Source organism: Adiantum capillus-veneris, chromosome 18, assembly GCF_014529385.1.
Source record: "Adiantum capillus-veneris isolate H3 chromosome 18, ASM1452938v2, whole genome shotgun sequence".
NCBI lineage: Eukaryota > Viridiplantae > Streptophyta > Polypodiopsida > Polypodiales > Pteridaceae > Adiantum > Adiantum capillus-veneris.
In genome coordinates, this window is record NC_140948.1 from 125,641,819 (window position 1) to 125,785,997 (window position 144,179).

Genomic DNA, 144,179 nt, shown 5'->3' on the forward strand with positions numbered 1-144,179 from the left:
GGAGTTCAAGTTATTGGTGTTTGGACCCGTAGGTCAGAGTTCAATGCACATGCATCTGGCATGGAACCAATCAGACGCCTAAAACACTATGGATGAGCTAGCCAATTCATTGTTGTTTGTTAGATTATGGAAATGATGTCTTCCAACAGTTCATTATCTTGGAGTTTTATATTTTGGACGTGATGTGTTCACAGTTCGCGAATGGGGATTATTGGACGTAGTATGGTCTACAGTTCAAAGTTTCCACAAAGGCAGCTGATGCTCAAGATGCAATAACTTTCAGGCACAAAGTTGAGGAGAGCAACATCGAGGTGTATCCAGTATCCTAGCCGGTACTGGGGTGTTCATGGTAGCTTCTTCATCGACTTGGTCTCACTATTGATGTCCACTATGAGCTGCAGAGAGGGTGTTAAAGTTTAGACATTTCAAGTGAACTGCCCGATGTGATCCCATTATTTTAGGTATTTAATTTACTTATTTGTCAAAGTCTTGGATAGGGCAATTTACTGGGATTGCTATATAAGCAACTCCTTGCCTCCATTGTATACACATTCAATTATTGATTGTCAAGGTTGATTGGTTCATGAGACTCTCTCTCTCTCTCTCTCTCTCTCTCTCTCTCTCTCGTGCTCACTCCCCTTAGTCTTTACGCTTCTGCATCGTCCACTTTGACAACTTGTGCATGCGCTTTGTTAAGCAAGAAAATTGGTAGCATTATATTGCATAGTTTTGGTGTACCCTAATCTTAGTTCACACTGAGTTCACATTGAGTTGGCAACGAGTTCACAACACCATAATATAGTACACATAGCCTGTAGAGTTCACATCCAAGTTCACAATGAGTTCACATTCGTTTGAATTTACATCCAAGTTCACAAATGAGTTCACATTCTTTTGAATTTACACCTAGTTTACATGAAATTCACATTCGAGATCAATGGTTGTTATCTTTGCCAACAAGCAATGCCAATTTTCAACCATAGATCCCCTCTAAAATTGAGGTGGCTCCCAAGATGCTCTTCGCCTCATCACTATATCGCAGGGGCATGCTCAAATGGGATCAATGGTGGAGGAGAAAAACGCGGGGCGCGTCAATTGTGGACCGTCAGATTCAACATTTACACGAATTTACAAATTTGCCCCGAATTTACTAATCGGCCCACATTTACAATATGACATACTCGAATCCCCTATATTTCAACGAACACATGCGGACATAGTGGCTAGTGCACATGGCTCACGGTGGGGAGGTCGTAGGTTCACGACATGGGGTGCGGACTGCCTCGAATTTACAAACCTACCCGAATTTACTTTTCTCCCCGAATTTACCAAATGTCTTGAATTTACAAATGTGCGTCTGACGGCCCGAATCACCTCAACCGCAGATCCCATTTGAAGCTGCCCGTGTGAGATAGTGTGGAGGTTCGCCAGAAAGCGATGCTGATTTTCAACCATAGATCCTGATGGCTCCAAGAGGTGTAGTCCTACAGGGACTCTTATGCAGGCCGAAAAAGCTGCAAATTCCATAGAGAAAATATCGCATGAATTGTGGGAAGACTGCCCAGTCCAACTCTCGAGTTGTGGGCGCGCGCGCACACGCGGGTGCGTGCCGTGTAGGCTGGTAGAGTAGCGGGGGAGTCTCAATTGCTGCATGGTGAGCATGTGGGCTTCATGCAGTCGCGCGGCAGGCAAGCGGGAGCACTTTTGGGTACCGATGCGAAGACTCGAAGTTCCTTACAGAATCCAAACTGTGAAGTCAAGACTTCTATTGAACTTTGCTCTCCCTAGTCAAAAACGACACACGTACACAAGTTTGAATGGATGGAGAGAGAGAGAGAGAATGAGAAGAGAGGTTTTAACGTCTTATGAACAATGCCAAGAGACCTCAAACATCTACTGGACGAGTCTCGAACACAAGACATGTTAGAGAGAGAGAGAGAGAGAGAGAGAGAGAGAGAGAGAGAGAGAGAGAGAGAGAGAGAATTGTCTTGCCTGCTTGGCCTTACCATATAACTTAATGGATAAATTGGTGAAAATGTGTGAATAGTAGTCATATTAGTTATTGTGTAAATAGGGTACCATAGGTAATTTTCTTGAGAATTTTTTTGTTAACAAAACGAAGGTGCTCCCGATGGGAGGGATCCTTGGTGATCTTTGCCCTCCTCGCAAGGCAGTCTCATCACCCTCTATTTTTGCACTGTGTGGTGTGGTCCCCCACCCCCCCCTTCTTCTTTGGCAAAGAGACAAATATACTGTCAAGAGTTTATGTTTCAGTTGCAGCTCGTCATATGTGGAAGCATGATTGCCTTATGGTGGCCGTAGGTAGCTCCTCCGTGGGTATGTTTTGGATTGGTACTCTTAAAATCTTTTGATGGTTCCGTTTTCTACTAGTTTGGTATTACTGGGAGAGGCAGTATTAGGAGGATGGGAGCATGTGCCCTTGTGGTAGCTACACAAGGCTCATGGTTGCATTGTCATCTTGTGGTTGAGGTTTTATTCGTGATGTTCTGTCGGCCCTTGAAGGGTTTTTTTTGGTGGTTCGCGCGTCTTGTGGGTGTTGCCTCCACCGAGGACATGCTAGGTTGGGGTGACAGACCACCAGTCATGGTGGCATCCCCCTTTCAAGTCTGTCTATTTCTATTTTTTAAATTATGTAGCTTTGGTGTATATGGTTATGTCGAGATGTGTGTAAGGTTGTGGATCCTTGTAAAAGCCTAGGCATGGTCTATGTCTATGAATGGTTGGCAACTCATGGCAGTGTTTCTTCATGAGCTCTTGAAATGTTCTTTTTGGTCTTAATTGATATAAATTATCTCATTTTGCGAGCATTGCTATTTAAAAAAAAGGATAAATCAAAATAATGATAGAAGATTTACAAAACCCACAGATGAAATGGAAACCTGATTCTTTTATAAAGCACGCAGCAATTTGTCCATCGAGACAGATCTCTAACCTTAATACGTGTAATATCTTCACTCGAACAAGTTTGTATTACAATAAATCTTGCCTTTGAGAAGCTACACAAAAAAAGACATCAACTAAACTTATCGTACTACTTTTTTAAATTAGAAACTACATAGTGCATGGCTTGTGTGAGTGCCATACTGAAGCATTTGCTACTACATAGTCATGGTATTCAAGAACAAGGTAATGAACTTGGATTTCTCTTTCGTAATTATTAGAATTAGGGTTGCAGGGAAACACACACAGCTTGGAGAAGATGAAGAAGATCAAGGCATACAACAAAGAGTATATTGCTTACTGCACAATGGAAAGATAAGTTATCCCTAGAGTGATGGGCGTATGTATAATGCACGGGGGTAAAAACTTCCTAGTGAGGGAAAAAATGCCCCGACGGTCCTAAGTGTGTTCACACACATCGTTACCACATGTATATGGTAACAAATCCCCCCTGGGAGTGATACGGTGAACAAGAGCTGGCACATAGTGTATATGGAAGTGCCATGCTGTAAGTGCATGATCAATCCACAAAGGGAAACAAGCCCAAAGCTTTGCGAAAAGCTTCAAACTTCTGACGAGGCAATGCCTTTGTGAACATACATGCAAGGTTGTCCTATGTTGGCACATAAGCCAAGATGATATCTCTTGCTGAGAGTTTCTCTCTAACATATTGATAATGCACCTCAATGTCCTTTGTGCCAGTATGAAAAGCAGGGTTTTTCACAACTGCCAATGCTTTTGACTGCCATTGTAGATGATGCTGGTAGTGTCCTATCCAACACCCAAACCAACCATAACATATAAAGTCCATGTGTCATTTTTCCTACGTGCATCATATTTTGATTGCATGGTAGACATCCAATTTTGCTTCATCAAAAGACATAGGGTTCTCCACATCACATACACTAGAAACAGCCAAAGCACAACAATTTTGAATTCTGAAGAACCATGGAAAGTGGCTACATTGCTATTACCACCTTTTATTTGAGCAGCAACAAAAGCCTATTCAACTGCACCATGTTTGGTGATGTTCTTTCTTGAAAGTGACTCTTGCAGCTGTTGGGGTGGTAAAGCCCAATGTGCCACGCCTGAGTGTTGGGTGGCCGGAGACTACCGGGAACTAACACTGACCATTCATTCTACATAAAAGAATAAGGACTCATAACCTTAACACTATTGTGTTTGGAGTCCACCCAAACCTGTGTCTCCTGTCTTCTTCTTTCTTCTACATTGCTGCACACACAAACACGCTCTTGCACGCGCACTTCAACTGGTATCAGAGCTAAGGGATTGGGAGCACCATTGGAGCTCACTGGGGAGGCAAGCGGAGAAGCAACAAAAACTGCAACACTTTTTTGCAGATCTGTTTTGGCCTACCAAAATGTCTTCATTCAAGACAATTCCCATTCGTCCTGACCAGTTTTTTGTCCTCTTCAACTTTTTGCACAAGAAAGTTTTCTCAAAATCTTCACCAATTTTGAGATATATCACTCAGACTACCTGTAGGTGGTGAGAAGAAGCTACATATTTTTTACAGATCTATTTTGACCTATAAAAACAACTTATTTCATGTCCAATCCGGCCCTACCCAACCGTTTTTGCGTGGTCTACAACTTTACAGAAGGAAGTTTCTGCAAATTTTGCACAATTTGAGAGATATTCAGTTCAGGCAGTAGGGTGGTCTACCTTCGTCGGTTCTTCTACGTACAGGTTTTCGTTGCAGACTCTTTCTGCAATCTCTGTCACATGCATACTTGATGTAAGGTCTTGAGGGTCTATTAAATTAGACAAATTGTCACAGCAGTTACAGAAAAGGGTTTCTGTGGTTGATGTAAGATCTTATGCGATTTATGTATTGTGATGGAAATATGCAAAGCCTATTGTTGAGAGTCGTGGTAAGGTTTTATTGAGCTGGGGTATTCTCAAATGTGGAGATCCTTTCGGTGATACAGGTTTTGGAGCGAGCCCCTGACATCCCCATAGTTTTGGCATCGACATATGATGTATGTTTATGCGGTTAGTGCAGTATTGTTGTGCATATGCTGACCCGCAATTGTTGGCATTGCTGTCATCTTTATGCGTATGTGTTTGACAATGTTCAGTTGGTCAGAGACACTCTTCTAGAGTTGGAGACATTGACAATGACTGTTCTTTGAGATTCTATCTTGTCGGTTTAGCCACTTTGATCAGCATTTCAGTCATTGTACACATTTGTTTTGGGTTCAGAAGTCAGTTTTGCAGGGGAGACTCTGCCGAAAATTTTCAAATTTTCTGTCATCTTTTTTAGTGCAGTGGATCTATTACTTTTGTTCCTTGATGAGTGATGTCTTCATCATCGGAGAACTCTTTGTTCAACATTGAGAAGTTAGATGGCACTAACTTCTCATTTTGGAAGGAACAAATTTACAATGTCTTAGTACAGAAGAAGCAGATCCGGCCAATAAAGATGAAAGGGATAAAGCCTGAGGATATGGATGAGTATAATTGACAGGAGTTGGATGAGCTTGCCAGGTCCACTATCATGCTAACTTTGTCAAAGAATGTGTACTTGAATGTGAACATGGAAAAGACTAGTTATGAGCTGTGGAAGAAGTTATGTCACCTGTATGAGAAGCAAAGTGCAGCATCGCAGGTTTATTGGCTGAAAAAGTTAGTTGATTTGAAGATGGATGAGGGCACACCCATGTGAAACCATCTCAATGAGTTCAACACAATTTTCAGTTAGCTTTCTGCGCAGGGAGTCAATTTTGACAATTTGGTCAAATCAATGTTCTTCCTAGTTACGTTGCCAGAAAGTTGGGATACTTTTTGCACAGCCATAAGTAACTCAGCACCTCCGGATGGTTTAACATGTGCTGATGTTGAGGGCATTTTTCTTACTGAAGAGGTTAGGAGGAAGAATCTTGATACTTCTCGTGGTACTAGCAATGCTCTCGTTGTTCGTGGTCGATCACAAGAAAAGGGCAAGCAGAATCAGAGAGGAAAATCTCATAGCAAATCACATGTCCGAAAAGACATTGACTGCTATCATTGTCACAAAAAGGGTCACATGAAGAAAGACTGTCGAAAGTGGAAACAAGAGAAAGGTAAAGGTAAGAAGTCGGAAGAAGGCAATACTAAGGAAAGCAATATAAAGATTGAAGAGATCAACAATGTTTTTGTTGAAGATTTAGATGGAGAAATTTATCTCACATTTGCCATGGATTCAACATTTTGGTTTCCACTGATGACTATGCTTTACATGATTGGGTTATTGACTCAGGTGCATCGTTTCAAGTGACTCCTCGCAGAGAGTGGTTCAGTACATATGATGCAGCGTGTAAAGGTCGTGTTCGTCTTGGCAATGATTTTGCTTGCGACATAGTTGGTGTCGGCGAAGTGCAGCTGAAATTTCAGAATGATTCTTCATTCATGCTCCAAAATGTGAGACATGTGCAGAAGCTTACCAAAAACTTGATTAGTACAGGACAATTGGATGATGCAGGATATTACTGCACATTTGGTGATAGTTCGTGGAAGATCACCAAAGGTTATTTAGTGGTAGCACATGGTTCAAAGTTTGGGACTTTGTACATGCTACATGTATCTAATGTTAAAAACCATGTAACTTGTGTAATCGAGCAGCCAAGTGTTTCTTTGTGGCATCGCCAGTTAGGACATATGTATCAAAAGGGAATGAAAATCTTGTCTCGTTTTGGTTATGTGACTGGATTCATTTTCTCAAACTTTTCAGTTTGTGAGCATTGTCTTTATGGTAAACAAACACAGTCACCACACAAAAGGGGAAGCACTCGGAAAAGTGAGCCATTAGAGTTAGTGCATAGTGATGTGTGTGGACCTATTCCTAACAACATATCCATGGGAGGTTCATTGTACTTTGTTACATTCATTGATGACTTCTCAAGGAAAGTGTGGGTATATCCTCTCAAGAAGAAGGATGAAGTTCTTTCAAAATTTCAGAATTTTTTGGCATTAGTGGAGAATCAATCTGGCAAGAAAGTCAAGTGTTTAAGGTCAGACAATGGTGGTGAGTATTTCACTAAAGCCTTTAAGGCATCAAAAGAGAGTTCACTGCTCCATATAACCCTCCACAAAATGGTGTTGTTGAGAGGATGAACCGTACCAAACAAGAGAAGTTACGTAGCATGTTGTCTAATGCAAAGTTGCCTAATGGATTTTGGGTAGAAGTGATAACAACTGCTGTCCATCTTATTAATAGATCTATAGACTTGAAACATGGGACTCCAGGTACGTATATCTCATATCACCATATTCTCCTCCCTAGAGGACCCCTTTATCGTACAACAATCTGATACTCTTGTCTCAAACATTTTGGAACACATTATGGATGATTGAGGCATAAGATTCTGATTTTTTAAGAAACAATTATTGCAATTGGTGGGGGATAGGTCCACTTGGTGGACTATCCTCCACCATGAGGACCTCTCCTCACGGATGGGGGAGGGCCACACACACACACACACACAAAATACATGCTTACATGATTTTCTTCTATGGATTCATTTTCTTCTATGATTTTCTTCTATGGTGCAGAGTAAGAATTTCTAACTAAGAAGTTACCATAATATTCTACAGTCAGATGCCTCCTAGATTAATATATGGTCGATAGTCCATTCAATTTTTCTTGGCTCACAAATGCCTATGCATTAAAAGATGGGATCGTTTGTTTGATTTGGAGTACATTGGATTAAAACATCCTATTATAGGATACTTAATAATCTTGCGTATTGACCGGTTGGGTCTAGGTCCTACAAGTCAATTCTAAATGCTCACATGCCATATAATCAGGGACTGGATCAATTAATACATTCCATCTGTCTCCTATTGAATAAACATGATGTATTATACGAATGCTCACATGTCGTATACTTAGGGACTGGATCAATTAATACACACCAAGTGTCCTCTATTGAATAAAACATGATGTATTATATAACCTCTATTTTGTCAGCCCTTTTGATACTCTTCTCTTTTCATTCTCTCAAGAATCATCATTTGTATTGCTCCCCTTGGGACTCTTGCCTAATCAGGCAATACATGAAGGGTATTACCTATCCTGGATATATAATCAACCGAGCTGGCATGTACCTAATCTTTGACTCATTCATGTGCTACCTAGCTGCAGTCGGTCAATAAATACTTTATACCCTCATTTAGTTCATACACTTAATACATATAGTCTCTCTCTCTCTCTCTCTCTCTCTCTCTCTCTCTCTCTCTCTTCTCTCTTTTGCGCACAGATCTAATGTGTGGTATTCAACACAAGAGCGGAGGAGATGTCTCCATCTCTAGCTAATGCTTGGAGCCACTTGTGCTTGAGATGACTCCTACTGTTCTCCCTTGATATATTGAGGAACCTAAATCATCACACTATCCTACACCATTAGCATCACTTCACTAATGAATGAGTATGCAACAATTCAAAAAGAATCACGTTCATGCACGATGGTGTCCTTGGCATGGTGTACATCTTGTCCTTGATGAGGATCCATACTCGAGTGCTGTCTCTTGATATGTTACTGGTACACAAGCATTTGAGTTCTCCTATTGATGGTTTTTTTTATGGATTCTTTTCTCAATCAAGTATTGTTATTCATCCTTTTCTTTCTATCTCTCTCTCCTCTACACACACACACACACACACACACACACACACACACACACACACACACACACACACACACACACACACACACAATTACCCATATACAATGAATCCTGTGGGATTAGTGACATGGGGATTGGTGGAGCTTGTTCATTAATACAAAATTGAGGTGATTATCTTGACACACATCATTTACTGGCTTTATGGTTAAATAGAAAAACACTGCTTTCTTGCTCATAGTGGCTACGTCCGAATGGTACTTTGATACTCAACTATATGACAAAATACATTGGGCAGCTTGCAAGAATGCGTATGCACAAAAAGACATATCAGGTAGGAGTTTTTCACCTACTTAGAAATCCTATGTTAAATTCTCTCTATGATTATTTTTTAACAAATCAGTGATTAAGGTGGCATAATAATCGAAAGGGAACTTAGATATACTGTACTTTTTATAATTAGTTATCTGAAAAGTCCTTCTGGACTATTGTGGTTGTTAAGACCTGGTAAACTGTCTCTCAAATTTTTGATATATTACACCATGTTCTGCAAGTAACCTATGACATGTGGGTAGATCACAACTGAGATGTAGTTTTTTTAGTATATTTGATAGGTTTTTAAACATTGTGAAATAATAAGACCATCGGTTAGTATAATTGCCAAGTTCGGACCTTTTTTGATTGATTGTAAGCTAGTTTATACCTTTGGACAACTTTGCTTAAGGTAGGTATTTTGCAGGATACCGTACACAGAATGTTAATCTTTGTACACTCTCGGATCTTGAAATTGGGTTGACATACCAACATGGTATTGAATGGGAGATGTGATCACTACTTGAAATTGCAATAAACTTTGTAAGTTTTATTGAATTAGTTGTTTTCACCCTCTGAATGCGGCGTACCAGATGTGTATGGAAGTCAAGGATAATTGATCTCTTGGGTGAACATAATCTAGTGGGATTTGATTATGGTTGTTTCAAAAATCATAGCAAAAAATCAAACAAGATATTGCTAAGATATTCCTGGCCTAAATCTGACTTTTTTCAAAAACATTCAAGCATTGGGAAGCATTATCACCAATTGTTAGTATAATTATCATAATTTGAACATTTTTTTATATTGAGAACCGGTTCATACCTCTAAGCAATTTTTCTACATTAGTACTTTACACTTATAGTTTAGCTTTGTGTACTCTTAGAAGTGTTTGACGTACCAATAAGGTATGGGTCTTACTCTATATCAAATAATCTTGCTTATGAACAACAAGGTTCATACCTCTTGATATGTATGGTTACACTATCTACATAAGGTGTTTTGAAACATACACTACTTCCCACCTAATGCCCTCTAACCTTTTGTAGATTTGATATATGCTTGAAAATAAATGATAGTCCGTAGGAGGGTAAGCTATAAACTAATTCTGCAGGTGTGACATGGATAACAACTGGACCCAGTTTTGACACCTGTAATACGCACAAGCATATCCAGTTCTAACTAAATGCTTTTATATGGATGTAGGTAATAGCTGGATCCCTCTCCTCGTAGGATTTGTGGAGGTTATCTCTAGGGACTGGATATCTTTGAAGTGGATTACACCAATAAATACCTGGAGACAAGATGGTTTACAACAAACAATTTTTCATTTATAAGTATTTCAGAATAATGTGAACTATTGAAACAAATAGGTTACATGATGTTATATCCATATATATATCTTTCTACATAATACCATTGTCCTTGTCCATATGTCATTGACCTTGTCCATTTGTCAAATCTGGTCTACTCCATTGTATGGTTCAATAGTTTGTATAATCAAACTATTGTTAGATTTTTCATTTCACACACACACACACACACACACACACACACACACACACACACACACACACACACACACACTCACTCACTCACTCACTTTTCACTCTCACTCTCATCTCTTCCCCAAGCTCTCCATGGCTAAAAATTCTCTCTCTCTTTCTCCCTCTCTAAGAATCAGTGGTTCTCTCTATTCTTCCTCTCTCATGCACACACACTTACACGCACTTGCACGCACGCATACATACCTCTCTCTCTCTCTCTCTCTCTCTCTCTCTCTCTCTCTCTCTCTCTCTCTCTCTCTCTCTCTCTCTCTCAATTCCTCTCCCTCTTTGGTGAGCTCTCTCTCCATCCCTCTAAGGCATAATTACCCTCTTCCGTTTTTTCCTCTTTCTTGAATTGGCCATAAGCTACGAATAAGCTGATTTTTGACCATACACACTTGAGCACACACCGCTTACACTCATACACACATTTTGCCTTGCATAATCACCTTCAAAAATCTTTCAAATTAGCCCATGAGTAAGAAAAAGTAGATTTCCAGCCATCTCTCATTCATATACTTGCATGCACTTGCATGCATACGCACTCCTCTACGAAGATCTCGACAAGAATGGTGACGACCATGACGACAACAACTGAAGTACGTGACTACAGATACAAATAGCACGATGAAGCTAGAGGCATACTTGGACGGGCATCACATCACAAAATTGAGCATCAAAGGGCATATTGCAACCCACTCACACAGGCATTTGGCGTGGTCTTCAATGACACGACCACTTGTAAATTTATTGTTTTACTCCACCAATCATAACACTTTCATTTTTCCTGTAAGTCATTGTATATTCTCCTTCTCTCTCTAGCAGTGGCCACCCACTAACTAGAGAGCATCTAGCATGCATCATCATCCCTAAATAACACCAGAGCAATTGTCTTGCTAGCAAGGTTAGGCCATGTGCCAAGGCTCTCTTGTCTGGCATTATAAATTGTAGAAGATTCCTCCTCTCCACATATATAATGAGGGTTAGAGGTCACTCTTAGGACATGATTACTCGCACAAGATCATCACACAAACCATCATCATCACACTACCACTTTGAGAGAGAGACATCACCAAAGAACACACACCATTTCTATAACACGATGCATGACATGCGACACGAAAGCATAACAACGTAGTGGGAGGCATGAGCACACACACCACATGCATTTCATGCAACAATCATGCACTAAGGAAGTAGGAAAGCACTTGAAGGCACCATGAGAACTCTAGGGCAAGGATCAACAACTCCATTCTACTTTGGGAATTCCTAGCACTTGTCATCGCTCATGATGTTGTCGGCGTTCCCATCATCATGATGTTTTCTATACTAATCTTGCAGCTAATCCAATAACTTGCTAACTCTAGATATTGCCATGTACCATATAGTGGTCTATACTCCATCATGCTGGCTCTAAATCAAAATCTCTCTCTCTCTCTCTCTCTCTCTCTCTCTCTCTCTCTCTCTCTCTCTCCCCCTCTTGGATTTTCGTGTCATCTCAAAGCCACCATTGTAAGTATCATTAAGAAAATAAGCTTGATCTCCTCATTCTTTTGTGTGATTTTCTCTCTCTCTCTCTCTCTCTCTCTCTAGCTCTCCATTTGGGATTATACTCGAGAGTGTCTTTGCAAGTCACATTTTGTTGATTTTGTCAAGTGTCTCACGCTACAATGCCTTCACTAGCTAGCTATCCCTGTCAAACAATCTATGACATAGACCACTCTCATGTGCCATGAATATCACCATGTTGAGGGTCCTCCTCCTACTCCATGTATCATAAGTGTTTCCTCATTGGCCTAGCTTGAGAGTGTGTCATTCCTATTTGTCTTGGCTGTGTATATCTACGTTCTGGCCATATCCCAAGCTAGGTGGTGCTAATTGTGTACCTCCCATGATAAGGCCATCATGCATAGTCTTGGAGTAGGGGCCACCGGGTCTGTTTTGCACCTCCACCTCTCCACATGGTGAAAAATTCCCAAAAAGAGGTAAAACAAAGAAGTAGGAAATGTGCTCATGACCCTAGAAATTATGCCCAAGAGGACACAACTTGCTTTGATACTAATTGTTGGAAATAGATTTGTAGGGAAACACACACAACTTGGAGATGATGAAGAAGCTCAAGGCACACAACAAAGAGTATATATCTTAGTGCACAATGGAAAGATAAGTTAGGCCTAGAGTGATGGGAATATGTACAATGTATGGGGGAGAAACCTCCTAGTGAGGGAAATAATGCCCCAAGTGTGTTCACACATATCACTAACACATGTATATGGTAACAATAATTTGGTGTTGGCATTGCACCTTAGTCACTTTGTCGATGTGCATTCCACTATAATTCAATATGAAAAAAGAGGTGTAAGTTCCAAAGATTGAATCACAAAAAGTATATAGAATTTCTATATTCAATCCAGCATGATTGATATCATTGGACATTTGATCAATAATTGTCTTTGTTGAAAATAGGATTTCTTTAATAAGCAATGCGAGTTAGCTAGATCCTGCTGTGTGCATGAAAAGAATGCACCATGCAGTTTTCATGAGCTATAGTCAACACAGGAAATTAAAAACGCATGGAGGGTTTGCATTGTCGGATGATAGGCATTACTACAAGGATCATCCTCTAGAATCAAATAATAAAAAGTTTTTTGACCCAACCAAGTAAAGCTGGAGTAAAACTTCACCCATCATTCTTCAATATACTTTGAATTTGGAGCTACAATGTGCCCTAGACCTTGATCATGCAACATTGGCCTAAATAAGACTCGTCTACATTGAGAGTTGCGGTTCCATAATAGCTCAAGCAGAAGATATTGTAAGGCATAATAACATTGATAAGAGACACACTTCTAGTTTAGTTGAATATTGGGAGACATAACTTTGTTGTGTTGCATAAAACCGTCAGGGATTCACTACTACTTATGAGGGAACATCACCTGCGAGCAATGCTTGAGCCAAAACTCCCCTATATATATGAAACCTTGCATATTGATCCAACCTCTATCTACGAAGATCATATAGCTTACATAAACCCCTACATATGGATTTTTGAGTATTTCCAAAGCCCCCCTACCTTACATCTACTAACTCTATTTCCATCTTGAACGAAAAATAGGCAATCCCAGGTTTGTGTTTGAGCCACAATAGTTGCTTGGCAGCCCATTCTATAAAATTGGCTCTACGACTATCTATTTTTCAAATAACCATGATCATAAGATATCATTGAGATCATATGATATAGACGAAAATTCTAGTATAGCATTTATCCCAAAAAAGTGTACAATTAAAAAAATCCAATTTTCAAAAATAGTAAGAAGCCACAAAACTGGCTTTTAAATTTAACAGCATATATGTTTTTGAGGCTTAAAACAAGTCGATGATATTTTTATATAAATAGTATATACCTAGATTCTCATTGTATACATATCCATGTATTTTTCAAAAAAGTTTCGATGTGCTTTGAAGGTTTTTAAGGGTTCTATATGGGATATCAAATATTCTGAGTGATTTTTGTTCAATTGTACCAAAAAGATGGCTCTTAAAAAATAATAATTTACATGAAATTATTTATTTCTATTTTTTTTGACTCCCTACATGCCTTGAAAACAAATTCCCGAAAAAGGTCTTGAGGAGTTTTTTGTAGTCTATAAGAATTTAGAGAAAAGCTGCTTATAACCACAAAAGTGGCTCCTGCTCAAACAACCCTAATGTTAACTAAATTTTGCCAAAAAAATATATGTCTATACCATTAGTCAACAAGTGCATGTCACCTATTATCTAGGATCCTTTCATGGGATTTTAAGCATTAAAAACATAAATAAGCCTCAATATATTGAAGTTGAAGATCTATAAATTGTTGGATGCTCGTTCAATGTCGATAAACATCTACTTGTTTCAAAATTGTGTTCACTACTAACATGAAAAATACTCGTTGCAACAAATTCGACAAATCCTCCCCTCATGCCTCCCTCTCCACCCCCTCCCCCCTTACATATGCTATATACATCCCCAAAATAGGGAGCACCTCCTATTGTATATGCTTATGAGAGTTCCAAAAGCAAAAACAACCCTAATGTGCACCCACGTGCCATCATGCCAAAGGTATTGGAGAATCCTTGGGCATAAAAATTCCAAATAATGAAAATCATACATATAATACAAAATACAAAATAATTCGTGAATAATTTATGAATTTTTGACTAATATTAGTGTATATTGATCGATAAGCTTATCGAGATTGATAAACTTATTGATCAATAGCTTATCAATTGATATAAATTTTCGATATCAAAAAGTGTTTTTTTAAAAATGAAAACGCTTAGTAGGTTAGTCTAATATGTTTAAACATTACACAAAAATAGTTATGATGAAACTTTAATCATAATCTATCACTATTTTATATATATTACAAATAAGAGTAAATCAAGATTTTTTCTATTTTTAATACATGTATGCTTGGTGCCAAACATTTAATTACTACTCTTGATACTTTCAAGGCACTATAGGTAGTTTTTGTTTTCCCAAAATCAAAACGATTTTTTGAAAATTTTTCCCTACCTTGTAGTTTGTGTGAAGATGAGTTGTACTTCATAGGAAAAACTTCTACTTTTATAGTATTCTTATATCAATTGATATCTATATCGATCGATATGTAAGTAAATATACAAAGATATTAATGTGTCATTGGATACTATGGTTGAATAATATGATAAACGTGTTATATGCCCATTATTCATGTACAAAATGTTTTTGCGGATAAAATATCATGCAGCCTAGTGGAATTGTGGCCTCATAAAAGTTTAATGGGTGCAACTTTAGGAGCTACATGGGAGTAGAGAATAATGTTGACCCACTATGGAGTAGTCGCTTATAAGATGTTAGAGGGTTATTGTCAGTTAAGCGGACAATTAGGCAGTTCTACATAAAGATCATGCTGGTTGTTATCTCTTAAAAGTAAAGCAATGAAAAATTCTTTTTTTCTTCCCAAACTCACAATGTATTACAAAACCAAAAAAGCTACATTGTAAGCCATGCTTCAATTGAGCCATGGCACCCCCTAAAACACAAGGAAACTCTTACATCAGCTTATGAAACCAAACGATACCCATGGGACTTAGGTTGTCTTGGGGTTGCCACTAAGGAGAGAGCCCTGTCATAGCGCACCCCTTGAATGCGTAGCCAAAATCTGCTCCTTTAACTATCGCTCTTTTCTTACATAATGGCAACCACTTAAGGCTAAGAAATCTTTCTCTTTTCTTATCGTAGTTAAGACTCATTTGCATTAGCAATTGAGGTTAGAAGCTTGGAGGAAGAGATTTTGAAATGTTTGAGATGATTATTGAGAGTTGTACTTTTACCATAGTATAATATTAAGCATCATAGCCCTATGAAGCACAAGGTTGGTGGTGGTTAAAAGATCAACAAGGTTGGCATGACATAATGATAGTTACCATTAAGGCTGAGTAAATTGATATATTCTTTTGGTGGTAAGTTTAACATAGGTAGGGGATGAAATTTCTAGCTACCTTGAAAAGGTGGGGTGGGGTGTTGGGGGTGGGTGGGTGTGTATGAAAAGAGAGAGAGAGAGAGAGAGAGAGAGAGAGAGAGAGGTCACTATGTATAAACTGTGTATATCGCGTGCATTCAAGGACTATTTTAAAAATTTCTTGTTTTTATTTTTTTAAAAATAAAATACATCATTTTTAAATTCAATTTGTATTTTTTTCTCAATTTCATTTTATGGTATCTTTTTGTTTGTAAAAATGTGAAATAAAATAAAATTTAATAACCTCTTTTTTTGCACTCACATGATAGTCACATAATTATTAGGTGATCCCCTTGAGGGGGGAGAGAGAGAGAGAGAGAGAGAGAGAGAGAGAGGGAGAGAGGACATGAATGGCCCTTAAGATCTACAACAAAAGAAAAGCCATAAGTGTTGCATTTTCATCTTCTAAAACATTGTACCTTGGCAGCCCCCTAGCAGTAGGTCAGTGTTGTTCAAATATATGAGCCATGTGATTGTGCAAGGCAAGTGGGCCCAAGAGTATGTCCCATCAACTAAAACCAAAGAGCTAGTGGACTTGTATGATACCATAAGGGAAAACAAAAGTGAAAACATGGGTACTCTATAGAGTCTCCATGATCGAGTTCTCAATTGTGTTGATTCCATATCAACCAAATCTCTTGAACTATGATGTATCGACAATAGCCTCTGGGAGCAATGTTGGGGTTAAGCCCAACTTGACAAGTATGAGCATATGGAGAAATCCCCTGGCCTACTAAGGATTGGATATATAGTGACTTGGTCTAATGGGAAGGAAGTGCAACTTTACTGGCCAATAGATGAAAATTTTACAGCCTATATATCTGGAAGTCATAAAAGATTATAGCTAGATTTCGTTCTAAGATTTGTATACTTCCACTTTCTCACCCCCCCTAAAATTCTTATAGGCGATATTAGAGACACATGGGCACTATCTGTTTTTACTTTATTATCCTCAATGGTAGGTTAGATCTCTTTTTGCAAGCATGACTTGCTTTTATGGCATAAATCCAAACTCAAAGTCAATCTGCAAGTTGAGGATGTTTCCCAACCTACTCGCGTGGTGGTTGGAGAAGGAAGCATCAAGCTTTCAAAGCCATGATCTTTCACCCCTATCCCTCAGATCCTACTACGCTTGGCATATTCTTTCATGCATTTCTCTCGGATCACATTGCCCCATGTTGCTTAACCGTGACCACTACTATCAGCTCATTGCCTTGCTCTACAGTCCTCATCAAACGTGCCTCATCAACTATCTGCAACTCACATGGCTTGTTTCCTAAAACTACATGGATTATTCATAAAGATTGTGAGTGGATTTCATTCTAAGATTTGTATATTTCCACTTTCTCACCCCGTAAAATTCTTACAACTAATATTAGAGCCACATGGGCACTATCTCTAAACTCAAATTCAATATGCAAGTTGAGAATGTAGACAAACATCTCGCAACCTACTCACGTGGTCGTTGGAGAAGGAAGCATCAATCTTTCAAAGGTGTAAACTTTCACCCGTATCCCTTGACTCTTACTACGCTTGGCATATCCTTTTGTGCATTGCTCTCGACTCACATTGCCTCGTGCTGCTTAACCATGAGTACCTATGTCAGCTCGCTTCCTTGCTCTACAGTCCTCATCAATGATTTGCAACTCATGCGGCTTGTTGCCTACCACTACTTGGCTCAGTTGTGCAACATACCCAAGCTGCTCCTCCTTGCCTTGGCCACACGTTTGTAATCACCTACAAGATTCTATTGTTGCTCGTTAATGGGCTAACCTGCAATTGCTTTACCGGACCCACCTTGTGGCCCTATGCTCAGTACTGCCCTTCAACCAGCCTACTGATGCAACATATCATCATCAACCCCACCTTATTCTACAACCCTCATTATGATTTTCTAAATATAAAGCTTTCTCTTGATTAATTGCAATATCCTTTTTTTTTTCAAGCACCCTTTCCCTCTGTAAAAAGTTCTTCAAAATCATGTTATCAACACCTTTTGGTATGTGAAAATGTGAGAAAATATATATTAAAATGATCGATAATGTTGAATCCATGTGATAGGCATGTTGGGGGGGGGGGGGGGGGGGGCGGGGGGTTGCACACTACGAGAAAAATCAAAAACTGATTTTTTGTGTTCGATTCTCTCAAAGCTAGAAAAGAACATCAAATTCTACCTACTACAAACTTACATATGATCATGTGTTGATCATGTTGTGCTAGCAAGATGTTGTGTTGATCACCTACTACAAACTTACAACATGATCATGTGTTGATCATGTTATGCTAGCAAATGGCGCCAACTTTTGGCTATTTTGAAAAAAATGATTAAAGCCCCAAGGAGTATGGGACACCTTTCAAAAATACCTATATCATATGCATTCAAGAGGTATTTGGGTGTAAGCATGTTAATGTGTCACGTTTTTTGTGCTAGTTATCATGTGCCAACAAGCACATATCCTTAGCATAAGGAAAATATTTGGGATGAGTATACATAATTGTGTATTTAAAATGAGTGGGGTGCAATCATGTAAGGTTGAGTGGTGGGACATTTTTTGAACATAAATTTTTACTTGGTGAGCCAAAAATCCCTTTTTCCATTCTCAGCCAGTCAGTTTTGACAGGGACGTTTCTGAGTGAAGTGTATTGATGAAGCACGTAGGGAAGTGGGGCGTGGGGGCCACATGCAAGGGACATGGGGGCTCTATCAGGCATCCATTAGTTGCTTCTCAAGATGTTACAAGGGAGAGAGAGAGAGAGAGAGAGAGAGCTTGGACTGCCAATGAGAGACCTCCAAGGACTCGTTTGACCATCCACCAACTAAGAAACACAGCAGGGCCAAGTCTACTACTACTTCTCCTCCACCTTGCAAAAGAGTGAAGCTGCATGATTCCCAGGAATCCCCAATGTCACAATTCATGCATGTAGGCAAAGGAAGGAACACCTCAAGTTTTCTGTCTCTCTTCTCTATGTGTGTGTGTGTGTGTGTGTGTGTGTGTGTGTGTTCCTATGTTTAGTGTCCCCTGCATGCAGTCCTGGATTGGCTCCCTAATGAGCAGTGAATTTTCCATTCACAGTCAGAAAGAGAGAGAGAGGCATTACATATGTAGATAGAATGTATTTTTTGAGTTTTTACTCTCTTGATCATGTAACCTTTTGGTTTTTACTAACGTCCCTATTGCATGTGTGCAGTTCGATGGAGAGTTCCCAAGGTGAAGATCCCAGTGCATGATAAATTTTGTGTAACTGTGAAAGGTTTCAATACTGCTTATGGCCTCTCCATGGCTAGTGCGGATCCCAAATTGGTGAGGTGGAAGGAGCTCAGTGATGTGGAATGGTTTTGTGTGTTCAAACAGACAAAGTATCTCAAACAGTATCGCATCAAATATTGGTGCATCCACAATGACATGTATGAGCAGGTGATGCAGTTATACTATAAGGTCTACCAAAAGGGTCCAACAAACATGGAGATCATCTCCAAATTTGCAAAGGTATTTTTTAAAGAATTGAGTTCTGTGTTGATTGCAAGCGGTACAAGCATTAAGTTCAATTGGGCTGAGTTCGCTGTGCAATATTTATAGGATCTTCATGAGAAGGGCTACTACAAGGGCCATGTCAACAAGCGGAGGATGCATAATTCCCAGCATCAAGTTCTAAGACATGAGGATGAATCAACTAAAATGTGGGAGGACAACTCAAGCTGAGTAGGTATGAGCAATAGGTCTGAGAGATACCCCTCCTCAGGGGTCTATGCACAGAATATACAATTTACACCTTTATACAATTTTCAATATACATGAGAGTTGTGGAAGCATTTGTATAGGGGAGGAGTTCTCAGTGCCCGACCAAGCATGGAGTTTAGGCCATGAGTCGGATTGCATCCAGAGGTATCTAACAACTAGTGCTACCCCTGAATGGGTGTTATGAATGAAAACATACTCAAGAAAAAATATAACATTGTGGAGGGTGAATATATGTGTACACCGTGTTGCAGGGAGAGAGAGAGAGAGAGAGAGAGAGAGAGAGAGAGAGAGAGAGAGAGAGAGAGAGAGAGAGAGAGAGAGAGAGAGAGAGAGAGAGAGAGACTATAGTGGAGGGTGAAATAGACTGCACAGTGTAAGGTCCCTCCCTAAACTCTAGAGCCATTCAAAACTTTTTTTCAACCTAGAAAATAATTTAGAAAAAGCAAGATCGACAAAGAAGTCATGCGGACAACGAGACTTTACTCTAGAATGAAAAGACAAGGATATTTTGGATAAGAAATTACGTCATCCCTATATTTTTCCAAAAAGATTAAGATTATTTGTTATAATTCTTCATCAAAATCCGCGTGGGAACTGATCTAGATCGGGAACTGGGAGAAAAAGGGACTAACTTGATCGAAAGATAAATTTAAGAGATAGGAACTAAGAAGAAAATTGGGGTCCAATAGGAATTAAGAAGAGAATTGGGGTCCAATAGCATTTGAGAAGAGAAATAGGGTCCAATAGCATTTGAGAAGAGAATTTGGGATCCAATAGGAATTGAGAAGAGAATTGGGGTCCAATAGGAATTAAGGAGAGAATTCCACCCACCATTTCCTATATAAACACCCCCTCTCCTTTGTATTTTTACACACATATATTGCTAAGCTACTTGCATACTTGCCATGCTCAAGACTATGCTTAAGTAAATCAAGGTTTCCATTAAACCTTGCTCTTGCTCTCTCCTTCTCTTGAAGGCCAAACCCTCAACTCTCTTCCTCTCTTGAAGGCCAAACCCTTGAGGGTTTTGTGAAGAAGCTCCTCTCTTCTTCCTCTTCACCATAAATCCCTTCCTTCCTCCTTGAGCCTCACATCTCTTCAAGAAGGATTTCAACCCGACTTCCCTCTTGTTTGGAGGAGGTAATCTTCATTTCTAGTAGGATTAACTAATCCATGTATTTTAATACTAGGAAGGTTTATGTGCATCATTTTAGGTTTAAGCTTTAATGATAACATTGGAATTATGGTTAAGTATTAATGGTAGCTATGCATCATAAAGTTAAGCTTCAAAGGTAGATTTACTCTCGTAAGCTAATCTTTAATGGTAACTTTGCACTTAGGTATAAGCTTTAGTAACTACTTTGTATTTTTAGGTTTTAAGCTTTAATGGAAACCTTGCAATTAGGGTCAAGTGATAAGAGTATCTATGCATCATAAAGTTAAGCTTCAAAGGTAGATTTACTCTCGTAAGCTAAGCTTTCATGGTAACTTTGCACTTAGGTGTAAGCTTTAGTGACTACCTTGTATTTTAGGTTTAAGCTTTAATGGAAACCTTGCAATTAGGGTCAAGTGGTAAGAGCATCTATGCATCATAAAGTTAAGCTTCAAAGGTAAATTTGCTCTCGTAAACTAAGCTTTAATGGTAACTTTGCACTTAGGTGTAAGCTTTAGTGACTACCTTGCACTTAATGGTAACTTTGCACTTAGGTGTAAGCTTTAGTGACTAGTCACCTTACATTTTTAAGTTTAAGCTTTAATGGAAATCTCGCAATTAAGTTAAGTGCTAAGAGTATCTATATATCATTAAGTTAAGTTTCAAAGGTAGATTTGCACTCATAAGCTAAGCTTTAATGGTAATTTTGCACTTAGGTGTAAGCTGTAGTGACTACCTTGCATTTTTAGGTTTAAGCTGTAATGAAAACCTTGCAATTAGAGTCAAGTGGTAAGAGTATCTATGCATCATAAAGTTAAGTTTCAAAGGTAGATTTGCTCTCGTAAGCTAAGATTTAATGGTAACTTTACACTTAGATGTAAGCTTTAGTGACTACCTTGTATTTTTAGATTTAAGATTTAATGAAAACCTTGCAATTATGGTCAAGTGATAAGAGTATCTATGCATCATAAAGTTAAGTTTCAAAGGTAGATTTGCTCTCGTAAGCTAAGCTTTAATGGTAACTTTGCACTTAGGTGTAAGCTTTAGTGACTACCTTGTATTTTAGGTTTAAGCTTTAATGGAAACCTTGCAATTAGGGTCAAGTGGTAAGAGCATCTATGCATCATAAAGTTAAGCTTCAAAGGTAGATTTTCTTTCGTAAGCTAAGCATTAATGGTAACTTTGCACTTAGGTGTAAGCTTTAGTGACTACCTTGTATTTTAGGTTTAAGCTTTAATGGAAAGCTCGAAAACCCATAAATTATAGGATGACCTTCTAGCTTCCTAAAATGGAAAGTTAGGCACCATAAGAAAAGAGTATTTGTTTAAGCTTGATAAAAGTAGTTCAATTTTTGGTATTGAAGAGTATTTCTAAAGTTTGCAATTTCAAGTTTGTTTGCAAATACGGGATGGGGGAGATAGGGTTAACTTCGTGGAATTGATCTCCGTGTTGTTCGAACCGTAAACTCTACAAGCTTCCATGGAGATGCCCCATGGATGGCAAAGGATTTCAAAACCCTAGGAATCGATAAAACGGTGAATGAATTTAAAAGCTGGCATTTCCGAAGAGAAATAAACTATCAAATGCCTATGGCAAAAACTCGCTTGTATTTTCTAAATAAATTTGGCTGGTAGATAATTAATGAAAGTAGGAATTAAGGTTGATAAATGAATGAACCTGGAAATTATCAACTAGGAGTTAAAAAGGAATCTCGAGAGGTGATAGGGATAGCCCATTGCAAAACATAGATTTAACTAGGAGTTTTGAAGATTGTCTAGAAATGACCAGGAACCAAAATGGATCTTCTTGGGATCAATTTGATTGAAAGGCCGGCCCATTAAGAGGATTCTCTTGGGGAACTTTTCAGAGATTGGCCCTTTTCGGCTAGGGCAGCGTAGCCGGCAAGTTGTTATAACTAGGTCATTCATGCCGGAGGGATAAGGGATGAATGGGTTTGTTTTCTTTTTGCCCGGCCGGGTGAAGTACCCGCGGTATCTTATTGGAAATCGGCCATATCCGGGTATGTCCTGATGCCAATAGTTGGATGAGAAGGTTATACTCAGGGAGGATGATGTGAATTTAATTAAGAAAATTTGCTCGACTTGGTTGCTTAAAAAGGAACAGGAAAGGCTAGGAATATAGGAGCTATCCTGTGCATCTGTCACGAAATGGTGCTATACCTCTCGAAATAAAGTGCTTAGGAAGGAATGATTAAATTACTTGATGAGCCTTTCCCAAACACTTAATTCTGGAAAATATTGTGAAGGTGTTGCCATTTTGATGGCTTGTAACCGATTATCTTGGCCTGAATGGGGAGGCAAGATGAATTGGTTCAAACTAAATGTGTTGCATGATTAGTTAGGAAACCAATTACAAGCTAATTATAGCAGATGAATTAAAAGTTTCTAAATAAAGATCTGGTGGGAACAACCAGATGAATTTCCCTGAACGAGGGTATGCAACAAATTACATGCTGCTTGTTGTTTGATGATGTCTGATAGACTACTGTCTTCCTGATTTTGTAGTAGTTAAGTACTACCTCGGGAAGGGATTTTCATGAAATGGTTCGGTGGGTGGGCGGATTCGGAGGGTCAGATGGCCGGATGTTGATTTATTTTTTTATGTTAAACGCCAGGACTACGTGGGATGAAACTGGGTAATCAGGGACGAGCAAGACCAGGTAGGATGGGAAAACAAGAAAGCAAGAACAAATCCTCAAGTTAAAGATCAAGAGAATCAAAACTAAGGACCACGATTTTGGGTGTAGAAAGCTGTCAAGGATAGATTGATTATGAGAAGCAGATAGAATCATTGAATGAAGGGATGTATCCCCTTGGGTTGGCATTCGAGATAGGCCAGAGTTCTGTCTGAGTGTCAGTCCCAAGTGGGAGGGATTCATGAAGATAGATCTACGTCATTCCCTGGAATGGTCTGGAGGACTGAGGGAGCTGAGTAGGGTCGAGTCTGGGCATGGCCCTCACACATAGAGACATGAGAAATTGACAACAGAGAATCTTTAAATGCCCATCTAAATGGAACAGGCAACCATGTATTAATGCAATGACAAAATCTGGGTATACCATAACATCAAAAAATTTATGACAAAATAACTAGCAGAGCACCGGACCCTGTGTAGGGATCGACCGGTTCACCCATCCACTTCCGCTCTACTACCGACATAGAGAATTTCACTTCGCCGAGAGCGAGCCAGAACACCTCCATCCTACCTGAGCCAGGCATAGGTGAAGCCGCTTCGCCTCCCTCCATGAACCCGAGATATGAAAGGATCCCAAATACCAGCAAGTGGTAGGGTATCCACACCAACCATACCAGTTTATGTGCCACGCCTCTTTGATGCACAACATTAGGTGTTTAGGCCAAGCCAATGCAAGATCTCCTACGTGTTAGCCATGTAGGTCATTCAACCCCCGACGCACTAACCGTGTAGATGAACCTAACAAAAAGAAGAAGACTTAGGCAACACCCCCGATTCAGCAAAGCCCCAGGTCAGCGACCCTTTAGTCTAAGGCTAAGCGATATAGGTGATCCTAGTCTTCTAGCAACGCTGCCATGAGAAACATAACACATGAGTCCAATCACAATAGCACTTCCCAGATGCACAAACAATTCCTTTTCCAAATAGTTAGACCGTACAGGGTCTCTACCCTTATACGTCTACCATAAACTATCTTGATCACTTCATGATCCAATCCAAAACGCATTAACCATAATCCAATCACATCACACGGGTGAGCTCTCCACCCTACTTGGGTGAGACATGACCAATCCTACATAACCACTTTAGAACATAACGTGGCTGTAAACATTTTGGCAGCATTTCTCAATCCAGAAAAAAAAACCATAAGCCACACCGGCTTCCACCATAAAATATCAACCATAATCAATGAGGGAATCTCAGCCCTTAATCATAAATCATAATCACACTGAACCAACTCCCACACTTGGAGTTTGACATATCCCCTGTAATCAATCGGAGTCTACACACATGTGACCCTTAAGATGTGATTATTTCATGCATAAAAAGAGTCCGAACCGACCAATCATGATATAAAAATCCAATTTTGACAACATCCAACCATGCAAAGTTGATGCATCAAATCCACACTTCACCACTCTAGCACATAGAGCTAGTTTTAACCTAAAGAGGTGGAAAGAAATCATAACCATGCATATGAAGCATCCACATCAATCCATGAGTTCCTATACATCATATGATAACATTCCAACACCATAATCATGATGCAACACAACTCTGACCTTTAGGTCAACCATAAACCCTAACTTCACACATATGCAAAACAACTTTTTTTTTGACATTTTCGGGAGCATGCAAAACATGCAATTGAAAGTGTTTGAACTCAAACTAATGCATCAAGTTCAGATCTATAATGTAGACTATCACTCCATCACGTCACTTTGACCATATGATACTCACACAACAAACGGTAACCCCCAAAGAAAGTCACTTTATTCATATCTGCCTATGCGATTCGGAATGTTTAACCATATACTCTCATGTAAGTTTAGGGCCATCTAATAATTGAAATCAACTCACCAAAACAAACCATAAAACATATCAAGACAGCTCGGTTAACTCACGACGTCATATGGTATCCCCCTTTGATAGCACTCTTACGCGTGTAGGTAAATTTGATAATAGAGTGATTAATAACTCGCATTTTCGAAATGATAACAGAGACTTAAATTCATTTATCATCAAGTTTTATCAATCTTTTCAATTGGTTAAGTGGGTTTGCCCAACCGGTGAATCTATATAGTAGCTCTCCAAGGAGCCTGGAGTCAAAAAATTTGGTTTGTGTAGTGGCCAGCAATCTGTTTTTTGACCATATCTCTTAACTCCTGCGTGTTTTTCACATGACGCATAAGAGAGAAAATGTTCTAAATGATGTGTTTTATCTATGGTATAAAGGGTTTGGGCTGATTCATAAAATTTTGTGATTTATGACCAAAACATTATTCCTACCGCTTCTTTGACGTGAAACGAAAAGCGCTTCTTTATGCACGTGTGTGACTATAACGCATCATGTGCATAAATCAACGTGTAAAAACATGATGAAACAATCATGAGGAAACTTTGTATGTACTTGGTTAATCCATACATGCACTCGTATACGAAAAAACAATCACCGAGAGGGTGACTACGCAGAAAAAACGACATAGAGAGAGAGAGAGAGAGAGAGAGAGAGAGAGAGAGAGAGAGAGAGAGAGAGATGATGATGACTATGGAGTTTATGGTTTCTCACCGTACTTTTAAATTGATTTGAGGTTTTTGAAAGGCTTCTTGCTTTGCTACAAGAGAGCGGTGATGAGAGTTACGTAGAGGTATCCGTCACGAAAACTTCCGGAGAGCGCGTACACCGTGAAAAGAGAGAGAAGATAATAAGCAATTTGAGAGAGAGTATCCTTCTTCTTCTTCTCCACGAGAGAGAAGAGTTTATGGAGATGGTGATGAAGAGCTTCCACCACTCCGTATAATAGATAAGTAATTCTGGCATCAAAGCAAGAGAGCTTCCGCGTCTCAGAGTGTATCTATCCTCCTCAAAGTGAAAGAGGAGAGGTTTTTATATAGGCTCTCAAGGCCAAAAGCACTAGCTAAGAATAGAGTGAGGCAAGGAGAGACAAGTTCCCGCACGTTCGTAGCTTTTTTTTCTTGAGGACACGAATTTCGACGCGCGATTTAGAGACTTTAAAAAGAAGCTTGGCTCCCAAGAAAAGAGTCTTAAACTAAGCTCCTCCTCTCTTTTCTAAAAAGACTCTTTCTTTCCTAAAAACAAGCCTTTTCTTTTTGGTGGTCAACTCTTCCACTTACCATTCAATTTTTACATTAAATTTGACCATCCAAACAATACCTAACCAACTAATGAAAACTTTAGCTAAACTATGTCACACCGTAACATCTCGACATAATTATGACTTTCCGATAATGTCAACCAAAATTCGACGAAATAGATATTGAAAGTTATTTTTATTATTTTTAAAAGAGATCCAAAAATCGGGTATCTTACAAGGTTAGCTTCCAAGGGCACATCATTGTCTTGTTGTAGCACTTAGTACGAGGTGGAAAGTCTTTTGTTTTTTGACTTGGAGAATTTTTTATAAACAACTACATTTAGATTGTCTTCACACCAACTAGCAATAGCAGAGAGATCACAAACTATGCCATAATTATCAGCTAACATGCCACTACAAATACATCTTTGTCATCACCTATTGCTAGCGCGAGTAGTACTAGTTTTACAAATTGGTATATTTCCATTTTATTTCAATCTGGCACCTCAAAATTAGGTAGCCCATACACACTAGTATTGGATGATTTGCATCAGCAAACAATGTTGTCCACCAGATGCCTACCATCAGTGTAGCCTTGGTTGTGGTTTCATGAGAGAAATGGCCTCCTACAAGACCCATGTATGCTTGCTCCAAGATAGGAAGATACTCCTCCTCATTGGAACACAATCTAAGATGTTGGTCCTCCTTTCCTTATCGATTAAGATAATTTTCAATCATTGCATAGTTGGGTGCTCTAGTCTCTATTTTCCTTCGTCATTTTTTACTCATATCTTCTGGGAAGGATCTTTTAGTCATATACTCCACTAGATACCTACTCCATTGTGGTGTCACTAAAATCTGAAATAACATGGCATGGGGTATAAGAACTCTGTCTTTACATTAGGAAGAGAATGGAGTCTAGGAGGGCCTCTTTATTTGGCAGTTTAAGGGAGTCAAACCTCTAGTATTAAGAAAGCAATCAAAGGAAAACTTCTGAATTCAATCAAGAAAACGTCTAGTTTATTTGAATTCAATTTTTTTCCCCAAAATAAATTTAAAAACTAGCTATCAAAATCATATCATGTAACATATCTACGGAAAGAGCTCGGCATGTAGATGACATATCTATAATCTCCACTCAAATTGGAGATCATATATAGAAGTTATGGAAGGACAAAAATCATAAAGTTGTCCACCCCCTTTTTTGGGGGAAAAAGTGCATTCTTTGACTACTCTTACACACCCACCATTCTTGCACACATGGCATGTATCTATTTGTCAAATTGTTAATCACCTCCATTATTTCATGGCAAATAAAGAGGCCCTCCTAGACCCCATCCTCTTCCTAATGACATATGTAAGGTCTCTACTTTCAAATTGCACACAAGTTCTATTACGCATTTGTATTTTTTTAACCATCACTCATTATTTAAGATATTCGAGTTCATATTATGAATCGTAGGTTGAGAAAACCTAGAATTTAAAATTTACGCTACAAAATTCTATCATGTTTAACTATATGAATCAATAACTAACTTATTGCAAGACTTAGTTACTGATTGTAGAATTTTCTTTTACTACTGTAATGTTAATATAAGACTGTAAAGTTTAACTTAAAAATGTAAAGTAATTTATCATTAAGGAAATAAGTAAAATAATTATAAAAACAAAAGAATACACAGGGATGACAAATGAAGGCACATGGAGTCACCTGGACTCACATAGAAGGGGACAAAGTGGGACACATTGTCACATGAAAAAGGAGAGGCTACTCTTGACTAATCTTAATGAGGGGGGGTTTGTGTGGCCTTATCTTTTGATGATAATGACAAAGTGGTCAAGCTCATGGGTACCACAAGGGTACCAAAAACGCGGATATGATTTTTGGAAAAAAATAAAAAAATATTTTTTATTAAAAAGAAAGTTAATTTTTTTTTTTGAAAAAAAAGTTGGACGTTTTTCTTTCTGCTATAAATAGAGCATCCATGCTCACACTTCCGACATAGAGATTGCCTCTATAGCGCTCACGAAGTGCTGCCACTTCTCTTAGAGAGAAGGCGTCCACAAACCACTAAGAGAGCAAAAACTCTAGTGGACTAATAAGGTGTGTATTAATTGAGCATTCAATTAGTTTTAAGAAGGATATGTGTGTATGTGTGCTATCTCCTACTCTAATCTCTCTAATAGATTAGTAAGATTCAATTAGATATGTGTGTGTGTGTGCTATCTATTACTCTAATCTCTAATAGATTAGTAAGATTCAATTAACTTTAAGAAGGTTATGTGTGTGTGTGTGTGCTATCTCTTACTCTAATCTCTCTAATAGATTAGTAAGATTCAATTAGTTTTAAGAAGGATATGTGTGTATGTGTGCTATCTCTTACTCTAATCTCTCTAATAGATTAGTAAGATTCAATTAGTTATGTGTGTGTGTGTGTGCTATCTATTACTCTAATCTTCTAATAGATTAGTAAGATTCAATTAGCTTTAAGAAGGATATGTGTGTGTGTGTGTTATCTTTTACTCTAATCTCTCTAATAGATTGGTGAGATTTAATTAGCTTTAGAAAAGTATGTGTATGCGTTCTCTTTTACTCTAATCTTTCTAATGGATAGCAAGATTCAATTAACTTTAGAAAAGATGTGTGTGTATGTTTTCTCTTACTCTAATCTCTCTAAGTATACCTACTCTCTCTAGTTAGTGCATCTTCACTATTAACTTATATGTTGTTAATTGAAAGTTAATACATAAGAGAACTCATCATATTCTTATTATACATGATGAAATTCTCATTCACCAATGTTATTGTCAATTAGGTTAAATAGAATTTTGAATAATACTAAAAATTGATTTAGTTGAAGTATAGAATTGAAGTTAGAATTGGATTAGAAATGTCATGCATAAAAGTAATGCATTCCTAAACTTTCACTCGTAATTTACACACTTAATTTTTGATTAATTAAGATTAGCAAATATTTGATGTATAGAAATTAGATGTAGAACAACAACACTAAGTGTGAATCCGAGTTGGCGAGGGTTCAAATTACAGACTCTCTTTGGAAACAAGGAGATTACTAGGGAAATTGACCAATTTAAAGTTCTAAGTGTATAATATAAGGGTAGTACAAAAAAATGGCTCCAAAGCGTGCTCGAACACAAGGTGCTAATGATCATGAAGCCGGTACAAGTAACGGTGGAACTCCTGCAGAACATGCTATGTCTCCACCAATCGGACCAATCAGAGCTATGGTACAGGTTAGTATTGCAGTTTCAAGTTATGCATCATTGCATATGCGAGACCATATGAATATTATTTACCTTATGAAAAGAAAACACGGACCGAAACATAAAAACATAAGCACAAATCCCCCTCCTTTCAATAAAGCCTTTGATGTATATAGCCTATGTTGAATTCTTAAATGCTTGAGTTCGTGAATTCCATAGCCTTCGGAGCTGAGAAATTGCTTTGTTGGAAATGTGTTGCAACAATTGCCCAAGAAAAAGAAAGGATTCCTTTAAATAGGCCTAAGTCATGTGATTTATTGCTTCATATGAATGGAGCCCATAATGCTGGCTACAATATTGTAACTTACTCTGGTCTACAACCAATCAGTGATTGAATGATCAGTGAGTCATAAGTCTTGTGCCATTGTTTCAACAATGTAATGATTTTCAAGTTGGGTCTTTAAATAACTTCAAGCACAAGAATGTACATTTTATGTAGTTAACATGTGTTTTTTGTCTATGTATAGATGGAAAATGTATGTTTGCATGATCACATATTATAACACAAAGACATACCACCTCAACACAATCAAAATGAAAATCAAGATCCCTATGTCAACCATGAACTACAAAAAAAAATACAAAGAGGAAGAGATTCTTGTTGTTAAATACGATTTAAGAGGTTTGGAAGGATGAGTCAGACCACGATGGAGAGTCGTTGAGCAATGGAAAAAGTTAGGTCCAAACAACTTTTGTGTGACACACACTTCTCAGAGCTACTGATAGAACAAGGGGACCCCATCTTTGAAAGATAGCTAACCTAAGCACACAATATTGATGAAGCCTATGCATGCAAGATTCTTACAACTGTATAAGAAAAACCCAAACAACAACTAGATAGCCACTTACTTTGTGTAGTAATGCTATTATTCTTACAATTTGGGGTGCAAAGTAGATTGGAATGATTCTCCTAGCATAGGAGGGGTTGAAAAGGGGCACCTAGTAGATCAAGTCCACACTCATGAGGAAAATCAAAGAGAGCCTCCATGAAAGAAGGGCTTCACCTATCTTTTAAGGAGATAAAAAGACTTGTGCAATAACTGAGAACAATGAATTGAAGTAAAAACTAGCAAGATACGAGGCAAAGTTTGGTCTCTTGGAAGAGGATATGTTGTAAGCAGGGGCAAGGAGGTCCATGGAAACATATGAGTTTTGCCTATCAAAGATCATGGGAGATTGTACCCAAGACCTAAGCTATATCTTTTTTATGTAATTGTTCTTTTTTGTAAAATTACACTCTTTGTAATAACCAAACCAATGAAATTACTTGATGTGTGTGTGTGTGTGTGTGTGTGTGTGTGTGTGTGTGAGAGAGAGAGAGAGAGAGAGAGAGAGAGAGAGAGAGAGAGATGACTGACACCCAAAAAAATACTTGATTAAAGATATGTTCTATTTATCACCCACAAAAGTGTTAGTCATCACAACAAATGAAGTGCTTATACATCATCTAGTGCCTCAATCATGGGCATCATATCATTTCCTCCACATTTGAGCAGTCTAGATCCATATCTTCCAAATCCCACCTGATTTCATCTTATCAGAGTGAGTTTCACCTGGAATTACTTCATGGGTCTGAAAACATCCACCAATCTATATCTTGTGTAGTGATTCTTGCCAGCTTGTGCATTAGTCTCATATTGCAAAAGACGTACACTAAATCTGCAGCTCATTTTGGAGTCAATTGATTTCTTTTTGTAGTGTTCACAAAAACAAAAGATGATAAATTTTTCTCACAACATCCATTATAGGTGGCCATTGACAAGACCTTAATAGCCACGTGTTATAACTCCACTTTCTCCCCTCCATATTTTTTCCACCAAACAGGTGTACTAAATAATTACATCTATGTTCCATGGATCCTAGAACATTCCTTCTTTGTTGGGTGTGGGCTGTCTTTTGTATATGTAAGATCCCCTACCATCCGCATCACCTAATAATTGTGCACACACTATCTTAAAACTATTGATGACCACATTATTAGTATATCTATTGTGCATTTGAAAATTTGGATCCAGCACAAAGCCTGCCCCATGTAAAGGGGTGTGTAATTGATCCAATGGTTCTAAACAAAGGACACCATTATGTTTTTCTCTTGTTCTACAAAGGATGTACTCTCCTTTATCTTGTAAATAACCTCATGCATGTACCAATAGAACCATAGAAATATGAATGCAACTTTATCAACCAAATGCACTAGATGCACAAATGGCTCTATGAAACAGTGACAATTTTTTTTCGTAATTCTCAAGAACATTTTCACAAGCTGATAGCACTTAGTGGCTGTAGAATCATAGCAGGAATACTATCAGTCCAAATATCCCATCTGTCTGTGGTGACTGTTTCACAAAGGGTTGCCTTAACCTACTTCAATGATTCAAAAATGTAGTACAGCAAACCGTGTATCACAAAAGATCTACAGATTCTTGTTGGGTGATTTAGTTCTAAACAAAGGTATCAAAAGAGTGGCAAGACCTGTTGAGTCGTATCACTACTCAACTTGAAAGTCTATCTATGCATTTGGTGCAGCAAGAGCATGTACCTGTAAAAAATCCAGAGCAAGGGAGAGGACAACGAAGGCAAAACCAGGAGTACTACTACTATAATTGTGGGGAGGACGGCCATGGCATGTATTATTGCCCACATCCAAGCAGGCAGAACTTCAATAGAGGAGGAAGTCAGAATCAAATCTCTCGATGAAGGGAAAGGCCACCACCACCCAGGCAATGGCAATCCCACTTGTTCAAATCCCACCACCAGCCGTGCAACCACAGCCAATCCCACCAGGTCAGGTCCTACAGACACCAATGCAACCATCAACACAATCACCACTGACAGTCATCCTACGCCCACCACCAATTGGCAGCCACACACTAAGTTTCATTGGTCTTGCAAAAGAGGTCAAGATGAAGATAACAAAAGAAGGATCAAGCGAGATGTTTGCTCAAAGGACTGAAGTAGTGGAACAAGAGGTTAAAGAATCAAAAGATGCTACCCCAGCGAAGGAGGTAAGTCAAGAAAATTGTGTTACAAATGTTAGCACATCTCTAACCTTGGATGAAATAGACACCAAAGCAATCAACCTATCGATAGCATTGGGCAGTAAGGGTAAGAAGGTGTAAAGTGTTGATCAAGCCTTGTTAGAGTAAGAGAAATGCAAAGAGAATGGAAGATACAAGAGAAGAGGAAGACCAACTTGCTAGCAAGGATTTGCAGAAGATGGACAACGTATCAAGCAAAGGGGAGGGCTTTGAAAACAGAAGCCTTTGCACCAACATGGACCAAAAACAGTGTAGCAAACTGAAGGCATCCTGTATCAAGGAAGTTTCACCACAGGACCATAACGAAGAGGTAAGTATGAATGAAGGTTTGAAGTTGGATATTGTTCTAGAGGTTTGGTAGCTGATCAAGACCTTATTGTGTAATGTCATAGACCTAGAGATGGGTAATCCCTCTAGTCTACTGAAAGGTATTATAAACTTGGAGATGGGTAATGCCTCCAATTTATGTGAGGGTGTTCAGAGTAAGTTTGATGATCAGCATGTTGCCAACCTTTTAAGGATGTTCTAGACTCCTCCACAACGCAGCATTGTGTTTGCATGGGATGCATCAGACCTATGGCTATGGTTAACCACTAGAACATATAGAGGTAAGATTAGCATGGAGATAAAAGTTAAGGAGCCATGGATAGATAAAAGGCTGATAGAATGCAAGAATGAAGACCTCATCCCCAATTTGGTGCAAATTTGTACAAATAATGCATCCTCTCTTTGGAGAGAGATGAGTGGATTATGCTTGTATTTAAGCCGCAAGGTATGTGGCTGACTATCAACATCAGAAAAGACAGCTGGCATGTTTGAGCACACCCAAGAGGAGCATGATATGCTTGCTGGCTTTTCCAATCGTGGTAGTAAATAAGATTTTGAAGACAATTGGAGCTCACCACACCAACAAGGCGTCCATATATGGTGGATTCTTGGCACACTCTTGGGAATCATAACCTTCAGTTCTACCTTTGCAGGAGCCAAGATGCTCATTTTTCCTCTCGCTACTTATGGTTACAAATTTGGTCCTATTTGGCATGCAAATTTTATTGTTCAGACATTACAGCTAATGATCCTATTCTTCATTTGGGATCTAGGAGGACACTGGCATAAAGTTCTGGAAGCCATGGGCTTCCCATTAAATCAGCCCGCACTATTCTGAGGAACAAGCTATCATGCTGTCCTGTTGCAGATTCATGGATATTGCAGAAATCTCACCAATAGCCAAATGGAATGGCTAGTTCAGAAGGCAACTCGATATTGGCTCCTACAGATCAGTTGAAGAAGAATCAAAGGCATGGCTAGAGACATGAATGCCTCTAGCCAAAAGGGGAGGGCTAATGATAGTCGATTTTTGAAAAATCAAGAAAAAGAGAGACACGTTTCATTTTTTTTCCTCTGCCCGAAGCACATCGACACCGCCTGAGGGCTTGGCAATGTGCTTGTCGACTGGTGGGCCAAAATGGCGCTTTTTTAGCCCTTCATCCACGAGTATAGAAGACCTCGAGTAGCACGGCCAACACTTTCAAAAGGAGGAAAATAAGTTATCTTCTAGTTACTGAAAGGGTCTCTGTACGAGAAGACCTGCCTGCTCCAATCCAATACGCCACCCTCACTTATGGAATCACTTGCCCTTGCCACTTGTAGGCCAGGACCGCAGATCCCTTGCCCTCTTGGCCTCGCTGGCATCACCTAGCTTGTCACACCCTCGTCAGCCCCTCAACCGCCGCCTGCAGGCCTTGACCCTCCCCTCGCTCTTGCCAAGCTTGGTCTTATACCCCGACCATCATCCCGCAAGGCTTGTGGCCCCGTCAACACCACGAGCTCAGCTCGCCTCCTACCATGGCCCACGTGGCCCAGCTTTGGTGGCACCCCTGGTCATGGCCTGCCTCACTGCCCATCATTAGCCCTCCGATGGCCGGCTTTGACGATCCGCGGCCACAAGATCGAACCCCAATCGGGGAGGCTTAATAATGCAAAAATAAATATAAAAAACTGTTTTTCCTCCCCTGCACTACCACGACCCTCTCTCTCTCCCGCTTGCTCATGCATGCACCCACAAGGGCCACCCCTCCCTCCCTTGGCATCACTCTCTCCATCTCCTCCATTATCTCTCTCTCTCTCATTTTCTGTGTAGCGGCCGGACCAACCCGAGAATCCCTCTCTTTCTCTAAGCACCCACCACACAAACACACTCTCCCTCCCTCTCTCCCCATCACACACTCACCCACTCACCCCCTCAGCCTCAGCCTCAACCTATCTTTCCCTCCCTCACTCTCACTCTCTCTCTCTCTCTCTCTCTCTCTCTCTCTCTCTCTCTCTCTCTCTCTCTCTCTCTCTCTCTCTCTCTCTCTCTCTCTCTCTCTCTCTTAGCACACACACACACACCCACACAGACACTCACACACTCACCCCTCACCCTCTCCCCACCATGCACTCTCTTGCACTCTCACTCACGCTCTCTATGTAGTTAGCCAAGCACGTAAGATTAAAAAAAAAATACAAACCTCTCTCTCTTTCTCTCGTTTCCACACACCTAATCTAGCCCACACACACACACAACCCCATATACTATAAACACACACCTACACATGCATTTACGCACTCACGAGCACGCACATTCAAACACTCACATACACACATGCACGTACACACACAGTACACGCACGCCATATGCACCCACAAAAAGTAAAAAAACCAAAGGAATTCAACATCGACGCCCAACACAAAGGAGAACGATGGCCAAATCACGCGATAGCAAGACCGATTCAAAGATTGACGCCAAAGGCATGCCCCGGCCCCGACCCCAAAACTTGCAAATGTGCTACATCAACGCACCGGCGAGGCCCGCCATTCACCGGCATCTCGTCCACAATGCATCTCCGCAGTAACATCCATAGTGTATTTATTATTTTCCGGTTTCAAGCCAAAAATCTTGTATAAAAACCCATTGTATATTGCCACCTCTCTCTAGGTGATGGTCACAAAGGCCCATCTAGGAGATATCATTTTAAAAATTCTCCTAAAACAAAGCAAGGGTCAACCATCTGGGACCCAACTTCTTGCTTTGTCTCTCTCCTGATTAGGGCCCTAACCTAATCAGACTAACCTAAACTAATGCGGTCTACACCTATAAAAGGGCATTGAGAGGTCACTATCAAAGGGGCAGCATTTTTGGGAGAGCACTCTTGGAGAGTGGTGAAGCATTTCGGGTAGCACTTGACCATTGGGGCTTGGGGAGTTAGCACTATGAGAAGGAAGTTGTGCACGCACCCTGACTCCAAGGGTCACCACACACAAGAGTAGAACCTCTGTGTATATGGAATTTCCTATAGAGAACGCACTATAGGCTCTCTATCTCTCACTATCTCTCTCTATCACCACAATCGCCATCTTGCCGTAGCTAAGGTTTCTGTAAATATCGCTTTGAATCAAGTTTCCCTCACATCCCAAGGGGTTTTTATCACCTCTCTCTCTCTCTCTCTCTCTCTCTCTCTCTCTCTCTCTCTCTCTCTTGGTGTGCAGTATTTGTGCTACTTTAAATTACCGTTGTCCGCGTCCTAGCCGCTCAAAGCTAGGTGGTCCCCCCTTTTAATTTCCTGTGACGAGCTCGGCGTGCACGGTCTTGGCGTAGAGGTCCTCGGGGCCCGTTTTGCGTTTTGCACTTGTCACTACCAGGCAAGAACAACCATTGGCTTCTCCACCAGCTATGACAGCTAGTAGAACCATGCTATGAGTATGGAGATAATCATTGACCAAGAGATTTTTCTCCTCGGGCAAAGAACCTAGAAATATTGAGATATTGTCTAGAACGTGCTATTGCACACTAGGTTCATGATTGTGTAAAACACCTAAAAACCAAGGAAAAAGCAACAATGAATTTTGTATAAGGTGATGCCTTCTTTAAGTAGATCTGAGGTAGAACCCACAATTCTTATAAACATGATGAGCTCAAGCTTAAGAAGCTGTAAAAAACAAACCTATCAAGGAGGAAAGCAAACTGCTTATCCATACAAAAATTGAGAACATATCAATGAGAATTGGAAGAAAATCTTGGAAAGCCAAACGAGACAAAATGAAGGCAAAAAGACGAAAAGAGGAAACCACCTTAGAAACTGAGCTACAACAAACCAAAGAGCAGCTGAAACAAGAAAAAGAAAACAGGGAACAAAAAAAAAGAGAAATCATCCAAAATCTCAGGTTTGATCTTGGTAGAGAAAGTTAATGAGCAATTAGATACCATGTTGTAAGCTTATGAGGCTAAGACTGAAACTCAATCAGACATTAGAACAAAGATTTTTGACATATCCACATCCAAAAATTGAAACCAAAAGCATGGAAATCTGTAGAAGGCTCATAGAGAAATCCAAAGCTCTAATGCAACCAAAAATATTGAATGTTCCTCAACAAGTAGTGCCTATACTCAAAAAATAGAACATAAGTGCACGAAAAGGAAACAAAACCGGCAAACCAACCAAACCAAATACTGATATTTTTCTTCAAGGGTATGCTGATGCAGATATGGCAGGTGACAAAGATACTTGAAGGAGCACCACTGTCTATGTCTTCACAGCTGGAGGCACAGCAGTTATCTAGGCTTCAAAGCTGCAGAAAGTGGTCTCACTTTCGACCATGGAAGCAAAGTATGTAGCAATGATAGAGGCAAGCAAGAAATTATGTGGCTTCACAGGCTCTTAGAAGAGCTTGGATTCAGATAAGACAATTGTGTCGTGTATAGTGCTATCCATCTTGCAAAGAACTCAGCTTTCATTCAAGAACAAAGCACATTGAGGTGAGATTTCACTTCATACGCACACTTTTGGAAGAGGGACATCTAAAGCTAGGAAAGGTGCATAAAAGTGAAAATCCTGCAAACATTTTTACAAAGGTGGTCAACAAGGAGAAGTTGAGCTTCTGCTCATCTTCAATTGCCATTCAAGGATAAGAAACCAGGATGGAAAGCAGTCATAGGTTTGGTGTGGAGATCAGTCTCCAAGTGAGAGATGTTAAGTATGGAGCCTGATTTACCCCTTGTAATTTTTTGTATAAAAAATGCACATTTGTAAGGTTCCCGTTATGAGAAGAAGCCATCATATGTGAAGAAAAGTCACTCACCAGAATATTTCTTTTTGCCAGAATATTATTGCCGGACGACGATCGAAAAGTGGTCAGAAAATGGCCGATTGTTTGGCCGGTTGTCGGTAGTCAATGGCCGGTGGCAGGTGGCCAAATTTAATAGCCGATGGTTGATTTCAAAGGCGGACTTGTCTTTTCAAGGACTGCCACACATGGGTGGGTTGGAGAGTCTGTTTGGACTTGTCTACATAAGGGAGGCTACACACAGCTTCCTCTCATGACAGAGGGCATCCCTTTTGACCTATAAAAGGAGACCATTTCTACACACATTTTGAAGTGTGAAGTTGATGCAACAAGGTGGGTGTGAGGTGGTGAGAATGAAGCAAGGCGGGAGCTCTATTAAGGGCATAATCCCTTTGTAACCTACTTCTTGTCTGAAGTACTAAATCCATTAAGTGGCTTCTCTCTCGTGGATGTAGCCCACATTGGGTGAACCACGTATATCCTATCTGCTCTCTCTCTCTCTCTCTCTCTCTCTCTCTCTCTCTCTCTCTCCTCTATAATCTCTCGTGTGTAATAATTTGTCTTTCTTTATTAAGTAAACTACTCAATTATCTACTTAGCTACATCATATTTCCTAACAATTATAACATGCCTTGCATTATTGTAAGAAAATTTAAAAATAGGAAGAAATTCTTTCCAATTGAATTGCTTCTTACTAACACATGCTTGTAGCATAGTCTCTAGCACATAATTAACTTGTTTGGTCAGTCCATCCATCTCTAGAAGATCTACAATACTAATATCGAGTTGTGTTCCCAATAGTTTAAAGACAACCCTCCAAAAATTAATGTTAAACTTGGGATCACGATCACTCACAATATTGCTAGGCAATCCATGTAACTTGTATAGATGTTAACAAACATCTTGGCTTAATAGTGGACTTGGTTGGAATAAGCTTACAAAGTTTAGTCAGCCTAGCTACAATCATCCATATTGATTCATGAGCTTGTAAAATGGTACACAAAATAAAATTCATAGAGATAATCTCCCATGTACCATTGGGAATCTCAAAATAAGGTAAGAGACCTCCTACCTTCAACTGCTCTACTTTATTAAGTTGATAGCTTGGCAATGCAAGACATAGTCTTGAACATATGCATGTAAGCATGGCCAACCATATAAGCGCCTTAGTCTTCTTTATGCTTGGGTGCCATACACATGGACTGTCATGACATTCATAAATAATTTGGCATCGATTGTCTATGTACATCAGTACTGGCAAAATCTCCCCTTGTGGAGTGGGTACCCATCATCAAAAGAAAAACTATTCCATCTAGTTAGCTCATCACTCAAAAGAGGAGAAGAAAGTGTACATTAAATAGACACACTACTAGCATTGGAGTGAAAAGGATCCCTCTTTTTGACATGACTCTACAGCTTAGAGTATGTATCATCATGTTCACATGTACCCTTAGGAGACTCACTTGTTTAATTTCGTGATGTGAAGAGAGTTGACTGCAAGCATTCTACTAAGAGCATCAACTACCACATTGTATCGTCCTTTATAATATCAAAGTGTTGCGTCATACTTTTATAGAATCTCAACCCATCTAGACTTTAGACCTTTCAAGTCAAACTATTGTGTAAACCATTTTATACTTTCATGGTCAAACACTATAACAAATGAGCACCATATAAGTAATGTCACCCCCTCTTTTAGAGTGTACACTATTCCATGCAGTTCTCTTCAATAGCAAATAATTCTACTATGCAAAATTGATTTTCCTGCTTTAAAAGATGTTGTTTGTCTTTCTTCTTGCAGAAGAACCGATCCTATAAGTTGATTACTAGCATCTATTTAAAGCACAAAAATATTCATTGGATCCATAATAGCTAAGATGGGTGGAGTAGCTAGAGCAATTTTGATTGTATCAAAGCTGGATTTAAATTGTTCTATCATAGGAACAACAAGTTTGGTAGAGTTTTTAACAAACATATGATAAAATCTTGCAAATCCAAATAAAACTTGATCTCTTCCAAATTTTTAAGAGAAGGCCATTCATGGATCCACTCCCTAAACATGTAAAACGTAGTTTTACCTTTTTAGCCTTCTAAAAATCTTCACTAGATAGAGGGTCCCTAGACCCCTTGGTCTTCTTGGATGCCTCAGATATAGATATCATGAAAGAGTGTCCGACACGTGAGTGTTATGAAATGATTTTTCATCAGGATCATTGTTTATATGCACTTGCACTATGGCCTCCTCAAGCGTCTTGGGGTCCTGAGTTTTGACATGCTTCTTAATCTCTAGTGTCATGCTCGTCAAAAAATACCGTGTCTAATCTGACCACAAAAAAACATAAAATTTTTGTGAGATTTTACTACCTTCATGCTTCAAATTGTGCTTGTAGCCTATTGGCTAGATACTCTCTCTTGAATCCCTCCTATTGGCTAGATACTCTCTCTTGAATCCCTGCAATTTCTTGTAGTTCTTTGGTAATTTTTGTAGATAATGAGATTCAAAAACCTTGATCTCTTGAGTACTTGTAATTTTCTCGGGATTCTCTTTATTTTCTTTGAAATTATAGAAATCAGTTGTCATCGTTGGTATCTTTACCTTAGTTAGTTCAAAAATCTTCCAAATTTGGATGATTTTACTAGTAGGAGGAAACAAGACCTCCTAGGGAAAAGGACTTTCCCGAACACTGAAACACACACACACGCACACATAGAAGAATGTGAGGCATAGAAAGTCACATGGCCCTATCATAGAGAACCCTAGCCAAGCTTGAAACTCACAGACACAACAATGTTCCCTTCTTCTCTAACTTCTAAGGCATGTTTTTGCATGCCGAAAAAAAGAAAAGAGGAATATGGGTTCCAACTTTGCACGAATAATTTGGGTGGCGGCCAGCTGTCATGAAGGGAGGCGTAGGCCTGTGGTATATCCGCAAGCGCTTTCTCGTTCCTCGTCCTGGTGCTTGCTTTGGCAGCCCGCATTCTCATTCGCATCTTCTCGCACGCCAGCTGCTCTCAAGCAGGTACGCACTTTGCATGTGCCTTCATGCTCTTTCACGTAGAAGATGGCGGGCACGGATTTTACTTTCAAGCATACCGGAAGTCACTGCTCGTGCGCTCTGTTGTGTGTGTGTGTGTGTGTGTGTGTGTGTGTGAGAGAGAGAGAGAGAGAGAGAGAGAGAGAGAGAGAGAGAGACAGAAGGGGGCGAGAGCATTTTGGAAACAATCCCTTTCATCCACATGGAATTTTAAAAATTTTATCATGTAGAAAAACGGAGTCTTTTTCAGTGTTTTTCATTCAGTGCATAACATCAACTCGAGAGGCATTGCATACCTAGCTGGCAGGGGACCGCGGACCCCATGGTTGGTGGTCCCTGCCCCCAATCGTACCTAGCTAGGTATGATGTGCCTTCATCATAGAAGCTCATGATGTTGAGGTAAATCACCACATGCCACCAGGAGTTAGAAGATGACAATTTGTTTGCATTCAATAGATTTAAATATGATTTATTATTATCTTGGTTTGCCCTAATATATGAGTCAATTTTGCAAATATCGTTGAAATTTACTCGAGTTTGACAGACGTGTTTTGTAGGGAAAGACTAATATCAACCTAATATATGTAATGGTTGTTGCTCTGTACCCACCATCAATGCACAAATTTCACTTCAATTTTATATTACAAGTCAGTTATAGGCTTCATTTTGATCAACATACTATTTTTGTTTTGATGCTAGGATGTTTAACATCCTAAGTGGCTAGTGAGGGTCCGTCAAGTCTAGATCATACCTTAATACTCCATTAATGGAAAATGAGCTGAGCTGGGAGACAGTGACCATCATAAGTAGTCAATAGGTATCACATACCTAAGTATTCTTACAATCTCTTGTCCATGTTATAATTTAATTTTCCCATTGCTTGGGCATGTGGTTGTTATCATTACTTGTATGTGTGTTCACACCATTGGCTCCAAGATAGACAATCAAAAGAAAAACATAGCAAACCAGTACCTTCTACATTTGTGCACAATTTCTATCAAGATATGCCATTATTATTTACAAGGAAAAAGGGATTTTGAAAAGCTATTCATGCTCTAGACTTACCAATGAGTGATTCTACAAGACAAAAAAGGGGATTCACCCAAAAGCTTGCCTATCAATTCTTCAACTTTATCACATTTGAGGAGCCTAACATTTTGGTAGAGTACATGCCTCAATTTCAAGGATTGAGTCTTTTTCAAACTCCAAATTCTCTTGTCTAGGTGGAAGTACATTTGCAACTTGCCTATGCTAGCTTTTATTTGTCATCACATGAGAAACTTTTGTGAGAAGAGCTTTCATTGACTTTTTGAATTATTGAGATACATTATGATGGTCATTTCTTCTTGTAATGTCATTGTCTATGAACCTCATCTCAAGTAGCTACACAAAGTATGCCATGTTCCTTGCCTGCCAGGAAGAGGAAGGAGAGGAGTCGTGTGTGTGTGTGTGTGTGTGTTTGTGTGTGTTGTGGCATGTGAATCAATTGACTCTGTGAATTGCCTTGCTTGCAAGTGTTCACAGAGAGTAAATATTGCATGTGGAATTTTTTGCCAAACAAAACAAATGATGTGAGCACTATTCCAAGACTACAAAAGCAAGTGTTGGTCCTCATTGTTTGCAAGGACAATCCTCAATCCTCATTGTTCATAGAGTGTTTCAATTCGTATGAGTACATTTGTAGGCCCAAGGATTCTTGAATCTTTTTCTAAATTAGCCCTTTTAATGATAATTTGAAAAGAATCAATTTAACTACTTCTTTGAATTGGGGCATGCATTATATGGTTAAGATTTTTTCCTTTCTTGTCCTCTTCACTATAAAAGTAGTCTCTTTTATGCAAACAAGCGTCTTTTTATACATACTAGTCAATTAGGCAAGTATGAGGGTGTTAATCTTAGGGGTTTCACTAGTATTAATAACGTGATGTCACTTGCAATTACCTTTTTCTTACCCTTTTTCTACAAAGAAAGACCATTCTTTGTAGAATGCATGCATCGTTCTCTTGATCCTACCTTTTCTTGTGAATAGTTGAACATTTCTTTTGTTTAGTTTGTCAACTGATGGCCTTTTCATTTCACAGTCTTAAATGACTCGATTTTTCTTTCATTTTATGTTTTTAGAACACCAATGTCAATATTTACCTATCTCACTTTGGCCATCCGTTTGTGGGTGATAGGCCGAAGAGAAATTCAATCTTGTTCTTAGATTTTCAAAGAGACCTTTCCAAAAATTATTGATCATTCTAGGATCTCTATCTGACACAATGGATGTTGATAATCCATGGTGTTTGAAAATCTAACATATAAAGAGAGTTTCCATTTGGTGTGCCTTAATAGTCTTTTCGACAGGAATAAAGTGTGCTTGCTTGCTAAACCCGTCGACTATTGTCTATATTCCCGTACTCCCATGGATAGAATTGGGCAATCCAAAGATGAAATCCATGGATATACTCTCCCATGGTGAATTTGGGATAGGCAATGGATGGAGTGATCCATGTTGCTTCCCTTTATCATACTTGGTCTTTTGGCATACTATGCATTTTGAAACATACTCTTGTATGTCCACTTTCATGCTAGGCCAGTATAAATACGTCTCTACTCCTCAAGAGTAGGTTGAATACCTCTATGCCCCGCATAGGGAGGAGCATGGGATTCATACATAGCTTTCTCAGAAGGAAATGGGTAACACATAGCCTATTGCTGTGGAGAAGATAACCATCTTGCAAGGTGAATGGTTCCTCTTTCTTCCCTAAAGCAAGGGCTGACATTATGTCTCTAAAGTCAGGGTCAGTAACATACTCATCTAGCAAAGAGGATAGATCATTGTGAGTAGCTATAGACACTGCATTAACTTTTGGTCATTGTGAAAGTGTATTGGCCACTTGATTGTGCTGACCAGCAATGTGAGAAATATGGAAATTAAATTGACAAAGAAAATTTGCCCACCTTATTTGTTCGTCTGAAAGCTTGGTTTGAATCATGAAATACTTGAGACTTTGGTGGTTGGTTCGTAGAATAAATGTAGTCTCCAATAGGTAGTGCTTCCATGTGTCTAGGACATGTAGAACAGCTAAAAGCTCTTTCTCTTAAATGACCAAGATTCATTCATTGGTATTGAGCCTTCGGCTCTCATATGCTATGGCATGCCCTTCTTGAAGCAAAACTTCTCCAAGGCAATCACCACAATCATCACATTGGACTTTAAATGGCTTTAGAGATCCGGAAGCATGAGGACTGGTTGGCGGTAATTTTTCTTTGAGCTTATCAAAAGCACTTTGCTCCTTAGCAGTCCATACATACTTATTGTTCTTCTTAGTTAAGTCATGTAGTGGTCCTGCCATTTGAGAGAATTTTTCTAAGAAGCATCTATAGTATGCGCGCATACCAATAAAGCTTCTTAGCTCATGTAGACTCCTTGGATTAGGCCATTCTTTTATTACATCTAACTTTGATGGATCCATAGGATACCATCTGGAGAGATAATATGGCCTAGGTATTGAATCTCTTGAAGAAAAAAATCATTTTTCTTTAGGTTGAGAAAAAGCTTGTTCTCCCTCGATGCTTGAAAAATCACTTGGAAATGTTGCTTATGTTCCTCCAAAGACTTCGAGTAGATGATGATATCATCAAATAACACTCTAGTGAATTTGTGGTAAGGTTTAAAATTTTTTTCCATTGGACGATTCAACGTGGCTGGTGCATTAGTCAAGCCAAAAGGCATGACTAGATATTCATAAAGACCAAACATTGTGCAAAACGTGGTCTTTAGGATATCTTCATCCACTATCATTATTTGATGATAGCCACTTTTGAGGTCAATCCTACGGAAGTAGGTAGACCTTTGTAGATTATCAAATAGATCTTCTACCCGAGACACGGGAAATCTGTTTTTGATAGTGACATGGTTTAGTGCTCGATAGTCTACACACATATAGTATGTACCATCTTTCTTTTTCATTAAAAGGACTGGAGAACAAAAGGGAGGAACTAGGCCTCACCATCCCTTTGTCTACCAATTCCTGTACTTGCCTCATGATCTCCTCTTGTTGAGATTGTGAGACTCGATAAGGAGGCTTGTTAGGCGGTGCCTTGTTTTGGAGGTAAATCCATAGGGATATCATCGATGAACACATCTTGGAATCCTTTTAGACAATTAGTCAAGTCTAACTCTTCTTGATTCCTATCATTTACATTTGATGAAACATTATGATCTTTTAGAGACTCTTTGACAAAAATCATGTACGCAAAAATTGAGCTCTTCATTGAATTATCAAAAGCAAGAGGATTTACAAGTGGAATAGTGCGGCCACACTCACTAGCATCTATATACATATTCTTTTCCCTGTAGGTGAAGTAGATTCTCCTTTTAGGGAACTTCATATTGGCCACCATGAAATCAAACCATGGCGCCCCTAGGATAGCATCCTCATGTTGGAGAGGAGAGATAAAAAAGTCTTCTTTGTCAACATAACTTTAGACATGAAGACTCAACTTCCCAATCAAGGAAGTAATGGAGTCTTGTTGTCCCTTGAAAGCTATGTCAGCCCATTACCATATCTCCCATCTTGAAAGCTTGAATGCCCAACTTGGTGGCCAACTCCGTTGATATGAATTTGTGAGTAGAGCCGGGGTCAAACAAGATGAAGGCATCATGATCTCTTACCTTTCCCCAAGCATAGGAAAGTGACGATCCTTTGCAATGAACATCCTCTTTTGGACCTTTGATGGTGGAAGCCCTAGGAGTCTCATTGCGAGCATTCTTCTTGGGACAAGAACAATAGCCATGTCCTTGCTCCCCACACTTGAAACACTTATGGTCCTTGCGAAAAGCTTCAAGATCTTTTAAAGAGAGTTTGTTTTTGCCTTTGTAAACTCCCTTCTCCTTGGACCAATTGTTGTTGTTGTTGTTATTGGAATTGCCTTGGGAAGAATTTTGGGCATTGGTTTTCCCCTTTGCATCACTTTTGTCTTTGTTTTCCATGGGCTTGACATTTTGTTTAGCCCCTTGTTGGAAGATGATGCAGGAAGCAACCATGGTGTGGTGGATTACTTCGATGATAGAACTAGGCCGTTGGGAGTTGACATACTCGACCATTTTTTCAGGTAATCCCGCACATAAAGCATTTGCTAGGCGAAATCTATCTTTTGGAAGACAGTAGTCTTGAGATGTAAATCCCAAAACTTGTCCACATATTTGTGAATAGACTCATCTCATGTGAGAGAATCTTCAAACTGCGTCATTCGGTAAGTACTTTGTCCTTTGCATCGCTTGCAAGGAATTGCTTCATGATGAATACTCATAGAGTTTTCCATGTCTTTAGGGCTTCGCCATTGCCATGAAGGCTAGCCCACCATTGACGAGATGATTTCTAGAAGTGCATAGCTACATGGTGTAGCTTGGAGGAATCCATAAAGTCCTTGTCTCCAAAGGCCGCATCAAATTGTTGGATGAAGGCCAATACGTTATCGGTGGCACCAAAGGTGCCATCATATGTGAGAAAAGAGATACTCTTTCCTCTCTCTTTGAACTACTTGAGCTTTTGTGATCTTCGCCATGCACGGTATGATTTGCGATGTCCTTCCCTCTTGTATTCTCTAGGAGAATAGCCATAGCTTTCGTCGGAAGAGGAGGAAGGTGAAGAAGAAGAAAAAGAGGGTGACCTCTTTCTTGCCCTTTTATTCCTTTGTTTCCTCTCTTCCCTTTTGGAGTGACGAGGAGAACAAGTGTGTGTTGATCCTTTCCTCTTGGTAGGAGTGGACGATTGTCTAGACCACCATCTTTGTGGAGCCACATCTTCAGAGGAACTTAAAGTTTCATTGCTTTCTTGCTCATACTTATCTTGCCCTTTTCTTTCTTTTTTTCCTCTCTTTCCTTTCGGAGTGACGAGGAGAAGGAATGTGTGTTGCTCTTTTTCTCTTGGAAGGAGTGGGCAATCGTCTAGATTGCCATGTTCGTGGAGCGACATCTTAAGAGGAACTTAAAGTTTCATTGCTTTCTTGCTCTTTGGATTCCTCCTCTCGTATGGGAGAGAGTCTTCTTTTGGGGGTCTCTTCAAAAGGCCTCCTAAGCTCTCTCTCCTCTTGGAGAGGAAGGAAAATTCCATAAGTCGAAGCTGTTGAGTAACTTCGGCTTGCAAAGCAGGATTGCCCATGGCTTGCTGCAACCTAGTTACGAGATAATTCACAAACATGGGGGCATCATCATTAGCACCTTCATGTGCAAAATCAAAGCTATAATGTTCATTCTACTCTCTTTGTTATTGTCATCCATGTTAACAAAATTCTGTACGTACTTAGTGTATTCTTTGGAAATTCAAAACCTTAGTTGCCACTCCTCTTGGCCTTTGAAAATTGGCTCTTAAGTATCTACACCCACGGCTCGAAGTGGTTAATTATAGAGAGTAGTTGATTAGGTCTAACATAGCAGAGTTACCGAGGGCTAGCTCCTTTTGGACTTCTTATAGCTCAATAATGGTAAAGGCATGCAAGTCTAAAAATAATGCATTATTAAGTCCAAAGCTCCCGAGGTGTGCACCATATCCCACATAATGGGCTCAACAAAACCGATAATAGATCCCAATTCAACTTACCCTAATATAATTAACAAAATCAACCATTTATAGGCTACTTAAGGACATCTCTTCTTAAGCAAGAAAAGAGAAACCAAATGCTCTGATACCAATGTAATGGAATTGGCCTATTAACTTGAGAGTAGCGGAAATTAGAGAGAGTACTTTTGTGAAATTACTTTGTGAGCATAGTGGGTGAACATAATTGATGTAGCAACATAAACATAGCATTTAGTTAACTTGGCATGAACAATACTTTTGCAAGAGAGAGAATTTAGAGAGCATGACAACAATTGAGGATTGGATTTATATGGAGCCGGTCCTCCCTCCAATAGGCATTTGTATTATGATTTCTCCCATCAAGAGAGACTTGTTACAATACAATCTTTGTGTTCCTTGTGACCTAGATGATGTAATGAAGATGGAAAGCTTCATGCATCACGTAAACTTTAGAAAAGATGTGTGTGTATGTTTTCTCTTACTCTAATCTCTTTAAGTATACCTACTCTCTCTAGTTAACTTTAGAAAAGATGTGTGTGTATGTTTTCTCTTACTCTAATCTCTCTAAGTATACCTACTCTCTCTAGTTAGTGCATCTTCACTATTAACTTTCATATTGTTAATTGAAAGTTAATACATAAGAGAACTCATCATATTCTTATTATACATGATGAAATTCTCATTCACCAATGTTATTGTCAATTAGGTTAAATAGAATTTTGAATAATACTAAAAAGTGATTTAGTTGAAGTATAGAATTGAAGTTAGAATTGGATTAGAAATGTCATGCATAAAAGTAATGCATTCCTAAACTTTCACTCGTAATTTACACACTTAATTTTTGATTAATTAAGATTAGAAAATATTTGATTATAGAAATTAGATGTAGAACAACAACACTAAGTGTGAATCCGAGTTGGCGAGGGTTCAAATTACAGACTCTCTTTGGAAACAAGGAGATTACTAGAAAAATTGACCAATTTAAAGTTCTAAGTGTATCATATAAGGATAGTACAAAAAAATGGCTCCAAAGCGTGCTCGAACACAAAGGCGCTAATGATCATGAAGCCAGTACAAGTAACGGTGGAACTCCTGCGGAACATGCTATGTCTCCACCAATCGGACCAATCAGAGCTATGGTACAGGTTAGTATTGCAGTTTCAAGTTATGCATCATTGCATATGCGAAACCATATGAATATATTATTTACCTTATGAAAAGAAAACACGGACCGAAACATAAAAACATAAGCACAAATCCCCCTCCTTTCAATAAAGCCTTTGATGTATATAGCCTATGTTGAATTCTTAAATGATTCAGTTTGTGAATTCCATAGCCTTCGGAGCTGAGAAATTGCTTTGTTGGAAATGTGTTGCAACAATTGCCCAAGAAAAAGAAAGGATTCCTTTAAATAGGCCTAAGTCATGTGATTTATTGCTTCATATGAATGGAGCCCATAATGCTAGCTACAATATTGTAACTTACTCTGGTCTACAACCAATCAGTGATTGAATGATCAGTGAGTCATAAGTCTTGTGCCATTGTTTCAACAATGTAATGATTTTCAAGTTGGGTCTTTAAATAACTTCAAGCACAAGAATGTACATTTTATGTAGTTAACATGTGTTTTTTGTCTATGTATAGATGGAAAATGTATGTTTGCATGATCACCTATTATAACACAAAGACATACCACCTCAACACAATCAAAATGAAAATCAAGATCCCTATGTCAACCATGAACTACAAAAAAAAATACAAAGAGGAAGAGATTCTTGTTGTTAAATACGATTTAAGAGGTTTGGAAGGATGAGTCAGACCACGATGGAGAGTCGTTGAGCAATGGAAAAAGTTAGGTCCAAACAACTTTTGTGTGACACACACTTCTCAGAGCTACTGATAGAACAAGGGGACCCCATCTTTGAAAGATAGCTAACCTAAGCACACAATATTGATGAAGCCTATGCATGCAATATTCTTACAACTGTATAAGAAAAACCCAAACAACAACTAGATAGCCACTTACTTTGTGTAGTAATGCTATTATTCTTACAATTTGGGGTGCAAAGTAGATTGGAATGATTCTCCTAGCATAGGAGGGGTTGAAAAGGGGCACCTAGTAGATCAAGTCCACACTCATGAGGAAAATCAAAGAGAGCCTCCATGAAAGAAGGGCTTCACCTATCTTTTAAGGAGATAAAAAAACTTGTGCAATAACTGAGAACAATGAATTGAAGTAAAAACTAGCAAGATACGAGGCAAAGTTTGGTCTCTTGGAAGAGGATATGTTGTAAGCAGGGGCAAGGGGGTCCATGGAAACATATGAGTTTTGCCTATCAAAGATCATGGGAGATTGTACCCAAGACCTAAGCTATATCTTTTTTATGTAATTGTTCTTTTTTGTAAAATTACACTCTTTGTAATAACCAAACCAATGAAATTACTTGATGTGTGTGTGTGTGTGTGTGTGTGTGTGTGTGTGTGTGTGTGTGTGTGTGTGTGTGTGTGAGAGAGAGAGAGAGAGAGAGAGAGAGAGAGAGAGAGAGAGAGAGAGAGAGAGAGAGAGAGAGATGACTGACACCCAAAAAAATACTTGATTAAAGATATGTTCTATTTATCACCCACAAAAGTGTTAGTCATCACAACAAATGAAGTGCTTATACATCATCTAGTGCCTCAATCATGGGCATCATATCATTTCCTCCACATTTGAGCAGTCTAGATCCATATCTTCCAAATCCCACCTGATTTCATCTTATCAGAGTGAGTTTCACCTGGAATTACTTCATGGGTCTGAAAACATCCACCAATCTATATCTTGTGTAGTGATTCTTGCCAGCTTGTGCATTAGTCTCATATTGCAAAAGACGTACACTAAATCTGCAGCTCATTTTGGAGTCAATTGATTTCTTTTTGTAGTGTTCACAAAAACAAAAGATGATAAATTTTTCTCACAACATCCATTATAGGTGGCCATTGACAAGACCTTAATAGCCACGTGTTATAACTCCACTTTCTCCCCTCCATATTTTTTCCACCAAACAGGTGTACTAAATAATTACATCTATGTTCCATGGATCCCAAAACATTCCTTCTTTGTTGGGTGTGGGCTGTCTTTTGTATATGTAAGATCCCCTACCATCCGGATCACCTAATAATTGTGCACACACTATCTTAAAACTATTGATGACCACATTATTAGTATATCTATTGTGCATTTGAAAATTTGGATCCAGCACAAAGCCTACCCCATGTAAAGGGGTGTGTAATTGATCCAATGGTTCTAAACAAAGGACACCATTATGTTTTTCTCTTGTTCTACAAAGGATGTACTCTCCTTTATCTTGTAAATAACCTCATGCATGTACCAATAGAACCGTAGAAATATGAATGCAACTTTATCAACCAAATGCACTAGATGCACAAATGGCTCTATGAAACAGTGACAATTTTTTTCATAATTCTCAAGAACATTTTCACAAGCTGATAGCACTTAGTGGCTGTAGAATCATAGCAAGAATACTTTCAGTCCAAATATCCCATCTGTTTGTGGTGACTGTTTCACAAAGGGTTGCCTTAACCTACTTCAATGATTCAAAAATGTAGTACAGCAAACCGTGTCTCACAAAAGATCTACAGATTCTTGTTGGGTGATTTAGTTCTAAACAAAGGCATCAAAAGAGTGGCAAGACCTGTTGAGTTGTATCACTACTCAACTTGAAAGTCTATCTGTGCATTTGGTGCAACAAGAGCATGTACCTGTCAAAAATCCAGAGAAAGGGAGAGGACAACGAAGGCAAAACCAGGAGTACTACTACTAAAATTGTGGGGAGGTAGGCCATGGCATGTATTATTGCCCACATCCAAGCATGCAAAACTTCAATAGAGGAGGAAGTCAGAATCAAATCTCTCGATGAAGGGAAAGGCCACCACCACCCAGGCAATGGCAATCCCACCTGTTCAAATCCCACCACCAGTCGTGCAACCACAGCCAATCCCACCAGTTCAAGTCCTACAGCCACCAATGCAACCATCAACACAATCAACACTGACAGTCATCTTACGCCCACCACCAATTGGCAGCCACACACTAAGTTTCATTGGTCTTGCAAAAGAGGTCAAGATGAAGATAACAAAAGAAGGATCAAGCGAGAAGTTTGCTCAAAGGACTCAAGTAGTGGAACAAGAGGTTAAAGAATCAAAAGATGCTACCCCAACAAAGGAGGTAAGTCAAGAAAATTGTGTTACAAATGTTAGCACATCGCTAACCTTGGATGAAATAGACACCAAAGCAATCAACCTATCGATAGCATTGGGCAGTAAGGGTAAGAAGGTGTAAAGTGTTGATCAAGCCTTGTTAGAGTAAGAGAAATGCAAAGAGCATGGAAGATACAAGAGAAGAGGAAGACCAGCTTGCTAGCAAGGATTTGCAGAAGATGGACAACGTATCAAGCAAAGGGTAGGGCTTTGAAACTTGTCCACATATTTGTGAATAGAGTAATCTCATGTGAGAGAATCTTCAAACTGTGTCATTCGGTAAGTACTTTGTCCTTTGCATCGCTTGCAAGGAATTGCTTCATGATGAATACTCATAGAGTTTTCCATGTCTTTAGGGCTTCGCCATTGCCATGAAGGCTAGCGCACCATTGACGAGATGATTTCTAGAAGTGCATAGCTACATGGTGTAGCTTGAAGGAATCCATAAAGTCCTTGTCTCCAAAGGCCGCATCAAATTGTTGGATGAAGGCCAATACGTTATCGGTGGCACCAAAGGTGCCATCATATGATAGAAAAGAGATACTCTTTCCTCTCTCTTTGAACTTCTTGAGATTTTGTGATCTTTGCCATGCACGGTATGATTTGCGATGTCCTTCCCTCTTGTATTCTCTAGGAGAATAGCCATAGCTTTCGTCGGAAGAGGAGGAAGGTGAAGAAGAAGAAAAAGAGGGTGACCTCTTTCTTGCCCTTTTATTCCTTTGTTTCCTCTCTTCCCTTTTGGAGTGACGAGGAGAACAAGTGTGTGTTGATCCTTTCCTCTTGGTAGGAGTGGATGATTTTCTAGACCACCGTCTTTGTGGAGCCACATCTTCAGAGGAACTTAAAGTTTCATTGCTTTCTTGCTCATACTTATCTTGCCCTTTTCTTTCTTTTTTTCCTCTCTTTCCTTTCGGAGTGACGAGGAGAAGGAATGTGTGTTGCTCTTTTTATCTTGGAAGGAGTGGGCAATCGTCTAGATCGCCATGTTCGTGGAGCGACATCTTAAGAGGAGCTTAAAGTTTCATTGCTTTCTTGCTCTTTGGATTCCTCCTCTCGTATGGGAGAGAGACTTCTTTTGGGGGTCTCTTCAAAAGGCCTCCTAAGCTCTCTCTCCTCTTGGAGAGGAAGGAAAATTCCATAAGTCGAAGCTGTTGAGTAACTTCGGCTTGCAAAGCAGGATTGCCCATGGCTTGCTGCAACCTAGTTACGAGATAATTCACAAACATGGGGGCATCATCATTAGCACCTTCATGTGCAAAATCAAAGCTATAATGTTCATTCTACTCTCTTTGTTATTGTCAGCCATGTTAACAAAATTTCTGTACGTACTATTCTTTGGAAATTCAAAACCTTAGTTGCCACTCCTCTTGGCCTTTGAAAATTGGCTCTTAAGTATCTACACCCACAGCTCGAAGTGGTTAATTATAGAGAGTAGTGGAGTAGGTCTAACATAGCAGAGTTGCCGAGGGCTAGCTCCTTTTGGACTTCTTATAGCTCAATAATGGTAAAGCCATAGGCAAGTCTAAAAAGAATGCATTATTAAGTCCAAATCTCCCGAGGTGTGCACCATATCCCACATAATGGGCTCAACAAAACCGATAATGGATCCCAATTCAACTTACCCTAATATAATTAACAAAATCAACCATTTATAGGCTACTTAAGGACATCTCTTCTTAAGCAAGAAAAGAGAAACCAAATGCTCTGATACCAATGTAATGGAATTGGCCTATTAACTTGAGAGTAGCAGAAATTAGAGAGAGTACTTTTGTGAAATTACTTTGTGAGCATAGCGGGTGAACATAATTGATGTAGCAACATAAACATAGCATTTAGTTAACTTGGCATGAACAATACTTTTGCAAGAGAGAGAATTTAGAGAGCATGACAAGAGTTGAGGACCGGATTTATGTGGAGCCGGTCCTCCCTCCAATAGGCATTTGTATTATGGTTTCTCCCATCAAGAGAGACTTGTTACAATACAATCTTTGTGTTCCTTGTGACCTAGATAATGTAATGAAGATGGAAAGCTTCATGCATCACGTAAACTTTGAGGAAATCATTAACTATCCCAAGCTTCACTCCCAAGAACTCAAACACCTTCGAAGGTGGAGAGAGCTAGCAGGGAATGAGGGTAGGGAAGATAAAGAAGAAACATTTCATAGGAGAAAGAGTTAGTTCTTCACTTATCATCACTCTTCTTGCTAGCATACATAATACTATAGTAATGAATATGGAGAAGATGGCAAGCTTAAGCATTGAAGCATGGCTCTTGGTTGGATTTGCACTCCATAGCCAAGAGTGTTGGTGTAGGCTCTCAACCTCTCTACTTGCTTGGAGAAGGAGAGGGAGATCTTGCACTTTACACTTCACACAATGTGTGTGTGTGGGAGAGTATACCCCTAAGCAATGTTGAGATGTCGAGCTCTATATCTTGAGATGGCATCCACTACAGGTCTTGGCCGCTTATGACATTTACTCACTGGCGCGTTAGGTGACCAACACGGAGGATCTCTGCCAGTGATTCTACAGCTGGAGTACATTTATAGTGCCAGCCTAGTACGCTTCTAGAGAGTTCACACTTAGTGACCGCATGTACATATGTGCTACTTTTTAGTTTTAGCACTTAGTCATTTTGTACTCTCTTTTCTGTAAGAAGGAGAAGAAGTTTTCCATCTCTGTGTGCTTTGTGCTTGTCTTGTGTATCTCTCTTGCATCCTCTTTCTTTACATGGTATCAGAGCCTGGTGCAGGCAAGAGAGGCTAAGAGAGCAAGAGCATCACAATCCCTTCGTTCACAATCCACGACCAGATGCCAAAGTTTCTGAACAGGTCTTCAAAGTGTAGTACACAGAGATTTACTGTACAAGTACAGTGGTTGTATGTACGCTTGATTGTGGACACTCGTTGAGTGTAGAAAGCGTTACAGGTACCACGATAGCAGGTTCAACAGATTTGCAGGTTTTTGCAGATTGCAGCTATTTTGTCTTAGTGCTTCAAGATGTCTGACGGTTTCAGTCAGATTGTTAGTGAGAAGCTTGAGAAAAATAACTACCCTGCATGGAAGTTCAGAATAAATAATTTCCTAAAAGGAAAAGGTTATTTGGACTATGTAGAAGGAGACAATGAAAAGGAACCAGAGATTCCCGAGGCAAATGCTACAGCAGAACAAAGGAAAGCTTTGAGGGACTGGAAACAAGGCCAGAGAAAAGTGATGTATTGGCTTTCTATGAGCATCACAGATGGCATGATGGGCTATCTACAGGATGCTGAAACCCCCGCCATTGCATGGAAAAACTTAGGCAGAGTGTTCGAGGTGAACACCAAGGCCAGGAAGCTTCAACTAAGGTCGGAGCTAAATCAGGTTAAGAGGAACAACCACTCAATCAATGATTATGCCTTGAAGATCAAGAGTATCATTGAGGCTCTTGGATCTATTAAAGTCTCAGTGGAAGACGATGACATTGTCCGTGCATGCTTGGATGGTCTAGGAGATGAGTATGTACATTTCAGGTCTTCCATGAATACAAGAGACGACATCCCCGTGTTCCAAGATTTGATTTCTATGCTTATTCTTGAGGAGAAGAACCTTGACACATCTTCTTCTCATGGCAGAAATAATTCTGAACAGGCCTTCTATTCTAACTCCAACAGAGGTAGAGGTAGAGGTCGTGGTCGAGGCCCAAGGGGTTGCAGGGGCCAATTTCAAGAAGGTCAATCAAATCAAAACAATACAAGTGGCAGGGGAAACCATTCTCAAGGCAGGGGGAGTCAAAGAGGTCGTGGTGCAGGATCAAGAAGGCAGCAACATACTGCAGATAACAGAGAATGTTGGACTTGTGGTGAAAGAGGTCACATGTCACGTGACTGTCCAAAGGGAAAAGCAAGTGGAAAGAGAGAATAGGGCAACTATACATCTACTAGCAGAGATGCAGATGACAGCAAAAACGAGCGCATGTTTGTTATGCAGCATGTAATGAATACAATGACTGCAGAGAATTCCACCCAAGATGATGTTTGGTATGTGGATTCAGGTGCCTCTAATCACATGACATCTCGTGGAGAGTGGTTTAGAGATATGTGCAAACCAGATGTGTCAGGCTATGTGCAGACAGGAGATGACATAGCTCACCCCATTGCTCACGTAGGGGACATACCTTTAAATACAAAGAGTGTGAAATCAAAGTACTTAGCAGATGTACTTCATGTCCCAAACATTACAAAGAATCTTGTTTTTGTTGGACAAATGGTTGAGCAGGGTTTGCAGGTTTGTTTCAATCCAAATGGCTGTTATGTAGAAGATTTCCAGAATGGCTGTAAGCTGATCACAGAGGACAAAAGTGTGGGCAGAATGTTTACGCTGAATGTAGACATGCTTGAGGTAAAAGCTGCATTATTTGCATAGGGCACAGGTGTTGTGGCTGATGTTGACATTTGGCACAAACGGATTGGCCATGTCAATGAGCGGAGACTGCGCAGCATGCAATCAAAACAGATTGTAAAAGGTTTGCCCAAATTCAAGGTGGATGGTATGCATAAAGTGTGTGCAGCATGTCAGTTTGGAAAACAGTCAAAGGGCTCATTTCCACATGAGCGCAATGTATGTAAAAGGCCACTTGAGGTGGTGCACACAGATGTTTGGGGTCCAACCGATACTGCAAGTATACATGGTTCCAGGTATTATGTCTCTTTCATTGATGACCATACAAGGAAAGTATGGGTCTACTTCATGCGTAACAAAAATGAAGTGTTTGGTCACTTTCAGGACTTCAAAGTCATGATTGAGAAGGAGACAGATATGCAAATCAAGACATTGAGGTCAGATGGAGGGGGAGAGTACTTCTCCAATGATTTTTCAGATTTTTTGTGAATGCATGGTATATGCAGGCAGTTTACGTGCAGATATACTCCACAGCAGAATGGGGTCGCAGAAAGGAAAAACAGGCACATTGCAGAGGTTGCACGTGCATTTATGAATGAGAAGAACATGCCTCATCATTTCTGGGTTGAAGCTGTAAATACAGCTATGTACATTATGAACAGGACACCTACAGCTGCGGTGCATGATGTAACACCTGAGGAAACGTTTACAGGTACAAAGCCTGATTTGGCACACTTGAAAGTGTTTGGCTGCATAGCTTATTTGCATGTACCAGATGATTTGCGTAGGAAATTGGATCCTAAAGCAGAGAAATGTATTCTTGTGGGATATTCCCTTGAACAAAAAGGGTACAGGTGCTAAAATCCTACTACACGAGAATTACGAGTGAGCAGAGATGTAGTATTTGATGAGATGAGCAGCTGGTACAGTAATGCACATGGCACTATTGGGGCTGATGTAAAAGATGATGTGGTTGTACAAAATGTGAGGCCACAATCACAGGTTTTGAGTGGACCACAAGATTCCTCTTCTCGTGGCTCTGTTGAGAAGCCATGGAATGGTAGACTACGTACACAGGTTACTCCACCAGCAGGTACAGGGAATGTATCACGAAAAGGAAAGGAAAATTTTGATGAACCTCCCTTTATGGCTGATGCATCATCAGGGTTTTCACATGTAGACATGGATTCAGATGGTTCTGAAAAAAGTCTTGATGAGGAATTTGGAATTCCAGCTGTCAGGACACCTGGTGTAAGGAAAGTACAAGAAGATGCTAGAGGGCAAAGGAGTGACCCAGGACCACGCAGATCTAACAGAGTCAAAAATCCAGTTCAGAAATTGACTTATGATGGGTATCTAGCGCATCACCAAGCTTACATGCCTAAGGTGATACAGGATGTGGAGCCCACATGTTTTGAGGATGCAGTTGGAAATGTGCATTGGGATGATGCAATGAATGAAGAGATGGCTGCATTGGAAGCAAACGACACATGGGAGTTGGTGCCATTGCCAAGTGGCAAGAAAGCTATTGGCTGTAAATGGGTGTATAAAACCAAGAATAAGGCTGATGGTTACATTGAGCGTCACAAGGCAAGGCTGGTCGCAAAGGGTTATGCACAGACGTATGGCATAGACTATGAGGAGACCTTTGCTCCAGTGGCAAAGATGACGACTATGAGAGCTATCATAGCAGTGGCTGCATCTAGAGGATGGATTATGCATCAAATGGATGTAAAGAATGCCTTCTTGAATGGTGAGTTGCAAGAGGAAGTGTATATGGATCAGCTACTTGGTTATGTCGATCTAGGTTACCCAGATTATGTATGCAAACTTCTCAAAGATTTGTATGGTTTGAAGCAGGGCTCTAGAGCATGGTATGACATGATTGCCAAGTATCTTGTTAGTATTGGGTTTAGGAGAGCTCATGCTGATCATTCACTCTATGTACGTGAGAGTGATGTGGGGATTGTGGTCATTACCATATATGTAGATGACCTTATTATTGTGGGTGACAATGCTATGGAGATTGACCATGTGAAGGGTCTTCTTAAACAGGAGTTTGAAATGAAAGATTTGGGCGACTTGTGCTACTTTCTTGGCATTGAGGTGATCAGGACTCCAGAGGGTGTATGGCTGTCACAGAAACAATATGCTTTGGACATGTTGTCAAAGTATGGTATGGATGATTGTAAGCCAATTTCTATTCCCTTGGATGTGAATGCAAAGCTGAGTGTAGAGAAGGGTGATGTTGTTGAGTATGTCAATATGTACAGAAAGATTGTGGGTAGTCTAATCTACTTGACTATAACGAGGCCAAACTTGAGCTACACAGTAGGCTAGGAGAGTCAGTTCATGCAGCTTCCGAGGAAGCCACATTTGGATGGAGTACAACGCACACTTCGGTATGTGCAAGGGACTCTTGACTACGCATTGTTCTATGCAGCAGATGCTCCATGCATTGTATGGGTCTACAGATGCAGATTGGGCATGTAGCATTGTTGATAGGAGATCTACGAGTGGATTCATGTTCTCTTTTGGGAGTGCTGCTATTTTTTGGAGCAGCAAAAAGCAGCCTACGGTTGCTTTATCGAGCACAGAGGCCGAGTACAGAGGTGCAGCAGTTGCGGCATGCGAGGTAGCTTGGCTACGCACATTACTTGAGGACTTGGGAGTGCAGGTGGACCAGCAGATTTTCATCCATTGTGACAACCTCAACAACATGCAATTGGCTAGGAACCCAGTGTTCCATGCCAGGACCAACCACATAGAGGTCCATTACCACTACGTTCGAGAGCGAGTGTTGGCGGGCGACATCGACTTGGTCTACGTCAGCACAGAGGAGCAGATAGCGGATATCTTTACCAAGGCCCTCGGAGCTGAGAAGCTTCGACGTTTTTGGACTATGCTTGGACTCTGCGACATGCAGAGCTCGAGGGGGAGTGTTGAGATGTCGAGCTCTACATCTTGAGCTGGCATCCACTATAGGTCTTGGCCGCTTACGCATTTACTCACTGGCGCATTAGGTGACCGACACGGAGGATCTCTGCCAGTGATTCTACAGCTGGACTACACTTATAGTGCCAGCCTAGTACGCTTCTAGCGAGTTCACACTTAGTGACCGCATGTACATATGTGCTACTTTTCAGTTTTAGCACTTAGTCATTTTGTACTCTCTTTTCTGTAAGAAGGAGAAGAAGCTTTTCATCTCTGTGTGCTTTGTGCTTGTCTTGTGTAGCTCTCTTGCATCCTCTTTCTTTACAAGCAAGCCCCTAGCTTCCTTGGTTGATCCTCCCTTGTAGCTCATGCTTGAATCTCATTGGACCCCTCCAGGATTAGCCAATCACAAGCAAGAGGTAAATCAAGTAACAAGGGTAGCCTTGGGACAAGTGTCCCCCTTTCCCCTTTCCCCTTGGGTGGCCAACCAATAGGCTTCAGGCACACCATGAGGGCAACATGAGGAGGAACTTGACAAGTGTCCCTTTTGCTTTCTTTGTACCAAGCATGCCTTGTGTGTGTGTGTGTGTGTGTGTGTGTGTGTGTTCTCTCTCATCCCCACTCTTGTAGGGATCGTCTCCTCTTTGTAGGGATTAGCTTTGACTTTTGTGCCACCTCAAGCCCCTCAACCTTGGGCCTAGTTCTCACCAGAAGTTTGGCCCTTAAGCCCCTCAAGCTTGGGTTGGGTTCTCACCTCAAGTACAACCCTAACTTCTCGAGCATCACAAGCACCTCAAGTATCTCAATCATCAAACACCTAAAGCATCTCAAGCATCTCAGTCATCAAGCACCTCAAGCACCTTAGTCATCAAGGACGACAAGCACCTCAAGCACCTTAAGCTTGGGCCGGGTTCCCACCTCAAGCCACCTAAGGTCAAAGGACTTTTACACTAATTATTGAGGTCTTCAATGAATCTAACACTAAGGTCTTATGCTCCATTGGTTAGCCTTTCTCTTTGATAGACCATCTCTCATCTGGGCCCCTTTACAATTGGCACATGTTTATATCTTAACCCTTGTTCCCGTTTATTCTCCCACATTAAATGATCAATTTAATATGAGAAAATCATTTGGATTGGTTAGATATTAGATTTTATGACAAATTCTATCCACACACACACACACACACACATTGATGAGTTCTTTTTGGCATGCTAAAGGCCTTAGTATCTATATGGATGGTCGTTCAATTTTAGTTGTTTGACATGTGTCCCTCATCCATTTTGCATGCGACAACGGTGCTTGGGTGGTCGCACTTCACTTGAACTATCTAGGCCTAGAGAGAGTGCAGGCCCACTTGCGTCCACCAAATGCTTTAGGCTTTGTGGCTTGGACTTTGTGATTGATGTAGCTGATGACTCTTCTCTGACCGTTGGAGAGAAAACAAATAATGCTACACAAAATCTGATTGACGTGAGAGTGCTGCGATTTTCAAAAGCAAAACTCATCGTTCTTTCTTCACCTCCTCTGTCGGCACTCATTGATAGAATTCTTTGGTTGACAGCAGTGATAAAATTTTTTAGCCCTCCCACTAGATGCTCTTGATTTGCGATTAGCACGAGAAATGCGAGATGGGGAGCTTACCTCTTCGATATAGATGACGCTACAACCTAGTAGTAGCACCTCGATGAAGGCGGTCAGTGCTTCTTCAATCTCCTCCTCCTCCGTTCTCCAATTGGAGAATTCTTGCAGCCATTCGTCCATGATTGATGACGCACATCGTTTCAGTCTTGTAAACTAAAGGTTTTCAAGAAGCCCTCCTAAGTGGGGGCACCAAATGACAGGCGCAAAGCACAAAATGGACCCCGATGGCCTCTACGCCAGGACCGTGCACGTCGAGCTCGTCACGGGAAATGAAAAGGGAGCATCACCTAGCTTTGAGCGGCTAGGACACGGACAACGGTAATTTAAAATAACACAAATACTGCACACCGAGAGAGAGAGAGAGAGAGAGAGAGAGAGAGAGAGAGAGAGAGAGAGAGAGAGAGAGAGAGAGAGAGAGAGAGAGAGAGAGAGAGAGAGAGAGAGAGAGAGAGAGAGAGAGAGAGAGAGAGAGAGAGAGAGAGAGAGAGAGAGAGAGAGAGATAGATTGTTGGGCCCTGCATGGCGGGCTGAACGACGGGGGAGAGAGAGAGAGAGAGAGAGAGAGAGAGAGAGAGAGAGAGAGAGAGAGAGAGAGAGAGAGAGAGAGAGAGAGAGAGAGAGAGAGAGTATAGGCTGTTGCACCTTCCATGGCGGGCTAAATGAGGGGGAGAGAGAGAGAGAGGGAAAGAGTGAGAGATGGGGAGAGAGGGTGAGGGTGAGGCTGAGGGGGTGAGTGTGTGATGGGGAGAGAGGGAGGGAGAGTGTGTGTGTGTGGTGGGTGCTTAGAGAGAGAGAGAGAGAGAGAGAGAGAGAGAGAGAGAGAGAGAGAGAGAGAGAGAGAGAGAGAGAGAGAGAGAGAGAGAGAGAGGATTCTTGGGCTGGTCCGGCCGCTACACAGAAAACAAGACAGAGAGATAATGGATGGGAGAGAGGGAGGTTGACTTGCACCTGGCTAAGGGAGGAAAGAGAGAGAGAGAGAGAGAGAGAGAGAGAGAGAGAGAGAGAGAGAGAGAGAGAGAGAGAGAGAGAGAGAGAGAGAGAGAGAGAGAGAGAGAGAGAGAGAGAGAGAGTAGGAGAGGGAGAGAGTGATACCAAGGGAGGGGCGGCCCCTGTGGGTGCATGCATGAGGAAGGAGGAGAGAGAGAGAGAGAGAGGGTGGCGATAGTGCAGAGGAGGAAAAATGATTTTTAATATAAAGAAAATTGCAGTATTTAGCCTCCCCGATTAAGGTTCGTTCCTGCGGACGCGGTTCATCAAAACCGGCCATCGGAGGGCTAATGATGGGCAGTGACGGCCATGACCAAGAGTGCCGCCAGAGCTGGACCGCGTGGGCCATGGCAGGGGAGCGAGCTGAGCCCGTGGTGCTGACGAGGCCACAAGCCTTATGGGATGACGGCGGGGTATAGCTTGGCAAGAGCGAGGGGAGGATCAGGGCCTGTAGACGGTTGAGGGGCTGATGAGGGTGTGACAAGCTAGGTGATGCCAGCAAGTCCAAGAGGGCAAGGGCTCTGCGGCCCCGGCCTACAAGTGGCAAAGAGGGTGGCGTATTGGATTGGAGCAGGTAGGTCTTCTCGTACGGAGAGCCTTTCACTAACTAGAAGATAACTTATTTTCCTCCTTTTCAAAGTGTTAGCCGTCGGGCTACTCGAGGTCTTCTATACTCGTGGATGAAGGGCTGAAAATGCGCCATTCGTGGCCCACCAGATGACTAGCACATTGCGAAGCCCTTCGGTGATGTCACCGTGCTTCGAGTAGAGGAAAAAAACAAAGAAACGTTTCTCTCTTTTTCTTGATTTTTTTGAAAATCGGCTACCAATACAGTACTCTTGATTGGATAGTATGAACATTAGCATGTTCTCATCCATAGAGTAATAATTTTTTGTGGTTTGTGGTATATGTTGGTTGAGTATAGATGACTACTACTCTACCATCATTCAAAAGAGGTGGTTGTTGCACTAGCATATGTTGTGGTTTAGGCTAAGTGCTACACCATGGGGTGAGATGATCCCCTCCAAAATTCTTACATCTCCTTAGTTGAGGTTGTTGTACATTTGGGTTCTGTTTGTAGCCTTTGTTTATCCTTCTAATCACCTCCTTGACCATTTGATCAATGCTCAACACCACAAAAGTTTGAATATCTTGCTTTGTTGCATATTCACTCTTTGGAGAAGAAGCACCAGTAGTCACGTTATCTGCATCTTCAATCACTTCTCCATAGGCTTAACAATTGTCAACTCGATATAGAGCTTCTCTAGAGACCTATTCAATTGGTGTGCATGTTTTCAAATTCAAGTCCTTTTTGAGATTTTCATTCCTCAGACCCTATATAAAGAGAACTGAGAGTCTCTCATCATGCCATAACTCTCGTGTGGGCATCTCTCTATGTATTGTTTCAAGCGAAGCAAAGCTTTCTTCACTTTCTCGTTTGCTTTTTGTTTGAAAGCATCAATATGTGACATTGTATTGTGCTTAATCCCCCTTTTAGAGAACTCCTCTGTGAATTATTGCAAGAGTTGTGCTATGTGTGGAAAATCATCTTTTTTAGTGGTTGGAACCACGTCAAGGCGGTCCCTTCTAATGTCAACCCCAAATCCCTCATACTGTGTATGAAAATCCACAATTTGTTTAGCTCTCAAAACTTGTTTTAAGAGTGAATCATGAGTATATGGATCCCCTGACCCATTGTACTTTGTTTAACACATTGGGCCACTTGAAATGGTCTCATTCATTTTGGTTCAGTCACCCATCTAATCAATTTGTGGTCTTTTGCAAAGACAACTCTCGCTCTCTCTTCTCATCTTGGAGAAAATCCAATGGAATCCTCTCTGGTATGTGCTTTGGCATCAAAAGTAAGTGGAGATTGGAGTTCCCTTGTATGTATACCTTTCTAGGTCAATTGAATCCACAAGTTTGTAATCTCATCCATACTTATATACCATCAAAACTTGCACTCCTTGGGCATCTATATATGTGAATGCATGGAGATTCTTAATGTCAACTCTTTAACATAGGGTCCTACACAATTGTAGAAGGTATGTTGATCCCTATTTGTGAGTCTATACAAGCCCCCCACAAGCCCTTATGAGTGTAATTCGTTAGACCTCTCATGGCTTCATTCGTTTTGATGAATCTCACACTCGGTTTGTTGGTCAGTGGATGCCTCCTCTCTAGGTATTCTCCCAATCCCACTGTTGAAGGTATTGCAATGTTTCTTGTGGTTTGCATGTATTTGAGTGGAGTGGAACTCCCTTGGTGGTGGATGGTTTTTCATGGTTAAATCTCACTCAATACCTCTTAAGATAGTCTTCAAAAAACCACCTTGGCTTAGTGCAACTTATTCCCTTTTTTCCATGGTCAGGTCTCTCAAAAGTCACGTCTTTGTCACCCTTTGGTCTCTAGAAACTGGTCCTGGGTACCCTAAAAGTCTATTTTTTGAAAACTTTCTTCCTAGCTATACCTGACTCAATTTGGAGTTGTGTATCAAAAGTTAGAGCAATTTTGGTGAATTGCACTTGAAACAACACTCAAAATAGTTTCAAGACCAAGACACAATAACTTTGGTTTGTATCTTAGCCTCCAAAAGGTATGTTTAGCTCAAGCTTGAAATATGAGATGTACTCAAGTATGTCTACAAGCTCATCAAGTCAGATACCCCCACTATGAAGAGGTACACGGATCATGATCCATGACCCCCTATCAAATTTTCACTTCAAATTTTGATTGCTAGACAAGGTTATGCACAGGCTCTGTATCAATTTTCACCAAATTCTGAGGTTGGCAGCATGGATCACGATCCATGTTCAACCACCTCTTGACTTAATCTTTGGGGAGCTTGTTGCACTCTCTATCCATAAGCTAAATCTCAAATCTTTTGAATTTGAAGTTGTTTTGATAGGCCAAATACCAAGCACCAGGTCTAGTCTGCAGTTTTCAGTCTATTACCTGTTTTGATGTCTTTTGGCCCAAAACTAGGCTTGGGGATATGTTTCCTTATGTGTGCACCACTAATCTAGAAAATTTCAGGTCAACCTGTCACCATGGGTACATGGATTGTGATCCATGTTTGGAGTCCAAAATAGCTTTTCTTGTTACCATCAGGATCATCGTGATAAGTAGATGCTATGGTATAAAAGAAAATTGGGTTTGGATCTTTGGATTGAAAATTAGGTCAGTTCTTGTACTTTGTCAGAGTATTTGGTAGTTCTAGGATTTTGACTTGGGTTTTATGTCCAAATTCAGTTTTGAAAAGACCACTAGGCTCCTTGTGACCTGCTCTAGCTATAACACAAGTTTGGTATCAGTTTGTGATAGGGGGACATGGATCGTGATCCATGTACCCTTGTGTCAGAATGCACTAAAACTTGACAGACATCTTCCACTTGGTCCCTTGATGCTAGCTGTATGGTTTTTGTATGATTTGGACTTGATTACGTCAAGCAAAAGTCAATCCCTAGTTTTGTTTTAGCTGTTTTTCACCTTGAGCTATTTTTGGACTTTTTGATCCACTTTTTGGACTATTTTGGCAATCCTCCTTTGGGAAGTTTTGATCATAACGGTCTCTACTATAAGCTAGTATAGTTTTTGTCCAAACATTTAAATGAGGTACATGGATTGCAATCCATGTTTGGTCACCTCTGGACTTCGGATTTGGTAAGTAGATAGCTTATGTTGTTTGTGGCCTACTCCCCAAAAAAAATTTGAAATTGGATGAATTTTTACCAACCAAAGGTGAAATCTTCAGTCTACTATGATAGTTTTGACAATGTTCTGTTTTTTGCTCTTTTGACCACCTTTTACAACTTTTTTGCAAATGCTTCTTTTGGGAAAAGTGTTTGTCTATGTTTCAACTACCTATGCTCAAATCTCAGCCTTGATGGAGGACATGGATCGTGATCCATGTTCCATCAGGTCTGGACACCAAATTTTGCATGCTGATTACCTGCACTATCAGTAGTCTACTCCACCACTTATTTTTGGATTTAGAAAACTTTTGTTCAATCAAAAGCAAGTATTTTTGTTTGCCCTGTGATTTTCACAGGGGATTCACTAGTAGTAATAGGGGGACGCCACCTGCGTGCAACAAAATTGCCTTTTTAACCCCTACATACGGGACCGTCTTATGTAAAATCTATCCATTTGGCCTTAGAAAACCCCCCTATTGTACACTCACATGATACCATACTGTAACCCTTAGTGAATCCCCAGTGGTGATTTTTGACTAATTTCTGTGTTTGGCTCTTTTGATCAACCTTTTTTAGTTTTTTGCTTTGGAGCCTTTTTGAAAAGTTTTTCCAGATGGTATCAGCTACCTACTGGTCAAGTCTCAGCTCCAAATGATCAAAGGGGACATGCATCGCGATCCATGTTTGAACACATCTGAACATGAAATCTGGTTAGCTGTATGCCTGTACTCTGTGGATATCAGATTATCACCTATTTTTTTATTTGAATCTCAAAAAATTAAAAAGTCCCAATTTTTGGTCAATTTCAAAGGTTTCTGCATCTTTTCCCCAATTTCTTGATTTTGAGTGAGTTTTCATGGTCAATTGCTCACCAAGAGTATATATTCAGTGATGTGGAACCACTTTGGACCCAATGGTTTTAATTCCTCTTCAAAAGTCACAGGGGGACATGGATTGTGATCCATGTTTCTATACCAGATTGCTTGAAACTTTCTAGATTAACTCTATGGTTTGGTTATCTTCATTTTTGAATTATTTTTGGGTTTAGATTAGCTTTTAATCTCTGACCATCAAATTTTAAGTTTTTTAGAGTTATGGTCGTTTTTGTCAACAACAACACCAATGCTAACGGGTCACTGTGATCGAACACATGCGGCATAGCTGTTTGGCACTAACATAATATGTCAATACTTAGGGGAGCAACTTGGATGGGGCACGAATACTCTTTGAGGTTAAGAAGTGAACCTAACAAGTAAACACACCAACTCAACAAGTAAGCCACCACTCAATGATAAAATATGCCTATGTCTTTTCTCACCACTCTAGGTCATCGCGCCATTTCGGAACTCAAATGAAGTCAAAATGCAAGACGGAGGAAGAGTGGATTGATAGCACTTCAGAAGAAGAAGGAGCGGTAGCAATACGGAAGAGGAGCCTTCCATTGAAGTCATGGGGGTGTAGTTTAATCCAAACAACCAAAAGACATCTTGTCCAAGCTTGGAGGAGGTAGGTCCTCAAGAGAACTAAGGTGTGCAAGACGAAGGGATGCTAGAAGGTATGCTATCAACCACACTTACAAGTGGTTGCTACACCTAAGTCTCTCCTCAAGCCTATAGTGTTGGGGTGCTATGTGAAAACTTGGAGATGGTTTTACAAGAAGGAGAGGCCCTATTTATAGGTTGGAGACCCTCATTAAGATTATTGGAAATATTGATTTATAAGGTAACAAATCAGGATTATGATTTTTTCTCAACATCAAAACATTGCGGGCCTTCTTTGTCTACTTGAGTCATGGATGTGGACTCAAGAGAGCGCATTATTGATGGTAGATAAGATGAAAGTAAAGTTTTAAGGGAAGAGAGAGAGAGAGAGTTTTATTATATGTACATGTCTTGAGGGAGCTTTTTAGAGTTGGGTTAATGGGTGTTTGTGTTAGTAGATTAGTAGTTAGTGCTAGCAATTACTAGAAAAAGTTAGTAATATATTTACAACCAATAGAATGACTTAAAGGATGAGAAAAGAGGGGTGAATGAGATGGGTGTACCCTTGAGATGGTGGATCCTTAAGGAATCATGGACTCACCCGTGTGTAGATTGTCGAAAGTGACGATCCTTCTTCTTCTTCTTTTCACACCACCACCATAGTTGAATCACCACAAAGGCAATGAGGGTTTTGTTGATAAAAAACCCCCATTTTGTAGAGATTATGGTTAGGTTGCTGATTTTTCATGCATTCTTGAAAGGGTAGAATAAAATTGTAATATGGGAGTAATAGAGAGAGATATGAAGATGGTGGATGTAGATAGAGCTTCAAAAGAGAGCTATGGATGTGAAAGGGGAGGCTAATGGTGAAGAGGGTGAGAGAAAACCATGGAAGTTACAGGTTTGAGTGAGGAATAGAGAGAAATGAATGTGCGTCTATATGTGTGTGTGTTTGTGTGTGTAGCTGTTTTACCATACATAATTTTGCATTCAAAAGACAACTGGCTTTAGAAAAAGGAAATGATAAGTACAAAAAGAACTCAGTCTTAGAATTATTTTTGTACAATGTTTGTAAGAATGAGGTCTCATTCCAGTATACAAATAACAGAAGAACTTTCGAAGCAGTAAGTGAACATGTAATCCAGTGTAGGACAGCTTGCCAAAGCCAAAAAAACCTTCCAAGATAAGATAGAGTCCTTACCTGCATCCATCCAAACAAGACAACAATTCAGTTAGCCTTGGATGTGTTTTACAAGTATCAATGGACTATACCAATTGTTATCCATGTCCATCTTACCAACTTTTTTAAACTTTACAAGCTTAGCCCAAAGTAAAAATATATATTTTTCTCTCATTTTCTTAAAAGAATCCCAGAGTTTCTAGTCAAAGATTACCATTTTGATTAGAGGGTCGTCGCCCCTTCTAATCCAAGTGTCAGAATCCCCCCTATCCATATATTTTCAAAAGTTTTATCAATTATGAAAGCTCCACCAAATGTAGTTTATAAAAAGTTTTTTTATAGTTTCTTTTTAAAATATATAAATATCAAGCTCATTTAAACTTGCTATTAGGTTAGAAACCCATCATAGTGAATGGACTCCAAATCATCCCTTAATTTGTACATCATTTACCATATACTTCTCTTAAACCATCCTAGTAACAAGGAGCACTGCTAAAAGCCAGGCCTTACTCTGAACCATGATGTTTTTTTTAGGGAAAAGATATACCATGTTTAAAATGTTAGCACCATAACAATAACCAAAGCTATAATTGGAGCAGCATCTAGACGAGTGAATGCAAAAATTGTAATGTATATCCTAACCTTACCAAAGTAAAGGCCAAGAGCTGCCATAGTGTGTAGTCGGGTACAACACCCTAATGATCCGTGTGTGTGTTTTTAAAAATAATACATAAAAAACAGTGCACAGTAGGACACAAAACATCATCACCGCGCAGTAAACACCACCAACCAATGTAAGTATCCATAGCTATCCAATAGACAAGGCCATTCAAGTCTTCTCATTGATGCTGTTATAACACTTCTGTAAAAAAGCAACAGTATCAAGTAAACCGCGTAGCATCCTTATGCTCATTAAGCCACCAAGGTAGGCTCGGTCATTGCCAATAGAGTATTTCCAGGCTTAGTAAAGCGGTAGCAAAATCGCTTTCAAAATCCAATGTAAACGTAGAGTAGGCATTAAAAAACAGAGATTATGAATGGCAGCTTTTGGTACTACACACTTGAAAATCCTATCTCAGTAACCATGAAGTATAACAGTAACCCGAAAACCGGACGGAAGGGTAAAAAGCCATGCTACATTATCATATATATACTCACCGCCCATGAAGGACCATAACCAGGTTCAGAGAAAAAACCACATGCAGACCCACAATATCAAACACTAGCTATAACAGCATTAACATAGTGAAACTACCCCCTTTTAAAAAAACTCTGCAAAGAAATATGCATGGGCAGAGTGGACAACCTGAGTGACTGTTGTAGCGAGCTCCATACTTCAATGTAAAAAAGACATGCAATTCTTTTTAAGCAAAACAACAAACAAAGCTAAGTGAAGGGCAAAGATGCACCCTCACCTTTTTATATAGAGGAGGGAGGTGGGCCGCCAATCCCTTGTAATGAGCAAAATCAGCATGAGTGGAGCGACCCCCTTCTGAGACAGCAAAGCCGCCTATGTTGCACAGGAAATTACCGTAGCGCCTTCATGGCTAGTTTTGTCATAGGGTAGTAAACCACCCAAAAGAAGAAACGTATCACCTATGTTACAAACGGGCCAAGTCCCATGGTGTGGACCCTAATATAGTGAAGCTTTAGGAGTTAAATGTCAAAAATAAGCTAGGGGCTCTTAAGTACTACATTGTGTGTGTGTGTGTGTGTGTGTGTGTACCCGCCCTATCCCGGGCACCAAACACAATGAGTCACTAGTAGGCCCATTGTGAATGGGCCTACTATCTTATTAGAGAAATGAGATTTTCTCAGTTAAAGTGTAACCCAGGCCAGTCATGCTGAGTAAGAGTTTGTAAAAATTTGTTGACTATTTGTTTTCTACTAAAGCCGTTACAACAATATTTCCCTATTAGTAGTTGTATATCTTCCCAAGCAAGGAGATAGCTGGAAGAGGAGTAGATGATTAAATACAACAGACTGATACAAGTGCTAATCGTTGCTTTGTGAGGCCTATTACTATTCCTCTTAATGAACTCCAAAGGTGGCAGTTTAAGGATATCTCTTTTTCACACATACCTTAGGTCGTATCCTCCTCCAACAGAAGGAATATGAAGGGAGATAGAAAGGTTAAGGAACTATACCAAAGTGCAAAAATCCTCGTTGGGTGTTATGAACTCGTGTAGAGAAGTAGGTTCAATCTTTAGACAGTGAGGATAAATCAGGAAGATTTCCTCGAGGAAAGCTTTATTGTTGATGCTTAGTATGTCATCCATATATCTGTAAGTATGTCTGAACAGTGAAAGTTTATCCTTCCTATATTCCATGGCTTGGAGAAACCATTTGTATTCAAAGAAGGCCAAGTAAATATTACACATAAACGGAGAGCATGAGAACCCCATGGGGATGCTTAGGCATTGGTTGAAACAGAGTCCATCAGAAACTATAGTACAGGTATTAAGCAACCATGAGATGTAGGGACAAAGCTTCTCTTCATTGAAGTGTAAGGGGTGTACGGAGTAAGTCTTTTTTAACCACGTAGGTTTTTTGGAAAGTAAAATGTAGAACAGAATCTTCTTTCTTGCATTGGAGAAAGCCATTTTAATCACCTTGGCTAGAACATTCTTAAGGCCAAGATCCCCATCAAGGGGGATGTTTTCATAGCATTGCGTGATATCTACTGAAAAAATGTGAAAGATTTTCTTAGGGAGGTAAAGCGAGACCTCAGTAGAGTTTTTTGTCAGCCAGAAGGGGTTGTACTATATTTGTAGGAAGTCGAGGCAGATTTTTTGTTTAGTGGCACAAATAAGTTCTAACTCAGCTAGTACTAGGTCAAGGCAAAGAGTGATATCCTTGGTGATATTAGTAAAGATACCATTGGAAGCATCAGATATCCATATGAATTTATGCTTATGTATCTTTAGGTGGGAAACAATACTGGTAGTTTAGTGTGCAGTACAAAATAGCCTAGATTCCCTAAGTTTTTTGGGATGTTACTTGTAACTGTTTGTAATGAAGAGTTAATTCTAAAGAATTCTTTCCCAGACACCCAATCGCGGGCAACATTCCAAGCTAGGGTTTTGCAGATAAGAGTGGGACATTTAGAGCTTTTGTCAAGCCCAACTATGAACCATTTATTATAAATATTTTGAAAATCAAGAGCAAGTTGTGATGTAAGCCAGGAGTTATCAAAGGATAATCATTTTCTAGGAATTTGTGATATTTTCTGAAAGAAGCATTCTTTCACCACTTTAGTTAAGTCTAGTAGGGTTGTCTTCTCCAATTGGAGAGAACTGACAAGGTCAGTTAGGTAGCTTAGTACGACTGATAGAGCAAGGTAAGGGTTTTTGGGAGAGCTAGGTATGTGATTGAGCCCATTGGCCAAGAGTCTACGTACTTTAATATTCTCAATAATGATAAGATCACAAGTACAAACGTGCATACCATATGTATCAAAGTTCTTGCAAAATGTGGTAAATTGATAGCATGTACATTCGGGAACAGATTCATGCCGAAGAAAATCATTACTATAAACCAAGTTTTTACGGGTTGTTGATACATCCAACCAATGAGTATATTATCGAGTAATTTGTGATTGCCAAAAAGTAGGTCAAAACACTCACAAAAAAGGGCTATAGGTTGTTTCCAATCAAGAAGTACATTGTGGAAGAGACAGTGTATGTAGATATAACCTTGGTTTGGAGCAACGTTGTAGAGAGATCTTTGTCCGTAAGGGCTTGTAGTAACCTGCAATACCACCAAGGATTACAATTCAAGAAAATTCATGATGGGGGAGTTTCTGCCTCTTTCCCTAGTGTAGCTACGAGTCTTCCCTCGGTTAGAGGAAGAGTTAAAAAAGAAGTAAAGGAGTTGGGGGTAGTAAGAGAGGGGTAAGAGAGTTGGCTCTTTTCAGAGCAGGGGAATCATCCTCATCAATACATGGTTTGAGTAAGCTAGTGATGATCTTTACACCTTTGTAGTTAGCATAAGTAGTTAGATAGATTCCCGGTTCATCAGATTTCAGTTCCTTTAAGATATCCAACATTAATCCACGAAAGATGTTAAAGGCAATCTGAGCAATTACTATCTGTTTAGCTTGGCCACCCAACCAAGACCAAATAAGGGAGAGGTGAAAATCCACTAATTTTTCCGAGAAGAGTAGGTCAAGATGGTTGAGAATGAACCAAATGGCATGATCAAACCACATGATGCTTGATGTACAAGAGGCTTTAGGGTCAAGAAATTTGTAGGCACATTTTACATAGGGCCAACAAACAGTCCAGATGGATTCTGTGTAGAAGTCCGGGTTACTTTTAGCAAATTCCATGTTCCCCTTAGTACGGATGTAGAGGCCAGTATTGGAAGGCATTTAGAATGGTCAATGAGATTGAGGTTGAAGGATGATTTGATGAGCTCCGCTTTGTCAAGAAATTGTCCACATTTTAAGATCTTGAGTTTGCAGTTTTCTACAGTAGAGGCAGGGAAGTTGCAACGTACACCCAGGTTTCAATCAAAATGGGTGCTAAGAATGCCTTGTTGGGCAGGACCCAAAGCTAATGGTCGACCCCAAAAGATTCAATTTCAATCTGTCTAAACAGGTAAGACAACAAAAATTTTAGAGATTTTTGGCACCATTTCCAAGAGGTTAGAGTCATTGAGGGAACAAAGATTACTCTGAAATTCTTTGATGGCTTCAAGAGCCGCACTATTCCTATGAAAGATACCACCAGTTTGAGGGATAGTTGGGGTAGCAGGTGTACAAACAAAATATGGATTGAGGTTGCACAGCTTCCTTAAAAAGTTACACAGATCAGCCCCAGAGTAAGAGAAGAGTGCAAGCTCTTGTTGGTATTGTGAAGAAAGTATGGGAAGTTGGGCTATGTACTAGGCAATCAAACTTACCCCTTCCTTGGAGTCCTTGTCTAAGGTAGCAAGAATTTTAACCCAATCATTAAAAAATAACATGTGCAAGATAGACATTTTTTTGTCTGAGGTAAGAGCCGAGTCATATATTAGTTGAGAATCATCCAAGCTATTAATACATCTGAGGACAAGAGACGTGGCCACAAAGAGGGGCTCAAAGGTCAATTCCAATCCTTGTGAGAGAGCAAGAGTCTGCAATATTTCAAAAAAGTATAGTGAGGTTACATTTACTTACAATAGTAAGTAGTACAATCCTTGGGCTTTCTAGCAAGGGTGTGGTTCTAACTGCCAAATATTTTTTTGGTTTACGGTCTTTAAGGTACAACTTAATCTGCTCGCGAATCTTTGTATGATTCTCAGGGTTGTGTTTAACACTCATGCAGGTAGTCATTCTAAAAGGTTTGTGGTCCGAAAAAGAAAATATTAAACATGAATATGGTCAGTTACTGTAGATTGGGCCTACAAACCTTAAACTGGCAAAGTCAAAGACTATAATATCCGTGAGCAAGAGACCAAAAAAATAGTCTATGAAGGACCACCTAACACCAGTCAACCAGTCAAGGGATTATAGACTCTGGGTCCATTCTAGATCTAAATTTTGGAATTAGTTTCCAAAGCCAGTATCCCGATTTTTCTAGGAAGAAAAACCTTATGTATAGGATGTGTGTGTAGCTGTTTTACCATAAATAGTATGACATAATTGAACTTTTTACATTCAAAAGAAAAACTAGCTTTAGAAAAAGGAAATGATAAGTACAAAAACAACTCAATCTTAGAATTATTTTTGTACAATGTTTGTAAGAATGAGGTCTCAATAATAGAAGAGCTTCCCAAGCAGTAAGTGAATGTGTAATCCAGTGTAGGACAGCTTGCCAAAGCCAAAAAAACCTTCCAAGATAAGATAGAGTCCTTACCTGCATCCATCCGAACAAGACAACAAGTTAGTTAGCCTTGGATGTGTTTTACAGGTATCAATGGACTATATCAGTTGTTATCCATGTCCATCTTACAAACTTTTTTAAAGTTCACAAGCTTAGTCCAAAGTAGAAAGTATACATATTTTCTCTGTTTTATTAATAGAATCTCAAAGAGTACCATTTTGATTAGAAGGCCATCACCCCTTCCAATCCAAGTGTCAGAATCCCCCCTATCCATATACTTTCAACAGTTTTATCAGTTATGAAAGCTCCACACAATAGAGTATTGCCAAGCTCAATAAAGCGGCAACAAAATCGCTTTCAAAAGACAATGTAAACGTAGAGAAACCATTAAAACGTAGAGATTATGAATGGCAGCTTTTGGTACTACACACCCAAAAATCCTTTCCTTTCTCAGTAACCACGAAGTATAATAGTAACCCGAAAACCCAGTGGAAGGGTAAAAAGCCATGCTACATTATCATATATATACTCATCATCCATGAAGGACCATAACCAGGTTCAGAGAAAAAACCACAGGCAGACCCACAATATCAAACACTAGCTACATCAGGATTAACATAGTGAAATTGCCCCCTTTTTCAAAACTCTACAAAGAAATATGCATGGGCAGAGTGGCCAACCTAAGTGACTGTTGTAGCACACTCCATACTTTAGTGTAAAAAAGACACACAATTATTTTTAATAGAACAACAAAAAAAGTTAAGTGAGGGGCAGAGATGCGCCCTCACTTCTTTATATAGAGGAGGGAGGTGGGCCGCCAATCCCTTGTAATGAGCAGAATCGGCATGAGTGGAGCGACCCCCTTCTGAGATAGTGAGGCCACCTATGTTGCAGAGGAAATTACCCTAGCACCTTCACGGCCAGTTTTGCCATAGGGTAGTAGACCACCCAAAAGAAACAACGTATTACCTGTGTTACAGATGGGCCAAGTCCCATGGTGTGGACCCTCATATAGTGAAGCTTTAGGAGTTAAATGTCAAAAATAAGCTAGGGGCTCTTAAGTACTACTATGTGTGTGTGTGTGTGTGCCTGCGGAAGTAGGAAAGAGGTTAGAGAAGACTATGAGTTACTTGTGAGAAAAGTGGGCAGATTGGGGACCACGAAAAAAATCCTATCTCACTAGTGGTAGCTCCAAAAAATTATCAAAATGTTTGAGGTGATTATTCAGCTCTTGTTACATATTTTTCTTTTAACCACCGCTTCAAATTTTGAGTGAAGATAGATATAAAAAATCCCCCCAAAAAACCTATTTTTCTTCACAAAAAAAAGTCTTCAGTGGCCCCCTTTTTGTTGAATTTTCATAAGGCTCCAAAGGTAAGGCCCTCCTTGCATGAGAGCATGACGTAATAGATTCTTAGAATTTGAAAATATGCATGGTTGTGGATTATGCATAAATATAATAAATGGATATGATGGAAAAAAATAGGATAGTATATATATAAAATTCATGGAATCTAGAATAGTGTGATCTAAATATATATATATATAGGAAATCAAATGAGGAGGGCTCTGATTTTGTTTTTATTGATGTATATTGTATATTTTAATGGCCTAGTAACTTGTCCGTAGCGGAAAATAGCATGAACATAGAGAGAATTTCATTAGAATAGATTCCTAATGAGCATAACAAGAGTGCTTGGGTGGAGAGAGCAAAAAAAAGTATAACACCTGGTTAGATAGGCATGAACAATACTTCAAAAGAGAGAGAAATTAAGCTATTGACAATACTTGAGGAGTTGAGGACTGGATTACATGGAGCCGGTCCCCCCTCCAAAAGGCTTTGTATTATAGGTTTCCCCCATCAAGGGAGAAATTTTATAGTACAATTATGTGTGTTCCTTCAATCACTAGCTAGTGCAATGAATATGGAAGCTTCAAGGAATTAGCAAACACTTATAAAACACAACATCAATTCCCTCATGGTCTTAGACCCAAGACCTCACACACCTTTGAAGATGGTGAGAGCTAGCGGGGTATGAGAGTAGATTGAGAGGAAGAAGAAGTAGTCTTACAAGAAAGATGTATATCTCCTAACATAATCACTCATATTAGCATAGCATAGCCTACTAATTAGCATGGTGGAGGAGATGGGCATGCATTGAAGCTTGGATCTTGGTTGGATTTGCATCACACAACCAAGAGTTTTTGGTGAAGACCTCCCTTCTCACAAGCTTGGAGTAGGTGATAAGCTTTCCATTGAAGCTTGAGAAGGAGAGAGAGAGAGTCCTCTTCCTTCACACATGAGCTAGTGTGAGTGTGTGTGGAAGAATGCCTTGAGAAATTCAGCCCCCTCTCTCTCTTGGTCGACCCCTCTTGCTAATTCCTCTTGATGGCTTCCCATTGGACCCCTTCGGGCTTAGCCAATAGGATTTAAAAAGCATAAGTGATAGTCTTCTGACATGTGTCCCCCTTTCCCCTTTTGTGAGAGCTTTAGGTGATTCATTAATGCAACTAAAGTCTCATTGGACCCCTTTGTCTTCTAGCTAATAGGAATCAAGAAAGCCATTGGGCTGCTGAATGCTCATTGGACCCCTTGGGAGACTGTCCAATAGTCTTCTAGAGAGCTTCATTCTTATTGGTTATTTTATTAAGTGTTTAATATGAATTAAACTAGATTTACTCTAGCCTTATTCTCATTGGTCCACCTCCAAGGCCATCCAATAGGATTTGAGTGCACCTTGTGGGCATCTGGGCTAGGGAGCTGACATGTGTCCCTCATTCCCTTTGTGTAAAGAAATCTTGTGTGTGTGTGTGTGTGTTTCTCTCTCGTCCCCTACTTGCAGGACTCGCCCCCTCCTATGTAGGAATCATGAAGACTTTTTTGTACACACAAAAAGCATCCAATGTTTACTAAGCTTGACCATTAAACACAACCTTTGAATTTTGGAACCTTAGCATTTTGGAAGTCTTAATGGACTGAACCTCAGGGTCTTTAAAGCCCATTGTTACACATTTCTCTTTTGTAGATGGCCCCCCCTTTGGATCCCTATTTTCCCTCCTTTGGATCCTTATTGTGGCTAGTCTGGCAGCTTAACCAATATTCTAGCTTTTTCTCCCCGGCACTTCCCCTTATTAAATGATCAGTTTAACATGAGAAAATCAATTAGGAGAACTAGATATTAGTTATTATGACATTACCTAGCTTATTAATAGGTCTTCTACCCGTGGAGCGGGAAACCTATTCTTGATAGTGATCCTATTTAGTGCTCTATAGTCGACACACATATGATTTGTGCCGTCTTTCTTTTGTGCTAGTAACACAGGTGAGCAAAATGGAGATGAGCTAGGCCTAGCCATGCCCTTTTCAACTAACTCATGCACTTGTCGCATAATCTCCTCTTGTTGAGCTTGAGAAACTCTATAAGGAGGTTTATTAGGCGGTGAAATTCCTGGAAGAAGTTCAACTGCATGGTCATCATTGACTCGTTTAGGAGGTAGTTCACAAGGGTTGTCGTCAATAAAAACATCTTGAAACCCCTTGAGAAAACTGGATAACTCTAATTCCTTTTATATTTTCTTTTGCTAAAGCGTTAGGTTCATTTTGAGAATCTTTAAAAAAAATCATGTACATGGAAATAGAGCTCTTTATTGACTTATTGAAAGCTTGCATACGTACAATGGGTATGGTGTTACCCATTTCCTTAGCATCTATGTATATATCTTTTTCCTTGTACTTAAAGTAGATTTTCCTTTTAGGGAATTTAACATTGGCAGTCATGCAATCAAACCATGGTGCCCCTAGGATTACATCCTCATGCTTGAGAGGCGAGATAAAGAAGTCCTCTTTGTTCACATAGATTTGGACATGGAGCCTCAATTTCACAATTAAGGGAGTGACTGAAGCTTCTTGCCCCTTGAAAGCACCGTCTGTGGGTAGGAAATCTCCCATCTCATAGGCTTGGATGCCAAGCTTGGTGGCCAACTCTGTGGATATGACATTGTGAGTAGAACCAAGGTCAAAGAGAATAAAGCATCATGTTCTCTTACCTTTCCCCAAGCATGGCATAGAGAAAATCCTTTGTGGTGAGCTTCTTCTTCTTGGATTTCGACCAAGGTAGCTCTAGGAGGCTCATGGAGGGTGTTCTTTTGGGGACAAGCACGGTACGCATGCCCTTGCTCGCCGCACTTGAAATAGCGGTTATCCTTGCAATAACGCTCAAGCTCTTTGGGAGAGAGTTTATTTTTTCCTTTGTAAACTCCCTTCTCCTTAGCTTTGTTGTTATTGGAATTGTCCTTAAGAGACTTTTGGACATTGTCCTTCCCCTTAGGCTCATTGCAACCCTTGTTTTCCGTGGGCTTAGGATTTCTCTTAGCCCCTGTTTGGAAATTGATTTGAGAAGACACCGTAGTATGGTGTATAACCGCAGATATGGTGTGTGGCGTTTGGGAGTTGACATACTCTGTCATTTCTTCAGTTAAGCCCGCACAAAATTGTTGCTTTTGCTCTCCAAAATCCATCTTTTTGAATACAATGGCTTTGAGATGTAGGTCCCAAAACTTGTCTACATATTTGTGAATGGATTCGTAGGGAGAGAGCTTCAAGCTTCTCCATTCGGTGAGTACTTTGTTTTTGGCATCGTTGGCCAAAAATTGCTTCATAATGGAATCTCTTAAAGCTTTCCATGTTCGTGGAGCTTCATCGTTTGCCCGTAGGCTAGACCACCATTGCCTGGTGGACTTTTGAAAGTGCATAGCTACATGGTGTAGCTTAGAGGACTCCATGAAGCCCTCATCTCCAAACGCCGCATCGAATTGTTGGATAAAGGCCAAGACTTTGTCCATAGTACCAAAGATGCCATTGTAGGTAAGGAAAGAGATGCTCTTCCTTGCTCTCTAGACTTCTTGAGCTTGGACGACCTCTTCCATGCAGCATAAGATTTCCTATGGCCTCTTCTTTATTATGGTTCAAAAGTTGCACCATCGCTTTCTTCAGAAGATGAAGAATTTGAGGATTATGGAGAAGAGGGTGACCCCTTTCTTGACTTTTTCTTGCCTTGGTTCTCTTTGTCTGCACCATCATTTCTTCATAAGAGGAAGAGGATGAAGAAGATGGAGAAGAGAGTGACCTCTTTCTCGCCTTTTTCTTCTCTTGATTTTTGTCATCCCTCTTTGAATTATGGTGTGGAGAAGTGTGCGATGGTCTTCTCCGTTTAGGAGGTGATAGAGAGCATTTTGCCCACCGTCTTCGTGGAGCCATCTCCGCTGAGGTGGCAGGAGAGTCACTTCTTTCTCATTCCTTTGGTGGGTGCTCTTGAGTTCTCCTTTGGCAAGGAGATGCATCAATCAAGAAGAAAATTTTTGAGCCCTTCGTATGGATCCTCTTCTTCTTCCCGAATTGGAGAGAGGCCTCTTTTGGGAGTCTCACAAGGAGGCTTCCTAGGTACTCTCTCGTCATGGTGGGGAGCTTGGAGAATCCCATGAGCATGAAGCTACCATTCCACTTCACTTCGGAGGGATGGATTGCCCATGGCTTGTTGAAGCCTAGAAACAAGGTAGTTAGCAAGCATAGGGGCATCATTAGTAGCCTACTCATTAGCAGAATCAAAGCTATCAACATTAATTTCACTCTCTTTACTATTGTCAGCCATTATAACAACTTTTAGGTGTAAATTTTTTAGAGTGTACTTTGGCACTTCAAGCCCTAGTTGCTACTCCTCTTTACCCCTTGGAAAAGCACTCAAGCTACTGTACCCGTGGCTTGAATATCATCAATTGCAAGGAATAGAAGAGAGGGTCTTTCAACACCAAAACAGCACCAGCTCCTTTCAAGCTTCTAATAGCTCAATAGTGGTTAAGCTGTAGGCAAGCCCCGTAGGACTCCACTATTAAGACCATAGATCTCGACGGTGATACCCTATTATCTACATGAAGGCAGGCGCACTGCAAGGCTAAAAATTCCATATTCTACTTACTCAATCACAATTAATAATAATACCAACCATTTATAGCTAGCTTGAGGACCTCTCTTCTTGCGCAAGAAAAGAGAAACCTTGTTCTTTGATCCCAATGTAACATTTCATGGCCTAGTAACTTGTTGAAGGAGTACGAGCAGAAGTGCGACGCGAGAGAGAGTGCGAGAAGAAGAGCACGACGATATGGTGAACTCGCTCTACTGTAATGTGTAGAGCATAGTGAGTTCTTATTAGGTTTTTACAAAAGAATATGTGTACATACCTGGCGGCCCGCCCACTTACCTGGGCGACCACATTGGGCTTTATACCCCAACAACCTCCCACTTAAAGTCCAATGTGGTACTTTAAGTGTGAGAGAAGCTACTATACAAGCTAATATACAAGAGATGTAGAGAAGTGATGTACTACCCTACACCTAACTGCTTGCAAAAATGCGCAAAGCTCTCTGAGGGAAGTCCTTTTGTAAGTAGATCAGCAGGATTTTCTGTGGTGTGAACTTTGACAAGCTGAAGTTGCTTATCCTCAAGCATTTCCCTGATGAAATGATACTTCACATCCACATGCTTTGTCTTTGAGTGATAAATTGGATTGCGAGCCAATTGTATAGCACTTTGACTATCACAATATAACACAGGCATCTCTTCTTTGATTCCCAAATCTGTTACTAGTTGATTAAGCCAAATTGATTCTTTGCATGCCTCTGATGCTGCAACATATTCAACCTCTGTAGTAGACTGAGTAACACAATCTTGTAATCTAGAACGCCATGATACTGCTCCACCAGCCAATGTAAAGACATACCCTAACGTAGACCTTCGGTTGTCTAAGTCACCTGCATAATCTGAGTCTGTAAAACCCTTTACACTTAGATCCTGACTCCCATAGCATATACGCATACTCTTTGTAGCTTTCAGGTATCTCAATATTCCTTTCACTGCCTCCCAATGTTTCTTGCCTTGGTTTGACATGTATCGACTTACTACTCCCATTGCAAATGCAATGTCTGGGCGAGTAGCAATCATTGCATACATCAAACTACCCACTGCAGACGCATATGGAATCTTATCCATTTCAGCCTGTTCTTCCTCAGACACATGACAATCTTGTTTGCTAAGTTTCACATATGGTGGCAATGGAACACTCAATGCCTTTCCCTTCTCCATATTGAAACGTTGCAAAACCTTGTCAATGTACTCTGTTTGAGATAACCAAATCAACTTCCTTGATATGTCTCTCTCAATGAGCATACCAAGTATATGACTTGCCTCACCCATGTCTTTCATGTCAAACGATTTTGCCATCTTTGACTTCAAAGTTGAAATTTCTTCCAAGTGCTTGCCAGCAATCAACATGTCATCCACATACAAAATAAGGATCAACCAACTACCATCCTTAGCCTTCTTTGTATATAGACAGTGATCGAACTCACTACGTTTGTAGCCTTGAGAAAGCATAAACTTGTGGAACTTATGGTACCATGCCCTCGGTGATTGTTTTAAGCCATAAAGACTCTTTAACAACTGGCATACCAAATCTTCCTTGCCTTTCTCAGCAAACCCTTCTAGCTGCTGCATGTAAATTTCCACATCTAAATCACCATGCAAGAACGTTGTCTTGACATCCATTTGGTGCAACACCAAATCTAATATGGCAACCAATGCAAGAAAGCATCTCAATGTAGTCATCTTGACCATCGGAGAGAAGACTTTATCAAAGTCAATGCCTTGTTCTTGCTTAAAGCCCTTGGCAACAAGCCTTGCTTTGTACTTTGGCTGACTATCATGAGCGGTGATCTTATACCTGTAAACCCATTTACAAGGTAGAGCCTTTTTGCCCTGTGGTAATTTAACTAGCTTCCATGTCTAGTTTTTATGCAGAGCTCTCATCTCTGACTGCATGGCCAATGGCCAATTCCCGGAGTCCTTCATTTGCACTGCTTCCTTGTAACATGAAGGCTCATTGCAATCAGTCAACATGACATAGTTCATAGATGGAACAAACCTATCAGGAGGTCGTGTGATACGTCCAGATCTACGCACAATAGGTGACTCAGGCTCAGCCACAACCTGTGGTTCCACTCTATCCTGTCCTTGCTCCTCTTGAGCCCTGACATTTTGTCTTGCACGTGCAGGTCCATCTTCTTGGAAGACAACTCTTCTAATCTCCTCAACCCTCTCTGGTTTAGAATGATATTTGGCTTCATTAAAGTGAACATCATTGCTGCGGATAACCTTTCTGGATTCGGGATCCCAAAGTCTGTACCCCATCTCACCAGAATTACCATAGCCTAGAAAGATGCACTTTCTACTCTTTGGCTCAAGTTTGTTCCTAAATTCCTTTGGAACATGAGTATATGCCTCACAGCCAAAGACTCTGAGATGCTTGTATGAGGGCATTTTGCCTGACCATAACATCTCTGCCACTGAATCCTTCTGCAAAACCTTGCTAGGAGATCTATTTATAAGATGAACAGTTGTTGATACAGCTTAAGCCCAAAACCCATTTGGCAGTTGTGCATTAGACAACATACTTTTGACCTTCTCTTGTATGGTCCTATTCATCCTCTCAGCAACACCATTTTGAGGAGGATTGTAAGGAGCCTTTGAAACATACTCTCCACCATTGTCAATGCGTAAGCATTTAAGCTTCTTGCCACTCTGATTCTCCACAAGTGTCACAAACGTTTTGAAAACACTAAACGCTTCATCCTTGTTCTTGAGAAAGTAAACCCATACTTTCCTCGAGTAATCATCTATAAATGTCATAAAGTAAGAAGCTCCCCCTAGAGATAGGTTAGGCATAGGTCCACACAAATCACTATGAACAAGTGCCAACTGTGTATCTCTTCTACTGCTTCTATGCTTATGTGGCTATTGTGTTTGCTTACCATGCAGACAATGTTCACAAAATTCAAAATCATTAAATGAAAAGCCAGGAAAATAACCAGAACGAGACAAGATTTCCATTCCCTTCTTGGACATATGTCCTAACCGGCTATGCCACAAAGAAACGTTCGGCTGCTCGGTTACATTGATTACATTTTTAGAGACATTTGATACATAAAACATGTAAAGTCCTCCAGACTTTACTCCATGTGCTACTGTCATCGAACCCTTGGATATCTTCCACATGTTTTGTCCAAAAGTGGTGACGTAGCCAGCATTATCAAGTAAACCTGTGTTGATCAAGCTCTTTGTAATTGCGGGAACATGTCTCACATTCTTCAGCGTGAAAGAATAGCCAGTCTGAAACTTCAATTGAACATCTCCAACACCTAAGATCTCACATGTCTGCCCATTTCCTAGCCGAACATGATCTTTAGTGGTCACATAAGAGGTAAACCACTCCTTGTTTGGAGACACATGAAGTGATGCCCCTGAGTCTATAATCCAGTCACTCAGTGCATTTCCATCAGATGCTGTAAGAAGAGCTGAGTCCATTGTATTCTTCAAGAAGTAGATGTCTCTTGACACTAGACTGTCATCCTCTGCAACAGTGTTTGTCACTTTTATTTCTTGAATCTTCACTGAGGACTTGTTCTTCTCACCATGGTCTTCAGCTTTCTCCTTGCCTTTTTCTGCTTTCCATTCTTTGCAGTCTCTTTTCATGTGACCCTTCTTGCCACAATGGTAGCATTCTATGTCACTCTTGACTTTAGCACTCCGGGACTTGCTACGAGACTGATTCCTCTTTCCACCTTTGTACTTTTCTTTGGTCCTTCCCCTGACAACTAAGGCTGTTCCTTTGCCTTTGTCCATTGTCTTTCTATTGGTTTCTTCAGTAGCAGACTGCCTTCTACACCTGCTATGTTCAAACCATCTGGAGGTGCAGAATTACTCAAAGCTGTGCGAAAAGTGTCCCAACTTTCCAGCAATGTGATCAACAAGAACATAGCTCTAATAGGTTCATCAAACTTGACACCTTGAGCTGACAACTGACTGTAGATGGTGTTGAATTCATTCAGATGATTGGACATAGGTGTCCCTTCTTTCATCTTCAAGTCAACAAGCTTCTTAAGCCAATATACCTGTGAAGCTGCACTCTGCTTCTCATAAAGATCACTAAGCTTTGTCCATGCTTCATAAGCCGACATCTCGTCTGCTACATTCAAGTAAACTCTTTCTGCCATACCTGCAAATGCTGCCCCGAGCCTCGATCTGAGCTCTGATACCAGTTGAAGGAGTACCATATCGTCGTGCTCTTCTTCTCGCACTCTCTCTCGCGTCGCACTTCCACTCGTACTCCTTCACTTGTGTGTAGCGGAAAATAGCATAAACACAGTGAAAATTTCATTAGAATAGATTCCTAATGAGCATAACAAGAGTGCTTGGGTGGAGAGAGCAACAAAATGCATAACACCTAGTTAGATAGGCATGAACAATACTTCAAAAGAGAGAGAAATTAAGCTATTGACAATAGTTAAGGAGTTGAGGACCAGATTTACATGGAGCCGGTCCCCCCTCCGAAAGGCTTTGTATTATAGGTTTTCCCCATCAAGGGAGACATTTTACAATACAATTCTTTATGTTCCTTCAATCACTAGCTAGTACAATGAAGATGGAAGCTTCAAGCACTCAGCAAACACTTATAAAACACAACATCAATTCCCTCATGGTCTTAGACCCAAGACCTCACACACATTTGAAGATGGTGAGAGCTAGCAGGGTATGAGAGTAGATTGAGAGGAAGAAGAAGTAGTCGTACAAGAAAGATGTATATCTCCTAACATAATCACTCATATTAGCATAGCATAGCCTACTAATTAGCATGGTGGAGGAAATGGGCATGCATTGAAGCTTGGATCTTGGTTGGATTTGCATCACACAACCAAGAGTTTTTGGTGAAGACCTCCCTTGTCACAAGCTTGGAGTAGGTGATAAGGTTTCCATTAAAGCTTGAGAAGGAGAGAGAGAGTCTTCTTGCTTCGCACATGAGCTATTGTGAGTGTGTGTGGAATAATTCCTTGAGATATTCAGCCCCCCTCTCTCTCTTGGTCGACCCCTCTTGCTAACTCCTCTTACTGGCTTCCCATTGGACCCCTCCAGGCTTAGCCAATAAGATTTAAGAAGCATAAGTGATAGTCTTCTGACATGTGTCCCTCTTTCCCCTTTTGTGAGAGATTTAGGTAATTAATTAATGCAACTAAACTCTCATTGGACCCCTTTGTCTTCTAGCCAATAAGAATCAGGCAAGCCATTGGGCTGCTGAATGCTCATTGGACCCCTTGGGAGATTGTCCAATAGTCTTCTAGAGAGCTTAATTCTTATTGGTTCTTTTATTAAGTGTTTTTAAATGAATTAAACTAGATTTACTCTAGCCTCATTCTCATTGGTCCACCTCTAGGGCCATCCAATAGGATTTGAGTGCACCTTGTGGGCATCTGGGCTAGGGAGCTCACATGTGTCCCTCATTCCCTTTGTGTAAAGGAAGCTTGTGAGAGAGAGTGTGTGTGTGTGTGTGTGTGTGTGTGTGTGTGTGTGTGTGTGTGTTTCTCTCTCAGCTCGCCCCCTCCTATGTAGGAATCATGAAGACATTTTTGTACACACACAAAGCATCCAATTTTAACTAAGCTTGACCATTGGACATAGCCTTTGAATTTTGGAACCTTAGCATTTTGGAAGTCTTAATAGGCTGAACCTTAGGGTCTTTAAAGCCCATTGTTCCACATTGCTATTTTGGAGATGGCCCCCCCTTTGGATCCCTATTTTCCCTCCTTTGGATCCCTACTATGGCCGGCGGTCTTCCAGCTTAACCAATATTCTAGCTTTTTCTCCCCTAGCACTTCCCTATATTAAATGATCAGTTTAACATGAGAAAATTGTTTAGGAGAATTAGATATTGTTAGTATGAAATATATTTATTTACAAGAGATAAGCAGAAATACTTGTAAAAAAAAGGAATTTAGTGAAAGGTAATGACTGGTGGTGAAAGGTATTTTTTGACATTTTTCCTTGGCGTGGATTCACACCAAAAATAAAAGAAGCTTGCATGAAATGATGTTTTATAGAATACATGGTAAGAGAAATCATGGTAATGGTGAGTAAATGTACATAGCATACTTAGGTAAATAACACACACCTAGACATACATATTTAAATAAATACCAATAATACTAATAATAATAAATCCCTATATTTAGGCCCTATATACAATGAAATACTTACACACAAAAGGCCCATAATATATTTTGGCTTTTATTTTAATTTATTTTTTAGGGTCAAGTAGCCCGAGGGTTTTAAGGAGATATGGGGAAAGTCCCCTAACTCACACACACTTATGTACAGTGAAAAGGTGAGGATAACCACAGTGATTGAGTGATTTTGATAGGGTGAGGTAGCTAACTATGGCAATTACAGGGAGCCAAAAAAAGGTTGTCACTAGCTCATAGGTCCAAGGCAAGTTCTATGAAGTTCACATTGTAAATAGTCCAATTTGTACATGTGGAGACTTTACATATAGCATAGCATAGAGCAAGCCATACATGGCTTGCAAGCACCTTTACTATTTCTTCCTTTGCTACTTTGGATTGGATGTGAACCATAACATGTTTATCCATTAGAGAAAGCTCACCATTGAGAATTTACTTTGAGTGTTCAATTGTCATTGTACTATGTAGTCAAAGATAAGGAGTACCTTGTAGGTAGTGGATCTTGAGAACAACCATGCCATATTGTCTAATTATATCTTGTAATATAACTTTGGATATTTGAAATTTTTTGCTTTGATTCATAAGGTGTCTGAGCCATACACACTCAACCGTAGCTGTGAAGACTGCCCTGTACTCAGCCTCACAACTCGAAGTGGCCACAGTAGGTTGCTTTTTGCTCAACCATGATATACATGAACTGCCAAGCATGAAACAAAAACCACCCCCCCTGGAGTGATGCGGTGAACGAGAGCTGGCACATGAGTAAAGGGAAGTGCCATGCCCTGAGGACAGGATCAGTCCACAAAGGGGAGCAAGCCCAAAGATTTGCGGAAAGCTTCAAGCTTCTCACGAGACAATGCCTTTGTGAAAAGATCTGCAAGGTTGTCCTGTGTTGGTACATAAGCCAAGCTGATCTCTCCTGCTGAGATCCTCTCTCTGACATAGTGGTAATGCACCTCAATGTGATTTGTACGAGCATGAAAAACTGGGTTCCTAGCAACTGCCAATGCGCTCTGACTGTCAGTGTAGATAGTGTTGGCAGTGTCTTGTCCAACACCCAAATTAGCCATAAGGCGTCTGAGCCATACACACTCAACCATAGCTGTGAAGACTGCCCTGTACTCAGCCTCACAACTCAAAGTGGCCACAGTAGGTTGCTTCTTGCTCAACCATGATATACATGAACTGCCAAGCATGAAACAAAAACCACTTGTGGACACTCGCATGTCAAAACAACCAGCCCAATCTGAGTCCGAAAAAGCATGTAAGTCTGGCGGCAATGATCCCCCCTTGGGATAAAACAAGCCAAGATGTAAAGTGACACTAAGGTAGCGGAAAATCCTCTTGACAGCTTGCCAATGCTTAGACCCTGGGCTATGCATAAATCTGCTGACCTGTGAGACTGCAAACTGAATATCTGACCTCGTGTTGCATACATAAATGAGGCAGCCAACAGCAATTTGGTAAAGAGTGACATCAGCAAGATCACCAGCATCATGTAGACTCAACTTCAAACCTGTTTCCATGGGAGTGGCAATAGGTTTGCAATCCTCAAGTCCAAACTTACATAGCAATGTCTCTATGTAACTTTTCTGACACAAGGCAATACCACCATCACACTGCTTAAATTGTATACCCAAATAATGATGCAACAGCCCCAAACCTTCATCTTGAAAGTAGCATTCAAATCAGCCTTAAATGAAACAATATGTCTCTCATTTGGTCCAGTGATCAGCAAATCATCAACATAAAGAACATCACCCTCACGCTTTACATACAATGTGCTTTCTGTTGGACTGTTACGAAAGCCTCGTTTAACCAAATGAGTGTCATCTTTTTCATACCAAGCACGAGGAGATTGCTTCAACCCATACAAAACCTTCTTACATCTGCACACTTTGTCCTCTTGTCCTTTTATGACAAAACCGCGAGGCTGCGTTACATAAACTTCCTCAAATATGTCACCATTCAAGAAAGCAGTAACAATGTCTAATTGATGTACATCCGAACCAAAATGAGCTGCCAATGCACATAGAAAACGCACAGTAGTCATACGACAAGTGGGAGCAAAAGTCTCTTCATAATTTATGCCTTTTTGCTGTGCATAACCCTTTGCAACAAGTCGAGCCTTATGGCGATCGATCTCACCATCCGGCTTGCATTTCAACTTGTAAACCCACTTTGTACCAATGGCCTTTTTGCCAGGAGGCAAATCACATAAAGTCCATGTGTCATTTTCTATAAGTGCATCATATTCTGATTGCATGGCAGCCATCCAATTTTTTGAATTCTGTGCTTCATCAAAAGACAGAGGCTCCTCAACATCATGTAAGCTAGACACAGCCAAAGCATAACAATCTGATGCATAAGATGCATGGCGAGAGCCTGAGCGAGTATGACTAGACAAAGGTGCATCCAATTTACTGTCACGCAAAGTGTGCACCAGCCATTTTGGCATACCTCTAGCCTGCTCATTTTCAGGCCTTTCCTCATCAAGTACATCATGTACATCTGCATCAGTAATAGGCTAATCTAAAACATTTTCAGAAACCCCCATAGGTTGTACATTTGCCTCATTGGAACTTACATTCGTATTTCCACCACTGAAAAGAGGCAACAAAGTGTCATAAATGTCCTGTGAGCTTACATTACTGTCTCTAGTACATGACAGCAAGGGCTGAACAGAATCTTCCACAAACACTACATCCCAAGAAACCAGAATACGTTTTGTTTGCGGATGATACAACCTCTAACCTTTTCTTTCAGCACTATAACCAACAAAAATACATTTGACAGCCTTATCATCCAATTTTCTGCGTTGCACTTGTGGCACCAAAGCATATGCCAAACAGCCAAAAACACGCATGTGCTCAATATAAGGCTTTCTATCATGCCATGCTTCATATGGAGTAATAGACTGCAAAGCTTTCGTAGGACACCTGTTAAGTACATAAGTGGCACACATGATGGACTCAAGCCAAAAATAATGCGGTAAAGCTTGACTTTTGACCATACATCGTGCCATTTCCGTCAGTGACCTGTTTTTCCTCTTAGCAATACCATTTTGCTGAGGTGTGTAAGGCATTGTACATTGGTGTTTTATCCCACGACTAGCCAAAAATGCATTAAATTCATGAGACATATACCCCCCCCCCCCCCCCCCCCCCCCCCCCCCCCCCCCTCGATCGGAACGGAGGGTGCCCATAGTACATTTTGAGACATTTTCAGCCATAGCCATAGCCAGAAATTGTTTGAAGCACATAAAAACTTCGGACTTCACTTTAAGCGAAATACCCATGCATGCCTGGAGTAATCATCAATGAAAGTCACGAAGTACAGGTAATTGCCCAAGGACGGAGTTTGCATGGGCCCACAAACATCACTATGTACAAGCTGCAACCTGCATGTGGCCCGAATTGAACCATCCTTTGGAAACTTAGAACGCTGCATCGTACCCAAAATACAGCCTTCACAAACATGTTTGACAGGTGCTTCAAGAGGTGGCAAAGAAGCAACCATGTCAGATTTTTGCAAACGCAGCAAACTGGAAAAATTTAGATGACCAAAACGTGCATGCCAAAGTTTTGCATCTGAAATAGCCCTTGAATCTGCAACAACATTTGCAAAGTTTTGTCCACAGTTGTCATACAAAGGGAGCTTATACAGCCCACAGCACAAAAGGCCAGATGCAACAATTTTATCACCAAAACTGAGATCATGAACTGTACATCTGTCATCCACAAATTTGACTACAAGTCCAAGTCTAGCAAGTGCGGATACAGAGAAGATATTCTTCTTGATCCGAGGTACATAAAGTGCATCAACAAGTGTGAAGGAACTGCCATTAGCAGCAGTGAGCACAATCTTTCCAACTCCCTGAACTGGATAAGAGGCGTTGTTGGCACAAGTGACTGAATTCCCATGAGGGACTGACTCGAGAGAGGTAAACAATTCACGATGTGAGGTAATGTGCTTTGTAGCACCACTGTCGAAATACCACACATGTGAATCTGCAGCAATTGACAAGCATGCATCATGGACAGTAGGATTGTAAGTGCACTCTGTGCTAAAATCCCATTCTGCATCAACATCAGCAACACAGTCTCCTTTCACAGAAGACTCAACAATGGTTGCATTTGTAGTGGAACCAGCATTTGCAGTGGAACCACCCTCTTTCTTCTTAGCCTCTTTGGCCTTCAACTTAGGACACGACTTGATCAAGTGATCATTGGCTTTACAATAATGGCAACGCATCTTCTTTTTGCCCTTATCACTAGAATTGCCAGACGAAGTACTGCCAGCAGAAGCATTAGGAACAGAATTTTTGCCACTCGCAGCAGAACCATAAGAAGTGGCTGCATTACTGTTACCACCCTTTCATTGAGAAGAAATAAAATCTTGTTCAACTGCACGCTGCCTAGTCTTGTTTTTTCTGGAAAGTGACTCTTGCAACATCAATGTGCATAATGCATCAAACTTGACAACTTCTGGATTTCCTTGGGTCATAAGTCTCCAAGTACTAGCAAAAGTCTGGTAGGAATCTGGTAAGGCATCAAGAACAGTCTGCACAAGGGAACTGTCTGAAATGACTTCACCTGCAGAAATAAGCTGCTCATTGATATCCTTGACACTAGCAAGGAAAGTGTCCATATCATCTTCCTCATGCATAATCTTCGACTCTAGCTCTTTACGCAGCAAAGCAATTTTAGCCTCATTGCGACTTGCAGAAAGACCTGCTAAAATATCCCAAGCCTGTTTTGCAGATTTTGCTGAACGGATGTGAGGAACAATGGTGCTCTTCACAGACAACGCAATCAATGCATGAGCCTGCGCATCCTTAACATCCCAACGAGCTTGTTCTGCCGTAGGCAAAACAACTCTAACAGCTGCAACCCTTGCAGCAAGACCTGCAACATCCTCAACATCGCCTACATCCTCAGAACCAGGACGTACATCAATGCCCTGCACAATATTCCAGACACCTTTTGACACAAGAACATGTTGCATCATATAAGCCCACATAGGGTAGTTGTCCCCATCCAACCTGTCCTCAACAACAAACATATTGAACACATCTGTGTTGTTGTTGTCAGCCACGGTAAATGCTGCACCTGATGTGAAAACTGCCCGAAAATAGGAGAAACAGAGCAGGAACAACCTGTGCTATATAGCACAAATCGTAGAAGACTATAAGGCACCTGTTATGCAGAAAACGACACTGACAAAAATTCTGCACAAAATGACGAAATGGCCTGTGCAGTACTGCTTGTAGTGAAAACGGAGGCCGAAATGAGCCCAAATCAAAATTTTGAGTAGACCAAGCTCTTCGAGTGCTCCCAAAATTTTTGTCGACCTGCAAACGCTCACCAAAGCTCACTAAAATCAGAGAAAGTGAGCAAGCATGTGCTGGAGCAGCTGGCGACTAAGCCCGGGAGGACGTGACCTGCTCTGATACCAATTTTTTGAATTAGGGTTGCAGTGAAACACACACAGCTTGGAGAAGACGAAGGAAGCTCAAGGCACACAATAGAGAGTGTATTACTTGGTGTGCAATGGAAAGATAGATAGCCCTAGAGTGATGGGCGTATATACAATGCTCGGGGGAAAAAACCTCCTAAAGAGGGAAGAAATGCCCCGGCGGTCCTAGTGTGTTCACACAAATCACTACCACATGTATATGGTAACAAAGGGAGGATTCAACAACCAAGACCCTTCAATATACTATGAATAAAATGTATCAATTTGAAAGGAAATATTCCACAAAGTATCTTCGTTGTAATGTGAAGGAGATGGAGTTACAACAAGTATCTAGGCAGAGATGATTGAAAGTTTCAAGGTTGTTATGGTCTTTGCTCATGTGTTAGGAGCTTTTAATCTCCAAGTGGTAGCATGTAAAAGTGTTTATTACTTTATTTAGAGGTGTAAGGTGGTTCAATGACCTGTAAAGAGGGTGCCTATTAAATTTTTGTAATCTTTCATCAAATCCCAAGGCATATTTTGTTGCAATGCAGTGCAATTTCATGTCCAACAATTTTCAATTAGAGCATGCCACAAGGGTGCAAAAATGGGCTATACATCATTTATGAAATGGCAAAACTTGTACCCTTGTGCCAGTTGGTTTTGGAGCATAAGGTTTTTATAATGAAATACAGAGTGAAAAAAATGCATTCAATTGAAAATATCTTGTGTTACTTTGACCTGGGCAAATTCATGGGATGCTCGCTCTTCTAATGGCATGATATGGGGCTCATTGCACATTTTGGTCATTGTACATGTCATTTTTTAATGCATGCAAATGGGAATCAGAGGATTCATTGATGTATTGGTTTAGTTCAAGCATATATTCATTGGATGTAGTGGTTTAGTGCAAGCATGGATTCTTTGTATGCATTGGTTAGAATCTATAGTAAAATTATTTTTCATTATAAACATGCACACCAATGTACCATTCGTTACATTATTTTCCATTGGATAGACAACAAAACTCTTTTGTAAGCCTACTATGAGGGTGCGAGAAAATACAGGACATAATGTATGGATGAGCAATTTTTGCCCCCTAATGTAGAGCATTTTGGATCAATAGATTTAATATTTGGGCATAACCATGTTCATTTTATGCATAAATTATAGGAAATATCACTTGCTTATGCCAATGAACTCATGTTCATTTTTTGAGCATGGCATGTGGATACCTTGGTTTTATGCCTATGCTTGTGTATTCCTTATAGATACGTGTAGCAGTACAATGCATAAGTTGTACATTGTTTACATGTTTATCCCATAGCATACATGTTGCAATGGTACCTTGAGCATAGCATGTTACTATTTTCTTGGATAGATGCATAGAAGTTGCATGTACAATGTGCATCCCATAGTATACATGATGCGATGGTACCTTGAGCATAGCATGTTTCTCTTTGCTTAGATAGCTACATAGAAGTGGCATGTAAAATTTTTTGTGCAATGGGACCTTTTAGATTGTGTTGACTATGCATAGTAAAGTGTCCCTTAAGTGTTAAAAAGGGCTTACAAAGGGAAAACTAGTGGTTCCATGAGGGTGCAATATTTTGGCCAACATAATTGATATTTTTCTCAATTTTGCACACTTGTGGAACTTCAATTTTACCTATTGTATGCCCCATATGACACTTCAAGTGCACAATTTTTACCATTTGAAATGCACCAAGGCTATGCACTAGGTACACAAGATCCCACCTTATCATTCAATTTCCCATGTTATTATTGCACCACAAGAGCATAAGCCAAGAAAGGAAAAACACGCAAGTGATGAATTCATGGATTCTTATCATGCCATGCCTCATGTGGAGTTATAGACTAAAAAGCTTTGGTTGGACACATGCTAAGTATGTAGGAAGCACACATGATACTCTGTAGCCAAAAAGCATGTGACAAAGCTTGGCTTTTGACCATACATCATTTCATCTCCATAAGTGACTTATTTTTCATTTTAACAACACCATTTTTATGAGGTGTATAAGGCATTGTACATTGATGTTTATTATCCCATCATGTGCCAAACAAGAATGCATCAAATTCATTTTACATATACTCCCTCCCTCGATCAAAATGGAGGGTACCAATAGTTTAATCAAAAAGAATTTTAGGCGACATCAAAAAATATTTGAAGCACATAAACACTTTGGACTTAGCCATAAGTAGATATACCCATGTATGGTGTGAGTAATTATCAATGAAAGTCATAAAGTACAAATTGTTACTAAAAGGAGTATGCATCGGGCCACAAACATCACCATGAACAACAAGTTGTAGCTTGCTTTTAGCAAGAACTAGACCATCTTTTGGAGAATTAAAACACAGGATTTTTCTCAAAATACACCCTTCACAAACATGCTTAGATGGTGCCTCCAAAGGGGGAAATGTGAGGGGCTACAGGGTAGAGAAACCCATGCTCCACCCAACCATCCTACCTCTTCATATAGGCAACCCCTACTAGTTTTTCACTAGCCCTTGGACTCGCATTACTCCCCGTTTGGAGAATTACTTTCATCCTTGAGAACAAAAATGGAGAATATAACACTAATGTTTTCCTAAGTGGCACCTTCTTCAGATATATCTTTCCACTTAACTAATGCTTGGCCATGTTCATGTAGATGGGTTGGAGGTTTAATGAAATCATGATAGTCAAGAATGCACTTGGGTACATGTGGCTGGGTTGGAGGTTCAATGAAATCAACCAAAAATTGATGATCAAAGTTTTTTTTTCATATGCAAGAGTTTATGTAAACAACTTACATAAAAATTGGATGAACAAGCGAGTGTTATAGGCAAAGAGATTTTGTAGGCCATATCTCCAACTTGCTTGAGCATTTTGAGTGGGCCACAATATCTAAAAGATAAACTAGGTGTAGGACCAATTTTCAAAAATTTTAATTGTTTTGGAACACATAATAATACCTTCTTACCATTCATGAAAGTGGCTTGTTACGTTTCTCATCAGCATACTTTTTGTATTTGTCATGTGCTTGTCAAACATTTGGTTCAACATAATTATATGGCCTTGGTAAAGGCCTTGACTTTCTAAATTTTCTTAGTATCCAATCCCACTGTAACTAGTGATCTAGGTTGAAAGCTGTACATAACCATGAAGGGACTAAACCTACTCATGCTGGTATGATTTGTAGTATTGTAAGAAGTTCCAAAATAGGGATATATTCTTATCAATTGAAATGTTTCTTGCTAACATATGCTCTTAGTACATCCTCTACCACCTAATTAACTTGTTCTACCCATCCATCTCTAGATGATCTACAATATTGATATTGAATTGTGTTCCCAACACTTTAAATAGCCCTCTAAGAATGACTATTAAACTTGGGATCAAGATCACTCACAATATTGTTGGGCATATAGCCTATATAGATTGTTAACAAACAACTTGGCTAACTCTGATAGTGGGCTTGGTTGAAATAAACTTACAAATTTTAGTCAAGCCAGTTACAATCACTCATATTGAGTCATGAGCTTGTATGGTGGTTGGTAGATGCACGATAAAATTCATAGAGATACTCTCCCATTTACCATTAGGAATCTCAAAAGAATGCAAGAGACCTCCTATGTTCAAGCACTTTGCTTTATTGACATGATATTTTTGGCAATGCAATATATGTTAATCTTAAACAAATGCATGTCAGCTTGGCCAATCAAACTATCATCGTTGCATAAAACTTCTTTATGTATGGGTGCCATGCACTTGGATTTTCTTGACACTCATAAAGAGTTTGATGACAGATGTATGTGTCCATCAATACACAAACTATTCCCTTGTGAAGTAGGCATCCATCATCAATGGAGAAATTCTTTCATCTCGTTAGCTCACCACTAAAAAGACGAGAAGCAAGTATGGAGGAAATAGACAAACTACTAGCATTGGAGTGAGAAGGATCCCTCTTTTTTGACATGTCTCTATAGCTTGGAGTATTCATCATCATGCTCACATGTACACTTAAGAGACTCCAAAAACTCACTTTTTAGTTCTATTAAGAGAGGTAATCTTAGGCATTCTATTAAAAGCATCAACTACCACATTGTATCCTCCTTTAGAATACCAAATCTTTGTATCATACTCCTATAGAATCTTAACTTGTATAGAATTTCAACCCTTCAAGTTAGATTGTTGTGTAAATCATTTTATACTTTCATGGTCACACACTATATCAAATTGAGCACCATACAAGTAAGGAAACCCCGTTTTTTGGAGAGTACACTATTGCATGTAGCTCTCTTCAATAGCTAATTAATTATACTATGAAAAATCTAGTTTCTTGCTTTAAAAAACAATTGGCCTTTCTTCTTGCAGAAGAACTGCTCCAATAGCTTGATTACTAGCATCTATCTCAAGTTAATTAATTCTTCAATTAGCTCTCTTCAATAGCTAATTAATTCTACTATGAAAAATCTAGTTTCTTGCTTTGAAAAACAATTGGCCTTTCTTCTTGCAGAAGAACTGCTCCAATAGCTTGATTACTAGCATCTATCTCAAGCACAAAAGGTTTTTTTGGATCCATAATAGGCAAGCTAGATGTAGTGGCTAAACAACCTTCTGTATTAAATCTTTTCTATTAATCTTATTACCAAATGAGATGCTTTCTCCTTGGATTTCATTTTGTCTATCATAGGAACAAGCCTGGCAGGTTTTTTAACAAACTTAGAATAAAAGCCTAAAAATCCAAAGAAAACTTAAAGCTCTTCCAGATTTTGAGAAGAAGGCCATTTATGAATGAAATCCACTTTGGATTGATCCATATGTAGGCCTGCAAGAGAAATTACATGTCCCAAATACTGAATTTCTTCCTTTCAAAAATCATACTTGGATTCCTTAGCATATAATTTGTGTTGTCTAAAAAGATTGAACACCTACTTCAAGTGTTGTAAATGCTCTTTTTGAGATGTAGTGTACATTAGGATTTCATTGAGAAAAGAAATGAAAAAATTGCCAAGATATGGTTTCAAGACGCTATCTATGAGCATCATCAAAGGAGCTAGTACATTGGTTAAACCAATAGACATAACCAAAAATTCTTAATGTCCAAATCTTATTTGGAAAGTAGTTTCATGTATATTAGCATGCCTAATTTGTATTTGATGATACCTTGATATTCTTGTAAAAATATGGACATGGGTGATTTTATCAAACAACTCATCCATATGTGGCAATGGATACTTAGTATCATGTTTAGACCATAATAATCTACTCATGTGCACATACTATCGTCTTTTTTATTCACCAATAGAAGAGGATATGTCAATGGTGAAGAACTAGATTGAATAAAACCTCTATTAAGATAGTCACTAAGATGACATACTACATCAATAGCCTCAAAATGACTCATTCTATAGGGTGGTTTAATAGCGGGCTTACTACCTACAATCAAATATATGATGTGTTGCATAAAATATGGCAGCAGTAACCCATGTGGTAAATCTTCTAGAAAACCATCTTTAAAGTTCCTTCAATTTATAAGCAAAATCTACTTGTAGGGGTGACAGAGAAGTACACAAACACCATAAGGTTGTAAGTCTCAACACTGCAAATTGTTATAAATAGAGTCAACCTAAAAAGGGCATACTCTAGGATAGCTATCCTTGATGCTTTTTACCCCATAGCTTTCAAAGACACATCTGTCAAGTTTCACCTGATAGAAAAAAGAAACGTTTGTAAACCTACTTGACTTATCAGGTCTACTTGTCCATAGAATGTTGTTGCCATGGATTTGTTCTCCCACTTTCCAATCATACTCACAACTATTTTCTTTTTGTTTTCTAATTACTACCTTGATGTGAAAGACATTCAAATTCACTATTAGTTTACTCCACATGTTTGTTCCAACACCCTTTCAAATAGTATTGAAAACATTACTTTAAAAACAAAGGAATTAGGTTAGTTTCTCCAAGACACTCTTGGGTTAGGTTTCTCTTAGAAATTCTACTTGCAAAATCAAGAATGATTTTCATACACATTATCCGATAACCCTTTCAATTATTGAGTGTCTCATATCACTCGACATGTAGCTCATTGAGCTAATTGGGCATATTCTCCCCATAACAATAGTGGTGCCAATCTAGATAACGTCTCACACCATGGCAAAACAATAATTCCATGGCATTCCATTGGTCCAACCTGGATGTACTCCTATCACAACAACATAGATTCACCTTGGGCATCATCTCAGATCATGGCAACTGGAACCTGATATCAATGCTAGTAGACAGTCTAAGAGAAACCATAAGAAAGGGCTTGATGAACATTCTTTCCTAGTCAATCAGACTATCCCAAACATTTCTTTCCTAATTTAAAACCAGATTGCCCACACTATGGATGTGAGAGGAAAGTTTGTAGGTATAAATAATGTGTGTACAGTTGATGAGTAACTCTTGATGCTCCAAAATTTTGGTGATGAGAGTCGCAATGGAGAGCCCACACTGTGGATGGGAGAGGATAGTGTGTAGGTCTAAATCATGGCTAAAAATGATAGAGAGAGAGAGAGAGAGAGAGAGAGAGAGAGAGGGGGGGGGGGGGGGGGGGGGAGAGAAAGGGAAGAGAGAGAGAGGTGTCTCTAAATTTTTTTAACTCATTGCATTCAAAGAATTAGAGATCAAAATTTGGAGTTTCAACAGTTTGAGCTACATCTACAGGTTGAGGTAGATGGGTAGGCTAGTTGGCCTTTGATTCTAGTTCAAGGGCCATCTTCTTCTAGCATTTTTTCTTGCATTCCCATTATTACCCCTTTAAGAGATAGCAACTTCTTTTGCTAAAAGTTTGGCTCTTTAAAAGAGCATCTTACATTTTGGTTGGCATCATTGCTTCAAGGCGTGCATTCATAGGAGAATTTATACCTTGACAAAAATGTGTTGCTTACTACTTTGTACACATTTTAGGAGCACATCATCTATGGGTTACATATTTTGAGGAGTACTCCTCTAGAGTAAGGTGATATTGGCAAATATTGAAGAACTTGCACCTAAGGGTTACATATTTTGAGGAGTACTTCTCTAGAGTAAGGTGATATTGGCAAATATTGAAGAACTTGTTCATCTTAAGAGACTTGCAAGTGGGTGGGAGATACTATTCTTTTACAAAAACCTTAATGTTTTTCCAAGTTTGGGTGCCTTTTTCCATATCTCTATCCTTGCAAATGTTGCTTCCACCAATGCATAGCATCATTGATAAGAAAGAATATGCCTAACATAGCTTTAATTTCAATGGAAGTGCTAGTAGTACTAAAGTAATCATCCATTCCTTCAAGACATACTTTGGCATCACATTCAATTTGAGTTCCATCCCCTTTGAAAGAGGGTGGTCGAAATTTCTTAAGGAGAAGTTTATTATGTTGAAGAGATGTATAGATTGCATCCTATATAGCTTTAATTTCAATGAAAGTGCTAGTAGTACTAAAGTAATCATCCATTCCTTCAAGCCATACTTTGGCATCACATTCATTTTGAGTTCCTTCCCCTTTGAAAGACGGTGGTCGAACTTTCTTAAGGAGAAGTTTATTATGTTGAAGAGATGTATAGATTGCATCCTATATAGCACAAGCTAACTTAGCCTTCTATGATTAACTAATTTTTCAACTTAGCTAGCATAAAATTTCAAGTAGCATTGCAAACAAGCAAGCTCAATGAATTGATTTTTATTCATTTGTATAATTTTTACATGTGTGGCCATAAAAGCAATTTCATACACACAATTAGCATATTCAATGATTCTTATACATTGAGTCTATAAAATACTAGGGGTGCTGCTATAGGATCAAGACATGCAACATTTGTTGATGATACTCAAAAACTAGGAGATATACACATAGGTCTAATTCTACCATCAAAAATGACTTTAGTGATTTGATCATAAACCCATTACGTTTGAGAGACTTTATTTGCTTTCAACTGTGATAGTTGCTTCATTCTTTGGTGCCAATAAAAATGCATACCTCAATGCATTTTAGCTCTTTGGCCAAGCAAAGCTTCTACAAGTTATTGTCCATGCATCTTAGTTGATCTACTTCATGCAGTAGATGCCACACAATTGTATCCAATCAATCCTCCATCCTCTTTGAATGCTTGAGGTAGGTGGTACAAACAAAACTTGTCAATATTCTTCATCACCATCTTTCAAAAAACATGTTTTGGTGACAAGCAGCCTCATGCATGATGGAGAATATTCCAAGCTTATGTTAATCCATATTTGTATCTATCTACATTGGGAAAATTAGATTCTAAGACTATGTAACACAGAAAACGGGTATTCCTAAGCCAACTAAGTATCAAACACTCATTCTCTACAACAAGAAAATGTTTCATTCTGCTAGGATTATTAAACAACGCTTTGATTGTTAGGAAATAAGACGTAGCTAAATAGATAATTGAGTAGATTACTTAATGGAGAGAGACAAATTTACATACACGAGATTATAGAGTAGAGAGAGAGAGAGAGAGAGAGAGAGAGAGAGAGAGAGTACACACGATATACGTAGTTCACCCAATGTGGGCTATGTCCACGAGAAAGCAGCCACTCAATGGCTTTAGTACTTCAAAACAAGAAGTAGTTTACAAAGGGATTATACCCTTAATGTAGCTCCCGCCTTGCTTCACTCTCACCACCTCACACTCACCTTGTTGCATCAACTTCACACTATGAAATGTGTGTAGAAATGGCCTCCTTTTATAGGCCAAAAGGGCTGCCCTCTCTTATGAGAGACAGCCATGTGTAGCCGCCCTTGTGCGAATAAGTCCAAATCGGACCCTCCAATCCGCCCATGTGTGGCCGCCCTTGAGAAGACAAGTCCGCTTTTGAATTCGGCCATCGGCCATCGGCCACCGGCCATTGACTTTCGACCACCGGCCACTGGCCATTGACTTCCGACCACCGGCCATTGACTATCGGCCACCCGCCAACCGATCGATTGTTTTTCGACCACTTTCCGGCCACCGTCCGGCCATAATATTCCGGCGAAAAAGAATATTCCGGCAAAAAAAAGTCTCGGGGGCCTCCGCCCCCGAGGCTTTTAAAGTTGCCCCTGATTCTTGTCCGTGAAAATTTTGGTTTCCGGTGAGTGATTTTCCTTCACGCACGATGGCTTCTCCTCATAATGGGGGCCTTACAAATGTGCGCTTTTACCACAAAAAATTACAAGGGTAAATCAGGCTCCATACTTAACAATCTCCCACTTGGAGACTGATCTCCAAACCAAACCTGTGACTGCTTTCCATTCTGGCTTCTTATCCTTGAATGCCGATTGAAGATGAACAAAAGCTCAACTTCTCCTTGTTGACCACCTTTGTAAACATGTCTGCAGGATTTTCACTTGTATGCACCTTTCCTAGCTTTAGTTGTCCCTCTTCCAAAAGAGTGCGTATGAAGTGATATCTCACCTCAATGTGCTTTGTCCTTGAATGAAAGGCTGAGTTCTTCGCAAGATAGATAGCGCTTTGGCTATCACTGTACAAGACACAATTGTCTTGTTTGAATCCAAGCTCTTCTAAGAATCTGTGAAGCCACAGAATTTCTTTGCTTGCCTCCGTCATTGCTACATACTCTGCTTCCGTGGTAGAAAGTGAAACCACTTTCTGCAGCTTTGAAGCCCAGCTTACTGCTGTGCCTCCAACAGTGAACACATAGCCAGTGGTGCTCCTTCGAGTATCTTTGTCACCTGCCATATCTGCATCAGCATACCCTTCTAGAAAAATATCAGTTCCTCCAAAATACAAAGCATTTGTTGTTGTCCCTTTTAGATACCTAAGTATCCACTTCACATCTTGCCAATGCTCTTTACCTAGGTTGTCCATGAACCTACTCACAACTCCCACTGCATGTGCAATGTCTGGCCTTGTCCAGACCATAGCATACATTAGAGAACCTACCGCTGCAGCATATGGAACTTTAGACATATAGGCTATCTCCTCTTGTGTCTTTGAACACATATCCTTCGTTAGTTTAAAATGACCAGCCAAAGGTGTAGAAACTGGTTTTGCATTTTGCATTGCAAACCTTTCTAGTACCTTCTTGATGTAATCTTCTTGAGATAGCTTTATTGTCTTCTTCGTCCTGTCCCTTGATATTTTCATACCAAGTATCCTCTTTGCAGCACCTAAATCTTTCATTGAAAAAGATTTGGACAGCTCCTCTTTTAGGTCTTTGATGTCCTGCATTTTAGCACTTGCAATCAACATGTCATCAACATACAACATTAGGATGATGAATTTTCCATCTCCCAAATTCTTCGTGTAGACGCAGTGATCCGAGTTGCATCTTGTGAATCCATGATCCAAAATCCATCGATCAAACTTCAAGTACCATTGTCTTGATGCTTGCTTTAAACCATACAAGCTCTTCTTTAATCTGCAAACCATTTTCTCCTTACCTTTTACTTCATACCCCTTTGGTTGAAGCATGTAGATTTCCTCCTCTAAGTCATCGTGAGGGAATGCCGTATTTACATCCATTTGCTCGAGATTTAGATCATGAGCAGCCACAAGGCTTAAGACAAGCCTAATTGAGTTCATTTTTACGACAGGAGAAAATATTTCATTGAAGTCAATACCTTTCTTTTGAGAAAAACCTTTTACCACAAGCCTAGACTTGTACCTTTTCTTCCCACCTTCTTCTTCCTTCAGCTTGTACACCCATTTGTTTTGAAGTGCCCTCTTACCTTTAGGCAACTCAACCAACTTCCATGTTTGGTTGCGATGTAGTGAGTCCATCTCCACTTGCATGCTCTTCGTCCATTGTTCTTTGGATTCATGTTGCATAGCTTCTTCGTATGATTCCGGCTCTCCAGAATCTGAGATCAAGAGATGGTTGAAGGAAGGAACAAACCTTTCTGGAGGTCTACTTGCTCTTGTAGATCTTCGGGGAATAGGTTGAGGCTCCTCATTTGGTTGACGTTGTTGCACATTGTCACCGTTTGCAGTCCTTGAGTCTTCACCGTCCTCAAGCTCCATGTACTCATCACCTGTTTCTTTTTTTTGTTTTCTTTCCAAGTAATCTTTGTACATATTTTGTTCGTTAAAAATTACATCCCTACTCCTTAAGATTTTACCATCTTCAGGATTCCATAAGCGATACCCAAAGTTTCCTTCTCCGTAGCCAATGAAGAAACACTTTTTGGACTTTGCATCTAGCTTTGATCTTAGGCTTCTATCTATGTGCATGAAAGCCTCACACCCAAACACTTTGAGAAATGCATAATTCACCGGTTTACCTGTCCATGCCTCTTCTGGAACTCCCCCATCCAATGCCGTTGAGGGTGACCGATTGATTAAGTACACAGACGTACTTACAGCTTCTGCCCAAAGCTCAAGCGGTAGGCCTGCATGTAGCCGCATGCTTCGTGCTCATTCCATGATTGTCCTGTTCATCCTTTCCGAAATCCCATTTTGTTGAGGTGTCCTTGGGGTTGTCCTTTGCCTCCGAATTCCATTGCTAGCACAAAAGCTTTCAAAAGCTTGGCTGCAATATTCGCCTCCATTGTCGGATCTGAGGCATTTAACCTTGGTACCTGTTTCATTTTCCACAAAGGCTTTCCACCTTTGAAATATGGAAAATACATCGGATTTATTCTTCATGACATAAACCCATGTTTTTCTACTCGCATCGTCTATGAATGTTACATAGTACAATGAGCCACCAAGTGATGGTGTACTTGCAGGACCCCAAACATCAGAATGAACCAACTCAAGTTTTTATTTTTTCTTTCATTTCCTGATTTTTGAAATTTTACCCTCTTTTGTTTACCATAAACACAATCTTCATAGAACTCTAAGTCCACTTCTTTCAAACCTGGTAGAAGCTTCTTTGTTTGAAGGATTTGCATTCCTTTGGCACTCATATGCCCAAGTTGGTAGTGCCACACCGCACTGTCAACTTCTGTAGTTGTTGCACAAGCTGAAGGTTGCGTGCTAACAGTACACAAGTAAAGTGTACCGACTTTTTCACCCTTGACAACCACCAAAGATCGATCTTCCACCGTTTGTTTCCGAATGCAATGTTGTGACCTTCATCGTCCAATTGTTCTGTAGAGATCAAATTTTTGCGAAGAGAAGGAACATGCCTAACATCTTTAAGCTTCCATTCATTTCCGTTAGCAGTTTTGATAGAAACTGTACCTTTGCCGACAATCTCACAAGCTTCATCATCTCCCAAGTATACATACCCAAAATTACCTTTGGTGTAGTCTTTGAAATGTTGCTTGTGTGGTGTCGCATGGAATGAAGCCCCGGAATCTACTATCGAGGAATTAGACACATTGTCTAATGAGAGAATTAGAGCATCTTGCTCTACTTTACCTGCCACATTGGCCTCCGATGTTGGCTTGTTGTCTTGAGACTCTGTCTCCTTCTTCTTCTTGGACCAGCAATCCTTCTTGACGTGGCCCTTCTTGCCGCAGTTCCAACATTCAAGAACTGACTTTGTGCGTGATTTGCTCCGCTTTGAGCGATCACGACCCTTTTGGTTTTTGAACCTCTCCTTAAGCCTTCCTCTTGTTTCCACTGATAGTGCAGCACTTGATGATTCTCCTGTGCTTCTCCTTCGCATTTCCTCTCTTAGGAGAACGCCCACAACATCATCAAACTTAAGAGTATTTGTGCCAGAGATAGAATTACTTACAGCCATCACAAGGCTGTCCCAACTATCCGGTAGAGATGATAGTATAAGGAGAGCTCACACTTCGTCATCGATATTGATTTTCACTGATCGAAGTTGACTTATGTTTGTGTTAAAGTCATTTAGGTGTTCTGCAACTGAACCATTCTCTGCCATCTTTAGATTGAACAAGCGCTTCATAAGAAATACCTTATTGGATGCCGATGGTTTCTCGTAGAAGTCGTCAAGTGACTTCATCAAGTCCTCCGTGGTCTTCATCTCCGAAACATTGAAGGCCACCGTTGACGCCAAGCTTAACCGGATTGTTCCCAGTGCCTTTCGATCAAGGACAATCCATGCTTCATCTGCCATTGTTGCGGGCTTCTTTGCAAGACCGCCTAGCGGCAAATAGAGGTCCTTTTGGTAGAGATAGTCTTCAATCTGCATCTTCCAATGTTGGTAGTTTTTTCCGTTGAACTTCTCAATCTTGAGCTTCCCTTCCTCCACCATAACTCCCACTCAATTCAAGGAATCCTTTCCTTGAGATAATTTAGCTACGAGCAAACCTTGCTCTGATACCAGTTGTTAGGAAATAAGACGTAGCTAAATAGATAATTGAGTAGATTACTTAATGGAGAGAGACAAATTTACATACACGAGATTATAGAGTAGAGAGAGAGAGAGAGAGAGAGAGAGAGAGAGTACACATGATATACGTGGTTCACCCAATGTGGGCTACGTCCACGGGAAAGCAGCCACTCAATGGCTTTAGTACTTCAAAACAAGAAGTAGTTTACAAAGGGATTATACCCTTAATGTAGCTCCCGCCTTACTTCACTCTCACCACCTCACACTCACCTTGTTGCATCAACTTCACACTATGAAATGTGTGTAGAAATGGCCTCCTTTTATAGCCCAAAAGGGCTGCCCTCTCTTATGAGAGACAGCCATGTGTAGCTGCCCTTGTGCGAATAAGTCCAAATCGGACCCTCCAATCCGCCCATGTGTGGCCGCCCTTGAGAAGACAAGTCCGCTTTTGAATTCGGCCATCGGCCACCGGCCATTGACTTTCGACCACCGGCCACTGGCCATTGACTTCCGACCACCGGCCATTGACTATCGGCCACCGGCCAACCGATCAGTTGTTTTCCAACCACTTTCCGGCCACCGTCCGGCCATAATAGTCCGGCGAAAAAGAATATTCCGGCAAAAAAAAGTCTCGGGGGCCTCCGTCCCCGAGGCTTTTAAAGTTGCCCCTGATTCTTGTCCGTGAAAATTTTGGTTTCCGGTGAGTGATTTTCCTTCACGCACGATGGCTTCTCCTCATAATGGGGGCCTTACAAATGTGCGCTTTTACCACAAAAAATTACAAGGGTAAATCAGGCTCCATACTTAACATTGATGCCAATGTGAGGTCCTCGCTTGATCAATATGAAGTATGGGATACCTTAGATAAGTCTCCAATCCTATTTTCCATAGGCTAAGAGAGAACCAATGGAAATTTCCCTTGCTACACTTGCAGCTTTAGGCATGAGCCACTATCAAAGGCTTGGTCTCATTTTTCACTGCAAAAACTAAGGAGAAAATTTATTAAGACCAATAGTGACATTATATACTTCCTAACTCAACACAGACACCATAAGGTTGTGATTCTCAACACCACATATCCTCACAGTAAGAGGCACTTACTACTAAGCTTCACTATTCCCTCCTATAGCGTTACAATAAGAGGCACTGACTATTGAGCTTAACAATTCCATGTAGCATTGCTTATCTAAACAAAAGTCAGCCTAGAAAGTGTATAATCGAGGGAAGCTATCCTTGAAACTTTTAACCTTATATCTTTCAGAGGCACAGCCGCCGCTGCCAAATGTTACTAGTCCCTAAGGCATAACACTGGCTAGGCTAGCAAAAAGAAAAAAGAATCTTTGGAAAGATACTAGACTTATCGGGTCTACCCATCTATAGAATTTTGCAATTGTGGATTCACTCTCTGCCACTTTCCACACCATACTCACACCACTTTGCTTTTGTTTTCTAATTACTACCACAATGTGAAAGACATTCAAGTTCTTTATTAGACTATACCACATTTTTGTTCCAACAACCTTTCAAGCAATACTGAAAATATTTTTAAGAAAATAAAGGAGCTAGATCAATTTTGTCAAGATGCTCTTGGAATAAGTTTCTCTAATAAGAAATACTACTTGCACAATTCGGATAGATGTATATACATTATCCAAAAACCCTTGCCATTCTTGAGCATCCCATACTGCTTGACAAGTAATTTGCTAAGACAACCTAGGCATACTCCCACCTTAGCAATAGTGGTGCCAACCAAGATGTCTTTCCACACCACAAAAAAATAAGAAGTCAGTAATATTCCACTAGGCTAACCTAGACGTAGGCTCTCATCACAATGACAGTGGTGCACACTGGCCATCATCCCACACCATGATAATTGCCACGGATATCAATGCTAGTAAGTATAAATTTTAAGAGAAACCATACCAAAAGTTTTGGCAAACATTATTTTCTAATTAATCACTCTATCCCAAATATTTATTTCCTAATTTATGAACAAATGGCATGTTTCTAGGTACAAGCCCTATGTTTCAGTTAGTACTTTTTCTTAAGATACATTTTCTCTTGAATTTCTATAGTCACGTATGCAACGTATGCATAACTTGAATGACATTGCTAACTTGTGTAACATCCACCCTCTTTGTGCTCAGCTAGTGCCACCAAGTTATCGAGATCGGCTCATGATCATTCAATGCTGATCTCAAACTCTTTTGTGAAGTGTCATAGCTACTACACTTAAATTACTTTGTTTTTGTCTAAAGGTAGCCAAGAATGCGCTAAATATAATAGGTTCACTCTCATAATTTTTGATAATTTTCTATATTCATTTCCCTAACTTTATGGTGGCTAGCTTTAACACTAGAATGGTAACAAGACACTTTTATGTCCTTGGACACTTTTGTGTCCTGTTAACTGACCATTCTGCTTGAATTATTTGAAGAGTGTGAAAATGAATTTCTAGGTGCTATATATCCACAAAGTTGTCTTATGAGCTGAAAAAAACTTAGCATTTTTTTTGAGTATCGATCTCACCATTAACCTTACTCTTGCACAAACATTTTTGAACCTAAACTGTGTGAAAAAACGGGTCCTGTTTTTGGCCTTTTTTCAATTTTTGGCAACTATACCACTCTAAACTTCATGTTTGTGAGGTTTAGATGGCTAGAGGTTAGGCCTTCATAGTTCTCAACATGTTTTGATGCTTGTAGGGAGAGCTAAGTGTTAAAATTGAAAGTTATGACCAATTTATAAGAATTGCATAATCCTGTTTTTTGGCCAAAATTAGCACTTTTATGATTTTTTTGGTGGCTTTCTTGATATCCAAATTCAATTTTGATTGTGTAAGTGTAATGTATAACATAAAGCTAATCTTCCTTGAGTTTTGGGGGACCTAATATGCTATATAGCATAGTATATGATGATGGTTGAGTTTTTTTATTGCTGAAGAATACAATACATTTTAGAGTAGCAAGTATAACTTTCTCAATATTGCTAGTTTCTTAGGCCAATTGTGTGTATTTTGTAGGTAGTAACCATATCTAATCATAAACTACAAACTTGGCTAGATATTGAGTAGTTTTTATGGGTTTCTAGAGGTCATAATGCTAAACCCAGTTTTTTCATGTTTGCTGTATTTAGCACTTTATCATTGCCCCCGAGGTTCCAATTGTAAAAGATCCATTATCCTTTTGACATGCTCCATGGCTCCTTTTGAATCCAAAGGCCCAAAGGAAACTAAGAAAACATGTATATAGTATCTGTATTGAGCGTGACTATAAAAACTTTGATGATAGGTCCGTAGAATGGCAAAAATGCAACTTTTTTGTATCTTTTTTTTTTACCAAAAAAAAATTAGTGAGGTAAAAGCAACCATATGTTTTGGTCACCAACCCATTGAAGTTAACGGGGCCTTTTATCTCATGTCCTACAAAAATCCCCAGTATTATTTATATGCAATCAACCATAAGAAATTGTTGTTTTGGGCAAAATGCACTGGTCCATCAACTTTGGAGGCTTGTAGTGACCAAGGGATGAGAAAAATCACAAGTTTCTCATTTTTCCCATATGTAGTAGTTGTTGAACTATAAGCTCATGAAAGGATTTTTCAAAATGAGTGGATCTACTATGGTTTTGGAATTTTTTTCCCAAAACCCTGAAAGGACACTTTTATGTCCAACTAGGTTACCATTCTAGATCTACCAAAATTATCTCATGATTAACTAAATTATCTTTATAGTTTTCCTACCCAATTTATATGGAGAAAAATATATTTTTGCTACTAGTAATTATCCTTATAATTTTCCTACACAATGTATATGTAGAAAAATGTAATTTTGCTAATAATAATAACAAAAAAAGAATTCAAGTTCCTCTACATTAACTCTCATTACTCTAAAAACAAAGTAACAGATCCAAACTATTGGTACTTCTTCTATCTAGTTTTCAAACTTTTAAGCCTTATTTTAGCATTATTCTACCTAGAATAAATAATAGAAATGATTTTTAAAAATTAGAAATTAATAAATTTATTAATATCAAAATATACCTCTTATTACCAGGGTTCCATTCTTTTTCAAGAAAAGAGATCCTTCCATTAGTTAATGATAACTGCCCATAGGCTACAAACCACCTCTATGAGAGAGGTCTACAGCAAAAAAATGGGGAGACTCTCCCATTGAGAAAAAAATATGTACAATGAGGGCTTAAGTCTTGAGATGGGAAGACAAAAAAACCACATTACTGGGTGATAGTGCCATGGTGAAGAAAGGCCCTCGGTGCCATAGTCGCAAAAAAGCCTCTCGGCGCTCCCACATGCAATCAGAGTTGCACTAAAGTCTCTCAAAGTGACCCTTGAATGTGTGTATCAACTCCAGCCAAATGTCCCAAACATTCTCTGCCAAAGGAACAGATCAAGCCTCAAAGATGCAGAAGCAACGAGCCCGCCAAATGGACCAGAGTGTCAAGTCACAAATGAGCTCCCAACACCACTCTCTGTCACTGCACCACTCCTGAGGGATGAGCTTGTGGAAATTTGTAGTGTAGGTCAACCTTTGTGGATCACTATCATCCTACTGGTGGAAGCCATCTCAAAGTGGAGTCCTAGGCTCATGAGAGTGGACCAAGCTTCAGCACCCCAAGTATATTGTCGGGCTATAAAGACAGGGTTGGCATCACGCGAAGACCCTAAATCCAAACCTACTGTTCCACGGGGCAGTCCCACAAAAAATGTTGTTGATTCTCCACAGGATGTCCACAGGCTGCCACATGCTTCCAAGAAGCCATTGTGTGCACTAACCAACTCCCAACTGTTGTAGCCTTGTGTGCTACCAGCCATTGAAACATAGTAGCTCTCCTTGGTTTCTTGTTGTCCCACAACCGCTCCCAAAAAATTAACAATAACTCAATTGTGAGACCCTCTTTCTACCAGTGAAGTGTAGCACTGGGTGAGCCTCTCTCTGTGCCATCAATATGTGTCGCCTCAAATGAGCTGAATACTGGAAAAAGGGAGTCCTTGGGTGGTTGATTGAAGAGAAGGGCTCCACTAGAACCACTTTTCTAGGTCCCACTACACTTGTGCAGAGAGCGGCTCTACCAAGACCAAAGTCGCCAATTTATTTACTCAAGATTTGATGGGTCATGATCAATGACACAAATCCTCCCACAGATGCTCACAACTCTAATTCTTTGAAAATAGCACGTTCTTGCAGTCTGTGGTGCCTCTACTAAGACTCTGTGAAGCTAGCCCTCTCCTTGAATCTAAAAAACAATGGGGGGCATTGTCTCCAAGCAAATCCCTAATGTCAATCAAAACCTCCAAGCATGAAAGGCCCCCATCCACTTGGGAGCTACTGCCTCTGAAGCTTGGGGGGTTCACTATTTAATCATGTTAATGTATAACGTGAGTTTGAAAGGAGGGGTTTTAAAATGCAAAAATTTAAGGCAATTTATAGAGATACATTAAAATAAGGGGTTTTTATATTCAATTTTGGAAAAAATGCTTAAAATAAGGGGTCATTTTATCCATTCAAACATGTTAAAAGAGGGGGTTTTTTAATACACCACGAATGCACGTCATATAGGAGGGTACAGAACGGTGAACCCCCCGAGATTTAAAGGGGTGTGCCACTCAGCTGGGATAGCCTCTTTAATATCCTGACACATGCTCTACACCCCCCTCGTGTCTTGTAATTGGATGCTCTAAACCTCCTTGGGAAGGACTAAAAACTATAGACAATCAGTGAACGTGCAAGCTGGACCCTCTGCCATGGGACCCAAGAAACATGATTCTTGTTGTCCACCTAATGGCCTCTTGTAGAAAATGCAAGGTTATGGTGGATGATGGCATGTGGCTGCCATGGCGATCTTGGCCAGTGTGCAAAGATGACGAGAGAGAGAGAGAGAGAGAGAGAGAGAGAGAGAGAGAGAGAGAGAGAGAGAGAGAGAGAGAGTCAACACCGACACAAAATAGAAAACCACACTTGTTAATTAATTTAAAAAATCTTACATATATAAAGGATTAATTTCCATGCAAAAACTCAACTTTTAACTGACCTTCCTTTCATGCTATAGAGTGTGTTGCCACGGACTGACACTACCAAACCACTAACAATGGACATTACTAGGGCTTAGAAACCCAACACCTATCTATGTGTTGACCATGGGGTTCCAAACAAGTGTCTATCTCAAGATTTTCTCCATGCAAGTGGGGTGGTGCTACTCCATGAAACTTCTCAACTACTCCCAAGACCTAAACAGACTTGTGGAAAAGTGGTCCTCCCAACTCTTTCTCAGACCAACCTGACGCATCTTTGTAAAAATCCACCTAATAGACAGCTCCAAGGGCTGCCCATATGAGGAACTGGAGCACAAATCTAATGTACCAATAAATTCTTCTAGGGATCCTCCCCTAGAAGAAGTCCTCTGACCAAAAACTTCTCAAGAAGGGCTCTACTCTGCCGTTCTGGCTTTATGATTCCTAGCCCTCACTGAGAACATGGTAAGGTGATGACCTGCGAGGACACTTTGGCCCTGATTGAATGAATGTCGTAGCTTGACCACAAGAAATTCCTAATCAACCTCTCTAGCTGGCTCATACAAGAACTCGAGAAGATCCAATAGGATGTGATGTAGCATATAGTAGCCAACAACACATGGTTGGCCACTGTTAATGTACCAGCCAAAGAGAGCCATTGAAAACTCCAATTTAGAAGATTACTCTAATTGGATAGGAGGAGGGGGGCAGTGTTCTGATCTAGAGACAAATCTAGGCCAACCTAATAGCCTAGATATCATACCAAAGTCCCTCGGGGTATCCACTTGAAGCCCTCACCTGGTGACTAATCAGGCATAAGAGAACTGCCAACTTAGATAGCGACAATCTTTCTCTTGCTAATTTCCTTGATGCACAAAAAAACACCTCAAGAGCTTGCTCACACCTATGCAGATTGGCCTCACAAACCTCCAAGTACATGCCTGAGCCACCAGTAAACTCGGTGTCAAGAAACTCGTCTCCCAGCTCTAGACCAGCAAACGAACCACCTGTGAAGTCAAAAATCTACACATCACCTTAGCATAGAAGAGAAAGAAAAATAGGGCAAGAGGGAAACCCTGTCTAATTGGATGCATGATTATGAAATATTCCCCTCTTCCCCCTACCAAGAGCACCTGGCTATGCGCACATCTATTGAGCTGACACCCCTCTGATCTAAGCGTTTGATAAGCCCATCCTACGTAGAATTCCCTCCATGAAATCCCAGGCAACTCTATTGTAAGTCTTCTCAAAGTCAAGAAGGAGTATCACAAGACCCTCTCCTCAAAGGCATGCAAGTGTCGACGCCTTCCAGAAGGTAAAGATGTTGTCAAACAAGGACATTGCACTCCTTGAAGAAAGCTGTCTAAGTCTCATGTATAATGCTCTCAAGTAGTGGTGGCTAAATTCTCAAACTCAGAGCCTTTGCAAAGATTTTGTAGGATGAGTTGAGAATAGTGATGGGGTGCTAGTGCCAAATCTCATCAAAGGAACCTCCCTCCTTGGAAATAAGGTAAATCAAACCCTCACTCAAGCTGTGAGGCATCTCTCTAGTGTTCAAGATGTGTTGATCAAAGATCTGACCAAAGCAGCTCCCAGTACTCCAACAAAAAGCTGGGTGTCAAACCATCCTCCCCTAGGAAGATACCTCATGGAAGTTCTAAGGGCCTTATGGAGCTCCTCTAGCTGAAGATGCATCTCAAGTCTCTGACGTATCTCCTTAGTAGCTAGGCAAGGCATCTATGCCCAAACCTTCTCTTTGCATACTCCATAATGCTCTTACAAAGGCTGAGTTGAAAGCAACTCATGATAAAAGTCAGAAGCAATCATATGCATAACCTCGGGCTCTAAATCAATCAACCCATCAGGTCTCCTCAACTGGCTAACACTGGCGGGGCCCCACAGTCTCAAAGAACTCACAAGTAACTCTATCACCCACCTAGGTCCATTGAAATGCTAGTCGGTGAAAGGCAAACTCATGGCTTCATTCGTCAATGGTAATCAGCTCTTGTCCAGCCTATTTCATCTGCCCCTCTTACCAAGGACTTTCAAGGTCTCACTGTTATATTTTTTGTAGGGATGCAATTCCTTGTCTTAGCCGCTACTCCTCCTCCTTGTCCGTAACCAAGAAAGTTGCAGCCTCCTCAAGGAAGAAGCAATTAAGCTCAACCAATCGAGTGGACACTCTAGTATCAAGGGTGGAGCAAGGGTGCCTTGAGTTCCCAAGCTCTCTGTGCAAAGTGTTTCCACCTCATCTCTGAGCTCTATGTTAAGCAAGATCCTCTCCGGGATGCTCAACATCACACTCCCACTCCTCTGTGTATCTGTCACAATAAGAATCACTAGTGCATGATCTGAGAAAGAAGCCCCTGCAAGAATGAAAATAGATTCTCCCATGTTGCAAAGTTGGTCATCCGCATAGAAGTGATCTGTCATAGATAGATTAACTCCTCCTACTTTGTGGTCAGAGCCAGAGAAAAATAAGCTATATGGAGGCGGCACAAAGCCTGCATGCTGCCATACATTTGAAATCCTCAAGGTCATACATAACCGCTCCCAAGATGCTTACTCAGCCTCGTGCACAATAGCATGACTACCTAAAATCTTGTATGGGGGTTCCTCTAGCATATTGGAGTCTCCCCCAACACATCACTTCTCTACATGCGACAAAGACTCTACAATATGTGACCAAAACTTAGCTCATGCACTTGCCACATTGGGTGCATAAATGTTCAGGAATCCCATGAGGCAACCATGAATCTGCATAATAATCCACTGGGCCCTACCAAGCACAATAATACCTCTACCCATATTGACCTGCTATTATGAGCCTGCAATAGTCATACATACCCCTCCCTGAATACCCCCAACCCCAAAAGCAGGTGGCCAAAAAGTCTCATAGTGGCCATGCAAATTCTAACCACATTGCCAAATGCAGCTCTCACAAAGATGATTCTCTTGAAGCATAAGAATATCAATCATAACACCCACAAGGCACCTCTGAATCTCCTGGTGCAAATGGTCCCTCTGGCACTGGAACTCGGGCCCACCTAAACCTATACATTCCATGAGACAATCCTCATGGGATCAGTGAGACAAGACCAATGTTGCAATAGTAGCCAATCTCGCTATCTTTGAGGCCGGTTTGGATGAAGAGTAATCCACATCCGAGTGACCTCTAGACAAACACATCTCAAGTGATTGTCCCACCCAGGCCTAAGCAGAGTAGTGTGCAATCTGTAGGGCTATATCCTCTATCCAAGAATCCTAATGTGCAAATCCATAGCAAGAGCAACTTTTAGTGCCAGCAAACAAGTGCATCACAATGTGCATACATCTTGGTGCATTTGATGGCATCACACTGAACTTGGCTAGAGGTCAAAGTGTCCACTTTCTGTAGCAAATCTATCACCCCTAGGTCCCTTGTGTGGGGTGAGAAATCAACAGCTAGACCTAGACTCAGTCAAGAACTGTGTGCAAGATCCACTTTGTGTGATCCATGCCGCACAACGAAAAGGAGAATCCTACCACTATATCTAGAGCATGATCGTGATCTTAAGTTTAATAGTCATTTTTGGAGAGTTGTGTTTAAATGATTCAGTACACAACTCAACATCAGTACTGCAGATCATCCAAAAATGGATGGTTAGATTGAACGTGTTAATCAAGTACTAGAGGATATGCTAAGAGCATACATTAGAAAAAGCAATCAGATTTGAAAAATTATCTCCCTATTCTAGAGTTTGCTTACAATAGTGCAAAGCATGTGACGACTCGTTTTAGTCCTTTCATGATTATGTATGGTTTGCAACCTAGATCACCAATTTTGTGGCTGGGTTGGCAATCGAGAAACTTCAACAAGTCAAGGGTTTTCTCGAGGGCCACATGGATGTGCTCAAACTTGCTCATTAAAATGTTCAACAAGCACAGGATAGATACTAAAAGTATCCTAATGAGAAATGTCAGCAAGTAACAATCATAGAAGGGGAAGAGGTATTTTTATGTGTGCCAAAGCATTCAAAAAGTCTAAAAACTAAGCCAACACCTAAATTATCTTTAAGATATTGTGGGAATTTTAAGATACTCAAGCGATTTGAAGATATTTCTTACAAACCCTCTTTACCTGTGCACTCCCAATTTTCATGTAAGTCATTGACCAGTAGATTTTGGTTGATTGCATTGAGCCTCCAACCTAGCTATGAACATGACTGCATTCTTGACTATCATCGCCTTGCATCTTTGTTCCCTATTTAATTCACAAACTGTAGTGCCCTTCCTTGTGTTCTTTGCTGAGTTGGTAGTCTTTGCTGAGTTGGGAGCGCTATCGTGAGCCAAAAATACCCCAAAATTTCCACAAAGGAATGTTTCCTGTTTGCCTTACGGAGTATAGGACAACTTCTTGGCAGTATAGGGAAAGGTCTTGTGGCCTTCTTGTCAAAACTATAGTAGTGATCGAGTATAACTAAATTGCATCAGATTTTTGATTGAATTGTACCAACGGCTGAGGTTGTTTGACAGGGATAGCTGGACCATGTAAAAGCAGCAAGATGGTGCAGAGTGTGGGATCACCTCAGCGATGGCACAGATCCATAATAGTAAACATTGGCAAGGGTGACATGGGGCACTACTCTGAGCGAGTTGGCAGGAGGTAAGGCACCACTAGAAGGTCATTAACGTACAGAGGAGGGTCATGAGGAGTGTGCGCTTGGGTGGTACAGTATCTTTAGGCTAGTTTGGCTCTAAAACAAACTCCATAGCTGCGCTAAGCAAGAAACTATGGCAAGAAAGTGAAAGTTTCAAGAGAATGATGCCCATCTCCTCCACCAATGTGACATGCCCATCACGGGGACATGAGAGAGAGAGAGAGAGAGAGAGAGAGAGAGAGAGAGAGAGAGAGAGAGAGAGAGAGAGAGAGAGAGAGAGAGAGACTACTCCAAATGCAACTTGCCTTTTATTAGTCGATTGCCCTTCTTATAGCTGAGAGGGGTTGGTTACATAAGGGCTCACGCCAAGAACACACACACGCCACAATATTTTGCTAAACATAGAAAATTTAGCATTTAGTAATTAGTAAAGCTAATGATCTCATTGCGATATTTTTATCATAGGTTTTTAACAATGTAATTTAACTTGGAAATTAACTCATAAGTTTCTAAACTACTTTACTAGTTATTCCATTTAACTTTTTGCTAAAAACAAAGCATTTAAGACTTAGTAATTTTCAAAGTTAATTATCTCATTAGGGTATTTTTATCATGGGTTTTCAACAGTGTAATCTAACTCTCAAAATTAACTCATAAGTTTTTAAGTTAATTTACTAATTATCACATTTAATTATTTGCTAAAAGCAAAGAATTTAGGTCTTAGTAATTAGTAAACATAATTATCACATTGAGATATTTTTATCACGAGTTTCCAATAATTTAATCTAACTCCAAAAACTAACTCATAATTTTCTAAGTTAATTTACTAAATATCCCATTTAATTTTCTACCAAAAACAAATAATTTAGGACTTAGTAATTAATAGAGCTGATTATCCTATTAAGATATTTTTATCACAAATTTCTAGTGATATAATCTAATTCTAAAAACTAACTTATACTTTTTCTAGCTAGTTTACTAGTTTCTTCTTTTAATTTGTGTAAAAATCAAAGAATTTTAGATCTAAATAATTATCAAAATTAATCAAATAATTATGAGATAATTACCATGATTGGTTAGCAATGTGAACCTTTTTTAATGATTACCTCATGATTTGTTAAGCTATATTTGTAAATTCCCATTAATTATATGCTAAAAAATAGATAATTGTTTATTTAATAAACACAGAGATTATGTGTAAAATTTTGATATAATTTATAAAACTTCTTAATAGTATATAGAAGCTTACAAATTAATTCATGATTGTCTAAGTTGATTTGGTATATTTCTCCTTAATTAAGGCCAAAATTAGGCAATTTTAGTCCTAATATATATTTTAATAATTAACTAAATTATTGCTCTGAATCAAAGATTTAGTATTCAACAATTTAACCATGTACAAGAAGATGATTATCAATAGAGAGATGTCTAATTAATAATATAATTATAAGAATAAACCTATATTAATATGCCTTTCACTAATCAAATGGGGTTAGTGTTAATTCCTCAATTAATCACTTAGATTTTTTTTCTCTCTAGAAATTTTTAGGTAGATTCTCTCCAAAGTTACACTCCCATGCCACCACTTAGTTAACTAATATCCATAAGTAAAGGGTTTCAAGAGTAACCTTACAGAAAGGTTTGGAAAATATTATTTTCTAGTTCAACCAATTCGACTAAGACATTCTATCCTACTTATCAAACATATGCCATGTTTCTTACAAACAAGCCCTTTTTTTTGTATGGGAAAATTACCAAAATACCCCTCTAATTTGTGGAATTCCCAAAATGCCCCTCAAATTTCAAAAATTCCCAAAATACCCCCAATATTTTGCCAAAAAATCCCAAAATGCCCTTGACATTCTCCAAAACTCCCAAAATGCCCTTGATTGTCAGATTAAATTTCTCTAAAAATAAAATAATTATATCTTTTCCACTATGAAAATCTTCAAGTGTTTATTGTTTTACTCTGTTTTGTAGAGAGAAGGTGCAAGTTCAAGTAGATAAACAAGACAGAGGAGGACGGGAGGGGTTTTTTGTGTTTAAAACATTGTCGTGACTGTTTCCGCTCATATTACCGTGTGTATTACCGTTGTTATTATTGTGTAGATTATCGCTATTATATTCGACAGCCAAATCTAGAGCCTAAACTTTCAAATTCTGGCTTTACCCCCCCCCCCCCCCCCCCCCCCCCCCCCCCCCCTTTCAAATTTTGGTGTTTCCCTGCTCTCAATAAAAATTAAAGAATATTGTATAAAATTTTCAAATTTAAAAAGGAAGAGAGAGAGAGAGGGGGGGGGGGGGGGGGGGAGAAATATAAGATTACACTTGGTTACAACTAAAATAATCATTGTCAATTAATTAACATAATTGAGCATATTCCCAAATCTAAAGAGAGGAAGAGGGGGGAGAGAGAGAGATGAATGGATTACACGACCAAAAAACTTCATAACTGCAAAATGTTTATAAATCATCTTCCAAAAGATCTCTACATGAGGCATCATCCAATTCTAAGCCCATGGCTCTTAAATCAATAAAGAGAGAAATAGAGTTGTCATTTGTGGATGCATTGCCTTCATCATCTTTGAGTTCTTCATCCTCCATCTCATCATCTTCATCATCATGACAATCATCCTCGCTAAGACTTGCTGCTGCCGGACTTCATTCATCAAGCTCCCTCTCCTCTATTTCCACCTCATCCAAAGTCAGAGGTGGAAGAGGGTTGAAGATAGTTTCCACTTCACTAGTGGAAAAAATGGTTCTCCCCCGAGGTGTTACGGGAATTACGAACCAAAGTTTTGGTTGGTGGATTGTTGGGATATAGATGACCTATAAAATAGAATCTCAAAGTGAGTAACATTGGTATAACTAACGCTACAAGAAAATAAGAATAGAAAAGGTACATGTCACTCACCTGCTCACAATTGTGCGGTAAAACTAAATTTTCATACCTCCCTATGTGATGCACACTAGAGTCCACCATGTAGAGGCCATTCTCATGTCGTCTAGACACATTTGCAAACCACTTTCACTCGAAGATGAAGGTATGAAAGATTCTAAAATTAACCTTTAGTATCCTTTTAATAGTTTTGTAGTACCTGGCTTCATCGCCATCTGTGTCAAAGTTGCCCATGATGGCAATCCATGGTGGTTCTACGCTCGTTAATGTGGCGCGTACAAAATTGATGACCCTTTGACCACATAGAGTTAAAGGAAAAGCACTAAAAAATAGAAAAATATATTAATTTATCAAATACATACTGAAGATAATTTCAAGAAATAGCGTTACAATATGGTTTAGGTGAGTACTCTACCTTTGGTACGCAAAATCGTGCATACTCCCATTCTTTGCTGATGATGTCTTCTCTGCGCGCTTTTGCCTCAGTCATTCTCTCATGAATCCACTCTGCACTAATGAGATCTGGTAAACATGCAAGGTGTCTAGGCACTGGGGGTGCCCTCCTTCCTCCGTGTGCTTATTTCCATGCTTCCCTCTCTTGAAAACGCCTTGCCTTTGCCACTGTCCACAAGTCCACCCACTTGGTCATAATCTTTGCATTGAGAATACAAAAGTTATTGACCACTCAAGATAGATTCATATCCATGTTAAGTAGTTTCCCCTTTCCACTTGGCAAGTATAAACTCATCCTTGCATCTTCCTCGTTTGACCACACGCGAGGCATTGAAGGATCAACTTGTGCCAAATACTCTGATATGTAAACAAATGCCTCTTGAACGATCCACCCTTTGGCCATACATGCCTATGGTTGAGATCGTAGCCGCACAAAATCTTTGAGAGTCTTTAAAAACCTCTCTAAGAATAACATCCATCGTGCGTGCACTAATCCACATATAGCAATCTCCTCCACCACGTGAACCAAGAGGTGAATTTGTATAAGAAGGACCGATCGAAACATGTACCTTACTAGCTCTCCTAGTTTGAAAATAGTGTCCCCGACTTTCTTGTCCCGACATATACACATACTCACCGAAAAAATGAACTACAATGTAAATCAAGGGAAGGGAAAGTGAGTGATAGTCATACACACAAACTATAGATAGAATAGGGAGTATGCAGATTATCTGAAGCATCATGTGACAATCATGGGACTTCAACCCATACAATTGAATGCTTCCACCCTTCTTCGCTTTTGTGAAAGCTCCCTTTAGCGACGTCATGTATCATGTTGGTGTGCAAATAGAGGCAATGGTACCCTTCACCTTGTCTAATTCTTCTTTTATTAGCATCCATGGTGCTTTAGGAAGCACAATATTTACAGTTGGGGCACGACGTGGAGTAGCAGAGGCAGGGAGACATTTCAAATACCTCAAATCCTCCCTCGCACCCAAAGAGTCCTTCTTGCCAATAATGTGGTCCCATAGTGTTTGGGCTACATTATTGAATATGTGTATGGGATCCAAAAGGTGTTGTATTTTTAAGTCCTTCCAATATGGAATACCTTGACATACCTTTTGGTGGAGGACACGAAGCCGGATTGTTGTTGTGGTGTTATTTCCAAATGATTGCCCAATTTGCCATCATGAGATTTAAAGGGGTCTTCCCATTTGTTGGAGCCTTGTGCTTGTTATACCCTTGTGGTAAGAAACAATGGTTGTTTGGATAGGTTACCTTGTGCAAGGAATCGGGCCTCTCCGTCACCAACGATGGCCCGCAAGTAGGACATGCATTGTGAACCGATGTGGACAACCCTGCATACATATCATATGGTTAGAGAGATGAGTGAACTAAAGTGAACTAAAGGGAGAGAGGGAAAGAGGGAGAGAGAGATAGAGGAAAGGGAGTTACCAGAAATCTCTCCAAGGCCAGGATAGTCGTGCATAGTCCACATAAGGATTCCCCTCACAATGGCCTCTCCCCCCCTTTGCAAGTGAAACATTGACAACAGGAATGCCTCTCCATAACTCCTCCAAATCTTGATGAGGGGATCGAGGTAGACGTCAATATTTCACACTTTGTACTTCCCTGGCACAAGCAAGGAAAGAAGTATGTTTCCCTTCTTGGTTGTCTCCCATGGTCGAATATTGTAGTTGACAATCACCACAGGCCAAGTGCTCCATGAAGTAGACTTAGTCCCGAAGGGATTGACACCATCACTCGCTAACCCAAGCCTCAAGTGTCAAGGCTCCAACCCAAACACTGGCCATTGAGTTTTGATATGCCTCCATGCAGGTGAATCGACAGGGACACGCATCATTCCATCATTTGAGCGATGGTTCGCGTGCCACGCGAGAAGCTCCATGGTAGACCTTATTTTAAACATGTGTTGGATGCAAGGAATAAATGGAAAATGTCTCAGTACCTTGCGGGGTAGGTGCACCCCGCTCACTTCGGTCTTGTATTATGCCTCCCCTCACACAGGACATGAGGTAGCATGTGCATGCTCCTTGCGGTATAGCATGCAATCGTTGATGCACGCATGGATGCGCTCATACTCCATTCCAAGTGCAATGACATACGATCTATCTCGTCGACAATCTGGAGACATGTGGTGATCTTCTGGCAACATTTTGCCCATCAAACTACAACAAACATGTGTATTAGTATAATTGCTAGAAGACGGCACCATAAAGCGAGTGAATAGTATATAAAAGCCACATTCCATACTTACAAAAGTAGTGCATCGACACTTGCATTACTCCAACCGAATTTTTCTTGCAAGTTGAGGACTTCCAACGATGCTCGGAGCACCGAGTACCGTGCACCGTCGTAAAGAGGTGTCCGGGCACTCGTCACAATCTATCCTCCGTTTTCGACAGCCCGTTTAGTGCAGGTCTGACAATCCTCCTTGCACACGTCGCGTTCATGAGCTAGTAACTCTTCACACATGTCAAACATGTGCTCATCCTCTATGTCAAAGTGCAACGGAGACGCCATAGGAGCTACCAAAGTAGTGCCAACGAGAGGATCACCATGTGTACGGTGCACCTAAATCACCCAGTCGCTCTTGCCTCTACCGTTCAGCCTTGCGCACCGGTGCACCACCACCAAAAACAGACCAATGGGGCACCTCCTCAAGCGACGGGTGAGTCGCGCTCTCATCTCTCCGTGCGCTTTTTTGAGGATTCCAAAGCCCTTCGTTCTCCACGTGCTCCAAAGCAAGGTGCTTTAAGCGAGGGTTTGCCCTTTTGCACTTGTTGGAGCAAGGACAAGGGAGTTTTTCCTTGAGACAATGATCATGCTCAAGGCCTCCAAGGGGACCACGATCATTCCAATCGATGTCATGTACACATGAAATGTTGTTTATTTAGTCATGTGTCCTAAAAATAAATAATTAGAAACGTCCTAAATTCCATTACAAAAATTACATAAAGTTACGATCAATGGGAATAAATGACAATGAGTGCTAAATTTATTTGTAACTAAAAGAGAACTTAATAATTGCAATTAATAAACATTTAAAAGCACTACAAAATAAAGTATCCATAAAAATTTAAAAATCCTCATAAAAAACTCAAAAGGCTAAAAAATGAAATAATGGATAGCTAAGGGTAGAGAGGGTCGTTTGTAACCCCCCCTCCCTCTCTACAACCTCGGATTTGCATGTATCCGTTTGAAATGACCAGCCGCGATAATAGGCGTGGTAATATCTTTTGTAATAGGCGCGGTAATGCCTGCCGCCTAAAGTAGACAAGAAGGCAGAGTATGCCACATTTTTTGATGCATACTCTGTGTTCTTGCTCTCCACCATCGCTCCCAGGCTTCCCCTCCCCCCACCCCCCCCCCCCCCCCCTCTCCCTTCCCTCTCTCACTTCTCCAAGCTTCTCAAGTTTCGTCGAAGGGGGTTTTCCGCCATCCTCTTTGGAAGCTCAACCTAGCCGAAGCTCAACCGCACTACAAAGAAAGAGGTAAACACAAAACAAAGCACCTCCCTCCTCTTTCACTTTTGTTTTCTACTACCGCGGGGCGGTCACTTATAAAAAGCTTCCTATATCACGTGCGTTCAAGATGTTATTAATAATACCTCAATATACATACTATATTTACACTACGTGCCTATTTTAAAAAACCCCACCCCCCTCTGTATGTATACATTTTGATCTTTTAATAATCCTCTCCGGTTAACTCACGTGATAGCATACACATTCTAAAAAGTGACCGCCCCAAGTCTACTACACACACACACACACACACACACACACACACAGAGACATGCATAGACACACACACACACACACACACACACACACACACACGCACTCATGAACCAAAAAAAAGATTAAAAAATAGAGAATCCATAACATACCTCGTTCATTTGGAAATGGTTGCTTTTCTCGGCTTCTTTGGAAATGATTGCTTTGCTAGGCTTGTTTGGAAATGATTTCTTTGCTCAGCTTGTTTGGATAGAATGCTAGATAGAAATGTTAAGTTTATTAGATAGATAGATAGATAGATAGATAGAGAGAGAGAGAGAGAGAGAGAGAGAGATAAATTTAAAGAGAGGGAGATAAATGGAGAGGGATAAATAGAGAGAGAGGACAAATGAAATAGACAGAGAGGGAGAGAAAGAGAAAGAGAGATATAGATAAAGAGAGTGAGACAGGGATAGAGGTAGATAAAGAGAGAGATAATTAATGAGAGGGAGATAAATGGATGGGGAGAGAGAGAGAGAGAGAGAGAGAGAGAGAGAGAGAGAGAGAGATAAATATAGAATGAGAGAAAGAGGGAGATAAATTGAGAGAGAGAGAGAGAGAGAGATAAAGAGAGAATGACAGAAAGAGGGAGAGATAGAGATAGGGATAGAAATAGAGAGAATGAGAGATAGATAAACATAGAGAGAGGGAGATATATATATATATATATATATATATATATATATATATATATATATATATATATATATATAGAGAGAGAGAGAGAGAGAGAGAGAGAGAGAGGGGGGGGGGGGGGGAGGGGGAAGAGGGAGAGAAATAGAGAGAGAGAGAGAGAGAGAGAGAGAGAGAGAGAGAGGGAAAGAGGGAGAGAGAGAGAGAGAGAGAGAGAGAGAGAGAGAGAGAGAGAGATTAAATAGAGGGAAAGAGAGAGATAGGGAAAGAGGGATAGAGAGATAGAGAGGGAGATAGGGAAATAGGGGGGGGGAGAGAGAGAGAGAGAGAGAGAGAGTAAATAGAGAGAGGGAAAGAGAGGAATAGAGAGAGATAGGAAAAGAGGTAGAGAGGGAGAGAGAGAGTAGCTAGAGAGGGAGAGAAATAGATAGATAGAGAGAGAGAGATAGATAGATAGATAGAGAGAGAGAGAGATAGATAGATAGATAGATAGATAGTTCTATTATTATCCTCGGAGGTCAAATATGACCTATGGGACCAAATGAACATGTCACATGGTGTGAGTGGAGGTCATAAGTGACTCTTGATGCTCAAAAATGGATGAAATGAGCCTCGCAATAGAGAGTCCACATCGTGGTTGGGAGAGGAAGGTATGTAGGGAGAGCTCATGGCTGAATATATGGGGAAAAGAGTACCTAATGTGGTCAAAAGTTGAGCACTCAAGTAGAGTGTGGTACTTACTCTCTCGCACTTGACGAGGGCATAAGGTGCAAAGTCAATGAGACTCCTTGCTAGTGCCCCAACGTCCTGTCTTGCAACGTAGAGAATGCGAGCTAAGACGAATGGAGGCAATGGTGTGGATCACACTCAATGGGATGGGCTCAAGGATGTAGGGATGGGTTCGGTTACCGCGCTCGGAGAAGATGAGAGATTTGTAGTTTGGAGCAATGTGTGTGGTGTAATGGCTGAAGCGAGAACCTCCGGATTTCTCCCAAGCCGTGATACATTGGCGTTGTAAGAAGGCCTCAGTAACTTGGGAGTCGATCGACGCATCCTTGACCAAGTGACATGCATCACATCTTCCAAACCATTTCTTGATGTCAAGCATCCACCCCGAACTTAGTATTCTGCTCTTGGATGTCTTTTGGACCTTTTGACTTGCTTCATATGCAATTCTAGGAAGTCAATACAAAGGGCTACATTGTGTCTTAAGCATGTATTCCACAACCCTTTGCATGCCCAAGACCTCAATGGGAAGCGATTCGGACTCAAGAAGTAAGAGCATGTAGGGTGTTTGTGTCTTGACTTGGAAAAAGTTGGTGAGAGAACGCTTTGGGACATTCTCAAACTCTTTTCAAGTAGACGTCCCGATGCTACCACCCCACACCTCCACTCCATAAAGAAGCACCAGTGTCACCAATGTGTCAAAGAGGTACTTTTTGAGAGCTCAACACTTGATCTCTCCAGCATTGCACATGTTCTCAAATGCATAATAAGCCCTCTCTCCGGCTTCCAAGCGACACATTGTGCAATCCTTCCATCTATGATTGGATGGAACCTCAAGGCCAAGGTACTTGAAGCTATCTACCACTTCAAGTTTCTCATTGTTGTATACAATGCATGGATTTTCATCATTGAGGGTCTTTACAAGCATAACCTTGGTTTTGTATCCATTCACGATCAGCACTCTATGTAGGCAAAAGCGTTCCAAGACACTCATAAGCTTTTCTGCATCTTCTAAGGTATGTGCCAAGAGCACTACATCATCGGCATAAAGCAAAAGCATGATCACCGCATTTCCGATCTTAACCTCTTCTATGCCTTCTTGTTGCATAAAATCAAGAACCATGCATTCCAATTCATCAATGAGTAGCCCAAAGAGGGTTGGGGAAAGTGGGCATCCTTGTTTGACACCAATGGTGCTTGCAAAAAATTCTGAAATTCCATCTCCCATACGTAGTCGACATATCACTTTTTGGTAGATATGAAAGACTGGATGCATAATTCTCTCGGCACTTGAAGGCTTTGCATATGTCTCCAAAGATTTCCTCGTGGTACCATGTCAAAAGCTTTCTTGAAATCCACAAAGCAGCAATACAACTTTTTTCCTTTCAATCGAGATACTTCCATAAGAACTCAAAGAGTGACAAGGTGATCAATAGTGCTATGATGCTTTCGAAAACCTGCTTGGCGTAGCTCACATTATGCCATTCTTTTCAGCCCATTCACTTATCTTCATCTCCATGATACATCCAAATAACTTTGCCATCAAAGAACCAACCATTATAGTGCGGTAGTTGTTCACATTATTTACATCTCCTCCTTTGTGCAAAGGTTTGATCCAATTTTCACTCCAATCATGAGGCATGCCATGCTGAAGTGCAAGGTTAAACATATCGCATATCCAATACCGTGTTTTCTTGCTTGTCCATTTAATCATTTCAGCCTTGACACCTTGAAGGTCCCCTGCCTTGCGCGTAGCAAGTTTCTCAAGCGCGCAACATACATCTTCAATGGTAAAGAAGGGATGCATAAACAGAAGGGAGCTACAACACTCCATCTTATCAATATTGGGTTGCTCATAGAGGTTCTTGCAATGCGTATACATATCCTCAAGAGTCAAGTCACCAAACCTCTCAACACACTTACCTTTTAGATTTTGCCAAAACTTGCCACATGCATGTGCTTTCTCTTACGCTAAAAGAAGTTGTTTTTTGACTTCCCACCTTCTCCTCTTTTTTTGAACAAGTGCTTTGTATGTGTGTGAATGTTCCAAATAACCTTCATTGTCTTTGCTTGCATCCAACCTTAGCAAGTGTCTTCGGGCTTGACTACATTCCATGTCGAACCATTTCTTCTTGGTGCTACCTTTCTTAGTTCTTTTGCATGACATGTGTTTCACCAAAAAGCATTTCCTCACACAAGAGCAAATTACTTCTTTGAAAAATTTCCACTTGCATTCTAATGTTGGGCTCACTTGATGCTCTGTCATACTTAACATTTGGTCCACCATATCAGCATATTTAAGTGCTCGTTTGAAGTCTAGACGTAGGTACGAATGATTCACATCATGATTGGAGGCTACATGCTCGGGTCTTTTACCACACTTGAGGTCAATACATAGCATCCTATGATCCGATTCCGGATTCCATTCACCAAGTGTAAAGCTTTGTATGCATTCTATAGTGGCTTCCGAAAACAACATATAGTCAATCACACTATCACCATTGTGCTTTCTACATGTAAATTCATTGGTGCCTTGCCATAAAGATACACCATTTGCAATGAGCATTCCGGTACTATTGCACATATGTAGAAGTGACTTTCCATAGTGATCCAATTCTTTTACATCAATAGAACTTTGATTATACATATATGAGTCATCCATTCTTCTTGAAACATGCGGCATGTCTACTTGTTGTGTGTCGTGTTGTAACCTATTTGTGCGAGAATTCATGTCTCCAAAGACAATGACTTCACCTTGGTTCTTGTAATGAGCAATGCCTTCCTCTAGTTCAACAAAGGGCTGATCTCTATCCATATCCAAGCGAGCATAAAAGTTGGAGTCATAGTGAGGAATGTAGCAACCAACCACAAACATGACTTGACCATTGGGTAGGCTGATTTTCAGCCATAAGTAGCATTTATACTTATCTTCTTTGACAATGGAAACATCTTTCAAACCCTTTTTGATCATACATGCTATGCCTCCTTGGCCTCTACGTTGCTTTGCATTTTTGGTCCACATCAAAGAATGCACATCATATTTGTCAAATCCAAGAATTTGTTGCGTATCATGCTCCTATGTTTCGACAAGAAGTATCACATCGGAGTCATTGGTAAGCTCATCAATGCCAATTCTCGCATTCCATGGATAGCCGTTACAATTCCAAAAGCTTATTCGCAAGCGTGAGTTGGTCTCATAGATCATGTGTCCCTATTTGTTGGGTGGACTTTCATCCTCATCAAGTGACTTTTCTTCTTGAGATGACACCTTGACCTTCTTGGTTCTTTCCTCATATGCTTTGCGACGTACATTTTGTTGCATAAGAGTGCAATCTCATATACATTACAACCCGTTCCTTTGAGGTAGATCCAACTATTGTCAAGGATGATCTTTCTCTTTACCTCATCAGCCATGGTACATACAATAGGTCTTTCTCCTGAGCAAGGGACTCCTTGTTTTCCAACTCAATGTGCGTCATAAGCCATGATTCCACACATTCCAAAGTGTGTAGAAAAGAACTCTTCAATAGCAACCGCAGGAGATTGGGGTGTTTCCATGCCTTCCTCCTTGATTCCACGAATGACGATGTTCTTTGAGCGTTTTTGCCATTCTTACAATTCTTGAGTGTCCACATTCTCTACATTCTTTGCTTGCACAACGGCTTGCATGATAGAAGATGTAGAAACCACATTATCCTTACATATATCATCCATGATTTGGATGCATTTCTCATCTCACATACATCATGTTGTATTGTATCTATTGTTTCCTCTTTCAGTACATGATCACTCTCAACTTTGCTCAAGCGCTCTTTCAATACATTCATGTCCACAAGAGAGCGCTTACATTCTTGAACTTCATTCTCAAGATGCACCAAGTGTGTTGTTTGCATTTCAAGAACCTTTTTGAGGTGCTCATTCTCCACAACAAGAACTTTCAAAGTACCATTCTCCATTGCAAGTGCACGCAACTCTTCACCTTGCTTGTTGATGGTTTCTTGTAATGAGATCAAGTAAGCCATGATCATTGCTTCTGTTGTTGTAGACGATGTGGTTGGATTAGCATCCAAATTCCTTGGAGATTTTGCATCATTCTCCATGGCGAGTGTGGATTTTCCACCCTTGCGAGTTTTTTCCGACATTACCTTTAAGTCGGCAACAAAAACGCAAAGTTTTGACAGTTTTTTTAGTTCTGAGATGTTGTTAGAGCAAAGCCTTCCATCGCTCAGAAAAATTATGTCTTTACATCAATGCGTATAGAGAGAGAGAGAGAGAGAGAGAGAGAGAGAGAGAGAGAGAGAGAGAGAGAGAGAGAGAGAGAGAGAGAGAGATGGGGAGAGAGAGGGGGGAGAGAGAGAGAGAGAGAGTAGATAGAGAGGGAGAGAAATAGAGAAAGAGAAAGAGAGATAGAAAGAGAGAGAGAGAGAGAGAGAGAGAGAGAGAGAGAGAGAGAGAGGGAAATAGAGAAAGATAGGGAGAGAGAGAGAGAGAGAGAGAGAGAGAGAGAGAGAGAGAGGCAAGAGGGAGAGAGAGAGAGAGAGAGAGAGAGGGGAAAGAGGGAGAGAGAGATAGGGATAGAGAAGAGAGGAGAGAGGAAGAGAGAAAGAGGGAGGGAGAGGAGAGAGAGATAGGGAAAGAGAAAGGGAGAGGGAGAGAGAGAAATAGAGATATCCATGGGGAGAAATAAGAAGAGAGGGATAGAGATATCCGTCAGCATAAAGAGATAGGTAGAGAGAGGAAGATAAAGAAATAGGGCGATAAAGAGCAATGGTTGTAGGCAGGGCAACCATTTTGTGGTGTGCGTAGTGTGGGTATGCTTGTGCTTCTGTAGGGTGCTATGAAAAAGACTTTCTTTACGTGACGTTGACAGACCCTTGGAAATTACTTTCTACTCTCTTCTCCTTAACTTCTCTATCGATCTCTCTTCCTATCTCTTTCTCTCCACCAAATAGGCATTAGGTTGGACAGCTTTTAATGATATCATACCTCATAATAGAGGCAAAGTAATCCCTCAAACATGGAGCTGCTGTGAAGAGATGTTGCACAAGAATCACAATAAAAAAGCTCTTCTTCATAGCACTCTATAGAAGCAAGAGCACTCTTGCACTGCGCACAACACAAAATGATGGCTACATTTACAACCATAACTCTTTATCTCTACTCAAAATGATTGCTACATTACATATATGTATATATATTTGTGTGTACATATATATTTATTTATGCATGTATGTAGGCACTAAGTACGGGAGCATAGCACCCAAAGCTTAGATGCTTCCTCTTAGGTATAGTCCTTTTTTAATCATGGCATTGCGGTCATTGATTCACTCATGCATGGATTACCGCAATGTACCTTTGGTTTTACCACGGTTGAGACTATGATGATATCTAAAGAGGTGCACTTGACCTTTGGCACTACTAGCCTCTACTTAGGTCTACTAGTATGTATATGTATCTACGTGTTTCTGTGCTAATATACTTGTGTACGTATTTATAGATGAGTGAGTAGGGTGAAAAGCTTAATCTTATATTGCTCTTTGTAATGTAGATGTCAGACAAGAGACCAACTGGTGAGGAGCAGCCAGCTGGCTCTTCTTTTGGTTGGTTCACATCCCAGGTAGGCTCCCACCTGGGGTGGGCATCGCCTCTAGTGGACCCGAGTCTTGAGTCGGTGAGAACAAGCAAAGAAATAAAGAATTTTTGTGGCTAGTTAACCCTAAACCATGAGTGTTATAGGTTTATTTTTGTTATTTGCAGGCATGGCCATCCTACACCTACCCTTCTCATGTTCCGTCATCGGGCGTAGATCCAGACCTGCAGCGGGCTCTCTCTTTATGAGACCAGTACCTCTGAGAGAGAGAGAATTTGTTTGGTCTCTACACTCCGCAACAGCTTGTGACCTACGGTATTTCTTTGCAGACTACACCCTGGGGGAGTCAGGGAGGGACTCCTTACCTACAGAGCCTCGCACCGACGGCACCTCAATCTACAGCCCCTTCCTATTGTCCTACTCCCATTCCATCGCAAGGTCCTATTCCCATTGCATCGCAAGGTCCAACTCCCATGGCATCACAAGGTCCTAAGCCACTCCTACTTCACCAGAACACCGTCGACGGACTTCCTTTGGCAGCACGCGTCGACGCTCGTCTCAGGGCAGCGAGCGTTATGAGAGACGAAGCAGCGGTGGATCTTGTGGTTTTCCATGTTTTGGTAGTGGTGGGGGAATAGAGTCTCCACTTTCAGAGCGTGCCGCCCCTGACACACAGGATAAGGATATTGACGCACCCGTGCCAAACACGCATGCGTGCTACTACAGGGTTAAATATGGCGGGGAGGTGGACTTCGGCACAGCATAGGGCAAGGCATTTCGACGCCATCTACAAATTCTTATACATTCAACGTATATGAACTGTTTTATAAAGTTTAGAGACCAACTGCTCGATCATGCACGTTACATTGAGGATGCTCTGTTAGCTAGATTTTCAAATATCCCCGATCAACGTTTTTCACAACAATGGTTGGAGGGCTACATAAAGACATTTCTGAAAAATAAGCAATCCAATGTGCGGCACGCAGTAGCCAACTGGGTCAGAGATCCAGACAGGAGTTACCACGGTGGCAACATGGCAGACGCAGAGTGGGAGTGGACAATTCAAGAAAAGAGCGATCAAGATGCGACGGGCTCATCATAGAGACAACAACGCGAGGGTCGCGTAAGACAAAATCCCATGCAGTATGGCTCAGGAGGTAAGGGAGCTTGGAAGGATAAATATGTAAGATTAAATGAATTATAACGTCGATCGATGATTATAAAGATTGTAGTTGATGATTTTGTATTGTTATTGCTAACTTAGAAAAATATCACTCTCTCTCGACGACTAACTAGAGAGATGGTTAAGTATTGGGAGCGACATACAGAATTTGATACTTGGCGATGGTTGTTCGATAACAGCCATATCTCTCATGAGAAATTCGACGGGGCGGTTGGATCACTACAAGCGGTAAGTTTAAACAAGTAATTTTGTATCAATTGTTTTGAGTTGTTGATAATAGTTTAATTTGGTTTGGGTTTATGTAGAGTCAAAGTGATCAAACATACGTGCCTCTGGACGACGACGAGATAGAGGAGAATTAGATTAAAAAAAATTTTGTCTAAACTTTTGTAAAGTCCCAATGTAGCACAATGTATATACAACTATTTACTTTTTATTGTAACTTTTTTAAATAGTTGATCTTTTGCATATTAAATTATCAAAGTAAAGTAAATTCAATTTCAATTCTTTGGTATTTTTTATACTCTTCCAAAAAACAATTGATGTGTTATTGTTTTATGCAGGTCAAAAATAAAGGTGCTCATTTGGGCCACCCAAAATTGGGTGGCTCAAATGAGCACCTTTATTTTTGAATTGGCATGTAGCAGCAATAAGCGCGGTAATAAATGCGGCAACTGGCACGGTAATAGAAGCGGGTATATTGCCGCTACTAATACCGTGCTTATTGCTGAGAAACCACTACCGCATCCATAGCCGCGGTTATTGTCGCACCCGCAAATGTTTCTCTCTCCTTTTTCGTTTGTTTATTTGCGGCAATGTTAGCAGTTATAGACAACTTCTCTTAGAGTGTTCATAAGAAGACTTGTTGTCTATCAATACAAGATGTTAAAAGTAGAATTTGAGTTGGTTATGTAAGCTTTGGAAATGATTTGCTTCATTATTTTTAGACATAATTTCCCTTGTTACGAGGTAAGTGTGACAAATTATATGCTAAGTACTCAAAAATGGGTCTCAATTGCCAAAAAGGAATAAAGATTAGAAAATATTGAACAATCCAACCAAAAAGTACAAGAAGATTTTGGGAATTTTTTTAATGAGGGGTATTCTAGGAATTTCCACAAATTAGAGGGGTATTTTGGTAATTTTCTCTTTTTGTATATATTCACTTCTTGTTGTTTTAATCTATTCTAGGGTCTTGTATGCAAGCAAATGCATAGCTTAAAGTGTGGTGTCAGTATTTGTATAGCTTAAAGTGTAGTATCAACATTTGCATCATGTGTAGCCATAATTTTCTCATCTAGATTCACTTGAGTACTTTAACTAATTATCTTCATTATCATTTCTCTTTGGCTACAACATTTCTTTTCCGCCATGGTGTCTCGCTACACTTAGATCACATAATTAGTGACTTACAAAATAAAAGGTAAATTTAAATGCTAGGTCCTTAGGATAAATAAATATGATCTTATTTTCCTAAGGATTATTTCCAAATATAAGATCATGTACGTTTTACTGTTATTTGTAACTAAATGAAAAATTGTTGCACAACAAAATTAAAATTTTAATTGACTAAAGAACTTAGCTATTTATGCCCAACCCTTCTAGCATACAATTACATAATTATCCTTTTATTTTTTTAACTACTTTTCTTCTTTTCCAATTGATGTACCCTAGTTATCATATACATTCAAAAGGAATAATTAGTAATGATAATCATTGATAGTAGGAAAAATGGATGAACATAATGCTACATTGGTTAAGCTCCTAGCATTATCAATGCAAAGTAAATTTTCACTCCTAAATTAAGTAGTTTATAATTTTAGTACTACAGCTACTCTAATCAGTCCTAAAAATCATAAAGCATAAAAAATTGATCAATATATTTAAATAAGCATTAAAATGATCCAAAAATGTCATGGAAAAATTATCATGATGTCTAATTTTTATCAATTGTGATTAAGAATTTACTTAATTGCTTAAACAATAAGTATAGCTAATTAAATCAAAAATTGTGGATGAACCATTCCTAAGTGAATAATGAAGAATGTAATTCCAAGTTTAACTTATCAATTTAATCTTAAATTGTCTATTTTTTTCTAATTATATTAATCAATCTAGTCATTATATAAGTATAGAATAACCGGCATGAGTAGAGTGCATAACGCATAAAAGGACTAGAAGGGGATCATTTTGATGTGGGTATTATACTTGATCTTCTAAAATTTTGGAATTAAGCTATTCACTTTAGATTCATAGGTGATGAAGCTAGAATAAGGAGGGATTAGTTTAGAGAGAAGATTTATGCTTAACCTATCATGATGTAAGCTAATTAAGTCCTTCGTAACACAGCTAATTAGTATTCTTACCTTACTAATTCCACTTTAGTTAATTATCTTAATATGATTTGTAGCAGCCCTTCTCTTCACAGAAGTAGTGTAACAATGTGTGTTTTTGTGTGTGGGGAGGGCCTCTTTAAAGATTCCTATAGCAACCACACATGCCTCTGAAAAGCTTGGGTCACCCCCTAGATGCTAAACATGGTTGCAAGCTTCAGCTCACGTTCAACAATTGCATGGTAGGCTTAGAAGTGCATTCCTCACTCATAAGTTTCACAATGTCCCATGTGAGAGCATGTGATTCCCAAGTGAAGTTCTATCCCCACTTATCCTTGGGATTTGTAACTTTGTCAAATTACTTCTATTCTGGATATAGTGATAACTACAAAGGTAGCTACAATCTTTAAATAGAAAGTTATAACCCTAGTAATTCTTTGCTTAAATATACATAATCTTGCAATTTCAAAAAATAGAAATGCTTAAACTTATCAAGTGAAGTAGCTAGTATGGTAGGGAACTTATTGTAAGAATTCTCTCTTTTTTGTATAGGTTTGTTGTTTCCATTATCACTTCAATTTGGTCTCCTCTTTACATATTCAAGAATAGTATATGGGATAATTTAAGGTGATTTTCCTTTGCCAAAGATGTGTTTTTGTGTGTTCAATGGAAAACATCATGCCAGTTAAGGGAGACGGTAGAGACATCTTTGGATATTTCACATTCTTTCATGTTGTTTTTTGTATTGTGTACTACTTGAAAGTTTTCTCTTGTGATTCTTTGTTGTGAAGAATTATGATCAAAGCTTGGGTACCTTGTCTCAAATGTAATGCTTCCCTTTTTAGCTTCATGGAGGTCTCGTGTTTTCAAGGCTAGCCTTGGAAATACACGATCATGGCTCACCCCATTTTGTTCATGTTTGTAGAATATTTGCAGGATCTTTGATAGCCTTTCCCCATGGATTTAGATTGAAATAGGGTCCAAAAAGGTTCCATAATGCTCTACATCCAAGCCCAAGTGACCATCATTGTGGGGAGGTTAAGCTACATTGTTTTTCTTTTATTGTTCAAAAAGTGAGAATTTTAAATCTTATTCCATAAGCTCTAAATTATCTTATGTATGATTTGAAGATGCATCAGCATAGTGTGTTGACTCAAAACTCATATTACTAATTTTGACTATCAAATATATGATCAATTACTATTTAATCATGCAATATTTGATTAGCTACACAATTGATAGAATATTATTTGGTCAAATATTTTGCTTTCTTTGTACCATGCATGCCTTGTGTGAGTGTGTGGGTGTTCTCTCTCATCCCCCCTCATGTAGGGCTCGCCCCCTCCTTGCATGGCCTGGACCTAATTGTTGGTTTTTTTGCGGGAGGAGTCATGTGAGAAGGGTTATTACTTCTATTTTTTATCGTGACTATCACATGAGTGCAACAAAAAGGGTTATTAAATTTTATTTTTTCTCACACTTTCACATACAGAAGGGTATTGTAAAATGAAATTGAAAAAAAAAAGAGTGTATATAATTTCTTAAAAAATCACATATAAAAAGTTTTAAATTCAAATAGTCTTTGAATGCACGTGATAAACAGAATTTATTCATAGTGACCCCTAGAGGCCTTCTCTACTGGCTTCTTTGCAAAGCTCCTTTAGAGTCTGAGTCTCCTTAAGGTGTAGCTTTTATTAATAAAATCAAAACATCATTATAATAAGATTCATCTATCAAAAATATATTCAAAGAGTGATAAAAGATATGTAAGATTAATTGCAAAATGAAATTCACATAATCATGAATATAAAATGATAAGAATATTGTCACATTTATGTATAACTAATATAGATATTACCTCGGTGACAATAACTTTGGGTGGCGACATTGCTATGCATAAAATGGTTATGGTAAGATCTACAAAATTAGACTTCTATATTTCTTGGTGGCATACTAATACAATCACTTACAATTATGAGTTTTGCAAACAAAAAAAAGATCTATAAAATTAGACTTGTATGGGGTTCTATTTATCTATAAAAAGTAGATGCATTTTGTCTATAAAAAGTATACCCTTATACTTATAGGGTAGAAAAGCTATTGAAGAGCATTGCATAATTTTGAGCATCTTTTGTAGCAACCCAATAGGAAAGGATGGAAATACATTGAGCTTTTGGCTATCTCAAATGAGCTTTAGAGATTCAAAGATATTGTGAAGTATCATCAACATACTTCACAAATAAAAGTCTGATGTTTCTTAGGTATCCCTAGGGTAAGCGGGCAAATAATGGGGTGGGTTCCTTTTGAAGGACCCGCTGGTCCCTTTTAAATAAGATAAAAAGGCACCAATTTATGGACATCAACAAGCGAACTCTCCAACAATTATCTCAGTTGAGGCAAGATCCACATCGTCCAACACATGATTGATCCTTGTTGGTGGCATTGGTTTAAAAGTGGGTCCATGTGGTGGTGCATCTAGTACCCTTTTTTCGAACACAAGAATGCTGAGTTTACCATCAATCTCTTGCAATGGACTTTTGAGCGTGAAATTGCCTATGGTGCATGTAGTTGCTTGCCAGGGCTACCAATTGCACCTACTTTTGCTCAAAATAGTGAAACATGGAGAAAAGGCACCCGTGCAAGGCTTTTAGGTTGTTAAACTGGCCCGCTTACCCTAGATGATAAGACAAGCATTAGTGAAGAAGAGACTTAAGCATACATTTGATGTGAACTATTGAGTGATTGAAGTTTTCTTTGATATTTTAGTTTGTAAAGGAGTCCTTTCATTTAAGAGCCTCATATGGGCTCCTTTCATTAAAATGTCTCGGAATGCTAGCATGACCCTTCACATTGTTGTAAAGGACTATGCTCTTAAAATAATATCATTCTTAGATTCATTAAACAAAGGGATTAAGACTCCAGCAAGAATAGCATAAATCCTATTTAAAACAAGTTAAGGAGCATCTTACTTTATCCCTCACCCACTCCAAGAGTTTGAAGCAATAAGGGAAGGATCTTGCCTTAGGAGGAGTTTTAACTCAAGAAGGAAGACCTTTAGCTCACACCTTTCATGAGTGTGGAGCTCTTGACGTTAACAACACCACTCATGACTTACAAGTGTTAGCTTCATCCTTGCTCTCAAGCTATGGGGACACTACCTCTTGGATGTAGACTCAAGCTGAGAATCAATCAAAAAAAAATTTAAAAAAAATTTGTCAATATCACAATTGGGAGTGAAGATGGTATAGTAACTTAGCAAAGCATGTACAATGAACCTTAAGCTTGAGGGAACTCCAATTATAAAAAGGGGTTGTACAACTAAGAAGCACGAGACCTTGCTTTTTCCTTATCTAGTAGCTCCTATCATAGATTTTTGGTCTACTTTCCTCTAGAGGGTGCCACCTGAGCATCTGATGTAACTCAGTGCATGATTCTATTTTTTTGTTAGTGTAGTTGACCCTACTATATACCCTATTAAATATATGAGTTCGGTTCAGTGCTTTCACCGTCATGATATCATTGGATTGAGCTACCATAGCATTCCACTCAAAGACCCAAAGGTTTCAAGCTTTTCATATCTATTCCAAATAGCTATATCTAGTTATTTGTGTGCACTCCAAAATAGCTTGGTTTTGCATACTTGTCCCTCCCATCACCAAATCGATCTTAAAGAAGAGTACCTTCTATGTCTTCTGCACCCATTTGCAATTTTTTGGCGGCAAGACCTTGTAAGAAGGGGCAATCTTTAAACAAATGCACATGACCCTACAAAAGGATTTTTGCACCAGAGCAAGTGTCTGAGTAGGGATAGCCCCACATAACACCTTCCACATGGTATAGGTTGGCCAATTTATCTCTTAGATGTTATTTTACTCTCTTCATCCAGTTCTCTTCTAGCCGGTTCACCCTCCACAACTTGGTGAGTGGAGTGAATCAATCTTATTTGTAAACCATCTTGTTATAGGCAGTGTGCAAGAATGATGGATGGAAGAAGATGGGGTCTAGAAGTGCCTCTTTACTTTTCATGAGATTATGAAGGTGATTAATATTTTGACGAATAGATGCACACCATGTGTGCAAGAATGGTAGGTGTGTAAGAGAGGTGTAAGAATGGTCAAAGGATGCACTTCCCCCCCAAAAAAGGAGGTGGATACCTTTATGATTTTCGATCTTCCATAACTCCTACCTGCGATCTTTGATCTGAGCGAAGATCATAGATCTATAATCTACATGATGAACTCTTTCTGTAGATATGTCACATGATATGGTTTTGCCCGCTAGATTTTAAATTCCATTTTGGAGGAAATTTTTGAATTCAAATAAACTAGCCGTTTTTTTGGTTTGAATTTAAAAGCTATCCTTTGATTGCTTTCTTAATACTAGAGGTTTGACTCCCTTAAACTTCCAAATAAAGAGGCCCTCTTAGACCCCATTCTCTTCGTAATGGTGTGTGTTTTTCTTTTGGCAAGGAAACTGTTGTCACATAAGAATGGCTGCACAAGTGAGCAGCATCCCTACCTTCCCATTTGTGAGGCAATAGTTGTACAGATACAAAAGGTACCGATTCCTTTTTGTAATGGATCTAAGCTGTTCTCTGAAAGGAGTTCTTGTTTAGTACCTGATTTTCAAATCATTGTTTTGTTTCTTCCTTAAAACCATGGCACCCATTGTAAAAAAAATGGTTAGAAACAGTCTATTGCAAAAAGATTCTCTCTTTCATTTGTCCTATTATGTATGGTCACACGAGTCCAAACTTCTTATATAATTAGTCAGGGGTATAATAGTTTAAATTGAAAACCATATAAGCATATAAAGGGGGATCATATTTACCTTATACAAGTCATAAATAGGGGTTGTTCCCAAACTTTCTTCTTGTATTATATAAAGTGAATCCCCCAAGGCTAGCATCCTGCATGGAGATGAAATCCCTTCAATGCAAGTATCAAGGACTCTAAATTATTCTCTTGATGAAGATTGATTCCTCTAGAAATGGATTTTACATACAAAGGGATTTTTTCCTAAAATTAAGGGTGATATATCCTTCACATATGTTAAGTATTTCTTGTCAAGCTACCTAATTAAGAAGGAGAGAGTAAAAATATCCTAAGCACTTCATCTCTTACAAAAAAAATCCCAAATGATCCAGATTCTATCAGCAAATTCCTTTATAGCTAAGCAACTTATGAGTTAACTATGGTAGTTTTCAACATTTTCACTATAGTAGCAGTTGCAATCTACTGCATGGACTTTCTCACCGAATTCGCTTATGCTCAAGCAATTTATGATTTGATTATGGTAGTGGTCAACATGGTCACTAAAGTGGTAGATATAATTCCACTAGTAAAGAATTTTATTTCTTGAGAGGTTGCTTGCATTTTCCTCAAGGACATCTCCAAAATCCATTGCCTACCCCAAAAGGATTGTAGTGATGTCATAACTTCAAGGTTTTGGATATCTTTTTTCCAGTCATCAAAATCAGTTCTGTTTTAAACCACTGCTTATGATTCCCATAGTCATAGTCCAACAAAAGGATGAATCAAGTTATCGAGGAAATCATATGGTTTTAGTGTGAATCTTTCATATAAATTCCCTATGCAATTATCAAAGTCATAATTATCAAGCTATTATGGACCCTATGATATTATCAAGGTCATAAGTGATCAAGTTTATAAGATAATAATTCCTCGTCATCTTAAGGTTCATGATGCCTTCCATGTAAGCCTTCTAAAGCCTTGCATACCTAACCAAGGTCATCTCTTTGATTATGAGAAATGCAACTTACTTACTCAAGGTGTTCTTTAGCTCCAACTTGATCTTATACTAGAAACCCCTTTTGCTTCACTCACGTGATAATCACAGTATTATTAAGTGAACCCCCCGAGGAAATAATCACAAGACAAATAAGGTGAACAATTGTAAACAAAAATGAAACATTATATGGAAATTGCATCTCTCTCTCTCTCTCTCTCTCTCTCTCTCTCTCTCTCTCACTCACACACACACACACACACACACACACCCAATCAAAGTTGTGATAAATGTTTCCTGAAAAGCTGTGAGAATAGGAGAAAAGCAAACCTTGAGATGCTAGAATCAAATATGTAGACAAAAGAGGAGCCGTGTAGTAGGTTAGCATGTGACCATTTTTGTTGTTTTTTGGTCTGTTGTTGCGAGCAAGAGCTCATGATCAACTATAAATTCATGTGGGCTTGGGTGCTCAAGTGGTGAGTCGCGGTGAGTCAAGTGAAAGCCAAGAAGAGCTTGCTAGCAAAATGGGAGCTTCTTCATGGCTTCCTGCGTTGCTTCTGGTCGTCGGGCTGGTAATGGTGGGGAATGGTGCTGATGCATGGTCGAAGCCTGGCTATGGCTATGTGTCCCCACCCCCTCCCTATAAGTACAAAAGCCCGCCGCCACCTCCGCCGTCACCGTCCCCACCCCCTCCATACAAATACAAGAGTCCACCTCCCCCTCCCCCATCTCCTCCCCCTCCCTCTCCTTGTCCACCTCCCCCATCGCCGTCCCCACCCCCTCCGTCCCCTCCCCCTCCCTCTCCTTCTCCACCTCCTCCTTACCCATACAAGTCCCCTTCTCCTAAAGCCAAGTACCATTACAAGTCCCCTCCTCCTCCTCCTCCCTACTGATCAGGCTGGTAAGCCCCTACTGCTAATTTCAATTTTACAAAATGCTTTTCCCTGCATAATATGGACCGAATATGGTGGCAACAATCTTGGGCATGCCGCGTCTCATCATATAAATTTAGCTAATGATTGTTTCTTTGCTTAACGACCAATGTGGGATCCTCTCTCCATCTCTCTCTATACTCTCTCTTGGTAGAGAGAGCTCTATTTTTAACATCTGGTTTGTCATTGTATGCAGAGTTTTTTCAAAAACCATGCCAGGCGAGGCGAACCACGGCTATCAGCACTTTACAAATTATTATATCTTTTATCATCCATAAATTTTGTAGCCCACAGCATCTTAATTTATGCTTACTGTTATATGTCAACATCCAGATTAAAGTTGTAGAAGAAGTCCTTTGTAATTGAATTTTGATGCTACTATGTTTGGGAATTCAAATCTGATTCTCTTAAAATTTGGGTGGAGCAGTGAGTGCTGATGATTGTGTCAATTGTAATTGAGCAATGCTTTTTATGTGAAAATTTGTAGATCTTAAGAATTGATGGTGCATGGGGAATATATTAATTTGCCTAAATCAGGTGTTTGTAGCTGATAGCTAATGTGAGGAATGTCCATTGGGAGTGACGGTGGTTGCTCTAAAAATTCTATAAATAATATGTATCGATTGTTCTGTAGATGGGTTGTCCCGATGAAGCGCAACGTCTAACGGCAATGGTGAAGTTAGAATGAAGTCTTTAGTCTGCCCCAGTGACATAATAACCCCTCTGCCATCAGATAGTTAATTTAATGACATGGTTGAAGCCCCTTAATGTGCCAGTCTTCTTTCTCTTTCCATCGGCATCGGCATCGGCATTGGCGTTTGCATATGTGTCGGCGATGATGACCATATATATTGCCAAAGCAGGCCTGCATGCATAGTTAGTAGCATGGGGTTGTGGAGCTACTCTCTGAGCGCCCAGAAGAAGGCTCGCTGATTGGATGACAAAAGGGTTCTTGTTTATATCTTAATGAGAGCGCGCGCGCGCGCGCAGAGAGAGAGAGAGAGAGAGAGAGAGAGATGATGAGGGTGGTTAACTAACGGTAGCTCCTGAGCAGCGCAACAGCTGGTGAGAGGTCGTTCCAAGTTGGCACATTCTTGACCTTCTTGGAACATTTCGCACCATAAAGCTGCCACCTTTCACTACTTTCGTTATTTGCGACTCTCGTGAGACCTACAAACTAGTCTTGCTTGGTGGGCTTAGTTAATGTTGTGTGAATTGTGCAAACGTGTAAATAATAGTCGCGGCTTCAAATGGGATCTACCGTTGAGGTGATTCGGACCGTCACATGCACATTTGTAAATTTGGAACATTTGCTAAATTCTAGGAGAAAAGAAAATTCAGAGCAGTCCACACCCCATGTCTTGACCCCGTGACCTCCCCACTGCAAGCCATGTGCACTAACCACTACGCCGGACCGTCACATGCACATTTGTAAATTTGGAACATTTGCTAAATTCTAGGAGAAAAGAAAATTCAGAGCAGTCCACACCCCATGTCTTGACCCCGTGACCTCCCCATGTCTTGACCCCGTGACCTCCCCACTGCAAGCCATGTGCACTAACCACTACGCCGGACCGTCACATGCACATTTGTAAATTTGGAACATTTGCTAAATTCTAGGAGAAAAGAAAATTCAGAGCAGTCCACACCCCATGTCTTGACCCCGTGACCTCCCCATTGCAAGCCATGTGCACTAACCACTACGCCCGCATGCGGTCATTGAAATAAGGAGATTCGAGTATGTCATATTGTAAATGTGGGTCGATTAGTAAATTCGGAGCAAATTTGTAAATTCGGGGCAACTGTCAAATTTAACGATCCACGATTGGCGTGCCCCACGTTTTCCTCCTCCACTACTGACCCCATTTGAGCATGCTCGTGTGATATAGTGATGAGGATAGTAGGGTAAAAGGGCCGATTGCGGGACAGGAGCCAATTTAAGATTAAAAGTTTAAATAAACAAAGAGCCAAATTTAAAACAAAGTAAAGTTAGTGGTGGAATGGGTAGGTTGATCAGATGCAAGTTCATTTGCTAGGAACGTGCTTCAAAACCCAGCGTTCTTGAATTGGTCCATGTGGAAAACTTTTTATGGAACCCAATTTTTGTCCAACGGTAATTTTTTCCCCTCTCGCCTGCATAAAACAAGGCACCACAAGCGCGAGCGCTTGTTTTATAGGTGCACCATCTACTCCTCTATATCTTGAGCCAAACAAATCAATTCTCACCAAGCAAAAAAGACACCCGTAGCTCGTGAAGATGTCTTTAATATGGCCCCTTTACCTTAGTAATGTGTAAATAGCATATTATAGGTAAATTGCTTGATAGGTTTTTCCTTTTTAAGACAAGAAAACTCAAAGTGAGCATAGAAGATTTTGTGAAACACGTGGGTCTTGTTGTAGCAATTTATCTTCTGAAGGTATGGCAAGATACTCATGGACAAATTTTTTTAGATAATAATCTATCAAGATGAACATAAAAGTATTTATGAACCTTTTTTTTTTTTTGTTTATGTGGAAGTCAGATTGTAATTGTTATGTTAAAATCAAATACTCATTTTTGTGTAAAGCACTAGTGCAATGTATACATCCAGATAGAACACTCACCTTATTGAAGAGTGTAATGCACACAATGTGTGCATGCACGCGGAAAGTTGTGAAGGAGAGAGTGCAAGGTGATGTGTGAGTGGAGCAAGTCTCAAAGTGAGCTGCCCTGTATTCTTTGTATATGTACAAGAATAATGTCAGTGGACAGCCAGACACTTCCTCAGGCAAAGGCACAGCGCCTTTAACCCCAACAACCTCTCACTTAAAGGCAAATGTGCCAATAAGTGGGTGCTACTGGTTAAACTAGTAGTATGTACAAGAAAACTAGTGAGAGACTCTCTCAACCTATGCTCAATGGTTCGCTCGGTAAATCTGTATATGCAGTCATATCGGCTCTAGGGATAGACAAGCGTGTGTACCCACGTAGATTTTGCATGTAAATCCCATAAACATCTCTATATGGTTTGTAAAACTCCATTATGCATCATGCTAGTGTCAGTCATCATACCCCTATTGCAAATGCTCCCAGTGTAGCTGCTAGTTCGGGCCTCGACACAATTAGGTCATACATAAGGCGCCCGAAAGTTGACAAAATCTACACAAACCTGGTTGTCCTAGCCTTCCCTACGCTATCTTCATGTACTACATCATCTCACGACTATCCATCATGTATAGATGTGTCATCGGCGACATTGGAATGGCTATGTCTCTCTCACCCATAGGTGGAATTGTGCATCCTCGCATCAACTCATCAGCCTCTAGCATAAGCATATTAAAGAACTTCATGTCTATCATCTCTGCCTGTGTCTCTAAGGAGTAGACCTTCTCTATCTCTGTCTGCACAGACTCTAACAACACCTAATGCGTCTCACTAGAGCACTGCCGCTCTATCTCTGTCAAATTTTTTTGAAATTTTCTACTGCTCACTTTACTACAACTTGTTGGGCTCAAGGACTTCTCGCTTTACTACAAGGGGGGGGTGTGTGTGTGTGTGTGTGTGTGTGTGTGTGTGTGTGTGTGTGTGTGTGTGTGTGTGTGTGTGTGTGTGTGTGTGTGTGTGTGTGTGTGTGTGTGTGTGTGCACTTAGGGAGAACCGACGAACTAGTGATGGACGTCTAGTGGGCGGCCCACTTACCTTGTTCTTGTACATATACAGAGAATCAGGGGCAACCCAATTTGAGACTAGCTCCATCCACCCAACACCTTGCACTCTCTCCTTCTCCCCTTCCCGTATGCACACAATGCATCGCACGTACGCACGCATTCTGTGCACTGCACTCTTTGACTAGTATCAAAGCAAGGTTTGTCGATCCTGCTCCCCACTGCGTGTGTAGCCTCCCCCTTTGGATCTTGGAGATCCAATGGAATCTTTAATATGTAGATCTATAGAGACTATGTGAAAAAAATAGAGCAAAGAATTTTGAAGCTCTTTAAATTGCAAGGAAACCAATTCAAGGTTGAGATCCTTTGTAAAGCATGAAGGAGCTTGCAACCAACGACCTACAAGAGTACAATCGAGCGGAATTTGGGCGATTGCAGCCAGGTGAGAGCAAGGCTGGAGTCGGGCAAAGCATTGAGCAGAGTGCTGTGTGCTAAGCAACACTACCAAAGTAGGTCAAAAGCGTGTTGTGTGTGTCACACACACACACACAGAGAGAGCAGCTCATACTTCAATAATCGAGCATCATTTTTTGGGAGCTTGAAAGTGCAGCAAGGGAAACTCACAACAGCTCAGAGTAGTGAGCATTGGAA

General features: G+C 40.0%; 1 protein-coding gene across 1 annotated transcript; it reads left to right on the forward strand.

Moving 5' to 3' along the window:
* The first annotated feature begins 139,402 nt into the window (after nt 1-139,402).
* LOC147436369 (uncharacterized) lies at nt 139,403-140,296 on the forward strand. The gene is made up of 2 exons (XM_086488150.1): nt 139,403-139,852; nt 140,080-140,296. The coding sequence occupies exon 1, from the start codon at nt 139,476-139,478 to the stop codon at nt 139,842-139,844; it is 369 nt and encodes a 122-aa protein (XP_086344276.1). The 5' UTR covers nt 139,403-139,475; the 3' UTR covers nt 139,845-139,852; nt 140,080-140,296.
* The last annotated feature ends 3,883 nt before the right edge of the window (nt 140,297-144,179 follow it).

Excerpts from the sequence above, each read along its gene's own strand:
- LOC147436369 (XM_086488150.1), top strand. The coding sequence starts at position 139,476 with ATGGGAGCTTCTTCATGGCTTCCTGCGTTGCTTCTGGTCGTCGGGCTG.